Genomic DNA, 136,493 nt, shown 5'->3' with positions numbered 1-136,493 from the left:
TTGAAATTTTTCTATAATTAACATGGTTTAATAGTGAAAATGAGCATGACTTATAAACCCACTCACAATTACACACTTAAAATACATTAGCATCACAAATTTTCTATTGTGTTAAAAAATTTCCCCAAAAGTTACATTTTTAAGTCATTTGTTAAATGCAAAACCTTCCCATTTATTTGGTAGAAAAAGCAATTTAGATTTTCTAGGATGTTGAAAAGTTACAGAGTAATTGTAACAAAAGTCTTTTCATAATTTTTGGAAGACACTGAAAGGTAAATATCTTTTGTTTTAAATGGCATTTTCTTGTGAAAAAGTATTTTCAGCATTGAAATAAATTTAAAACTCAGAAGCAGGCATTTGAATCACTCTATCACACAATATTAAATCAAGATTTCAAAAACAATGAAATCATATTCAATGTATTTCTCACTAAATATTAATAACATTAATATTTATTTAAGCCTTTAAATATTAATAACATTAACATTTGGGAAAGCCATGAAGTTCTGAACTAGTACGTAATAAATAAGATGAAACAAGTAAAAAATAGCATATGTTGGGGGAGGAGCCAAGATGGCCGAATAGGAACAGCTCCGGTCTACAGCTCCCAGCGCGAGCGACGCAGAAGACGGGTGATTTCTGCATTTCCATCTGAGGTACCGTGTTCATCTCACTAGGGAGTGCCAGACAGTGGGCGCAGGTCAGTGGGTGAGCGCACCGTGCGCCAGCCGAAGCAGGGGCGAGGCATTGCCTCACTCGGGAAGCGCAAGGGGTCAGGGAGTTCCCCTTCCAGAGGTGACAGACGGCACCTGGAAAATCGGGCCACTCCCACCCGAATACTGTGCTTTTCCGACGGGCTTAGGAAACGGTGCCCCAGGAGAGTATAGCCCGCACCTGGCTCAGAGGGCCCTACGCCCACGGAGTCTCGCTGATTGCTAGCACAGCAGTCTGAGATCAAACAGCAAGTCGGCAGCGAGGCTGGGGGAGGGGCGCCCGCCATTGCCCAGGCTCGCTTAGGTAAACAAAGCAGCCTGGAAGCTTGAACTGGGTGGAGCCCACCACAGCTCAAGGAGGCCTGCCTGCCTCTGTAGGCTCCACCTCTGGGGGCAGGGCACAGACAAACAAAAAGACAGCAGTAACCTCTGCAGACTTAAATGTCCCTGTCTGACAGCTGTGAGGAGAGCAGTGGTTCTCCCAGCACGCAGCTGGAGATCTGAGAACGGGCTGACTGCCTCCTCAAGTGGGTCCCTGACCCCTGACCCCCGAGCAGCCTAACTGGGAGGCACCCCCCAGCAGGGGCAGACTGACACCTCACACGGCCGGCCAGGTACTCCAACAGACCTGCAGCTGAGGGTCCTGTCTGTTAGAAGGAAAACTAACAGAAAGGACATCCACACCAAAAACCCATCTGTACATCACCATCATCAAAGACCAAAAGTAGATAAAACCACAAAGATGGGGAAAAAACAGAGCAGAAAAACTGGAAACTCTAAAAACCAGAGTACCTCTCCTCCTCCAAAGGAACGCAGTTCCTCACCAGCAACGGAACAAAGCTGGACGGAGAATGACTTTGACGAACTGAGAGAAGAAGGCTTCAGACGATCAAATTACTCCGAGCTACGGGAGGATATTCAATCCAAAGGCAAAGAAGTTGAAAACTTTGAAAAAAATTTAGAAGAATGTATAACTAGAATAACCAATACAGAGAAGTGCTTAAAGGAGCTGATGGAGCTGAAAACCAAGGCTCGAGAACTACGTGAAGAATGCAGAAGCCTCAGGAGCCGATGCGATCAAATGGAAGAAAGGGTATCAGCCCTGGAAGATGAAATGAATGAAATGAAGCGAGAAGGGAAGTTTAGAGAAAAAAGAATAAAAAGAAACGAGCAAAGCCTCCAAGAAATGTGGGACTATGTGAAAAGACCAAATCTACGTCTGATTGGTGTACCTGAAAGTGATGGGGAGAATGGAAACAAGTTGGAAAACACTCTGCAGGATATTATCCAGGAGAACTTCCCCAATCTAGCAAGGCAGGCCAACATTCAGATTCAGGAAATACAGAGAACGCCACAAAGATACTCTTCGAGAAGAGCAACTCCAAGACACATAATTGTCAGATTCACCAAAGTTGAAATGAAGGAAAAAATGTTAAGGGCAGCCAGAGAGAAAGGACGGGTTACCATCAAAGGGAAGCCCATCAGACTAACAGCGGATCTCTCGGCAGAAACCCTACAAGCCAGAAGAGAGTGGGGGCCAATATTCAACATTCTTAAAGAAAAGAATTTTCAACCCAGAATTTCATATCCTGCCAAACTAAGCTTCATAAGTGAAGGAGAAATAAAATACTTTACAGACAAGCAAATGCTGAGAGATTTTGTCACCACCAGGCCTGCCCTAAAAGAGCTCTTGAAGGAAGCGCTAAACATGGAAAGGCACAACCGGTACCAGCCACTGCAAAATCATACCGAAATGTAAAGACCATTGAGACTAGGAAGAGACTGCATCAACTAACGAGCAAAACATCGAGCTAACATCATAATGACAGGATCAAATTCACACATAACAATATTAACTTTAAATGTAAATGGACTAAATGGTCCAATTAAAAGACACAGACTGGCAAATTGGATAAAGACTCAAGACCCATCAGTGTGCTGTATTCAGGAAACCCATCTCACGTGCAGAGACACACATAGGCTCAAAATAAAAGGATGGAGGAAGATCTACCAAGCAAATGGAAAACAAAAAAAGGCAGGGGTTGCAATCCTAGTCTCTCATAAAACAGACTTTAAACCAACAAAGATCAAAAGAGACAAAGAAGGCCATTACATAATGGTAAAGGGATTAATTCAACAAGAAGAGCTAACTATCCTAAATATATATGCACCCAATACAGGAGCACCCAGATTCATAAAGCAAGTCCTGAGTGACCTTCAAAGAGACTTAGACTCCCACACATTAATAATGGGAGACTTTAACACCCCACTGTCAACATTAGACAGATCAACGAGACAGAAAGTCAGCAAGGATACCCAGGAATTGAACTCAGCTCTGCACCAAGCAGACCTAATAGACATCTACAGAACTCTCCACCCCAAATCAACAGAATATACATTTTTTTCAGCACCACACCACACCTATTCCAAAATTGACCATATCCCTGGAAGTAAAGCTCTCCTCAATAAATGTAAAAGAACAGAAATTGTGACAAACTGTCTCTCAGATCACAGTGCAATCAAGCTAGAACTCAGGATTAAGAATCTCACTCAAAACCGCTCAACTACGTGGAAACTGAACAGCCTGCTCCTGAATGACTACTGGGTACATAACGAAATGAAGGCAGAAATAAAGATGTTCTTTGAAACCAACGAGAACCAAGACACAACATACCAGAATCTCTGGGATGCATTCAAAGCAGTGTGTAGAGGGAAATTTATAGCACTAAATGCCCACAAGAGAAAGCAGGAAAGATCCAAAATTGACACCCTAACATCACAATTAAAAGAACTAGAAAAGCAAGAGCAAACACATTCAAAAGCTAGCAGAAGGCAAGAAATAACTAAAATCAGAGCAGAACTGAAGGAAATAGAGACACAAAAAACCCTTCAAAAAATCAATGAATCCAGGAGCTGGTTTTTTGAAAGGATCAACAAAATTGATAGACTGCTAGCAAGATTAATAAAGAAAAAAAGAGAGAAGAATCAAATAGATGCAATAAAAAATGATAAAGGGGATATCACCACCGATCCCACAGAAATACAAACTACCATCAGAGAATATTACAAACACCTCTATGCAAATAAACTAGAAAATCTAGAAGAAATGGATAAATTCCTCAACACATACACCCTCCCAAGACTAAACCAAGAAGAAGTTCAATCTCTGAATAGACCAATAACAGGAGCTGAAATTATGGCAATAATCAATAGCTTACCAACCAAAAAAAGTCCAGGACCAGATGGGTTCACAGCCGAATTCTACCAGAGGTACAAGGAGGAGCTGGTACCATTCCTTCTGAAACTATTCCAATCAATAGAAAAAGAGGGAATCCTCCCTAACTCATTTTATGAGGCCAGCATCATCCTGATACCAAAGCCTGGCAGAGACACAACAAAAAAAGAGAATTTTAGACCAATATCCTTGATGAACATTGATGCAAAAATCCTCAATAAAATACTGGCAAACAGAATCCAGCAGCACATCAAAAAGCTTATCCACCATGATCAAGTGGGCTTCATCCCTGGGATGCAAGGCTGGTTCAATATACGCAAATCAATAAATGTAATCCAGCATATAAACAGAACCAAAGACAAAAACCACATGATTATCTCAATAGATGCAGAAAAGGCCTTTGACAAAATTCAACAACCCTTCATGCTAAAAACTCTCAATAAATTAGGAATTGATGGGACGTATCTCAAAATAATAAGAGCTATTTATGACAAACCCACAGCCAATATCATACTGAATGGGCAAAAACTGAAAGCATTCCCTTTGAAAACTGGCACAAGACAGGGATGCCCTCTCTCGCCACTTCTATTCAACATAGTGTTGGAAGTTCTGGCCAGGGCAATTAGGCAGGAGAAGGAAATCAAGGGTATTCAATTAGGAAAAGAGGAAGTCAAATTGTCCCTGTTTGCAGATGACATGATAGTATATCTAGAAAACCCCATTGTCTCAGCCCAAAATCTCCTTAAGCTGATAAGCAACTTCAGCAAAGTCTCAGGATACAAAATCAATGTGCAAAAATCACAAGCATTCTTATACATCAATAACAGACAAACAGAGAGCCAAATCATGAGTGAACTCCCATTCACAATTGCTTCAAAGAGAATAAAATACCTAGGAATCCAACTTACAAGGGATGCGAAAGACCTCTTCAAGGAGAACTACAAACCACTGCTCAAGGAAATAAAAGAGGATACAAACAAATGGAAGAACATTCCATGCTCATGGGTAGGAAGAATCAATATCATGAAAATGGCCATCCTTCCCAAGGTAATTTACAGATTCAATGCCATCCCCATCAAGCTACCAATGACTTTCTTCACAGAATTGGAAAAAACTACTTTAAAGTTCATATGGAACCAAAAAAGAGCCCGCATCGCCAAGTCAATCCTAAGCCAAAAGAACAAAGCTGGAGGCATCACGCTACCTGACTTCAAACTATACTACAAGGCTACAGTAACCAAAACAGCATGGTACTGGTACCAAAACAGAGATATAGATCAATGGAACAGAACAGAGCCGTCAGAAATAATGCCACATATCTACAACCATCTGATCTTTGACAAACCTGAGAAAAACAAGAAATGGGGAAAGGATTCCCTATTTAATAAATGGTGCTGGGAAAACTGGCTAGCCATATGTAGAAAGCTGAAACTGGATCCCTTCCTTACACCTTATACAAAAATCAATTCAAGATGGATTAAAGACTTAAATGTTAGACCTAAAACCATAAAAACCCTAGAAGAAAACCTAGGCAATACCATTCAGGACATAGGCATGGGCAAGGACTTCATGTCTAAAACACCAAAAGCAATGGCAACAAAAGCCAAAATTGACAAATGGGATCTAATTAAACTAAAGAGCTTCTGCACAGCAAAGGAAACTACCATCAGAGTGAACAGGCAACCTACAAAATGGGAGAAAATTTTCGCAACCTACTCATCTGACAAAGGGCTAATATCCAGAATCTACAATGAACTCCAACAAATTTACAAGAAAAAAACAAACAACCCCATCAAAAAGTGGGCGAAGGACATGAACAGACACTTCTCAAAAGAAGACATTTATGCAGCCAAAAGACACATGAAAAAATGCTCACCATCACTGGCCATCAGAGAAATGCAAATCAAAACCACAATGAGATACCATCTCACACCAGTTAGAATGGCGATCATTAAAAAGTCAGGAAACAACAGGTGCTGGAGAGGATGTGGAGAAATAGGAACACTTTTACACTGTTGGTGGGACTGTAAACTAGTTCAACCATTGTGGAAGTCAGTGTGGCGATTCCTCAGGGATCTAGAACTAGAAATTCCATTCGACCCAGCCATCCCATTACTGGGTATATACCCAAAGGACTATAAATCATGCTGCTATAAAGACACATGCACATGTATGTTTATTGCGGCTTTATTCACAATAGCAAAGACTTGGAACCAACCCAAATGTCCAACAATGATAGACTGGATTAAGAAAATGTGGCACATCTACACCATGGAATACTATGCAGCCATAAGAAATGATGAGTTCATGTCCTTTGTAGGGACATGGATGAAATTGGAAATCATCATTCTCAGTAAACTATCACAAGAACAAAAAACCAAACACCGCATATTCTCACTCATAGGTGGGAATTGAACAATGAGAACACATGGACACAGGAAGGGGAACATCACACTTCAGGGACTGTTGTGGGTTGGGGGGAGGGGGGAGGGATAACATTGGGAGATATACCTAATGCTAGATGACGAGTTGGTGGGTGCAGTGCACCAGCATGGCACATGTATACATATGTAACTTACTGCACATTGGGCACATGTACCATAAAACCTAAAGTATAATAATAATAATAATAATAATAATTACAATAAAAGAAAAAAAAAAAAAAAATAGCATATGTTTATATATTTAATCAGATCATAATCTGAGTTAACGTTTTTGTTGTTTTTTAACTTTTTTTTTTTTTTTTTTTTTTTTTTTTTTGTAGAAGCAGGGTCTCACTATTTTTCCCAGGCTGGTCTCAAACTCCTGGCTCCTGGGCTCAAGTGATCCACCCACCTTGGCCTAACCCAAAGTGCTGGGATTACAAGCGTGTGCTACCACACTCGACCCATTTTTGGTTTTGTTTAAGCATTATAACATGCAGAAGTGATGAGTAATAGGAAAAATATTTAATCTATTAAGACATAAAGATATCTAATTTGATGTGCAGGTTTAAATAATTTTACTGGTGTAAATGTGTTGTCAAGTACCTCCTAATCCTCTTGTGGATCCATATACTTTCTTCTGTTTTTCCTTCAGTCTTGCAGCAGACCACCCATCTCACTTTGATTCCCCCAGTTTTTCTGTTTTTCCGTCCTCTCCTCTCTCCTTCAACCCATTCTCCAGTCCCAGTCAGAGTAAGGTTTCTAAAATGTAAAAATGAGCAGTCACTTTGCTCAGTAGAAGGCTGCGGTGGTTTCGCTTGCCCTCAGGCTGTATACCCAGTTCTTCATACCTCTCCCAGGCTCCTCCAGATCTGCCTCCTGCTGACCTTGTACCCAGCTGCAGCGACACCGAGCTCCTCACAGCTTCCCAAAGTGGGCTGGACCCTCTCATGACAGGGTCATCGCACAGGCTCCCTCTGTGGGGGAACACAACGGGAGTCATTGAAACACCAGTTTCTTCAGGAAGCCTATTCTGATCCTTGGTACTCCAAGCAGCTGTTGTCAATGCCTACCCCAGGACATACCATGCCATACTGATTTTATTTTCCTGGATACTTAATCACAAGTAAAGTCACTGAGGCCATTCAACCCTGGGGAGAAAATGCTTGAGCAGGCAGGATTTTGATGATATTTTGTGGATGATACCCCATTCTCAAACTGTCTACATTCACACTTCTTTTCACCCAGAGAAAATTAAGCCACTATGCTTTTAAACCATTCTTACTTGAGTTTTGTATAACATGCAGCAAAATGGAATTATTACAGATACAATTGGTTCTGACTTGTATGGATACATTTATAGAAAAACATGTGAGAGGATATATTGAACATCAAAATACTGATTTTTTTCTTATTTTGATTTGTCTCTGATGAACACACATTTCTTTATGTAAATGCATTAGAAGGAATGAATAAGAACATGTTGAGGAACAAATAAATTGCCAAATCCCAGTGGCGTAGCACACTGATGGTTGATTTGTCCTTCACACAAAGGCCCATGCGGGTTAACTAGGGCTAGCTCGAGCCAGTGACTCAAAGATCCAGAATCCTTCTGTCTTATGATTATTAAGAGTAGTAAAGAAAAGAGAATGTGGCTGTGGCAGACCCCCTGCTAGAAACCAAAGGTGCCATTTCTAGTCACAGGCCATTGGCTAGACTACATCACATGACCTTACCTGTCAGGAACTAGCATTGCAGACTTCCCAGCATGACCGAGAAGGAAATGAGAGCAGATGTGGGGAAGCACGCATTGTCTCTACCAGAATGAAAATGGAAGTTTAAAAATGCAAGTACTCATGGGAAAGGTAACACACTCTACATCTTAGCCACTGTCGTCCCTGACTGCACTGGCAGAGGATAGAAGGGGAGGGAAGAGCTGCGCGTATATGGAGGCGCATGTAGATTCTTTACAATTTGTCTCAGGTGAGGAAGGGTTAATGTGCGTGCTCAGATGTGCCAGTAAGTAAAGGAAAGAGTATGTTTTCAAGCTTTGCACCAAATGTGAAAGTCACTTCTTTCTTTTTTCCCTTTTAATTCTAAATCCGAGAAAAAGCAATGCTCTGCTTTGAATTTCAAATGTCTTCAACATTGAAGTCTGTTAATCAGGCTGTTTTCTTATCAGCTCTGAGTCTCAAATGCTGCATCTGTAAGAAGAGAAGTCCTTTCCAGTTCTAAGAGCAGTGACTGTGTGTGGCTTCAGGAATGATAATTACACATTCCAAAATGCATCCTGGATTAATTTCTTAATTCATGTCTACCAGAGATGTGAGTACCCAATGCTTAAAGAACTATGGTTCCATGACTAACAAGAAGGGATTCACTGAGCCCAACGAGCAATCTAATCTAATTGCCTCTAAGTGTTGTTTAGTAGGGGTAACTTGGCTATTTTAATGAAATATGAATTTTTAGAAATTGTAGACAACAAAACAAGTGTGTGTTCAGCAATTCCTGGCTACAGGAGTTCACACTCACTTAAGGAAGGCAAGGCACATGCAGTTGAAACAACTAGCGAAAAAACAATTCTAAATAAACTAGTGTTGTATGCCAATATGATTAAGTGCTAAAGTGTGCAGTTCGATTAGATAATATAAGAATTAGAAAAGAAAGGTGATAAAGTATGCCCCCAGACAAAATGGACTCCCTGTGGCTAACTGAGGAGCTCAAAGTTAAAACAGAACTAGGTGTCCATAGCTGGGTGACAGAATGGTCACATGTTCTGTGCTCTCAGAAAGATGTTGTAAAAGTATCAAAGGACCTCCCTTTCTACAATCAAGCTGAACCAGCTTCTGTTCTGTTGTTGGGCTACAAGATAAACTGCTGCAAAAAGCACAGCACCTGCCCACACCTCCCAATGCTGCAAGCCCCAGGCCCCATTGGCCATTTGAAAGAAACATCTGACAGGGACTTCTGGTTTGGGGCTTGGGAAGCAACCAGAGATCACCTCCCCTAGCCAATTAAGGCTTAGCTGTTTGGGCCAATCAGAACTCAGCTCTGTCAGCCAGTCAAAACCAAACAAGACTCAGCCCTTTGTTTGCATAAATGGACCTGGTTGGGAACCTGGGTGGGGACTTTTCCTATAAAACCCCAGGCATGCCATCCCTTCATTCTCTGGAATGGACCTTCATTTTACACAGCAGCCTGCATATCTGCCTGATTTGCAAACAGTTCCCTGGAATAAAGTCTCTTTCCTCCAGATTCTTTTTCAGAGAGCTTTTGTTCACAAAGGGGATAAAAAGATTAAGCTAAGATGAAAATCAGAAAAAAAAATAGAATCACTGCAATAATAAGGCTCATTATTTCCAAGATTTTTATGTATTCGGGTCTAAGTATGTCCGTCCTTAAAGCATACAAACTGAAAATAATAGGAGCTGGATTTATGGGTTTTGATCCATTTAAAATATCACAAAGTTTTCTAGTGAAGTTAAATGAATGTCCGCATGTAATTTTTTTACAGAACCCCAGTCGAGAAGGGCTGCAAGAATTAACAGTATTTTGAAAATATACCAGAGTAAGCAAAAATTGCAACATATAATGGTTAAAAAAAACAAGCTCAGTAGTATATCATACTAAAGATTTATATATTAAAGATAACAGAATTTAGAAATTATTTATGTGTATGGGACACTGCCTACCACTTTTTATCATTTTTTCACGTAGAGTTGTCACCATCATTCATTGTGAAGAACAGTATATTTAATATTCATAGGAACATAGTATAAACATTCTTCTATGTAATATTAAATTCACAACAAATGGAGTATTTCTTGGGTCACATGGGAAAAAAAATAGCAGAATCTTGCTGAGCCTCCCCAGACAGATTCTATCACCAGGACAGCTCTTGAAGTTCCCAAATGCGGATGCCTCCCTTCCTTGGCAGAATGCCTGGTGGACTCGGCAGCTGCCTTCTCAGCCCTTATCACAGCTGAGGCTCCCTGAGGAGTCACGCTTCTCCTCTTCCACCCACTGTGGGCGTGGGGTGCCACCCCACGGCTTCTCCTGGTAGCTCTGATGCTGCCACTGCAGTGACCCTGGCACCATCTGGTCCTTGGATGTACTTGCTGACACTGCCATCAACATCACCTGCATCTCTGCCCCAAGACAAGGTTGAGGATATTTTTCCCAGACCAGTTTCCCCAGTTGGGGACATTTGTCCTAGGCCTAGATGCCATTCTAGAATCAGGAACTTAATCAAATCATAGATCTTCACTTGAAGAAAGCATAATGTCGATGGCCATGAACCAGCAATTTTTCTTCCTTTCTCTCATCCCCCTACTCCTTTTTAGGACTATTCTGCCCATCCTCATTTCCCCGTTCTGGATGGCAGATCCATCTTCTAGAAATAACTTTCAAGATGGAACTGTAATCCAGGTCTTTGGTTGTAATCGAGGTCTTCTGAGAGTTCCATTTTGGGATTCAGACTTATATCAAATCCTACATTTGCTTCTGGGGAAAGTTAAAATTTTGATATACAAGAGAATTAAAAAAAAATACTATGCCATCAGAGATTAAAATGCTAATGGAAAGTAATTCAGGAGAGAAGAAAAATTGATTATGCTAATAAAAATAATATCAATTTGGCTGAAAATGCAAAATACAGTTTAGGTCCTCAGGGGCCATGGTAGAGCGTGTGGTAGGATTAATGAGAGAATGAGTGGGGGAGTCCCTGCTTTGTGCGGGGTCTAGTCTTGCTGTTCATGGTTGATGTGTGACGACACCTCCATACTTGTATTGGAATCCTAGGAATTTCTGGGCATCGGGCCCCACTTCTAAAGACAGGGACTCTCCTGTGTCCGAGCTCTTGGGGTTCTGCTGAGAAAGGGGGAGGCTGAGTAGCAAGAACTATCTTGATTGATTAGTAACGTCTGCTACAAAAGTGGGAGGGTGGCGTACGGCTCATATGGCACATATTTATCACCTTACCCCATAACATGCTTTCTGGCTGTATTGTCAGGCTGCTAGGAAATCCTTTCCACTCGGAACTGAGACCTAAAACTGGAAACTAGGCTGCAGGACCACCTGGGTACGTGTGAATTACAGAGGTTCATGCATTTCCAAATAGGGGGCATGAGAACTGGGGCGTAAGATGATGAGCAACAGAAAAGACAACGCCGAGCCCCGGAATGTGAACTCAGAACTCTTTACATGTTTGATTCTCCAAATGGTCTAGGGCAGGGGGACTTCAGGGCCTTGGCAGCGGAACGTGGTCGCGTAGATGTTTATCTGATTTTCTGCTGCGCTGCTGCTCAACAGCCACTACAGAAGTGCACACTGCCACCTTATGGACATCTTGAGAAGTTACACTTAAACGTTATTAATTATATTAAATGAAATTCAAATGTAATAAATAATGTCAGGGGTAGTTTTTATAAACATTTGCAATGAAAATTCATATGAGGACTTCAGACAGAATATATTCAGATGAAGAGTTGATTTCGATTTCACTGATGAAATTAAATAACAGGATCAAGATGAAATTCTCAGCTGTTTTAGCATTTTAGTGTTTTTCTGCTACTGAGTTGTAGGAGTTCCTTATATGTTTTGGCTTGTCATAAATATGGTTGGCAAATATTTTATCTGATTTTATAAGTGTTTTCACTCTGTTGATTATTTCCTTGGTTGTACGGAAACTTTTTAATTTTATGTAGTCCCACTTGTCTATTTTTTACTTTTGTTGACTGTGCTTTTGGTGTTGTATTCAAGAAATCACTGCCAAGATCATTATCATGAAGCTTTCTCCCTATGATTCCTTCTAGAAGTTTTATAATTGGGGTATTACATTTATTTATTTATTTAAAGACAATATATTGTTCTGTCACTCAGCTGCAGTGCAGCAGCACAATCAAAGCTCACTGCAGCCCCAACCTCCTGGGCTCAAGTGATCCTCCCATCTCAGCCTCCCAAGTAACTGCAGGTAACTGCAAGTGTGCACTACCACATCAGGCTATTTTTTGTGGAGACAGGGTTTCTCTGTGTTTCCTGGGCTGATTTTGAACTCTTGAACTCAAGTGATCCTTCCACCTTGCCCTCCTAAAGTGCTGAGATTACAGGTGTGAGCCTCCAACCCTGGCCAGGTCTTACATGTAAGTCATTAATCTATTTTGAGTTGAATGTTGTGTGTGGTGTAATATACACATGTGAATATCCAGTTTTCCTAACATTTGTTGAAGAAACTACTGTGTATTCTTAGCATCTTTGTCAAAGATCAATTAATCATATGTGTGTGTGTTTATTTCTGCACTCTCTATTCTATTCCATTGATTTATGTGTTTATCTTTAAGCCAATACAATACAGTTTTAATTGCAGTAGCTTTGTAATATATTTTGAAATCAGGAACTATGATGCCTCCAGCTTTCTTTTTTTTTCTAGAGATTGTTTTGGTTCTTCTGGATCTTTTATAGTTTAATATGAATCTTAGGATTGTTTTTACTATGTCTGTAAAAAATACCATTGGGATTTTGATAGAAATTGCATTTAAACTGCAGATCACTTTGAAGAGTATGATTATTTCAACAATATTAAGTCTTCCAATCCATGAACATGGGATTTTGTGAATATTCTTGTATGGTTTTAGCCTAATTAGAATGTTTCTAATGTTTTGATTTTACATACAATGTTAGCTGTAAGTTTCAGACAGAATTATTTCTCAACTCTTAGTTTGTTCAGAGCTTTCTAAAATTATTATTAATGAAAGTTAATCATTTTTGGCATAGACTTGGTTTTTAACTTTGATTAAGTCCAGTTATTACTTTTAAAATTTTATGATGACTCTTTGTGTTCTAAGAAATATTTGATTACCATCCTAAGGTTGTAAAAATATTCTATACTTTTGGAAAACCTTTATAGTTGTAAACCTTTATGTGTAAGTCTGTGATCCATCTTGAACTACATTGCATATTTTATGAAGGTGAAGGTTCATTATTTTCCATATGGAGTTTAAATTTTTCCAGCATCATTTATTTGAAAGAACTTCCTTTCCCTGTTGAACTACTTTGATGTCTTTGGAGAAAATAAATTGATGGTATGTGTGGGACTCTTTCTGAACTCTGTATTTTTTTCATTGATCTATATATGGCATCACCACACCATTTTAATTGCTGTAGTTTAATAATAAAGTGCATGTTTTCTACCTTTTTTCTTTCTGACTCTTCTGGGTACTTGACATTTCAAAATCAATTTTAGAATCAGATTGTCAAGTGCAACAAAAAATGGTTGGGATTTTTATTATTATTTCATTGAATCTATAGAATAATTTTGGTTAAAAGTGACATGTTGGGCCGGGTGCAGTGGCTCGCGCCTGTAATCCCAGCACTTTGGGAGGCCAAGGTGGGCAGATCACGAGGTCAAGAGTTCAAGACCAGCCTGGCCAACGTAGTGAAACCCCATCTCTGCTAAAAATACAAAACAAAAAAACAAAAAAAAAATTAGCCGGGCATGGTGGCAGGTGCCTGTAGCCCCAGCTACATGGAAGGCTGAGGCAGGAGATTCGTTTGAACCTAGGAGGTGGAGGTTTCAGTGAGCCAAGATCACGTCGTGCCACTGCACTGCAGCCTGGGCAACACAGCGAGACTCTGTCTCAAATAGACCAAAAAAAGTGACATCTTGGCAATTAGTCTTCTAATTAATGAATATGATACACTTTTTAAAAATTTGTTTCTTTAATTTTTTTCAGCAATACTTTGTTGTTTTCAGCAATAAGATATATTTGTCTTTTTAAATTTATGACATACTTTATCTTCTTTGATGGTATTGTAAATTTGAAAGTTAATTTTATTTTCCAAACCTTCAATGCTAGTTTATGGTACACAATTAATTTTTTATATTTACCTTGTATTTTGCAACTTTGATTAATCATCTATTAGTTCTAGTAGATTGATTTTTCCCCAAGATTCCTTAGGATACAAAATTGTGCCTTGCCTATATATATATACTTTTTTCAATCTTTACACCTATTATTTATATTCCCCTTGTATTGCACTAGCTAGCACTTCAATATAACATTTAGTAGAAGTGGGGGAAGCAGACATTCTTGGCTTGTTAATGGTCTTATGGGAAAGTGTTTAATAATTGACCATAACATATAATGTTAGCCGAAGGTGTTTTATAGATACACTATATCAGATTGTAGCAGTTTGCTAAGAGATTGTGTGTGTGTGTTTATCATGAATGAATATAAAGCTTATCACATTATTTTCTTCATTTATTTATATCATGATATAGTTTTTCTCTTGTATTATGCTAATATGGTGAATAAATGCTTCATTTTCAAGCTTGCATTGATAGATAAACCTCATTTGGTCATGACACATGATCTTTTTCATGTATTATTAGAATCGATCTGTTAATATGTTACATATATTTACATCTATGTTCATGAGGTATATTGGTCGATAAGGGTTATGCTGGCCTGGAAGCAGACACATGTCAAGATATATTCCTCTTTGTTTATTTTGTAAAATAGTTCATATAGTATTAAATTATTTTTCTTATTTGGGCATAAAATTTCGTTTATAAAAATATTTTAATTATATACTCAATTTAAGTAACAGATACATGGTAATTCAGTTTCTTGTGACCCTTTGCTAAATTGTATTTTTCAAGTAATTTTTATTTCATCTAAGTTTTAAAAGCTTATGGCATAAAGTTGTAATATTCCATCATTGTATAACTTCATTGCTATAAGGTCTTTAGTGATACACCCTCCTTCATTTACAATACTGAAAATTTGTATATAGCCGATTTTTCTTATGTAGTCTAGCTTTGGGTTTGTCTTTTTTTATCTTTATTAAAAAAACCTTGTATGTTTGTCAGCTTCCATTTTTTTGTTTTCTATTTAATTAATTTTCTAACTTTTGTTAGTTTCTTCTCTCAATTCACTTTGAAAAATAAGTCATTTATTTCAACTCATAAGTTGTAACTTACATCCTTATTTTGAACATATTGTATTCTCTAATATAAGCATTTATAGTTTCCCACTAAGAACTGCATTAGCAACATCCAACAAACTTTGATATGGTATGTTTTAATTATCATTCAATTTAAAATATTTTCTAGGCCGGGCTTGGTGGCTGATACTTGTAATTCCAGCACTTTAGGAGGCTGAGGGGGTGGGTCGTTTTGAGCTCAGGAGTTTGAGACCAGCCAGGGCACCATGGCAAAATCATGTCTCTACAAAAAAAATACAAAATTAGCTGGGTGTTAGTGGCTCACGCCTGTAATTCCAGCTATATGGGAAGCTGAAGCACAAGAATCGCTTGAACTTGGGAGGCAGAGGTTGCAGTGAGCAGAGAGAACACCACTGCACTCCAGCCTAGGCAACAGAATGGGATCCTGTCTCAAAAATAAATAAATAAATAAATAAATAAATAAAATACGTTCTGATTTCCCTTTTGATTTCTTGTTTAACTCATGGATTATTTGGTAGTATATTGTTAACTTTCAGGTATTTCAGATTTTACCATTATTGTATTGTTCTTAATTTCTAACTTATTTCTATTGTGATCAGAAACAATATAGTGAAAGATGTAAATATTTGAAGTTTATTGTGATTTTATTATCTGGCTTATGATTCATTAAATATTCAATGTGCATTTCAAAAGAAAGTATATTCTGCAGTTATTCAGTAAGTGTCAATTAGGTCCAGATGATTGACAGGGTTGTTCAGATCTTCAATAATCTTACTGATTTTATATATTTATATCAATTATTGAGATGTAATGAGTTATCTATTTTTCATTTAATTCAGAAAATTTTGTTTCATATATTCTGAATCTCTGTTCTTAAATATACACACATTTAGAATACTTAGGTCTCCCTAATGAACCCTTTTATCATCAGGAAATATTTATTATCTGTGAAAATACTCCTTGTACTGAAATCTACTTTGTCTGATATTAACAGGGTCATGTCAGCATTCTTACTTTTTACATTATATTTTTTCCATTTTTGACTTTCAACTCATATATATCTTTAATTGAAAAAGCATGTCCTTTTACCAGATGCTATAAATCATGGGTATTCTAATTTTGCATTTTGAGTATAGAAATGTATGTCAATTGCCTACTAGAATAATAAAATAGAAATGTTTAAAATAACACAACAGAACTCAAAATTGTTACAAGGCTGGCTTTATTATCTACAATGTCCAGTTTTATTACTAAAATTTACCAGATATGTAAAAAGATGGAAAAGTATGACCTATGCAGTCAATAGAAATTGACTGAATGGGCCCAAATGTTATAATTAGTACACACAGATTTCAAAGCAGTTGTTAAAAATATGTTGAATAAATTCAAAAAAGTTCAATAATTAAATAAAGTATAATGTTAATTAATAGACTAGACAGAAAATCTCAATAGAGAAATGCAAACTATGGAAAATGTAAATTCTAAAGGTGGCAAGTACAATAACTGAAATAAAAAGGATTCATTAGATGAGCTCAACAAATAATAAATGTATAAACTTGAAAATAAATCAACATATGTTATCTGCACCCAAAGAATGAATTAAAAGAATAAAACTAAACAGAGTTACAGAGACCTGTGGGGCAATATCACACTCTCACATACATGTAATTGGAATACAAGATTGAGAATAGAGAAAGAAGGCAAGAAAATGTTAGAAGGAATATGATCAAAAACTTGAAATTCAATGGAAAATATTAACGTAGGAGTCTGAGAAACTCACAAAACACATGCAGAATTAATTCAAAGAAAACCACCACTAGGCATATCATAGTCATTTTGTTGAAAGCCAAATTAAGGAGAAAATCTTGACAGGCAGAGAATAATGACATATTGCATACAGCAGAACAATGATAACATTAAAGACTGATGTCTCATCAGAAACTATGGAAGCCATCATACTTTAGAAAGATACATTCAAAGTGCTGAAGAGAGGAAATTAAAAACATGTCAAGCAAGAACTCTCTATCCATAAAACATTTTTAAAAATGAAGGAAAAATTAATACATTTTCAGATAAACAGAACTGAGAGCATTTGTCACTAGAAGACTTACATTGCAAGTAATCCTATAGTGTTCTCCTGGCTGAAGAGAGATGAAACGAGATGGCAATTCTGATGCATAGAAGAAATGAAGACAACCAAAAATGATGGTAAGTATGTGGGTTAGTAAGTTAAGAACTCTTCTCTCTCTCTCTCTCTCTCTCTCCCCTCACCACATACGTGTGTATCTGTATTTTCTAAAAAACATGACATTTTAAAACAAAAATTATAGCACTTTATTGATGAGTTTACAAGATATGTAAATATAATGCCTAAGATGATAATAACATTAAGGATGGGGGAGAGATGACTAGACATATACTGTTGCAAGTTTTCTATATTTTACCTAAAAAAAAAATCAATACTAATTCCACGTAGGTACAGATAAGTTATAGGTGTGTATTTTACACTCTAAAGCAATGAGTTAAAAATAATTTCAAAACATATAGTTAGAAAACTAAAAAAGACATTAAAGTGGAATGCTTAAAAATATTCAATTAAAATAAGACATCTAAGGAACAAAAGACAAAAACAGATAAGGCAAATAGAAAAATGGGACACCTCAGTACAACCATATCAGTAATTACATTAATGTATATGGACTAGATACTCCAATAAAAAGGCAGCAATCAAGATTTTTCAAACTGTGTAAAAAAGTAAGAACCGTCAATATGCCATCCACAAAATAATGCACTTTAAATATAAAAACACAAATAAATTGAAAATAAAAGGATGGAAAACAGTAAACATAATAAAGTGGAGTAACTATACTAATATCAGCCAACATGAAATTTAAGACAAAGATACTTACAAGAGACAGAGGGACATTTTGTAATGATAAAGAGACAGTTCAAAAGAAGACATAACAACTGCAAACATATGAGCCTAATAAATGAGCTTCAAAATATATACAGGAAACTGACAGAACTAAAGGAAGTCAAGCACCATTCCCACAGTCATAGTTGGAGACTCTATCAGACTTTTTTTTGCCATTTAGATTTTCCAAATATTAATATTCCTTTTATTTATCAGGTTTTATAAAGGAATAAAAAATTACAAATTCAGCTGATGTCCCGCCTTTCTATCACATTCTCCTCCCTCTTTCTTTGGGCATTGGTAAGCTAATAATAATTCAGGATGTAAATCTCTGGAGTGTGTGCTCTTGGAGTGCAGCACTATATCTTATTAATCTAGAATTTTTAGCTAATAGCAGTGCCTGACTCTAGAAGAGATAAATAAATATTCAAACAATTAAATAATAAATGAATGAAAGGGATTGTTTTTATAATAATAATAATTTTTATCTTTGCCATATGTAATAGGGGCTCTGTAAATGTTTGATGAGTTTGGGAATTAATAAAATAGTTTTGATTTCTTACTGAGTATAATTGCCCCAGCTCTTTTTTTTTTTTTTTAATACTTTAAGTTCTAGGGTACATGTGCACAACATGCAGGTTTGTTACATAGGTATACATGTACCAAGTTGGTTTGCTGCACCCATTAACTCGTCATTTACATTAGGTATTTCTCCTAATGCTATCCCTCCCACACTCTCCCACCCCAGGACAGGTCCTAGTGTTTGATGTTCCCCACCTTGTGTCCAAGTGTTCTCATTGTTCAATTCCCACCTGTGAGTGAGAACATGCGATATAGTTCTTGAGACAGTTTGCTCAGAATGATGGTTTCCAGCTTCATCCATGTCCCTGCAAAGGACATGAACTCATCCTTTTTTATGGATGCATAGTATTCCGTGGTGTATATGTGCCACATTTTCTTAATCCAGTCTATCATTGATGGACATTTGGTTTGGTTCCAAGTCTTTACTATTGTGAATAGTGCTGCAGTAAACATATGAGTGCATGTCTCTTTATAGTAGCATGATTTACAATCCTTTGGGTATATACCCAGTAATGGGATCGCTGGGTCAAATGGTATTTCTAGTTCTAGATCCTTGAGGAATCACCACACTAGTTCAATGGTTGAACTAGTTTACACTCCCACCAACAGTGTAAAAGCATACCTATTTCTCCACATCCTCTCCAGCATCTGTTCTTTCCTGACTTTTTAATGATCACCATTCTAACTGGTGTGAGATGGTATCTCATTGTGGTCTATCAGAATTTTTAAGTAATTGTTAGAACAACTACACCAAAAAAAGGTCCTTAAGAATCTGAATGACAATGTCAGTGGCTTTAACTCAAATGAGATTTGTAGAACACTGCCTCCAATGACTCCATAATACACATTATTTTCTTTTCTGTTTTTTTTTTTTTTGAGGTGGAGTTTCGCTCTGTCACCAAGCTGGAGTACAGTGGCACAATCTCAGCTCACTGCACCCTCTACCTCCTGGGTTCAAGCAATTCTCCTGCCTCAGCCTCCCAAGTAGCTGGGATTACAGGCATGCACCACCATGCCCAGCTAATTTTTGTATTTTTAGTAGAGAGGGTTTCACCATGTTGGCCAGGATGGTCTGGATCTCTTGACTTTGTGATCCGCCCACCTTGGACTCCCAAAGCGCTGGGATTACAGGCGTGCGCCACAGCACCCAGCCTATTTTCAAATGCATATGTAAGGCTTAACAGGCTAGACTATAAGCTGGGCCATTAAACAAATCTTAGCAGATTTCAAAAGACTGAAATCTTACAGAATATGTTCTCTGACTACAACAGAATTAAGGAAATCAGCAACGATAAAACACCTAGAAAAGTCCTATCTGGAAATCAGACAACTAATATGTAAATAACCAACCCATAGGTAAAAGAAAAAAAGAAGTAAATTAGAAAATATTTATAAATGAATGGTGATTTTAAAAACACAATATGTTGAAATTTATAGAATGCAATTAATAAGTCAGTTCTTTGAACTTTATACCTTAAACATTTTATGTTAGTAAAGAAGAACCCTTTAATTTTGAAGATTATGTTAACTAATTGTTATTACTTTGTTCATAAGCCTCATGTTGCTTTTGTTGTTGTTGCCGTTATTAACGTTTTCATTGAAATATATATCTTCACTCATATAAGTATCTGTCATATGCCTAACAACAAGGTGCCAGGTTTTCTTGGTTTTACTCACTTACACATAGTTGTTGATTGAATGCACTTTGAAAACTAGATCTAGTGAAATGGCAGACATCTGGTGCTGCTCTTCTTGTCAGAAGTCAGATCGTCTCCTCTTCTCTAATATTCTGAATGCATATACCATAATCATCCCACATTTCCACTCCTTCTTTTCCTATCGCTGTCCCTGTGTAAGACATCATTTAAAATTATTATCTAGCGGAGTCTTGGAACCACCTTATACTAGTTAATGGGAACAAATTGTTAGGTTTCAGGAATTATGTGAGATGATCATTAATCACAACCATTACAAAAAATATATAAAGTAACAAATTATTTATATTTAAAACATAAGTAATAAATTTCTCAAACTTACTACTTCCTTATCACTTTATCACATTTTACTATTTTCTGTGCTCTTAAAATTACTTATATATATTGTATCTTTAGGTAAAAACACCAACCATATAATGAAGTGTTAGTATATATCTTTTGTGTCCCATGACATCATGCTGGTAACTTGAAACTGAACATGGTGGGAATATTTACATCACGGAAATCTGCAAATGCTACAAATTAGCACTTTATTGATTTGTTGGTCATTAATGCAGATTAAAAGTTAAAGTATGTTGCATCTGTAGTTGTTACATTCTAAAAAGCACCCAATATTTGAGAAATAATCTTCCAGTATTTGCAAACTATTACCATATTCAGCAAGAAGTCGTTTATGTCATTGATGAGTGGGTGAAATTCTAACTTATATCTTCATTGTTTCACTTGTCGAACTCATTAATGTATATTGAAATGTTGACCAACATTCTTACTGGGCCTACACACATTCATTGATGACATGAATAATTTCTTTGCTGAATCATATAGTAAACAAGCATTTATTCATCTTCTGAACAAATTGCAACCATGAATTAGCTATGGAAACATGAGTTTGGCAAAAATTAAAGAAAAACAGTTTCGTAAAAATCAATTGACTATATGGGATTTGCAATAAGGAGTACTGTATATTTTATAATATATATTAAAAATGTTAAACATTTTAACAATTAAATTCATAATACTTTGTTGTATACATTTTTTCCAAGAGAACTGGTTATTAACATTTACCAGCATATCACCGATTATGACTCTCAGGATGTCACAAGTTAATTTTTCCATTTTCTCACCCTTGCTTTTCTTATTTAGAAAGAATTGTGATCTTCCATAAATACAGCAAAAAAGGTAGTAAAAGGTAGAAAATAGTACATAAATTGCATTACAAATCAGTGCCTGGACTGCAGAGGGATGGCTACTGTTTTGGTTTATTGCAACTCGCTGAGTCTCTGAGACAGAAAGCAGACAGGGAGGTCCAAAGCCTCTTTCCGATTAGTCTCAGGCTGGCAAATTTGCTCGCATATAGAAACTGCACAAAATTTTTGTCTCAATCCAAACCCATCAACCTTGCAGTTCCCAATAGGTTGCAGTTGTAATAGGTTCACTCATTCTGTTTTATTATTATGAGTTTTTATTATTCTCAGTGCCTTAATTTCATATACAATGGGAAAAGAGAATATCTAATTTAGTATTATTATGCAGGTGACTTTTAAAATTGGAACTCAGAATCTGTGATTTTGATCTAGTGGGGATAGGAGAAATTTTTTAAAAGTTATATAAAGTTCTCCTGGATAGATGACTAGCTTACTTCTATCTCTAGATGAAGTGATAAAATTAAAGTAAGTCCCTATACCATTTATTTTCTTTATAGTCTACTTAATTACCTGGACCAGGTTTCTTCTTTTTTTTAAGCATTGTGTCTTTATTTTATTAAACTTTAAAAAAATTTCAACTTTTATTTTAGAAATGAGGGGTACATGTGCAGATTTATTGCATGGGAATATTGGATGATGCTGAGGTTTGGGGTACAAATCCCATCACTCAGGTAATGAGCATAGTATCTGATAAGTAGTTTTTCAATCCACGTCTCCCTCCTTGTCTCCCGCTTATAGTAATCTGCAGTGTCTATTGTTCCAATATTTACGTCCATGTGTGCTCAGTGTTTAGCTTCCACTTACAAGGGACAACATGCAGTATTTGGTTTTCTGTTCCCACATTAATTCATTTAGGATTATAACCTCCAATTGCATCTATGTTGCTCCAAAGGATATGATTTCATTCTTTTTAATGGCTGTGTAGTATTCCATGGTATATATGTTTATATACACATTTTCTTTATCCAGAGTACCATTGATGAGCACCTGGATTGATTCCATGTCTTTGCTATTGTGAATAGCTCAGTGATGAACGTATGAATGCATTGTCTTTTTGGTAGAATAATTTACTTTCCTTTGGGTGTATATCCAATAAGATTGCTGGGTCAAATTGTAGCTCTCTCTGTTTTAAGTTCTTTGAGAAATCACCAGACAGATTTCTTGAATTCAAAAATTAAGAATTTTGTTTATCTTCATTAAAGAGTACATAAATGTGTCAAGAATATCTGCTATTTCCAAATGCACTAGCTTGCTATCTAATTTTAAAGTGTTTATGCACAAATGGTGATGCTAGGTGCCAGAGAGGATTTCAAGAGGAAGAGAGCAAAGCGAAAACAATTCTACAATCCAGTTCTTCTTTTCTGGGTCTTCATATATATTTAGAAGTCATGAGAAGACACAAATGAAATAATTAGGCACTAATAAACTTGTGCCCCAAGGAAAGCAAATTGAGCACTATACATAGTGCTGTGTGAGGGTAAGAAAAGGCAGGTCAATGTAAGAGAGTATCTTTAATGAATATTGAAAGATAAAGTCAAATATATGCAAGGAGGAAAACAAACTATTAGATCCCTTGAGAAGTAACATCTCTCATAGGCTTTTTGGCATTTATGGCTTACACTCTCCTATAATAAAATATACATTGTCTTGTAACCAACATTTTCAGAGAATTTGCTCTTAAAGTCAATTCTGGGCAGACCCAAGTCAAAGGCTCTTCAGGTTTATGTTTTAAAGCCTCAACATTCAAAGTTTTTGCAATTAGTAGTAATGATGTAAAAAAAAATAGCCTAATTACACCTTCCTTCCATGTATTGGTCACTGGTAAATGTCTGTTCTAATTTGAGAATACACTGAAACTTCTTGCATCAAAGTGTTATATGAAGAATTTGCCTGAAATATTTGCATGAACATTTCACCATGTGAACTATTGTGTTGAATCAAAGAAGAATCAAAAATCAATTTACTAATCTGACTCTGGTGAAATAGCAATTATAGGAAATACATAAAACTTCTTTGAAAGTAGCAGATGGTTTTAGATCCTTGAGGAATTGCCACACTGTCTTCCACAATGGTTGAAATAATTACACTCCCACCAACAGTGTAAAAGCATTCCTATTTCTCCACATCCTCTCCAGCATCTGTTATTTCCTGACTTTTTTTAATGATCGCCATTCTAACTGGTGTGAGATGGTATCTCATTGTGATTTCGATTTGCATTTCTCTAATGACCAGTGATGAAAAGCTTTTGTTCATATGCTTGTTGGCCTCACAAATGTCTTCTTTTGAGAAGTGTCTGTTCATATCCTTTGCCCACTTTTTGATGGGGTTGTTTTTTTCTTGTAAATTTGTTTAAGTTCCTTGTAGATTCTGGATGTTAGCCCTTTGTCAGATAGATAGATTGCAAAAATTTTCCCCCATTCTCTAGGTTGCCTGTTCACTCTGATGATAGTTTCTTTTGTGGTGCAGAGGCTCTTTAGTTTAATTGGATCCCATTTGTCAATTTTGGCTTTTGTTACCATTTGACCCAGCAATCCCAGTACTGGGTATATACCCAAAGGATTATAAATAATTCTATTATAAAGACACATGCACATGTATGTTTATTGCAGCACTATTCACAATAGCAAAGACTTGGAACCAACCCAAATGTCCATCAACGATAGACTGGATAAAGAAAACGTGGCACATATACACCATGGAATACTATGGAGCCGTAAAAAATGATGAGTTCATGTTTTTTGCAGGGACATAGATGAAGCTGGAAACCATCATTCTCAGCGAACTAACACAAGAACAGAAAACCAAACACCACATGTTCTCACTCATAAGTGGGAGTTGAACAATGAGAACACATGGACACAGGGAGGGGAACATCACACACTGGGGCCTGTCAGGGGGTGGGGGGCTAGGGGAGGGATAGCATTAAGGGAAATACCTAATGTAGATGACAGGTTGATGGGTGCAGCAAACCACCATGGCATGTGTATATCTATGTAATAAACCTGCACTTTCGGCACATGTATCACAGAACTTAAAGTACAATTAAAAAAAAAAAAGGAAAGAAAATTGCAGATGGTGAAGTGAAGGAGTACTACGTGTCCTGTCTTGACAGGATATGATCCTGGTCAAAAATCCTTCTGTAGGTAGTCCTGCTCATCTATTTGGTCAACTCCAGGGATGAGGATCCCTACAAAGGTTCATTGTGTCCCTCTACTCTACAGTTGCTTTCTGTATCTCGGCCTGTGGATTAATCAGAAACTATTGTTAAAAATTATTTCCAGATGCTGCAAGTGGGAGGGAGGAAGGAAAGTAAAGAGAAAAAAAAGAGAAAAAGAAAGAAAGGGAAAGAAAGAAAAAAGAAAAAGAAGAAGAAGAAAAAAAAAAACGAACCAGGGTAGATGAAGACAAAGTTAAAAAGAAAGAAAAGGCTGGTGCTGGCAGAGAGCCTTATGCTCCGATTTGAGGTGTATGCATTTTATGCTGTAAAGCATGGCCAGTCACGGGAGGATTCAAAGCCAAGGAGAGATATGATCAAATCTGCACTTGGGAAAGCGCACCTTGGTGCGCATCTGGGGATAGGGGAATGTAGGGATGGGAGGATGGGGGATGGGAGTTTGGGGAGGAGGCAGCTGAAGAAGAGTCTTGTGATGGTGGAACCAGGACTTCGTTGTTCCTTCATGTGTGGGCAGAAGAGGTGGAGGATTTTAGGCGCCACCTGGTCTTGTCCCCACTGCTCAGGTATAGCTGCTGGCTGGAGCAGCGGCCTCGAGACGCCGCTCAAGTCTCACGGGCAGATGGGTTGGACAAAACGTTGCCCCCCTTCTTCTTCCCAGACAGGCAGGGAATCCCTCTTCTTCCTTTTGCTGAATCAGCTGGAGAAGAAAGCCCAGCAGGAGGCCGGCCAGCCTCAGTCCCGGGCCCTACCAGGGTCCTAGGTACTGGAATGGAACTTCGCCGAGGTCACCGCTCAAACGGCCACAACGGGGGAGCTGATTTAGATCCTCTGGGCCTGTTTCTTCCTTTTCTTTAAACGTCCCAGTCTAGCTTAGAGGAGGACCTGTTTTGTGTAAGGCTTGTGGGAGCAACCAGCACCTTTCCTGGGATACACTCTTGTTTGTGGCTTTTCCTTTGTTGTACGCTAGTGTCCACTATCGCCCACACGCTGACTGACCCCTGTTCTACACCGCCCCTGATACCACTGAATAGGGGGAGTTTGGGAAGTTTATGTTGTGCCCCAGAAAACACTAGTGGCCTTGTTCTCAAGATTAAATATCCTTAGAGCAGCCAGATCTGAAGAGGGACCCCAGAAAGATCCACGGACATGTTCATAGACAATATGTTTGCAATTGATAATATAGGAAACACTTTCTAATATTTCAGGAAAACAAAACCTTTAAAAAAACCAGACTCCTAACATTCTTACCTTGCTTCAGGACTGTTGGGAGGATAAGATAGTGTGGCAGCTATAAGCATTTAGCATAGAGCCTAGCATACAATAGTCCTTCCATGACATTAGTTCTCTCTCCCCAGCAAAGATGACACTGCATAATCCAATTTACAGTGGGGAAATTTTTCACTAGTACATTAAGATGTTATTTGCAGTTAGAAATAATGAATACTGTAATCCCAGCACTCTGGGAGGCTGAGGTGGGAGGATCACGGGTCAGGAGGTTGAGACCATCCTGGTTAACATGATGAAACTCTGTATCTACTAAAAATACAAAAAAAATTAGCCGGGAGTGGTGGCGGGTGCCTGGTGCCTGTAGTCGCAGGTACTCTGGAGGCTGAGGCAGGAGAATCGCTCGAACCGGGAGACAGAGGTTGCAGTGAGCCCAGATTGTGCCACTGCACTCCAGTCTGGCAACAGAGTGAGACTATGTTCAAAAAGAAAAAAAAAAAAAAAATGAATAAGACCTAGTATTTGCTAGCGCAAACAGGTGACTGCAGTCAAAAAATCTAAATTGTACATTTAAAAATAACTAAAAGAGTATAATTGGATTGTTTGTAACACAAAGGATAAATGCTTGAAGTGATGGATACCCCATTTACCCTGATGTGATTATTATGCATTGCATGCCTGTATCAAAATATCTCAGATTTAAATACACAAATATTTAAGTACATAAATACAGAGATACATAAATATATACATCTACTATGTACCCACAAAAATTAAAATTTTTTTAAAAGATGTTATTTGCATGCATAAATAAAATATTATTTAAATTTCCTACTTAAAAATTTTTCTTTCTTTTTCCTATGACAGTAGATAAATGGCAAGCAAAAAACGAGAAGTCCAGTTACAGGTGGGTCTGACATACCAACAATTCTTTATCTGGTGCACTGGTGCTTGAATACCTTTTACAGTGCCTTCCACTTTGCAGACAGTCATCAATAATCAAAGCCTGTGGGATGAGATGTTGCAGAACAAAGGCTTAACAGGTATAAGGACTCCCTGGCTGTATGACCACCTGGGGTTTGACCTAGGGCACCTCCTGGCACCCTGTCCCTCTAGAGTGTCACTCCCCACTTTGACCAAGAAATCCTGCAGTGCCTTTGCCCTGGCCATGTCTCCACATTGGGATAACTGCTATCCTAGATTGGTAGACTTAGTTATTTCATAAATATCATCATCTTCTAGTGATTGATGTTTACCAAGCCTGGTGTGGACCTTGCAAAGCAATGCAACCTTTATTCAGAAAATTGAAAAACGAACTGAACGAAGATGAAATTCTGCATTTTGCTGTCGTAAGAATTTTGTTTTCATTAAACCACTGTTTTCATATTATATTTTATAGTTTTTAAGTATCCTCTAATACTTTAAGTATTGTCTTAATTTAAACAACCTGTCAGTTCTTCAAAATAGATAGTCTTTACTTGACAGTTTTACTATATATTTAATTCTACTAGATCTGAGAATGAACATGATTTTTATCCCATTCTTATAACGTCGAGGCTATTTACCATTACTGTGAAAGTCAGAAAAGTGTAATAATGGATATGTCTATTGTTCTGTTTCCTTTCACCTGACCACATGTTCAGTGTGTCCTTTAGAATAAGGGCTGCAAAAGCTGTTTACTGGGTATCATTGAGTAGTGCCCTTGCATTAACCCAGTTACCATATTTTCCAGTGGCAATGATTTTTTTCCTCATTTATTTGCTGCCTGCTTGCAATAAGGGATTAAAATATTATAGCCAAACACATTTTACTTAATTGTACTGTTTTTTCAATCTATTCACATAAAATGATCAACTAATTAGAATTTTGTTGTCCAACATGGTAGCTACTAGACATAAGTGACTATGGAGCTCTTGAAATGTAGCTGGTCCAACTGAGGAACTGAATTTTTAATTTTAATGAATTTAAATCTGAATTTTCAAACTGATACTCCATTGAGTTATTGTAAAACTTTTAAAATCTGAGATAACTTGAGTATGTGAATCTACTACTTAACTGTAAATTTTATTAAAGCTAATTAAGGATTAATTATTTCTGATTAACATTTAGCATATGAATTAAGATGTACTCTTAAGTGTAAGAGACACATTAGATTTTAAAAATTTAATATGGAAAAAAGAAAGTGAAATATGCCATCAATAATTTTATACATTGATTACATGTTGAAATGAAAATATTTTGGATGTATCGGGTTAAGTAAAATTTATTATCACATTATTTTCACCTTTTTTGTTTTTAAATGTCCCTACTGGAGAATTTATATGTGTGGCTTATATAATATATTTATGTTATATAGAAAAGCTCCCAAACCAACTAGACTTAAAATACAGGAGCAGATAACAGATGATAACAGATCTTTACTCCTTATCTCTGGAATACATAGTTCCTAATGCAGACATGCAACCACAACCCACTCGTGTTCTTCCAGTTACAGGTCTTTCATGGCCCCTTTCAACCCAAACATTGGAATGGGTTTGCCTACTGACCTTGTATTTCACTATCCATCCCCTTCTTTAAATGCATTTTCCATAGGACTTATTTTCCTTAGTTCAAGATGATGAATAAGCAGTTTAAAGCCTAGACACTCACCTCTTATTATTTTTCTATTCAAGAGAGTAAGTGGCTGTCTACAGTAGTTAAATCCTGTTGTCCTGGTGAAGGAATTGACTTTTTTTTTGTCTTCTGAAATAAAGACTTTGTAAGGTTTTCATTCTTTAATTTTTTAAAAAAAGTCTTCATATAGATGTTATTTTTAGAGCAGTTTTAGGCTCATAGCAAAATTTACCAGAAAGTAAAGAGTTCTCATATATCCCCTATCCCCACACTCTCATAGCCTTTTCCACTATCAAAATCCCACATCAGAGTGGTACATTTTACAACGGATTAGCCTACACTGGCACATCATTATTTACCAAAATCCATAGTTTACGTTAAAGTTCATTCTCAGTGTTATACATTTTAGGGAGTTTAACAAATGTGTAATGACATGTACTTATTATATTATGGCATCATATAGTATAGTTTCATTCCCTGCAAAATCCTCTGTAATCTGTTCATCTCTCCCTACCCCATAACCTCTGGCAACCACCAATCTTTTGACTACCTCCACAGTTTTGCCTTTTCCGGAATGTCATATAGTTAGAGTCACATAGTGTAGAGCCTTTTCAGATTGGCTTCTTTTACTTAGTGATATGTGCCATGTCTTTTAATGATTTGATAGCTCATTTCTTTTTAGTGTCAAATAATACTTCATTATCTGGATATACCAGGGTTTATTTATCCAGTCACCTGCTGAAGAACATCTTGGTTGCTTCCAAATTTTAGCAGTTAGGAAAAGGCTGCTATAAACATCCATGCTTAGGTTTTTGTATGAACATACATTTTTCAACTCATTTGGGTAAATACCAAGGAGTAAGACTGCTGGATCATGTGGTAATGATATGTTTTATTTTGTAAGAAACCACCAAATCATCTTCCTAAGCAGCTGTACCATTTTGCATTCTTACCAAAAATGAATGAGAGTTTCTGTTGGTCCACATCCTCACCAGCATCTGTTCTCTGGATTTTGGTCATCCTAATAGGTGTGTAGTGGAATCACATTGTAGTTTTAGTTTGCATTTCCCGAGATTATGTGATGTGGAGCATCTTTATATATACTTATTTGCCATCTGTATATCTTCTTTGAGGAGGTGTCTGCTAAGGATTTTGGCTTTTTTTTAATTGGGTTGTTTGTTCTCTTATTGTTGAGTTTCAAGCATTCTGTGTATTTTGAATAACAGTGCTTTATCAGGTATTACTTTTGCAAATAGTTTATCCCAGTCTGTGTCTTGTTTTTCCATTCTCTTGTCATCATGGTTTTTTTAAAGACAAGATTCTGTAACAACCTGTTTCACTCTGGAGAATCGGAACCATCAGAAAGGAGCTAGGAAATTATTCTAGACTTGATTCTTTGCAGGGAAGAAAAATCAAGTTAGAAGAGTAGAGAATAGGGCCTAAAGGAGATTGCCACATGCAGTTGGAAAGGGGTTGATAGAAGTTAAAAGACAGTATCAGAAGTGTCTAACAGCTGACAGATAGATCACAGGGAATTGAGGATCAGGAAATTCTTGTGAATCCTGGCAGTTGGCATTAGGAAAATTTGTTCAAAAGTGGTAGGAGTAGACATTCACACAGACTAGGGGTTCTGGATTCTGGTGATCTGCCCATAAAGGTGAAAGAAAATTATATCTCCAAACCTCCACTGTGAGCAGCAATGGGGGGATGTCCTCTGCCAGACATATTGTTTTCTGCTGTTAATCAAGGAAGACAGACATTCTGAACTTGACTATGTAGGTCCAAAATTAAAATGTATGAGGTTATTACCTATTAAAATTATCCTGAGCTTAATGGTCAGTATACAATTTTTTTCTGCTGTGTGCCTTTTTAAAAGAGGAACATTAAATATTTTATGTATATATATATAGGCATATAAAAATTTAGTAAATGGTGTTTATTATAGTTACTATCATGTTATTATTAAATTATTTAATCCTTAATAATTTATGTATTATAATATAAACATTGTAATTATAATACCTGAATTACTTCTAAATAGAGTTGACCCTTAGCAATGCTGGAGTTAGGGGTGCTAACCCCCCTATGCAGTAAAAAATTCATGTATGACTTTTGACTCCACCAAAACTTAACTACTAATAACCTACTGTTGACAGGAAACCTTATGGGTAACATAAACAGTCGATTAATACATATTCTGTATGTTATGTGTATTATATACTATATTCTTGCAATAAAGTAAGCTAGAGAAAAGAAAATAGTATTAAGAAAATTACAAGGAAAACAAAATATATTTACTATGCATTAAGTGGAAGTGGATTACCATAAAATTCTTCATCCTCATCATCTTAACATTGAGTAGGTTGAGGAGGAGAAGAAGGAAGAGGAGTTGGTATTGACGTCTCAGAGGTGGCAGAAGCAGAAGAGGTGGAGGAAGTGGAAGGGGAGGCAGGAGAAGCAGGCATGGTGGATGTAATTTTATGGAAATACGTGGCAATTTCTGTCTGATGTTTTTGCTTTTTCATTTCCCTAAAAACGTTTCTATGTGGTACCAATCCTTCTTCTACCATTTACTTTGGTTTCAGTGTCCATATCATAGAAGGGTCCACGTCATAAATGAAGTCAAAAGCAGTCTTGAATAACTGGAATTCTTCTGCCAGATGTTCTAATGTCAGTTTGTTTTCTGGCACTGGCTCTTCTACATCTTCTCCCTCATCATCTGGCACTGCTTTAGAGGCACTCATCTCTGTAAATTTGTCTTCTGTTAATTCCTCTGGTGTGGTGTCTCTCAGCTCTTGGATTTCTCCAACATCCATATCTTGAAACCTTTCACCCCCTACCTTTTTGCCATGTACACAGTCTCTTTTATAACTTCCTTAATTGGCTCTGTCATAAATCCCATGAAGTCATGCACAACATCTGGACACAATTTTCTCCAGCAGGAATTTATTAATTTGTGCTTGATAGCTTTTGCAGCTTTTTCTATAACAATGATGGCATCTTCAATGGTGCAATTCTTCCAGAGTTTAATGGTGTTCTATCAGGGTTCTCTTCCATAGCGCTGACATTTTTTTCCATAGAGTACCATGTGTAATGAGGCTTCCAAGTCCTATGACCCCCTGATCTAGAGGCTGAATTATAGATGTTGTGTTTGGGGACAAGTAGATCATTTTGATACCTTTGGTGTTGACCTCATGGGATTCTCGGTGATGAGGGGCATTGTCCAATATCAAAGAACTTTAAAAACGGTCTCCCAATGGCAAGGTACTTTCTGACAGCAGGGACAAAGCACTGATGGAACCAATCCAGAGTAAAAGGTTCTCATTGTCCAGGATTTCTTGTTGTACACCTGAAAGACTGGCAGCTGGTGTTGTCTTTTCCCTTCAAGGATTGGGGGTTAGCAGTTTTATTGAGAAAGACAGTCCTGATCATAAACCCGACTGCAATGCGTAAAAGGGTTGAGTTAGCCTGTCTCTTCTACCTTAAGTCTTGGTGCTCACTTCTCTTCTTTACTAAATAACGACCTTTGTGGCATTCCCCTCCCCCCACCAAAATCCAAGTTTAGGGCACTTTCATCTGCATTAAAAACCTGTTCAGGTAGACATCTTTTCTCCTTAATTATTTTCTTAAAGGCATCTGGAAACTCTTCTGCTGTCTCTTGGTCAGCAGCAGCTGCTTCTCCTGATATGTTAATATTTTTTAACCTTTTCAAAAATTATCAAACCATCCTTTGCAGGCATTAAATTCTCCAGCCTTAGATCCTTCACTTCCTTTTGTTTTAAGTTGTCATATGATGACTTTGCTTTTTTTGGAATCATATTAGAGTCCTATAGGCATGCCTTTCTTATAGTAATCCTGCACCTGCATAAAAGCTGCATTTTCAATGTGAGATAAAAAGGTATTTCAAAAAAAGTGCAAGATTTATATGCCTGCTGGCATAGCTGCAGCAATGGCTTCATGAACTTCCTTTAAAAAAAATTACTCTTAGGCTGGATTCTTTTATCTTGAAATGGTGGGCAACCGCAGCTGCAGACCTCCATCTAGGGTACCTATCAGGCAAGTCAGCTCTTTCTTGTAATGTCATGATTTTTCTCAGCTTTTTAGGAGCACTTCCAACATCCCTAGTAGCACTTTGTCTGGATCCCAAGGTGTTAGTCATGGTTTATGGTATTGCACTAAACATAGTGAAAATCCCACTTTGAAAAGCATTGCCTTAGGTTACAAAAACCAACTGCTATAAACTGAATGTTTGCCATCAAATTTCATACATTAAAATCCTAATCCCCAATGTGATGATATTTGGAGATGGAGACTTTAGAAGGTAATTAGAATAAAATCAAAGCCTTTAAATAAAGGAAGAGACATGTGATTTCTTCAAGGTGAGGACATTAATGGAGAAGAGGGCCTTCACTTCTGGCACCCAGACTGTGCTGGCACCCTAATCTGAGACTTCCAGCCTCCAGACCTATGAGAAATAAATGTTTGTTGTTCAGCCACCCAGTCAATAGCAATCTGCTACTGCAGCCCAAACTGACTAAAACACCAACTCTTACAGAAGACCCTACCAAACGATCTCATTCTGGCCGCTGGACCAATGGATACTATGTTAATATGGAAGAAGACACTATTATCGAATGTATAGTTGTTCATAATTAATATGGAACAACTTGAAATTTATGAGAAAATATTAAGAAAATTACAGACATAAAATTCAAAATCTTTAAAAGTTGACTACTGATTTATTCAACGAATGTTTAGTAAGCCTCTTTTAATGTATGGCCCTATGACTGACAGAAGGAGATGAGATACAAACGTGGATAGGAAACATACTCTCTCTGTGCACACAACTCTCCTTCTAACAGAGCAGGTGCAACAGGCCCACACGTGCCTGTAGTAGAATATTGAAAGGGACATAGGTGCCTTGGGAGAGGGGCAGTAACGTGCTGTGCAGAACAAGAGATGATTTACAGCAAAAGGAAGTGAGACATAATTGGAGGAAGGATAGTTGAACAGGGACAATAGAAGAAGGACAGGACCAAGGAGGAAAAGATGAGTAAATAAGTTTGGCTAAAGGTTGGTTAATGTAAAGGGAAGCAGTGCGGAAAGGTTAAGGCCAAATGATGTAGGGCTTGAATCTCCAGTATGTGCAGTTTGATCCCTAAAACCACTAAGGCATACCGAATGTTGCAGTAAACTTAAAAATTATATATATCTCTGCATTGTTTCAACATAGTGTATCAAATTGAATATAGTTTTATTTATTATTATATGAAATATTTACTTTTTCCAGGCAGAAGCTGACAACATTGTGACTTTGCAGCCATTTAGAGATAAATGTGAACCTGTTTTTCTCTTTAGTGTTGTAAGTATATATACTTTCTCAATTGCATTATCAGATTCCAGTTTGCAGTTAAGAACAAGTAACATTGTAAAATTACCATGAAATTGTTTGCCAATGACAGTAATTATACAATGTTCGCCTTATCTTTTCTTGACTATTTATAAATTTTATAATTTGGCCGCTAGGAGCTTAATATGGATTGAAAGGATTAGATGATGACACACTGGGTTGATCAGGGAAAGGAAAAGTAAGATGGTGTTTACCTTTACTAAGGAAATGATTGGAGATTTGTACAATAAATTATTTACAGCAGTAAAACCTTGGAAATTTCTTAGATACCTAGCAAGAGAGAATTGGTTATAAACATTCATGCATATCCATACAAGAAAGCATCTGTATGATCAGTCTTTTGTAATACATATTACTCTTATCTCTATATTTATAAAGAAAAAAGCAAGTGGATCCACCAAAATGTTATAGTAGTTTTCTATGTGTGAGGAACAGGTGACTAAGTTTTATTATTCATACTATTCTATATTTTCCACATATTCTGTGAGGAACACACAACTTTAATAATCAGACAGAGGCCAGGCATAGTGGCTAACGCCTGTAATCTCAGCACTTTGGGAGGCTGAGGTGGGAGGATTGCTTGAGGCCAGGAATTCAAGGTCAATCTGGCCAACATAGGGAGAGCACATCTCTATTTTCAAAAATAAGTAATAATAAAATAAATATAAAATATAAATGAATAGTTAGAAAGACATAAAAAGTGCTATTTTCTAAAAGCAGAGTGTACAGTTAGTGCTAAATTGTGTGACACAGGGTATAGCTGCTACAGAGTTCGAGAATTGAGACAGAAGAAAGCAAGTCTTCACGGAGGAGATAGACAGGACTTGGACTGTTCCTCCACTGTGGTATATTTATTTTTGATATTAGAAATACTCATTAAAAACACATCTTGGATATAACTTTTTTCTGCTTTTGAATAATACTCTTGCAACCCTTTCAAAGAGTTGAATTGCTGGGTTAATGATAAAAAAATGCATTGAATGGTAAAAAATGCATTGTAGATCTCCTCTAAGTTGGATGTTTAGAATTCAATGATTTAGGTGAGGGGTCAGCTAACGTTGTTTTTGTTGTTGTTGTTGTTTTTGTTTGGTTTTGTTTTTTGTAAAGGGCCGGGAGTGAATATTTTCAGCATGATTAAAATACAGTCTCTGGACTGGGTTGAGGTTTGCTGACTCCTAAACTAGATGTCATTACACTCATGAGGGGACCAGAATGAATAACAACACAGAGGCAGAATGGGTTTGGGGGGCTCATGGAACAATGAGGAGGCTTTAGCTGCATATAGTGGGCAGGAGCATGGGACTGAGAGAAAAGATTGGGCAGGTGGGTCACATTGTAGAGTCTGGAGCTCTGGGATAGTCAATAATATAGTTTGGATATTTGTTTCCTCCAAATCTTATGCAGAAATGTGACCTCCAATGTTGGAGGTGGGGCCTAGTGGGAGGTGTCTGGGTCATTGGGGAAGATGCCTTGTAAATGGCTTGGTGCCCTCCCTACAGTAATGAGTGAGTTCTCCCTCTATTAGTTCATGCGGGAGCTAGTTATTTAAAGAGCTTGGCACCATCTCACCTTTCTCTCGCTCCTTCTCTCTCCACGTGACATGCTGTCTCCTTTTCCCTTCCTCCATGAGAACAACTTCCTGAGTCCTCACCAGAAGCAGATGCTGGTGCCATGTTTGTACAGTCTGCAAAAGTTTGAGCCAAATAAACTTTTCTTTACAAAGTTCCCAGCTTCGTGTACTCCTTGATAACAACACAAAACAGACTAATCGGGCCATTACCCCAACAGCTAGTCCAGTCTGACCAGTAGACCCAGCCCCACTCTCCTCAAGTGGACCATCCAATCCATGTTCTCTAACTCCTGCAATCAGTGCCCAGAGTTTAAGTCCACCTTCCTTGTAGCCATGTTTCATCCAACCTTCTGGTGCTTATTCTTTGTCACACCCAGTTCTCCAACTCTTCCCCTGTCTCCCAAACCTTTCCACTCTATGACATCTGGAATTAAAATGACTTCCTAAGATTTTTGACCATGGCTCTGAGCTTTTGTCTCACTTCCTTGGCTTACCTTAGTTCTACCTTCTTTCTTTGGACACTCTCTCCACAGCCCAGAAGTGATAACTGTTTATTTCAGAATGTGGAATAGAGTTGGTGTTTCCCTTACTTCTTAGTTCTTCAACAACTTTCTTTTCTTTGCTATTACTAGAGGTCTGTTTCACGTGGCTAAATCTCCTGTTCCCCCATCTCACTCCTGTCATTTACCGACCTTCAAATCAGGTCTATTGATGACTGAAGTCTTTGGCGTGTGGTTCAAAGTCTTACTCTCAAGCCTGAGTCCTGTCATCACCTTGAGGACTTTAGTATCCACATTGACAACCCACCCAATGTCCTGGCCTTTCAATTCTTGACCTCCTAGCTGCTAATAAACTTTTCTTCCAATAAACTTCATCCAATCACTCCTGCAATCATGTCTCAGACTGCCCATTGCTCCACATCCATAATCATTAATTTAAGAATAGAATTCTGTGATCACAAAAACACCATCAAGCCCAATGCTCATTTTATTCAGATATTCCTTCAATGTCCCTTTGTATGGGTCAGCATTTTTAGCTGACAACAGATTCATTCCAGCTAGTCTCAGCAGAAGCCTTCCTCAAGAGTTATTAGATAGTTCACAGAATTGTTGAAAGATACTTTTTAGTTAGAAATGGTAACTAGAGTTTCAGGTTTTATTTAAACCTTACTCAACTGGATCCTTCTCATTGGCTTTTGAATATGATTAAGTCTTTTCAATTTAAAAAATATATAATACTTCTTTCTGACAGCATATCCGTCTCTAGCCACCATCCATTTCTTGTCTTCACCTCATAGCTAAATTGGTCAGAAGACTTTATATATTTAATTTTACTTCTTTTCTTTTCATCCCATTAACTCCTTAATCCATTCTACCTGAGTTCTGATTATTCCACCAAAATTGCTGTTGCTAATGTATCCAAATACCAGCCTGCGCTAAGTATAATGGATATTGTTAGGTATTCATCATGTGTAACTCTTAAATGGTTTGAATATGGTGACCATGCCCTCCTTTTAAAAATATTTGCTTCTTTTGGCTTATGTGACTTGGTTTTCCTTTCACCTTCCTGGATGCCACTTCCCTCTGTCCCTTTGGCAAATTCACCCTTCTTTATTCCATAATTAAATATTGACTTTATCAGGCTATACACTCTCCTTAGAAAATTTCCTCTACACACAGTTTCAATCACCACCATCTGTATATCAATAAATCACATTTACATCTTCAGCTGAATGCTATGCTTTCCACTCGCAGCATTTCCAGTTGGTGTCTTGGCATCTCCTATTGGCTTTCTCAAAAAGCATCTCACAGCAAACTCATTCAATACCACATCTTCCTCCCCACAAAACACAGTCCCCTTCTATTGTCTCTGAATTTGGCATATAACATGATAACTTATAATTTATCCAGTTTTCAAGTGAGAAACAGAAGAGTCGCCTTGGTGACATCTCTTTACATCACATTCTATCCAAGTCATACCTTGGACCTGTCAATTTTACTGCCCAAATCTCTGTCACACTCATCTACCTCTTTCCATTCTTTCTATCTCCACCACCATCATCTCTCCACCTCCACCTCTAGCGTAGCTCCTAACTTGTCTGCGAATATTTTCTTTTGCTCCCCCCAGCACTTTTTCCACACAGTAGGTGAAATAATTTTTACAGACAATTTTAATCGTGGTCATGGCCTCTGTTTAAACATTCTGACTGCACTTAGGATGAAGACTGAATCCCTGGCCCACGAGGCTGTGCACGGTGTGGCTTCCCCTGGGTGCTGGGCTTCAACTCACATCAGGCTCACTTTGTCACCTGGCCTTGTCACTTGCCATCTTCCCTTCCAGCTTTAGAACTCTTATGTCTGTTATTCCTTTTGCTCTTCCTTCTCCTTTTTGCCCAATTAGCTGTTACCCGTCTTTCATATTTTAAACCAAGAATCACTTCCTGACATTGAGAAGTACATTTCCTGATCTCTTTGACCAAAACCCATTATTATAGGTGCTCCAAGGGCTTTGCACCACTCTTGGTAGCACCTACTAAGGTTGCTGTTTCACATGTTTGTGTTTTTACATAGGGCTTTTTTTTTTTTAATCTAATTAGGTCAGGTACCAGATCTATTATTTTATACCATTATGCCTGGTATGGCCCAGTAAACAGATGCTTAGTAAACAGGTGTTGAAAGATGAGTGAGTGAAAGGGGCATGGTGTCAAAAATAACTAGGGAGGATGTCATTGGGAGGCCTATCCTGAATTGTTCAACTTTAAATCAAGGATGCCTCAGGAGAGACTGCATCAGGTGAGAGCTCCTGCAGGGGGATGACTTGCTGCAAGGTGCTGGAGGACATGCAAATTGGACGCAGAACTCAAAGAGCTGAGTTTATCAAGTCAAGAACATTCACAGTATTAAGACCTTACTGTAAAATGGTTAATTACCATAGCTGAAAGAGGATTCATGAGGATGAGAGTAGGGTAGAAGGGAGGGATGACTTAGTCCAGTTTAAGTGTTAGTTCTTGATGTGTTCTGCAAATGAAAGTTCGCCTCCTGTTTTCATTTCCCTTATAGAATGGCAAAATTATTGCAAAGATTCAGGGTGCAAATGCACCGCTTGTTAATAAAAAAGTTATTAATTTGGTCGATGAGGAGAGAAAAATTGCAGCAGGTGAAATGGCTCGACCTCAGGTAATACTTTGGATTAACAACAGTTTGAAGACAAACTTATCATTTATAGTGAAATAGAACAAAATGCACTACTGGTGCTAGGTACCTCTAAAGGCTTAGAGTACTTTATGTCTTTTAATTTTTAAAAAGTACGTTACCTTTTGTTTGATGTTTTCCTAAGTTGTTTAACCTAATTTTGTAACTATCCAGGTGTCTAAATTGTGCAACCTTTCTGGGAAGCATTTTGGCAATGCATGTGTATATGTATTTATATACATAAAAATGAAACCTTTCGGATAGTTCACAGAATCACAGAAGCATATTCATGGCTTCCCTGAAAGTTAGGAACCTTTGTCCTTCTGGTACTTTGCTCTTTAATAGGATATTGATTATTGGTTTGAGAAAGTTTTTTTTTAAGTTAAGGAAATATCATTTTGTTCCAAATTTGCTGAGAGTAATGGTAAAGAATAGATCTTCACACTTATCAAATGCCCCTTTTATATTTAACACGATTATGATGTGTTTACAGTTTTCTTATTTATTAATTTCTGCTTTGTTCTTATTTTATCTCCCATGCTCTTATTAGATTTTAAGGTTTGGCTGGGTGCAGTAGCTCACGCCTGTAATCTCAGCACTTTGGTAGGCCAAGGAGGGCAGATCACTTGAGGTCAGGAGATCAAGACAAGCCTGGCCAACATGGTGAAATACCGTCTCTACTAAAAATACAAACATTAGCTGGGCATGGTGGTGGGTGCCTGTAATCCCAGCTATTCGGGAGGCTGAGGCAGGAGAATCGCTTGAACCCAGGAGGCGGAGATTGCAGTGAGCCAAAATAGCACCACTTCACTCCAGCCTGGGTGACACAGCAAGACTCCTACTCAAAAAAAATTTTAAAAAAAATTAAAAAAATTAAGGTTTGCTACCCTTTTCATACTGCACATATGCATTATTCCTGCCCCTTCCATTTTAAAACATCCCTTATTTTATTTAAGTGGAAAACTGGAGACAGTAATGTTAGATAAGTTCAGGAATTCTTCTACTTTACTTTCTATTTCTTAGACTATAAATATTTACTAGATACAAAATTTCTAAAAACCCACTCACTATCATATTAAAACATAACTGTGTTATCTTTGCATTCCATTTCTTTTTCATAGTATCCTGAAATTCCATTAGTAGATTCAGATTCGGAAGTTAGTGAGGAATCAACATATGAAAGTGTTCGTAAGTAAATTTACTTCAAAGTAATCCAAGGGTTTTTTGTACATGGGCGGTCATCACAGCATCACTTGTTTCAGCAAAACACTGGTAACAAAATCCATGTTTATTAATGAGGAATTGTTCAGATAAATGATGATTTGTGCCTTGCAAGACTCAGCTATTAAAAAGCACCTCCTTTTCCTCACTCGCCTTACCTTTGGTTCTGGCCCTGGAGCCTTTCAGAGGTTACCCAGTACAATGGATTCCTGTCTCCTGTGACTTATCTGGACAGCAGCTTCCTATTTCATCCTTCATCATCTTCCAAATATTTGTGATGATAACTTCTTCCTTGATGACCCATACTCTTGGTTTGCTTTGCAGTTAACAATTTCACGCCTTCACTAGATTATCTGCATTGGGGTAGCAGGGTGTATGTGTTCATACTCTGGAGGGAGCAGAGGCAAACAGCCACAACCAAATGAGTTATCTTACACTAAAAGCTCATTATAATACATTCATAGACGGATCTGTTGGTGATGTTTACTTGCATGATTCACAGTTAAAACTTCACTTACTGGTAGTACTGTGCTGGATGGATCCCGTGTGTGATTCTTATGCATGGGAATTGCATTCAAACCACCAGGGCCTACCTACTCAATTTTTGTTTCCTCTTGATTAAAAACTCCTGTGAATGTTTCCCCTCCATGCAAATATAGGAACTGCCATTTGATTCTAAGTAGGAACCCTCTGGTAGTCGAAATGCCATAGTAAAATACACAGCTATCAATGGGCAACAATTAACTGATCGTTAGAAATTTATATTGCTAATTGCCAGATCCTGCATTATCCAGACTTTGTGCCAAGAAAATGAAATTCTGTCTTTTTCTAAATTTTTTTCTAGAGGAATTACACAGTATTGCTGTTATCAAACCAGATGCTGTGATTAGTAAAAAAGGTCTAGAAATTAAAAGAAAAGTAAGTAATATTTTCCAACTATGATTAAATTAATTGCAAAATAACAACCTCTTAATCGTCAGTTTGAAGACAAGCTTACCATTTAGAGTGAAATAGAACAAAATGCACTACTGGTGCTAGGTACCTCTGGAGGCTTTGAGTACTTTATATCTTTACAAGGCTCGATCTATTCATGCATCCTTCTGTAAATGATCCTACTCTACCAGCGTCCTATGTAAATTTAAAAAAATTACAGTTCTTATACTAGATTGTATATTAGTCTGTCTTCATGCTGCTGATAAAGACATATCTGAGACTGGGCAATTTACAAAAGAGAGAGGTTTATAGGACTTACAGTTCCACATGGCTGGGGAGGCATCACAATCATGGCGGAAGGCAAGGAGGAGCAAGTCACATCTTACGTGGATGGCAGCAGGCAAAGAGAACTTGTGCAAGAAATCTTCCATTTTTAAAGCCATCAGATCTCATGAGACTCATTTGCTACCATGAGAACAGTGCAGGAAAGACTAGCCCCCATAATTCAATCACCTCCCACTGGATTCCTCCCACAACACATGGGAATTGTGGGAGTTTAAAATTCAAGGTGAGATTTCGGTAGGGACAGAGCCAAACCATATCATTCTGCTCCTGGCCCCTACCAAATGTCATGTTCTCACATTTCAAAAACCAATCATGGTTTCTCAATAGTCCCCCAAAGTCTTAACTCATTTCAGCGTTAACTCAAAAGTTCACAGTTCAGCATCTCATCTGAGACAAGGCAAGTCCCTTCTGCCTATGAGCCAGTTAGATCGAAAGCAAGTTAGTTACTTCCTAGATACAATAGGGGTGCAGGTATTGGGTAAATACAGCCATTGCAAGTGGGAGAAATTGGCCAAAATGAAGGGGCTACAGGCCCCAAGCAAGTCTGAAATCCAGCAGAGCAGTCAAATCTTAAAGTTGGTGTATTTTTGAGCCACTTCAAACCAAGTGTCCTATAGATTTTGCTGAGGTTCTTATAGAAAATGCATTGAAAGCTGGTGGTTTGTTAAGCCCAAAAAACAAACTTAACTTGTTTTACATGTGATCCCACGACACCTGAATTTGACCTTACTCTCTAATTGAAGATTACCAAAGCCGGATTTATTATAGAAGCACAGCATAAGACAGTGCTCACTGAAGAACAAGTTGTCAACTTCTATAGTCGAATAGCAGACCAGGTATGAAAGTTAAAAAGAAAAAATCCTCTATGTGTTTAAATACAGTGGTCTCCATAAGCTTTAAATCTTTATTACAGAAAAGCAAATTGGTAAGTCTGAACAACTAAAATAAGCTCCTGGTGTCCCTGTTGGTGTCCATATCATGGAGATGCCAATGATAGTGGCTCTGAAAAAATCTTTGGTAGAAATAGTGGCTGCCCAGCAAAACTGGATGGTCTGATTGTGTTTTGTTGACATGAAGACCTCTTTATGTCAGGCCCTCCAAGAGCCTCTGCATCAGTCCTCTGGAAGTGAATATCCAGTCCTTTTCTATTGATTTTTATTCTGGGTTGAAGGCTCTGTCATAAGCTTCACAAGAATGCTTTAATCTTTTCTTTACCTAAGGGCCTTTCTCTCAGGCTGCCCCCACCCCAACTGCCCCACTCCTGCCACCTCCCTGCCCCACCAACTCTTTTTTGTCTGGGGATATAATATAATAAAGGCAATGCTGTGTATTAGAAAGTGTACTGGCTTGGGAGTCAGGAGACCTCACTTCTAGAAATGAACTGTCCAATATGGTAGCTACTAGATACATGTGATCATTTGAATTTAAATTCATTAAGATTAAATTACATTAAAAATGTGAAGTCTCAGTTGCACTAGCCACATTTTAAGTGTTCAAATCCACATGTGGCTACTGTGTTGGAAAGGGAAGAAGAGCATGTACATCATCACATACCATTCTACTGGACATCACTTTGTGGAACTGACTGCACTACTCATGCCATATCTGTTGGCCCCAGCTTCCACGTGTGTAGAAAGAAAGGGTTATGCCAACTGTATTCGCATTAAATGTAAACTTCAGAGAAAATCCAATTCCTGGGCCCCACCTCAGACTTACTAAATCAGAAACTGTAGGATTGGGCTCCAGAAATATATGTTTTAACAAGCCCCGTAGATGACTTGGAAACATCCTAAATTTGGGAATATTATTAGGTTATCTTTAAGATAAATTCCTACTAGCTTTGAACTTCTGCCACTTAAAAATGTAGGAGACTAGTGACTGGGAAGGGATAGGGAGAGATTTGTTAAAGGTGTGAACCAAAAGTATCTGAGACAGGTTGCAATCAATTTAGAAAGTTTATTTTGCCAAGGTTAAGGACACACCCATAACACAGCCTCAGGAGGCCCTGATGACATGTTTCCAAGGAGGTAGGGGCACAGCTTGATTTTATACATTTTAGGGAGACATGAGACATCAATCAATATGTGTAATATGTACATTGGTTCTTCCTGGAGAGGTGGGACAACTTGAAGCAGGGTTGCTTCCAGGTCTTAGGTAGATAAGAGACAATCAATAGCATTCTTCTGAGTCTCTGATGAGGCTTTCACTGAATACACGATTTACATGTGAGATGACATAGAGGAATAGTCACTTATGCCTTAGTCTTGCTTAGTGAATCTGCGTTTTTACATAAACAACTGAGCAGAGGAAGCCATCAGATGTGCATTTGTGTCAGGTGAGCAGCGGGATGACTTTTGGCTCTGTCTGTCCTCTGTCCCCCACCTGTGAAGATAAGCTATCAATTATCAATTTACATTGCCAGGGTGAAATCCAACAGAACTGTTTTAGGGTAAAGATCTTGAGGCCCACAAGGAATTTCCTTGTGGACAAATTATGAGGGAGGTATGTAGCCTTTTTTTTTTTTTTTAAATATTTGTAGCAATCTTATTTAGGAATAAAATGAGAGGCACGTTTGCCTGATGGAGTTCCCAGCTTGACTCTTCCCTTTGGCTTAGTGATTTTGGGGTCCAAGAGATTTATTTTTCTAAGGATACAAAATTACCCTGCTCTGGTTATTATACATTTTCTTTATTGAAACATCACTATGTCCCCCATGAATATATGCAATTATTTTTCAATAAAAAACAAAAATAAAAACCCCCAAACAATAAAAATGTATTGTTAACAGGAGATTTATAAGAGTAACATTCCTTTGCCCAGGGACCATGGAGAGGGAAGATTTCATTTGACTTGGGTAGTGACCACCATTTTAGTCCATCCATTTCAGGAGCCTGAAGGAAACAGTTTATCATTTTATTTTGTAGCCTGACTTCGAAGAGTTTGTCTCTTTTATGACAAATGGCTTAAGCTATATTCTAGTTGTATCTCAAGGAAGTAAACACAATCCTTCCTCTGAGGAAACTGAACCACAGCCTGACACCGAACCTAACGAACCATCTGAGGATCAACCTGAGGTCGAAGCCCAGTTTACACCTGGAATGATGAAGAACAAACGAGACAGGTATAGCTCAAGACCAGGAATTGTGTTACTTGCTATGTGTTATTGGGTGATGAAGCATAGTGTAGGCACCCCAATACCTAAGGGCAAATGTTTTTATGTTAAAGGCATAAGTATTTCTTCCAGTCAACCTAACATACCGTATATTCAGAAGAGCTGTGTGCCGGATGAAGTGTCAGATATCTGGCACTGGACAAAGTAGTTGCCTTGTGGGTTGTAGGGTAGTAAGAATTTACAGATGACAGTGTAGGTTTGAAAGGAAAGTTTTGTTAGATAGAAAGAGCACTGCAGAAGAGTGCAGTGGGGCTCCTCAGTGAGAGAGGACTGAGCTCGCCATGGTGAATTTTTGTTTAGGGATATTTATGGACCTTAAAGCTGGAGCTTAAGGTAATTTGGACCTTATTAGCCACACAGGTCACGATAAATAATTGCACTTGTAGATATGTTGGTGACTTGATGTCAGCAAGGGTTGCACAATGAGTTTGAACATGCATGCGTTCCGGAGATGTATAGAAATTCTAGTTACTTATAATTTTTTTTTAAAGCCTGGTACCAGATGCCAGCTTTAAATAATAGGGAAGTCTAGTTACTTCCAAATTCCTCAGATAAGGAGTTTTGCCTCTGGATAGTCAGTTTTGTGGCCCTCAGGTGATCTTTGCTCCCTTCACTATGACTGCCCTGAAAGTTTATGTCAAGACCACTAGAAAGGGAGGTCTTTTCCCTGTTTGTGTTCCTAGAGCTGGGCATACCAGTCTGGCCACAAGGGCTGGGGCTTGAAGGGTGTATTGGAGCCATGTATAATCCCTCCCAACTCAGTCTCCTCTCCCATCTCCCCACCTTCCCCTTCCACCTTCCCGGTGCCCTAAAAACATGAAACATGCACTTTTACTTTAGATGCTTTGTGGTTACAAATTACTGAGAACAAAACAGTTGTATATTTTTTGTTGATGGATTTGAAAATATTAGAAAATGGATATAAATAATTTGTAGAATGTTGGTTTTATGTGCTGCTGTTTGTGCCTATTATTCCTCTGAAGACTCAGAGAATGGAGAGTGTAAAACAGCAGTTGTCAGGCTGCACCGGAAAGAAAGTCAGGTGAGCAAGAACATACTTAGATTATCTGAGCCTTGAGCCTTCCTGGGATGTGTCTCCCCGTGCTTGGCAGCCCATCTCCATTGCATTTTCTGGCTGAGACTATCCAGAATGTCCCTTGTTGGTCCTTCTTGACTTATTAATGAATTGTAGTGGCTTTTCTTGGGTGCCTACCTCTGTTGGCTCCTAGTGATGTCATATTTTTAGGAAGTGGGAGATCCTAATATCATTAGTCTGAAGTTGTATGCAGGATAAAGGAACTCATAAGGTAAATCCTGCTGGCAAGGAGCTTTTTGAACAGTAGCAGTTACTTTCAGGGTTTTAAGGGAAAATAATAATGATTGGGCTGAGGGAAGGTTTGTTGGGTAGGGTGTGTTAAGTTTAAAAAGATACCAGGTTTTATCCTAGAATTTTTGAGCCATTCAAAAAACAAAAAGCGTTCTATGAAGCACTCATTAATGTAACGAGTGAAGTCATCATTCCATGGGGCTATTGTTTAGGTAGTAAACCTCCATTACATCCAGCTTTGAGAAGCTCCAATTGTCCAATACTTGCATGACACCGTGGGCAATTTAGGCATGTTAATTGGCATGTCAGAAGGAAGTGCCAGCAGCTCTCCCTCCAGAACAAGGGCAAGCACTGTAGGGGCCAAGGTCAGAGTGAAATGAAATGTGTACACCTTGCTCTGGCACAGTCTACAGTATTTCCTTTCTAAACTTAGAGTCCCCATGTGCCTTTGGCCCATGTTTATCCCAAGCTGGCCACAGAAGACAGCATGGGACAGTGTGGAGCATGCTTGTTTGTTGTGCTGGGGCTCAGAAACTGATACCCAAAATATGGCGCTTTGACATGCTGAACTGAAAAAGCCTCACAATCTCTCTGACTTGCCCCAGCACTCCCTGCCAGCAGTCTCTCTCAAAGCACAGGATGAAGCTGAATTTCTTTTATCTGCCTAAGATCCTCAGATCCAACAAGAACAATTGTTTTTCTTCCCCTGCCTATAAGACCAAGAATGTAATCACATCTGAACAGAGATAGTGTACAAGTTAATTTCTGTGCATTGGTCCATTCATTCTCCCTAGTCATCCTTTATTGTCCTTCAACAGAATTCTTCTCCCCGCTCCCATTACCTGTTTTGCCAGATGGTCTATAATGGGGCTGTCCAATCTTTTGGCTTCTCTGGGGCACACTGGAAGAAGAATTGTCTTGGGCCACACATAAAATACACTAACACTAACGATAGCTGGTGAACTTAAAAAAAAAAAGAAACTCGCAAAAATATATATCTTAATGTTTTTAAAAGTTTACCAATTTGAGCCAGGTGCGGTGGCTCATGCTTGTAATCCCAGCACTTTGGAGGGCCGAGGCAGGCAGATCATGAAGTCAGGAGATCGAGACCAGCCTGACCAACATGGTGAAACCCAGTCTCGACTAAAAATACAAAAATTAGCTGGGTGTGGTGGTGAATGCCTGTAGTTCCAGCTACTTGGGAGACTGAGACAGGAGAATCGCTTGAACCTGGGAGGCACAGGTTGCAGTGAGTCAAGATCGAGTCACTGCACTCCAGCCTGGGCGACAGAGTGAGAATCCATCTCAAAAAACAAAAAAAAAAGTTTACCAATTTGTGTTGGGCCACATTCAAAGCCTTCCTGGGCCTCATGCAGCCAGTGGGCTGCAGGTTGGACAAGCTTGGTCTATAGGCTTCTGAACCTCATTGCAGGGTGGGTACTCACTCTGTGGTTCTCTCTGTGTACATGTTAATCAAATTTGTCTGCTTTTTCTCCAACTAATCTACTTTTTGTCTGTTGATGCCCGTTGGTTTTTCAGTAAAACTTGAGAGGACAGAGGGGAAGCTTTCCCCTGGCCCTTATAATGCTTGTTCTTATTTTCACAGCTCTTGCTCTGGAGGGAGGGCCTGAAAGGCACTGTCACTTCCATGTGACATCTTTCAAGTAGGTCCAGAATCTAAAGGAATAAGGACAAAAAACTCTCGTGTGTAATTTATTCAGTTGTTCATTTTCACTCTTTATTGCCCCCTCTCCCCTATCTCTCAGCCTGCTCACTCTCCTCTCTGGGTGGTGGGGATGGAGAGGGTGAGCCAGGAGAGAAGTTAAAAGCAGAGCAATCGAACTGGGAGTGATTGGTGACCCCTCTGCGTACAGAGCAGCGGAGTCCCAGGGCTTTATTGGCTGGTTATTCCTATGGAGACAAACACTCACAGCTTATGAATTCACATGTTGTGGGGAAACTCTGTTCCACGCCATTGATGGTCTGCCTGCTCCAGTGGCTGCAGAAGGGTGGGGGAAGAGCCAGGGAAACCGGGCAGAGGTACCCATGTTTGTCGTTCACATTCCAGCTTCCTTCATGATGGCTTTTTATTACATTATTTACATGTCTGTCCCTTTAATCAGCCTGTTTTAAGAAATCAAAGGATAGTGTAATTTATCTTTGCTTTCCAGTCTTTCTACAGATCAGGAAGGTGTGGTTCCATTAGCTACATTGCTCAGAGTCACACAGGTAGTAACTGGCAGAGTCTTCTCATTCATTGACTCATTCTGTTATGGTTGATTCATTCATCTAGTATTTATTAAAGACCTACTATATGACAAATCCTAGAGATACAAAGATGGGGAAGAATTAGATGACGACCTCTGAGGTCACTTTCAGTTTTAAGTCTTTACGACAGAGTGAAGGTGACATTTCCAACCACCTCTACTATATTGTATTCCTCTGTCCATAGAAAATATCTGTTCTCTTCTCAGTAGCCTCTCTATTTGTCCCTATACATGTCATAGCTGTAGGGAGCTTAATTTTTTCCTTTATGATATTCTCATTTAAATTAAACATAATAGATACAATTCCTAAAGTAATCCTTAAAAGTGTTTCTGGGATCAGGGAAGTCTGAATTCTATACCCTGACTCTACTCCCATCTGCAAAGCTTTCTTTCCTCTCCATAGTCAAAGGAAAGCTTAACTGATAAGCAGCTGGCTGTCAGTGAGGTCTAGAGCTCTGTTGAGTTCCCCAGGGCAGGAGAAGATGAGGGTGGTGTGGCGTTTTCTCCACCAAGAGTTTGGGGAGCTCCTGAACTCCCCAGAAAACAAGGACCTGCAGACAACCACAGACCCTGAGAATAACAGACTTGTGGACTTCACTGAGACTTCTTGACTCCTAAAGGGCCAGGATAGAACTGAGTAGAATTATTGAATTCTTTGCCCTAGCTAGGTCTCTGGGGGCTTTTCCTGATTGCCCCTGCAGAAGAATAATGACCCACTGTCTTCTACAGCACAAGCTTGTAGAGGTCATCTTGCCTTCCAACTACAGGGTTTCCAACACATATCAAAAATCAGACCTAAGCCCCAGTGAGCTATCAAGGAAAAATGACTACCTGCCTAAGGGAGACTGGCAGCCAGAGAAAGGAAGGCCTGTACAAAAATCACAACACAAGTCTAGTGAAAAAGAACTGCTTAGAGACAGAAAAACCCTTAAATAAAATAACAATAAAAAAAGGACTTGAGATTCAATTGCTAGGTATACATTTAAAAAGCCTTTCAAACTTGAATTATACAAATTGTGATTTGAATTATAAGTTCAGTGGAGAATTGGTATGATCATCGTTTGAGACTCAAATTAATGACATGGAAAGTCAGATACAAGAAATAGCTGAAAGTACACACAAAAAATTAGACAGACATGTTGAGAGCAGAAGTCTGCAATCTGGATAATATACTGAGGGGATCAATTGCTAATGAGAAACTCTGCACAGAGAAAGAACAGATGGACAAACTATAATTCAACAAATAATGGGGGAATTTTTTTCCCAGAACAAATGCAGTTGTCTGCCAATTGCAAGGGCTTACAATAGTCCACCCTCAACTGATGCCACCCCACCCCCACCCCACACACAAATACAGGAACATCCTGGGAAGAAACACTGCACACTGTTTCCAGACAGACAGAGTAAGCACTTGTATACTTCATATGTTTGAAACCCAGAGCAGATCATCTTCCTAACGTCCTCTTCCTCTGTATGATGAAATTATTTTTAAGTACTAGTTACTGAATGAGGCAAACAATTATGCTAGCATAAAAATACAGACAATGAAAATAGTCTTTTATGGGCCAGATGCCATGGCTCGTGCCTGTAATGCCAGCATTTGAGGTCAGGAGCTCGAGACCAGCCTGGCCAACATGGTGAAACCCCGTCTCTACTAAAAATACAAAAATTGGCCAGGCATGGTGGCCCATGCCTATAGTCCCAGCTACTTGGGAGGCTGAGGCAGAAGAATTGCTTGAACACAGGAGTCGGAGATTGCAGTGAGCCAAAATTGCGCCACTGCACTCCAGCCTGGGCGACAGAGTGAGACTTTGTCTCAAAAAAAAAAAAAAAAAAGAAAAAGAAAAGAAAAGTCAAAGAAAAGAAAATAGTCTTTTTATGGACTTTTGAATATATAAACATATGAGTATAAAATAAAAATAAATGTTACAATGTCCCAAAGGAAAAAAGTGATAGAAGAATTGTTTAATATTTTTATCAATAAAACACATGTATGTCTGTATATATTAATCTATCACAGAAAATGAAGTACAGTTTTTGCTTTTCGAAAGCCTTAATTTTTGAAGATTTGTCCACGGTGTTCTCAAAATTGATCTCCACTCTATGTTTAATAGAAAAAGATAGGTGAAATTCCCATTTTACAGTACATTGCAGAAATTGCAATACTGCCAATAGCTTTGTTGTTTTGGGATTGATTCTATGTAGAGCACCATGTACAGCACACTACTTATGAAAGGATAAGTAATGAATATGTGCGAACTCCAAAAGTACATAGGCGCATTATCACTAATGTTGTTTAGGAGTGCTGGTACATGGTGCTGATAAAAAGCAACCAGACTTTTAATTGATTTTATTACTGATTTAAAATTGCACTTGCAGTTTAGGTGGATCCCTTCCACCAACTGCATACTTGGCAGCAATTGAGAATAAGTTACTTACAAGGGAAAAATACTTGACTGCCATAGGGCTCATTTTAGGACTACTGGAAGAAAAAGACTGCAACCCCTGCATTCTTACAAAGCTAAGATATTTCCCTGGTAGAGCAAATGAAGATCTTCAAGGACATACTTAGAAATATATCACCTATATACTCCTTCTGTGGAAAATATGTGAGGATATACTCAACCAAATCAAAAATATGGGAGGAAAAAAAAGAAAAACAGTTCTTATCAGTGAACCTTGGAATCTCTGAACACACACACAGACACATACAGTCCATAATTCTGGGTTTTATAATATAACAGCTGATGAAGGACTGTAGAAATAGAAGAAAATTCTTTTAGATTCTAAATTATCTCAACAAAACCTAGAAGTTTCTGGGTGTATGTGGCAAAATGGTCCAAAGATCAAGAAGGCAGTATTTTGACAGTTGTATTTTGAGGTTCTTATTTGCAGAAAGGGCATAAATGGAGTATTAAAGTTGGGAGATAGTGTGTCAGAATGCAAGAAATATTTGGGACATACACATTTGACAACAGGGGCAGGAAAAAGACATTAAACATTAATGCAGTGGATAAGTATAGTAAAACTTCCACATTAACAAGGGAAAAATATGGAATGAAGAGCAGCTTGTTCAGACCAGCAAAATAAGGGGAAAAAAGAAGAAACCTCAATTTAAAATAAATAGTCTAGATAAAGTAAGATGAAAAAAATAAAGTCAAAAGTATGGCTATTAGGCTAACTATGAAAAGGTTAATTTTCCCATCACATATAGACGTTACTAGGTAAAGGTTAAAAAAACCTGATTTAAAAACCATCATATTCATGATGTGCACAAGAATCATCAATGGGTTTAAAAATATTGTGTGAAAAATATATACGCAGTTTCATATAATGTCCTCAGAGATTACTTATTAATTATAAGGGGAAAATTGTAGCTTTTCAGTAGATAAAATGGGGGGATATCAACTACATTAATATCACCAATAATGGGAAAAACTGACATCATACACCTCGTATGTGATGGAGCAAGTAATGAACCAAGAAGGACGCAGGCTCATGAAGATAGTTTTCCTGCCAAAGGTTCATAACCAGAATGTAATAAGAAACTACTGGGCCATCCAATAGTTTGAAACCATCCAAAATGAAGGGAAGTCTACAAACAACTGTCCTGGAATCTTCAACATATCAATATTATTGAAAGACAAAAGAGGTTGAGTTGCTGTTGGAGATAAAAGCAAATTAAGGAGATGGGACAACAACATGCAATATATAATCCTGGATTAATATAAAAATTACTATAGATAAGATGGTATTAGAAAATTGGTGAAAATTGAATATGGACTGCTTATGAGGTAATAGTTTTGTATTAATGTAATATTTCCTGAAGTATTTAGAGGTGAATGGTTAAAATATCTGCAGCTTACTCTCAAATGGATCTTCCAAGACACACACACCCACACCCACACAGCCTCCCATAGCCCCCACACACATTGGGGGATGAAAGCAGGAGATGGAGAGAACAAATATGGGACAGTGTTAACAGTTGGTGAACCTAGATGAAGGGTGTAAATGGGAGTTATTTGTCCTAGTCTTGTAACTTTTCTATTAATTTAATTTTTTCAAAATAAAAAATTTAAACAACTTTTCTCATCTATATTCTGTTTAGAAAAAAAAAGATGAAAATAAAGGGATGGCCAAAAAATAGCCAGGAAAAATAAAGTATTAACACTGATCATTAAAATTGCTAAATTTGATAAAGACATGATGTAGAAGGAAACATTTATGACAATAAAGCACCCAAAAAAAGAAAATATTATGTCCCCACCAACATAACGGCTAAGTACCTACGGAGGTAATTATTGGAAAAATAAGGAGAACTGGAAAAAATACCTGCTAGCAGACAAGAATAAGTAAGGATGAGAGGAATTAAAAATACATATTCCATAAATAATATATAATAAGTTGACTGGGCACGGTGGCTCACGCCTATAATCCCAGCACTTTGGGAGGCCGAGACCATCCTGGGCAACATGGTGAAACTCCATCTCTATGAAAATACAAAAAAAATATTAGCTGGGCTGGTGGTGCGCGCCTGTAGTTCCAGCTACTCGGGAGGCTGAGGCAGGGGAATCGCTTGAACTTGGGAGGCAGAGGTAGCAGTGAGCCAAGATTGCACCACTGCACTCCAGTCTGCTGACAGAGCGAGACTCCATCTCAAAAAAAACTATATATATATATAGATAGATAGATAGATAGATAATAAATTATCTATAATATATGAAATATAAACATATATACAACCTTACACATTACAAATAATTTTTTCTTTTACACAGAGAATACCTCAACAAATTTTTAATCAAAATTTTACCACATGTATTTTTCTGATTATAATCCAATAAAATTGGAAATAATAAAAAGGTAATTGAAAATGTTCATTTGAAAATATGAAATGCACTTTTAGATAACCCTTAGTTCAAAGACAAGATTAAAAAGAAAATTAAAAACTATCTGGAAAGTTCTACATAGGGAAAAGAAAAATTTTTCCTTAAAAACACAAAATTTTATTTTGATCTTTGTTTATTCTCTCGTAAAGTCAAACATAGATAATATCATGTAAGTAATTTTTGTAGTGGGCTCAATAAAAAGTTGAATTAAGTATCATATTCTTGGATATAATAGGGAGATGCAATTTATCTTTACATGACATTTAATTTTTGTTTTATTAAACTTCTAGTAATTTCTGAACATATTATCAGTTTTAATTTGTTGGCATGGTTATAAACTTCAGTTTATAATAATCTTAAATTATATTTTGTATTTTGACAGTTTACAAGAATATCTGGAAAGACAACATTTAGCTCAGCATTGTGACATTGAAGAGGATGCAACTAATGTTGCTAAGTTCATGGATGCTTTCTTCCCCGATTTTAAAAAAATGAAAAGCATGAAATTAGAAAAGACATTGGCATTACTTCGACCAAATCTCTTTCATGAAAGGAAAGGTAGGGAATCAAACATAAATTGTTTAAGTATTTTATATAGATGAGATTTGAATAAACCCTAGTATAATTACATTTAAAGACATTGTTTTAAAATTTAACATTGAAGAAAACGCACCTTAAATTAATATATTAACTTACTAATATCTTAATAGTGAATAAAACATATTTGTAGCCGAAGAGTTTACAACGTATTTTCTAACCTGTGAATTTGTTAGAGTAGATTTTAACATTGCAGGAATTATTACATAATAAAGATTTAAAGCTTTTATGTCTGAAATGCCCCAGTTCAAAGCTTGGATCTACTATAACTGATAGTGTGACTTGAACAAGATATTTTACCAAGTTTATTTCTTCACGCGTAAAATTCAGAACATTAAAATGAGAAAACACAAATAAAGTACCTGGCACATAAAGAGTTAGTTCTTTTTAATCTCACCCCATATTCTTATAGCAGAGTGAATATGGCAGAACAAGAACACAAGTCATAAATTAACACTTCATTCTTTTTTTATAACTAATATATGGAAACATAATTACCATTAATATTTATATATTGGCCTTTTATTCTCTGACTTGTCCAACTACCTTGGAGCTTTCTAGGAGCTTTGACATAGTTTCCTTGGCATTTCTATGTAGACCAGGATTTCTCAACCTCAGACCGGCTTACATTTTGGGCCAGATCATTCTTTGTCCAGGGTGGAGGATTGACTGTGTTATGTGCATTGTAAAATGTGTAGCAGCATCCTTGGCCTCTACTCACTAAAAGTCAGTATCATACCCCCCTTCCCCCCCGCCCCACCTCTCAAACTGTGACAACCAAAAATGTTTCTGGAGGTTGCCAAATGCCCCTTGTAGGGCAAAACCTCTCCGGCTGAGAATCATTGATAGACGCAGTAATAGGGTTTGCAAAGTGACATACTTGTTCCTCTTCATTTCCATCTGTATGCCTTTTATTTCGTTTTCTTTCCTCATTCAGCTAGCTAGCACGTCCTGTATGATGTTCAATTGGAGTGATGAGAGGAGACATCTTTGCCTTGTACCTGATCTTATAGCAAAAGCATTTGGTCTTTGACCACTAAATATGTTAGCTGTGTATGTCCTTTATCAGATTAAGAAAATTACCACCACTTCCTAGTTTGGAAAGAATTTTTATCAGGAAAGGATGTTGTGTTTTCCTCAATTTTTTTTGTATCTATTGATGTGATTGTGTTTTTTCCTTCATTTTGATAATATGGTGGATTATTTTGATTATTGATGTTGAAACAGCCTTGCATTCTCCAGAAAAATCCCACTTGGCTGTCATGTGTTATCCTTTTTACACACTGCAGGATTTGATTTGCTAATATTTTGTTGAGAATTTTTGTGTCTATATTCAGGAGGGATATGTGTTGATTTCTTTTCTTGTAATGTTTTTATCTGGTTTTGGTGTCAGAGTAATGCAGGTTCATAAAGTGAGATGAGAAGCAGTCACTCCTATTTTATGGACGAGATAGTGTAGAATTGGAGTTATATCTTAAATGTTTACTGGAATTTATGAGTAAAATGATTTAGACATGGGGTTCTCTTTATTGGAAGATTTTTGTCTTTTTGCCATTTTCAATGTCTTTTAATATTTAAAAAAGATAATATTTTCAAATACATGTTATTTTTAAATAAATAGACTTTACAGAACAGTTTTAGATTTACAGAAAAATCAAGCCAAAATATTAAACCGTTGTAGATTTTGAGAAAAATTAAGAAAAATACTACAGAGTTCCCATATACTTGCTCCCTCCCACCTTCTCCTATCAACATCTTGTATTACTGTGATACACTTTTACAGTTAATGAACCAATATTGTTAAAATGTCATTAACTAAAGTCAATAGTTTACATTAAGTTTCACTCTTTATTTTGTTCATCCTATGGATTGTGACAAATGCATAATGTCAGGTATTCCCATTACAGTACCATACAGAATAGAATTGCCACCCTAACAATCCCCTGTGTTTTACCTACTAATCTCTTTCTCTCTCCTAACCCCTGGCAACCACTGATCCTTTTGTTATTTGATATGTTAAGGAATGTCTTACAGTTGATATCATACAATATATAGCCTTTTCATTATATATATATATTTGTTTTTATTTATTTTTTATTTTTTGAGTTGGAGTCTTGCTCTGTCACCCAGCCTGGAGTGCAGTGGGGTGACCTCAGATCCCTGCAACCTCCGCCTCCCAGGTTCAAGAGATTCTCCTGCCTCAGTCTCCCAAGTAGCTGGGATTACAGGTGTGCCACCATGCCCGGCTAAGTTTTGCATTTTTGGTAGAGAGGGGGTTTCCCCATGTTGGCCAGGGTAGTCTAGAACTCCTGACCTCAAGTGATCACCCGCCTCGCCTCCCAAAGTACTGGGTTTACAGGCGTGAGCCACCACACCCGGCCAGTAGATAGCCTCTTCAGATTGACTTCTTTCTTTTTTTTTTTTTTAACTGAAAGTTTTTTTCTTCTTCTTCTTCTTCTTCTTCTTCTTATATTATACTTTAGGCTCTATGGTACATGTGCGCAAGGTGCAGGTAAGTTACATATGTATACATGTGCCATGCTGGTGTGCTGCACCCACCAACTCGTCATCTAGCATTAGGTATATCTCCCAATGCTATCCCTCCCCCCTCCCCCCACCCCACAACAGTCCCCGAAGTGTGATGTTCCCCTTCCTGTGTCCATGTGTTCTCATTGTTCAATTCCCACCTATGAGTGAGAATATGCGGTGTTTGGTTTTTTGTTCTTGCGATAGTTTACTGAGAATGATGATTTCCAATTTCATCCATGTCCCTACAAAGGACGTGAACTTATCATTTTTTATGGCTGCATAGTATTCCATGGTGTATATGTGCCACATTTTCTGACTTCTTTCATTTAGCAATGTGCATTTTGTGTTCCTCCATGTCTTTTGGTGACTTGATTGTTCATTTCTTTTTATCACTGAATAATATTCCATTGTATGTATGCAACTAAGTTTATTTATGTAGTTACCTATAGAAGGGCACCTTGGTTGCTTCCAGTTTTCAGCCATTATGAAGAAAATTGCTGTAGGTGTTCATATGCAGGTTTTTGTGTGGATGTAAGTTTTAATTTAATTGGGTAAATATCTAGGAGCATGAGTATAGGATCATGCTGTAAAAGTATGTGTAGTCTGTAAGAAACTGCCAAAATGTCTTCCAAAGCGCCTGTATCACTTTCCATTTTTATTAGAAATGAATCAGAGTTCCTGTTGCTCTACAACCTTGCCAGGATTTGGTATTGTCAGTTTTTGGGAGTTTAGTTACATTAATAGGTAAATAACATTACCTTAGTGTTGTCCTTGTTTACAATTCCCTAATGACATATTATGCAGAGCTTCTTTTCATATGCTTACTAATCATCTCTATATCTTCTTTGATGATGTGTTGTCTCTTTATACTTTTTGCCCATTTCTTAATTGAGTTGTTCGTTTTTCTCATTGTTGAGTAGAAAGGTTTTTTTTTGTTTATTTTGAATACAAGTCTTTTATCATGTATGTGGTTTGCAAATATTTTCTCCAAGTTTTTGGTTCTTGGTTTCTTAAAAGTGTCTTTCACAGAAAAGTCTTTATTTTTAATTTAGTCCAGCTTATTAGTTATTTCTTTTTGGATTGCAGTTTTAGTGTTGTATCTAAAAACTCATTGCTAACCACAAGGTCACCTAGATTTTCTTCTGTGTTATTCTCTAGAAAGTTTATAGTTTTGTGTTTTACATATAGGTCTATCATCCATTTTGAGTTATTTTTATGAATAGTGTAAGGTCTGTGTCTAGACTTATTGTTTTGAGAGGGTATTTCTAATTATTTCAGCACCATTTGTTGACAAGACTGTCCTTCCTCCATTGTATTGCCTTTGCAACTTTATCACATACCAATTGACTATGTTTGTGTGGGTCTTTTTCTGGGCTCTCTTCTCTGTTCCATTAATCAATGTGGCTAGGTCAGGTAGTATCAGCTCTCTAACTTTGTTCTTCTCCTTCAATACTGTGTTACATCTTTGGCCTTTTCATAAAAACTTGAGATCAGTTTGTCAATTTCCATATCCACAAAATAACTTGCTGGGCTTTTGGTTGGGATTGTGTTTAATCTACAGATCAAGTTGGGAAAAACTGACATCTTCATATTAAGTCTTGTTATCTATGAATATGGAATATCTCTCCATTTATTTAGATCTTTGATTTTTTTTCACCAGAGTTTTGTAGTTTTCTTCATTTAGATTCTTTACGTATTTTGATAGATTTTTACCCATGTATTTTCTTTTTTAGTGCTAGTATAAATTGTTTTGCTTTAAATTCAAATTCCAATTGCTCATTTCTGGTATATAGAAAAAAATTGACTTTTGTATATTAATTATAACCTGAACCTTTGCTATAATATTCTCTTATCAGTGCCCGAAGTTTTGTGGTGGTGTTGTTGTTGTTGTTGTTGTTGACAATGATGATGATGATTCTTTGGGATTTTCTACATAGACAGTCATGCCCTCTGTGAAGAATAACAATTTCATTTCCTCATTCTGAATCAGTATACCTTTTATTTCCTTTTCTTGTGTTATTTCTTTAGCTAAGATTTCCAGTATGAATTTGAAGAGGAGTAGTGAAAGGGAGTAGCTTTGCTTTTTTTTCTGATCTTAGAGGCAAAGCATCTAGTGTCTCTCCATTAAGGACAGTGTTAACTGTAGGATTTTTGAAGATGTTCTCTAGTAAGTTGAGAAAGTTTCCCTTTATTCCTCCTCTGGTAATAATTTTTATCATGAATTGGTATTAAATTTGTCATATGATTTTTCTGCATCTACTAATATAATCATATGACTTTTCTTCTTTATCCTATTAGTGGAGATTATGTTAATTGATTTTCAAATGTTGAACCACCCTGGCATACTTGGAATAAATCCAGCTTGGTCATGGTTTGCAACTTTTTTATACATTGTTAAATTTGAAAGGTTAATATTTTGTTAAGAATTTCTGCTCCTATGTTCATGAGAGCTATTGGTCTTTAGTTTTTTTTTCTTGTGATATCTTTTTGAATATTATGGTAAGCTTGGCCTCATGGAATGAGTTAGAAAGTGTTCCCTCTGCTTCTATTTTCTGAGAAAAATAAATTGTTTCCAGAGAATTGGTGTCATTTATTCCTTAAACTTTTTGTAGAATTCACTAGCAAAATAATCTAGTCCTGGTGCTGTATTTTTCAGAATGTTATTAAGGACTAATTCAATTTATCTAATAGATATAGGGCTAATCATATTACCTAGCTCTCATTGTGTGAGTTTTGGTATTTAATATTTAGTGTATTTCAAGGAATGGGTCAATTTATCTGAATTATCAAATTTGTGAGCACAAAGTTGTATTCCAGAGAAAAAGTCTGCTGTCAGCTAATTTTTTGTTCCTTTGCAGATAATTCAGTTTTTGTTGTTGGTGGTTGTGGCTTGATTTATTTAGATACTTGCAAAATATTTTCCCTTTATTTTTGCTCAATTGTTTTTCAAGATTGTATAGATATCTAAGAATGAACTGATATTTACACATTTATTTAACTATTAAGCACCTTACTTAGAAATTTACCTGTGATTGATGAGAAATAAGGTATCAAGGTGTGGGCCAGGTGCTGTGGTTCACACCTGTAGTACCAGCACCTTGGGAGGCCAGGCAGCCGGATCGCTTGAGCCCAGATCAAGATCAGCCTGCACAACGTGGTGAGACCTCATCTCTACTAAAAATAGAAAACGTAGCCGGGTGTGGTGGCCCATGCCTGTGGTCCCAACTGCTGGGGAGGCTGAGGCAGGAGAATCACTTGAACCTGGAAGGTGGAGGTTGCAGTGAGCTGAGATGGTGCTACTGCACTCCAGCCTGGGTGACAGAGTGAGACCCTGTCAAAAAAAAGAAAAAAAGAAAAGAAATAAAGGAAGGAAGGAAGGAAGGATGGAGGGAGGGAAAGAAAGAAAGAAAGAAGGAAGGAAAGAAAGAAAGAGGAGAAAGAAAGAAAAGAAAGAAAGAAAGAAAGAAAAAACGAAACAAAGAGAAAGAAACAAAGAAAGAGAAAGAAAGAAAGGTCAACAAGGTGTTCGGGGCTTTGAAGTATGATTTTTTATGCATCAGGTTATTCCATGAAACTTCTATGCAATTGCTAGCCACCTTTATCTAGAACCAGGAATTCTGTGTGTCTTCACACCTGTCACCAAATACGGCATCAGATAGTGTCACTGGAATGCTTGAAAGGATGTTTGAAAATTCTCATGGACATAGTGCAAGCGAAATAAAATATTTATTATTATATTCATCATGGAATTTAGAGTGAAACAAAGAAACTCAATGCCGTCTTGCAAATAAGGCATACTCACCAATATTTTTTCAATTTATCCGTTGGACGGTGAGGACCCTCTCTACACCTGGTTTATAATTCCTTTGTGATCACCTAACTGAGAGAGTGCAAATTAGGGAAGGCAATCTCCAGGATTCTCAAGGATCGACAATCGAGCTACTATCCCATTAAATCTACTTTCTTTAGCTTTATGCAGATTTACCTTCCCTGAATATTTTTCCTGAGCTTTTATCGTGAGTCATTTCAAGAAGCTATTAATATTATACGGCAATTGCTTGGGGATTGGTTGTCACTTTTTAAACTGTGGTCATCAGGTACCCTCATTTGAGAAATCTTTTTACAAAATTAGTAATTAAAAAAAAAACTTCAGTGTCTTCTAAGAATTAATATGATTCCACTTTTTCAAATTTCAAGAACTATATATCCTGTGTTTTCCTTTTTTTTCTGTGAGGTAGTTCTGAAGCAAATTATTTCTTAAACTGTATTAACATGCATGATACTTTGTTTTATTCTTTCCTTACAATTGTTTGCTTAGTTCTACTTTATTCACTTTATTTCCTGTTTTTTGGCCTCGATAAGGAGTTTAAGGCTGTTCAAGATCTTAGTCAATATTTGTGCTTTTGACTTATCCTTCTTTGTCACAAGATGACCTGCACAGCTCCAAAGATCATGTCCCTCAAACATTCAAAAGCAGGAAGCAGAAGATGGTGTAGGACAGAGGTTCTCCCTGAGTGCCTCTCTCATAAGAGTCCCCAGTGTATTTCCTATAAATATCATTGACCATAGCTGGATCACACTGCCACACTATCTGTAAGGAAGGATGGAGGTGTGAGTATTGGATTTTCTAGGCTTCTGTAGTGGGAAGTAGGCAAGAGAGAAGGTTGAGAAATATCTTCAGGTATTCAATCACCTTGTTTATCCCCAAATGGGATAAATCAAATCATGGTTATTGAACATAAAAATTATTTATAATGACTTCCATAATTGTGTTGGTTGATTATTTAGGTTACTATCTACACACACATACACACATACACACACACAATCACTCACATTCACATGCATACACCCAAGAAAAAGATTTAATGAGATACCTATGTGTGTGTGTGTGTGTGTGTGTTGTATATGTGTATGTGTGTGCATGCATGATTCCTATATGAAGAAAAATTGGAAATAGCATCATAATGAGATGTTAAGAGATACTGTTCACCTTAAATTAAAACCTAAGAAGGTATTTCTGCAAACTTTCAAAATTTCGTACGAGAATGAAGTGCATTGTATGCCCTCATGATAGTATATTATGTATTGTGTACATAACCAGTAATCTACCAGTTTAAAACTTATTATGTAACTGTTTTTATTTAGATGATGTTTTGCATATTATTAAAGATGAAGACTTCAAAATACTGGAGCAAAGACAAGTAGTATTATCAGAAAAAGAAGCACAAGCACTGTGCAAGGAATATGAAAATGAAGACTATTTTAATAAACTTATAGAAAACATGACCAGGTAGAATTCAGGTTGAGAAAATTCAGTCTGATTTATTTTTGAATCATGTAAACTTTCTCTTAAGTCTCGTTTCTATTTAAGCTGCCAAACTCCTCAAGTCTGTAAACATGTTCTGAGTTTACTTCTCTACCAGTCCTGCTCCCATCCCAATCCTCTGCTCACCTGCCTGTCTTCTCTAGTCTTCCTGGAATGTTACTGGAATAGTAGGAAGATCTCAGAGGAAGTTACTGGAGTCCGGCTGAGTTGAACACCAGAAGTCCAGGGTGTACAATACTGTCAAGTTTAAGCAGAGAACTGACTGACTCTCAAGAGCTTTTGTAATCTTATAGTTAACTAGTTCTAGGAAAGAATGAGTTGCTAGAAATGTACTGGGTTTCTTTCTAGAAGAATAACTGAAATAGCAATTGAGGCCGAAATCCTGCAGGGGCATATAAACCAGCAGGACCATGGAAACAATGAAAGAAACATCTACAAGAATCATGGCACTCCCCTTCCCTTCCTTTCTCTGCTTCTATTCTTTTATAGATATGCTCTTGAAAACATATCAATGGAAAAAAATTACAGACCTCTGTTAAAAGATTATTTTACATGTTACATATTTTTGATATATTTAACAATATGCATTTGTATTGCCTATACTTAATTAGCTACTGAGCTACACTTCTTATTACCTCTTCTTTGTTTTCTTTTCTAATAGTGGTCCATCTCTAGCCCTTGTTTTATTGAGAGACAATGGCTTGCAATATTGGAAACAATTACTGGGACCAAGAACTGTTGAAGAAGCCATTGAATATTTTCCAGAGAGGTAGGATTCATACCATGGGTCCCTAGCTGTTTTCATGGGCTCCATTTTAAACACCTTTTTAGATGTAGAGTATTGGAACCACAGCTCTAATCCAAGGGAGCCTCTCAGGAAAGCTGCCTTTCCTGGGGAAGGAGTGGACCGCTTACGACTGGAGGTCCAGCCCAGTGCCAGCCTGAGGATGGCCAAGGATTTGCAAGAGACCATTGTGAGATGCTAGGCTTAGGGCTGGGAGCTAAGAGGTGTATATTTCAGTCAACAGGTCATCTCTTGGGAGAAATATCCACCCCACCCGCTATTTAGGAGAAATTCCTTTGAGACGGTTGTGGTGGCAGCTGTAGCTTCGTTAACTGATCATGAGTGTTAAGACAATGATGACTAATTGAGTATGTACTCTACAATTTAGTGGGAACATTTATTGACTTAGCTTACTGATTAATCTTAGATATCAGCTAAATTTGTAATCAACTTGACCCCTGGCATATTACCTGGTACATAGGGGGAACTCTTTGGATATTTTCTGAGCTTACCTGCTAGGCTTAATATCATCTGCAGGATAGAAATAGTTTCTCATGCATCTCCATATTTGGCACGAAGCTGATGGAAACAAATTGAATTTCAATTCCCTTGAATTCTTCATGCTGATTTAAGGGTAGGATTCAATTCAAAGGAAGAAAGGACACCCCTCATACCCCCTTCAAGTGTGCAAGAATATAGATGCTCTTTAAGGCACTGCAAATCTGACATACATGTTGACACAATAAATCACAATAGTTATGAAGCCTCACTTACATGAAAGCTGAAGTGCTTTCTTTTGGGTAGGATATACTTAAATCTGACTTGTGTTGCATTAACATGTATTGCCCCTTAGTTAGCCCTACTCAATTATGTCTTTGCTTATGTGCTAATGACTGTGAAGGATAAGCATAGAACCTCTGCAAGTGGTGTGAGCAGAGTGCCATGGAATCATTTAATAAAATGTGGCATAGAATGCAATGCATGCTACCAGAGAAAGGGATTGCTATCAACACAAGGCCTGTGCCTGTAAGCACACTGGTCTAGACACTGTGGCACCAAGTGTGGAGGCTCTCAGTTACTGCCCCATCTCCACCCCACTATCATACTGAAAATTTCCACAGGTTCACAATTAATCTTGACCTTTATTTCTAATTGATCCCCACTTTTCCGCTTTCCTTGGCTCCACCCAGCACTTACGGTTGCTTTAGGAATAACTCTTTAAATGGAACTTCACCCCTTTCCTGTGCCTGAATATCAGATTCTATGCTGGCATTGTTTTACCCAAAATATGATAATTTGCATAGAAGAGAAGCACAGCAACCCCTGACTGTTACCTGTTACTCGCTCTATCTCACTATTCCTCCCCCGACATTTTCCAATAATCATGTTTCACAGCATAACGGGTTGGGAGAATGCTCTGCATTGAGTAGAGTAAGTGCTCAGGATGGCTCAGGCTGTTTCATTCAATCATTGTGCAAATCCCTCACCCCTGGCAATCACAGAGTCCAAGGGACTAGGGCTGAAAGTATCTCCAAATTAGAGGTGTGGGAACAGCCAAGGGCAGAATGGAAAGGCCAAGGTGATAAGGCAAAAAAACAAAAACAAACAAACAAAAACCTGAATGAGTCATTGAGACCAGAGAGAAAAGAAGAGGATCTTGAAGCTGGGGACAGAAAACCAAGTTTCCAGTGATGTCAAGAATCCACATCAGTGTTAGCAGGAAGGAACATTATTCACCATAGCTGGAATTTGTTGGGTTGACTGCCCTGGACTGTTTAAAGAGAAAAAAGTGAAATGGGCAGTGAGCATTATTTGCTACTGAAATATGCATAGATAGATAGAAAAACAGATAAAAAGGACAACTGAAAAAATACCAAAGAGCAACAACTGATTCAAGAGATGCATGCTTATTTATAGGAAAGAAAGCATAACAATAAACTGTCTAATCTAATGTGGATGGTCTGGTATTATCAGCATCACTCCTGCCTCTTCCCACAAAGCTGTCCTGTCTACTTCTCTTTTATTGCTGTTGTTGCTCACCTGGAGGATTCCCTTACAGTATCTTCTGGATTTAATGTTTATAATTTTGTATCTTTGGTCTAGAGTCAAATGCCATGTAATGCTTGATAACGTGAAGCATTATCACATGGTGAAAGCCACAGAAGAAAATTTATTTGGAGTTCAATACACACACCATATATTTCAAAGGCATCATCTGATTGCATCTGCAAAATCACCTTCTCAAACAGGTTTTATTGTCATATTTATATTTGAGACAACTAAAGCACAGAGAAGTTAAGCAGCTCCCTAATATCACACAGCTAGCAAGTAATGCAACAAGGATTCTACCCTCTGAGCTTTTTCACTGCACAGGGCATCTATATCAGTCCGTTCTCATGCTGCAATGAAGAAATGCCCGAGACTGGGTAATTTATAAAGAAAAGAGGTTTAATTGACTCACAGTTCCGCATGGCTGGGGAAGCCTCAGGAAACTTATAATCATGGCAGAAGGTACCTCTTCACAGGGTGGCAGGAGAGAGAATGAGTGCCAGCAGGGCTTGTAATACCAGGTGCTTGTAAAACCATCAGATCTTCTGAGAACTCACTCACTAGCACAAGAACAGCATGGGGGAAGCTGCCCCCATGATTCAGTTAGCTCCCACTAGGTCCTGCCCATGACATGTGGGGATTTTGGGGATTACAATTCAACATGAGAATTGGGTGGGAACAAAGCCAAACCGTATCGGCATTCATTCCTCTTTCATAGTTATCTGTCAATTTTCATCGTCATGATGATTTAAATGATCACATCCTTTCTTCCTGATGACCGTTAACCTCCTTGAAAAGAAGTAGCATGTCCTAAGCCACCATGTACTTAACTTCCTTTTGCACAGTGTCAAGATCTGGAATGATTTGCTGTTATTTGATAACTTTTGAACAACTTATATAAATTGTGTTATATTATTCTGTTCTGTTCTAATAGCTTTTAAACCTGACTTCTTTTTCAAAGTTTATGTGCACAATTTGCGATGGACAGTTTGCCGGTCAACCAGTTGTATGGCAGCGATTCATTAGAAACCGCTGAAAGGGAAATACAGCATTTCTTTCCTCTTCAAAGCACTTTAGGCTTGATTAAACCTCATGCAACAAGTGAACAAAGAGGTAAATATTTAAGAATAAAAGTCAGTGTATACATTTTCTCCAAATTTTGTGAACATTTAAAAAATTTACAAGCAGAAAAGCAAAACAGGAAACAGAAAATTCAAAAAAAGAAAAGTTGCGATGAATACTCCCATCCTTCATTTAGATTCAACAATTAACTTTGTCATATTTTCTCTTGCTATCTGTCTCATCTCTCCCTCCCTCATCCTTCTCTTTGTCTTTCTCTTAATCAGAAATGATATTGAATTTTGCTGAAGTCCTTTTCAGAATTTATGAAAATGATGAGTTGTTTTTTCCATGGATATATTAGTACGGAATATCATGTTAATGATATTTCAAAAATTGAACTATATCCTTCCATTCCTGTATAGATGTTGCTTAGTTATGATGCATTTTTAGATATGCTATTGGATACTATTTGCTTATATTTTACTTGTTTTTTTTTTGTATTGAGACTTAAAAGTGAGATTGATCTCTGCTTTCCATTTTTTTGATTTGATATCTATCGGGTTTAGAAATCAATGGAATACTTCATAAAGAATGTGAACATATTTTTCAGTGCTCCAAAAGAGCGTAAGCAGCACTGAGATTGGTATTTGGAGGTCTGGTATAATTTTCCTGTGAAAATATCTGGGTCTGCTGTTTTTTAGTGGGATAATTATTTGATTGCTTTCTCTGTTTCTTTTGTGGAAATTGCTCTATTTAAGTTTTCTATCATCCTTTGAGTAAATATAGTTAAATTATATTTTCCTAGGAAGTTATCTATTCCAGCTATGTAATTTGTAATTTCTTATCATTATTATATTTCCTCCATTTCAGTGATTATTTCTACTTTACCATTTCTTATTTCATTCTCTTTCAAACAATAAAAATTTAATTTATTCATGAGTTCTATGTTTTTCTCTTTTCTAACTACTATTTTTGGTTTTATCTTCGTAATTTTCTTCCTTCCATTTTCTAGCAGTTTTTTCTTATGTTCTTCTTCTAGCTTTTTGAGTCGAATATTAAGTTTATTTATTTTCAACTTTTAATTTTTATTGATAAGAATTTTTAAGGTTATACATTTTCCTTTGATTACTGCATTAATTATAGCCCACAGGGTCTAATGCATAGTGTTTTCATTATCATTATTGATTATTGATAATTAATTATAGAAATTTTGTAATTTTGGTTTGTATTTTCCCTTAGGCCTTTGAGTTATTCAACAAATAAATTATTTTTAAAGAGATTTTTTTAAAATTCTAGTAGAAGAAAAAGCTTGCATTTTTTGAAATTATCATGGTATTGCCGAACTACCATATGGCGAACTTTTGTGAAGATTCTACGTGTATGAGGAGAAAAAATATTATCACTAGTGTCATGGTGAAAAGTTTGAATATAAGATAAAACCAGCCTTACAGTTTGATTCATCTTGATTTATTTTTTCCCAACTTGATCTGTCTTGAATTTGGGGGATCTGTCAGAAACTAGAGGTGTGAGTCACCTGTTTTCAGTATATTGTTGGCTATATTTCCTGTATTTTCTGATTTATAATGGTGGTGGCCATGTTATTTGATACATAGATATTTAAAACTATTATTCATGGTAAATTTAGTTTTTAGCATTACACAAAGTTCTTATTTGTCTCATTTAATGCCTTGGGGCCTGAATTCTGTATTGTTTGCTATCAAGACCACACACCCTGCTTTCTTATTATTTGCATTTGCCTTGTACATTTTTGCCTATTTATTTATTTTTAGCCTTTTTGAATCACTTTTTTTAGGCTTGTCTCATACATAAAATCCATAAAGGCAGATTTGTATTCATGACTTTCTCTCAAAATATATGTTAAACAGCCAGATTCACTGTAATAAAACAGTACACAACTCATGTATTTTTAATTTTTTAAATTGAAACAAAATTGTCCATATTCATGGGATATATTATGATGTTTTGATACATGTACACCTTATGTAATAATCAAATCAGGGTATATAGTATACCCATTACCTCATAACTTTATCATTTCTTTGTGGTGAGAACATTCAAAATCTCCTCTTCTACCTATTTTGAAATATACAATGCAATATTATTAACTATAGTTATCCTACTATGCAGTAGAACACCAGAACTTATACCCATAGACTTATCTCTCCCTATTTCTCCCTCCCCCATACCCTCCCCTCTTCTAGTAAGCACCATTCTGCTCTCTACTTCTAGGAGATCAACTTCTTTAGGTTCCACATATGAGTGAGATCATGCAGTATTTATCTTTTCTGTGCCTGGCTTATTTCACTTAAGATAATGTCCTCTAGGTTCTTCTATGTTGCCACAAATGACAGGATTTCATTACTTTTTATAGCTGAATAATATTCCATAATGTATATACATCACACTTTCATTATCCATTCATCCATCAATTTTTATTGATAATAAATAGGTTGATTTTATTTAGGTTGATTCCAAATCTTGACTATTGTGGATAATGCTGCAATAAACATGTGAGTACAGATATTTCTTCAATGTACTGATTTTATTTCCTTTGGATATATACCCATAGTGGGATTGCTGGATCATATATGGTAGTTCTATTTTTAATTTTTTAAGAGATGTTGAGCCTTTTTTCATGTATCTGTTGGTCATTGTATGTTCAACAAATATCTTTTGAGAAATGTCCATTCAGGTTTTTACCCATTTTTAAACCAGAATCCTTTTTTGGGGTTTTTGTTTGTTTGCTATTGAGTTTAGTTCCTTATATACGCTGTATATTAACCTTTTGTCAGATGCATAGCTTGAAAATATTTTCTTGAATTCTGTAGGTTTTCTCTTCACTCTGTTGATTTTTTCTTCACTATGTAGAATTTAGTTTGATATAATCCCATTTGTCTAGTTTTGCTTTTGTTGCCTGTGCTTTTGAGGTCTTACCCAAAAAAAATCACTGCAGAGACCAATGCTATGAAGCATTTCACCTATATTTTCTTCTAGTAGTTTTGTTGTTTTAGGTCTTACAGGAAAAAAATTTAGTAGATGAGATAAACTTACATAATATGTTTATTTTATGTTAATAATATGTTTAGTTTCAAACATATTATTTTAAGTTATATTTACTTTACATTCTATTTTTCATTACTGTTGTTCTTCTCTGTGTGGTCTTTTACATTTTCTTTTGTGTTTGAGAAATTTATTTGTTCTGGAAGCCATTTTTATTGCAATATGTATCAGGGTTGTCCAAGGGAAAGAATATAGTCATGGGTTCTTAGTTTCTGTTTCTGATTGGGCCAGTAAAGCCCCTTCCTCATCCTTCTTTTCTGGTTATCACTAGAGACAGAAACTAAAAACCATGACTTTGGGCTGCTAAAAGCCTAAAACAAAACACAACAACAACAAAAAAAGGTGGGATGGATAGGCTTGAAAGTTCACTCTTCTTGACTGAGTGCCTATTATTTGTTTTCTCTGCTTTAAATGATATCCTATTACCTTTGTGAAAATTAGGTACTTAATCTACTTTCTCATTTCTTGAGCTATTCTCATATTTTTTGAACTTGTGTTAGATGTTAAATGTACTTTGTCAGAAAATATATTATTTACATATATGCTGATAGAAATAATCCTAGGCTCACATTTTTTTTCTTGGAGTTTCTTGACAGGGTATCTCTATTCTTGTTTCCTGCATTTCTTTCAAGAAACCTGGTGCCATATTGACTTTTGTTTCATTGTAAGTAATATGGTGTTTTGCCAGAAGAAAGGGTTAATTTTTGTTTGTTTCTCAAGTCTAGTAGTTTTACTAACATATGTCTGAGATATGACCACTCTTGGTTTCTTTTTCCAGATGCATGTTAGTCTTTTTCAATGTCTAGATTCTTATCTTCTCTTATTTCAAGATGGTTTTCTTGCCTTATAGTTTTAAATATTAGTTCTGTTCCATTGTTCTTTTGTTTTTTCTTTAGGGATTTCACCAACTGGAACTAACAGGGGATTCTTTTGAAGTTTCTGAGTATTTAGATTGACTTACTCAATTTTTAGTTAAAAATATTCTCTTTTGGTATGATGAAGTCAAATTTCTTAAATAAATATAGTAATATATATTATTTAATTATATATATACACAGATATGTACACACACACACCTACATACACACACACCTACATACACACACGTGTAGACATGCTTATCTTTGCCTAACTTCTGTATCTATCACTTTCCCTATTGACTTCTCTTTCTTTATTTTGCTTTCCTTTACTTGGCTATTTTTACTTCTGTTCTCTATGTCCTTCTCTGTATTTTAAGTTACATTAGACACCTAGTTTATTTCTGTTATTTTATCTTTGTCTTTTGTGAGTGCAGCTTTTATTTCACATCTACTTATTGCTTGGCCATTTCTAGTTTTGAGTTTGAAGTTTTGATTTATGATTTATGATTTTTTTAATGTTCAAACTGTTTAATTCACATTAGGGTGTTGTGTTACAGTTTGGGGGGTATTTGCCATCCTTCTGCTGGCTTTCTTTCTTCCTCCTTCCCTTCCTCTTTCTCTTTCTTTTATTTATTTCTTTAACAGGGGAATAAATTTTTTAATTAGCATAGTAATTTTAATTTTATCTTTTATAATGGTTCAGTAAAGATTAATAAGGGTTTGGGTTAGCTCATTTCATTTCTCAGCTCAGATTTTCTCTTGGTTTTGTATGAATATAATTAGGTAGTTTCTTAATAGGTAGGGCCTTTGCAGGGGGTGAATCTGTCTCACTACCTACAGTACTCTCTGTTTATCTTGAACGTTAACCTGAGCCACTTGCTGTCTTTATCTAAGAACTGTAAGAGACTTTTCTTTTCCAAGGTGCCTCCTTTTACCAGGAAGTATTGATTTCCAAAAACTGCATTAGTCTTCAAATACCTTGCTTGCAATGCCACAATCACCCACTCCTACCCTAATTCATTCTTCATGGTGCAAAGGAAATTATCGTTTTAGAACACAGATCTGAATATGTTCTTGCTTAGAATGCTTTAAATGTTCCTTGTTGTTTTTAGAGGAAAGTCCAGATTTCTTCACAGGGCATAGCTCTTGATAATCCTTCTTCTGCTTACTTGGCCAACTTCATCTCCAGTACATTTTCACCCAGTCACTTCTTCCTGCCCTCTGCACTTGGCATACAATACTCACTCTGGCTGCAATGTCCTTTCCCTACTTGTCCACTTGGTGATCACACCTTATTTTTTCCATGCTTAAGACAAAGGTCAGTGTCTCTGTGAAGTCATCCCTGACCTCTCCAGAGAAAGTTAATTGTTTTCTCACCTGTGGTTCTGGGGACCTTATATATTACTCTACAATAATGATCACTTTCTCATGATATCTTTATAGGCCTTGCTCTCTGTTGAGACAGTTAGTCTCTGAGGAAAGGTTTATGTTTTCTTCCCTTTCATTTCTGCAGTGCCTGTCTTAGGGCAGATCCTGGCGACTTCCCTTCCAGCAGGAGAGGTCCAGCCTTCTCCAGGCTGTCTGTTGGTTATAATCATATTGCCTTTAGCTCCCAGACCACTCTATGTGCTTTTAATCTGGAGCAAAGAAGAGGCCGTTTTACCAGAAAGCTCCCAGTTTCTTAGCTGGTTCACCTTTGCCTCTAGAATGTAGCCCTCAAAACTTAGGCTGTTGGTGAGATTTTGACAACATTTGCTTTGTTTAATTCCCTCGATGGTACTCTGATTCTTCAGGGAGAAGAGTTCAGATTGGCTTTATCCTTCAATCCATATCTAGCAAGAAATTCCTTGGCATTTGTAGTATGAAGGTGAAAATAGATCTTTATTCTTAGCATGAGAGCAGGTCCCTTCCCTGTCTACTCTTGTGGCCTACTAGGTGTTTCAGGTGGTTTCTGGAAAGGTGAGCCTCAGAGACTGAAAATCTACATTAACATACTGAAGTTCTGAATGTCAGTTCGGTGCTTTGGAATTTTAATTTAGTTTGGCAGAGTTTTGCCATGTTAAACCACAATATGCAAGTTAAACTCTCGTTTTCCTTAGTTATTTCAGTCTACTCGAGTATGGAGGAAATGTGAAGCAATCTGCAATATTATCAAATATCTGTTTTTCTTAGAGCAGATCCTGAAGATGGCTAAGGAAGCTGGATTTGATCTGACACAGGTGAAGAAAATGTTCCTAACTCCTGAGCAAATAGAGAAAATTTATCCAAAAATAACAGGAAAAGACTTTTATAAAGATGTATTGGAAATGTTATCTGAGTAAGTTTCTGATACATAATTATTTGCATTATAAAAGTGGTAAATGTGCATTATAGAAACTTTGAAAAACGCAAAAATTAATTAAAACATTTCATCTAATCTCATTCATGAAAAGACATTCTGCTAACATTCATGGTTCACCTTTTTTCTATTTCCTTACCTCCCTCTCTATCTTCTTTTCTCTCTCTCCTTCTCTCTCCTCGCTCCCTTTCTTTCATATTTTCTTCCTCCCTACTTTCCTTTCTCCCTTCCCTTCCCTTCCCCTCCCTTCCCTTCCCTTCCCTTTCCTTTCTTTTCCTTCCTTCCTTCTTGTTTCTCTAGGTATTCACATTAGATATAGAGGCTGCCTCAGTTCAAACCGCTGCTTTGCCAACATACTTAATTGTTGCCTGAGTTTCCTTATCTGTTGAATGGTAATAATAATAGTATCTATCTAATAGGCTTGTTGGGAGGGCTACATAATTGATGTGTTGAAAGTACCTAAAACAGTTCATGACAGATATTAAACACTTGATAAATGTTAGCTATGATTATTCACATCGTTTTTTTACATGTGTTGATACCTTGTAAAACTGTGTATACATAATAAGATAAATATTACTATAAGAAATACACTCTTTTAAAACTCCTTCTACATGATACATCTGTTCCTGACAACACATACTTTTATAACCACTGCATAGAAATTAAAGGCTAACATTTATTGTTTCCTTAATTCCAGGCCTTGTGATGAGCTGTACACACTTTATTTCATTTGACTCTTATAATAATAACTCTATGAAGTAGTTTTACTAGAATTTCCACTTTGATTTTGAGAGAACGTAAGCCTAGGGCTAGAAGTTGTCCACAGTCACAAAACTAGTGTTTCGGGAGTCCTGAACCCAGGGAGTCTCTGCTTTTAACTGCTGCTTTCCAAAACTCTCTTTTACACAGAGTTCATAATTATGTGAACATCATTATTGATTTACTATGAGTTAAATGTCTTTTCTGTTTTATATATATTAAACATCAAAGATTTTCTATATAGTCTTGCTTTGCAATACAATATTTCAGTCAATAATGAATTAATGTACAGCGGCAGTCCCATAAGATTATAATGGAGCTGAAAAATTCCTATTGCTTTAGTGACATCATGATCATTGTAATGCAGTGCATTACCATTTCTGTTCATATATGTTTAGATACACAAATAACACTGTGTTACAGTTGTCTACGGTATTCAGTATAGTAACATGCTATACAGGTTTATAGCCCAGGAGCCATAGGCTAAACCAGATAGCATAGGTGTGTAAGAGGCTATTCTATCTAGGTTTCTGTAAGTAGATTCTAGGATGTTTGCACTACAATGAAATAACCTAATGTCACATTTCTCAGAATGTATCTGCATTATTAAGAGGTACATGACTGTATATACACACACACATGCACACACACACACGAGTGTATGAAATACTTATAAGAAACCTCTTTAATTGCACATCTTCCCTTTTTTCAGTTCCTGACCATGTGTCAATGAGTTTAGGAAGGCAGAATTTATAAAGTTAACAAAATTTAATGGAATATATGTGCTATTTAGATATAAATAATAAGCAGAAGCCTAGGACCGCACAATGACAGCTTAGAAAACTAACTTTCATACTTATTGCAGGTTGCATTTTCTGGGAAGCTGGAAGAGTTTCTTGTTCAGGCTATTGAGTAAGGATTCCACGAGGAAGACATGGCAAAGAAGCAGGATGGGGATGACAGCAAGTCAAGATGTAGCACAGACCATACAACAGCTTCTGCTAACCACAGCTAGATTGGTCTATCAGAGTTGTCCAGTATTGGCTGAGATGACCAGGCTGTTGTATGCTCACATCACTCAGTTACTTGAAGTAGGCCGTCCTGGCAATGAGGGTGGCCTGAGCAAGGTAGCGGTCTTAACTGGAGGCAATCTCTGAAGGGGTTAGAGGCCACAGGACAACCATAAAGCAACAAGCCCTGAATCCATGACAATGTCTCTATTTACAGACCTCAAGGTAGCAATATAATAAGACTTCATTGACAAATATTCTCTAGGATTAAATTATAGCACTCACCTTGCATATAAACCTATTAGAAGAGGGAGAAATGAAAAAAAAGAAAGTACATGATTGCACTGATAAGGACAAAGAATAAAGAGGAGCTCCCTGGCCCAGGCTGCAGTGTTCTGTCTTTAGCCTTGTTTGCAGTGTCAACAGTTTTCAGTAGGCTGGGTCTTCTGAAAGCACCATTATTTGCAGGGGTCCATCTATGGTCATGATTCTGACCAAGTGGAATGCTGTTGCAGAATGGAGACGATTGATGGGCCCAACAGACCCAGAGGAAGCAAAAGTACTTTCCCCTGACTCCATCCGAGCCCGGTTTGGAATAAGTAAGTTGAAAAACATTGTCCATGGAGCATCTGATGCCTATGAAGCAAAAGAGGTTGTTAATAGACTCTTTGAGAATCCTGAGGAAAACTAAAGTGTATACTGTGAAGTACGTACCTGTTTAATTATTATTTTATTTTATTTGCTTGTTTCAGTGACTGAGGCTAGGACAAACCTGTCCTAAAAAGAGAAGAACTTTTCCTAAATTCCTGAATCAAACTTTATTTCCTGTGAGACACACTGTTCTATTGCATAGTAGCCGCACAGCCTCAAAGCTGAGCCTTGTAGATGCTGATGACCTGGGGATTCTGGTTGCTTGTAACCGGGCTGAGGATGCTGCATCCAGGCTGCAGGGATGGAGACAACAGGGCAAGCAATGCACCCATTGGTTCACACACCTTGGTCTTGAGCTGTGGTGTCATCTACCATGATATAAAAAGCCTCATGCAGTCCCTCTACTTAACTCCTTTCCACTTCTCCGCTTTGAATGGCCAAAGTTTCTTTGTTTTTATTGTTATGTGTTCTAAAAAACAAAAACAAAAACACCAAACAAAACAAAACAAGACAAAAAAATGGGATACATGTGCGTAACGTGCAGGTTTGTTACATAGGTATGTGTGTGCCATAGTGGTTTGCTGCACCTATTGACTCGTCCTTTAAGATCCTTCCCCTCGCCCCCCACCCACCCACCAGGCCCTGGTGTGTGTTGTTCCCCTCTCTGTGTCCATGTGTTCTCAGTGTTCGACTTCCACTTATGAGTGAGAACATGCAGTGTTTGGTTTTCTGTTCCGGTGTTAGTTTGCTGAGGATGGTGACTTCCAGTTTCATCCATGTCCTTGCAAAGGATATGATCCTTTTGATGGCTGCATAGTATTCCATGTACCACATTTTCTTTATCCAGTCTATTCCTGATGGGCATTTGGGTTGGTTCCGTGTCTTTGCTATTGCAAATATTGCTGCAATAAACATATGTGTGCATGTGTCTTTATAGTAGAATGATTTCTATTCCTTTGGGTGTATACCCAGTAATGAAATTGCTGAGTCAAATGGTATCTCTGGTTCTAGATCCTTGAGGAATCACCATACTGTCTTCCACAATGATTGAACTAATTTACATTCCCACCAACAGTGTAAAAGTGTTACTATTTCTCCACAGCCTCACCGACATCTATTATTCCTGACTTTTTAGTAATTGCCTGAATGGCCAAAGTTTCAGTGTACAGTGTACAATGATTGTACAGTGTACAGTGATTGAAAAACTCACAGTCACTTTGGGCTGGTGGGAATATAAAATGGTACATCTTCTGGATAATCGTTTGGCAGTTTCTTAAGAGGTTAAACATAGAATCGTTATTTAGCCCATCAATTCTATTCCTAGGTGTATTCCCAAGAGAACTGAAAACAGGGACTCAAACATATACTTGTACAGTAATGTTTATAGAAAAATGATTCAGAATAGCCAAAAGGAAGAAACCACCCAAGTGTCCATTAACAGAACAATGAACAAAGTGTAGTATAAAGATACAATGGAATATTATTTAGCCACTAAAAACGAATAAAGTATTGATGCATACTGCAACATGGATGAATCTCAAAAAAATTTTGCTAAATGAAATAGACACAGAAGAACACATATTGTATGTTACCACTTATATGAGGTACCTAGAATAGGCAATTATAGAGAGAAAAAGTAAATTATAGCTTGGGGCTGAAGGAAGGGTGAAATTGTAAGTTATTGCTTAATGGGTACAGATTTTTTTTTAAGTTGACAAAATATTTTGGAAATTGTTTGTGGCGATGTTTGCAAATCATGTAAATGTCATTAATACCATTGATTTGTACACTCAAATGGTTGCAATGGCAAATTTAATACACACACCCCCTGTCATATTGCCAGGATAAAAAAATAGTAACAAAAATAGTGAAATAAGGGAGAATGATTTCTCAGACAAGCACAAAAAGCTCTTGCAAGAGAACTCTTCAAAACCCCTTCTAAAATGATACTAAATTAAGTCACTGTTACATTTTTAAAAGAAAATGCATGTAATCCTAACATCGAAACCCTTAATTAAAAGTAAGCCTTTATGGTGGGAGTGTAAATTAGTTCAACCATTGTGGAGGATAGTGTGCTGATTCCTCGAAGACCTGGAACCAGAATTACCATTTGACTAAGCAATCCCATTACTGGATATACACCCAAAGGAATATAAATCCTTCTATTATAAAGTTACATGCACGGATATATTCATGGCAGAACTATTTACAATAGCAAAGTTATGGAATCAGTCTAAATGCCCATCAATGATAGACTGGATGAAGAAAATGTGGTGTATATATGGCATGGAATACTATGCAGCCATAAAAGGGAATAAGATCATGTCCTTTGCAGGGACATGGACAGAGTTGGAAGCCATTATCCTCAGCAAACTAATGCAGGAACAGAAAACCAAACACTGCATGTTCTCACTTATAAGTGGGAGCTGAATGACGAGAACACATGGACACATGGGGGGGAACAACACACACTAGAGCCTGTCGGTGGGGGCTGAGGGAGGCAGAGCATCAAGAAGAATAGCTAATGGATGCTGGGCTTAATACCTAGGTGATGGGATGATCTGTGCAGCAAACTACCATGGCACACGTTTACCTATGCAACAAACCTGCACATCCTGTACACGTACCCCTGAACTTAAAATAAAGTTGAAGAAAAAAAGTAAGCCTTTAATAAAGTTCTTAAACAGATAGTAAATAAAGGAAATTTTGTTTCAAACAAAATATAACAATAACAACAAACTCCCTAAACTCTTTCTTGGGCATCTCTGACCTGAGAGTCCTGCTGAACCCCCAGCTGCTCCCCCAGGCCACCCCACAGCCCCCATCTTTACACTCCAGCCTGTCCATCATGTTCAGAATGAGCTGCACAATCAGTCCTGGTATTTTTCTCAGCCCCTCCCAATTCTCTTCCTAACTTTTGGTTTAACCAGTAATTCTGAATCCTTGAACGGGTTGGGTAGAAAGCTTACTCACAAGTTAGTATTTTTAACCCTGCCACAAATGTTTGTTCATTAACTCATTGCTCTGTAAATGTTTGATGACTACTTGCTCAGTCAAGCTGTCCATAGGTAAAGGTTAAGGCCCATCTCCCAGCTCTGTGATTTATGTGCAAAACTTCAATATGGAAACTGATAACTGCTTAAAGATTAGTGTACAGCATTGTCATTTATTTTATTAAGTGCATTCTTTCTTTCCTAGAACTTTGAGAAGATAATACATAAGTTCACATCAATATACAACCATTTGGCACAGCTTCCTGGGAGGAATAATAAGAAAAACATGCTTTGGAGGAAAATTCACCTCAAGATACAAAAATGAATGGCTATGCATAATAACAATAAAAATGTATTCCCCAAACAAATCTTAATGTTTCTTTTTACCCGATCTTCCAGAAAAGATTTAAGGTATATAAATGCACACAATATACGAGATAATTGAGGGAGGAACATGGAATGTGGGGGGGAAGAGAGTAGGCAAGATCAAGTAAAGCCAGGAGTGGAGTTAAATACAAATGCATACTGCCTAATGTATATTTAAAATTGGTCAAAGTTTTGACTCCAAATTTCCTTGCAGAAAATGAGGAAAAGGATGACATGTAGATTTATATAGTTTGCAAACTATAGTACAGTCCAGCAGTCCAGGCAGTGTACCTAATTCCCTGATGGTAAGATAATGCAAGAAGGTACTAAGCCAATTTTGTTTTTCTTTTTGTTTCTTTTCCTCTCTCACGATGTACTCTGAATGATGTTTTCTGCAGTGGTATGCTCTTCAGCCCATAGCCAGAGTAATGTGTTGTTCCCAGCATGTTAGCCGTGACACCCTCCTTTTCATTCCACTCAGGAAAAATATTAGATTGCACATGAGTGAGAATAATGTTGCTGAATGATTAACTTTTCAATCTAACTTCTTAACTCCAATATTAATAAAAGTAAGATGCTCACAAGCTTTGATCCTTCTGCGTTAGTAACAGATTACTCACTGCAATACTTCCATATTCCAACATAATGTTTGAGGAGCATGCCTGGGAACAGTGTTAAATTATACAAAATCTAATTACGTACATAGGCGTTATCAGTAAGGATATTTCTCAATCTTTCTCCAGAATGCATTAAAAAATAAGGTAAATCAATTATCGGCTTCCTTTAGAATGTGCAGAGAAATAAGTACAGTCAGTATCTTCACCTTCCTCACTTCCTTCACCATCCCTGCTCCCGCAGGTTGAATATTATTATCTGATGCTTTCCATGGCCTGATAGTATTTGGATATTCATAATATGATTGTGCTGAGTGGCACACTGCCATTGCCTCAAGAATGATCCATATCTTCGAATTCATTGGGGGCAAAAAAAAAAGAAAAAAAAAAACTCTCTTAAAAGTGATATTGTATTTCACCAGCAGATGGCAAGCTACACTCAGTTGTGTGTATATGTGACTAAAGCTGTACAAAGATTTCATACACAAGACATAGAGAAAGTCCATTTCTTTCTAATTGAAGTAGCTAGAAATCTAATAATCAATGTCTAAAGAGACTTATCCAATTAAGCTTCAAGTTGAGTTCGTCTTGGTCTTGAGGGGATTGTATTCAGTGGGTGGAACACAGCAGCAAGAGGTAGGCACGTAAGGACTGGGGTTAGCAGTACTTGGAAATATCTCCTTGCCTCTGGCGGAGAAAGATTTTAAAAGGCTAGAAAGTCACCAGGGCTTCTGCTAAATGGGCTGGTCTTGAATTTCAGCTGGACTTTAGGTAGTAAAAGCATGGCCTGGACCACTGTGGCTGAGGCAAGTAAGGCCTGAAAAATCAGCAGGAAAAGTTGGAGCTTGAGGCTAAGAACTGTCAGCTGATGAGATACCCAGGAGGGTGGGGATGTGGGTCTGAATTCAGGGACAGGCTCAGTAAGTAGGCAATGGGACACCTGTGCAGAAAGTGCCTCTATCCCATCAGCCAAATACATGAGGATGACTTCGCTGGGATGAGGTCAGTGTCTACATGAATCCCCCCAGACAGAACAGTCCCCATTCTCTAGGACTGGCTCAGTCATGCACCTCGATCCTAAAGCCAGAGTCTCTCTGATGGCTACACCCAGTCCATCCAGCCCAGTTCCGTGACAGGACACCCAAAGCATTCTTCATTTGAGCCTAATGCTCTCCAGTAACTTCCTTGGATGCCCTGTGGAAGATGGACAGGTTCTGTAAAATATGCTGTCCTCCATTTGTGGCCCTCTAGCTGGACTGTCTTGGTGCCCTTGCTGGACACTAAAAGGGATTCCTGACACTGATGCCTATCTGAACTGTGTCTGAACCTGCTCAACCACTGGATGCTACTTTGGATGACCTCCAAAGCCAAACATTTTATGCATTCCAAAAAGGGAGAAAGATGACTCAGCAATTGTCTGCCAATTTTCAGCTGCTGAACTATTTCAATGACATAATAAATATTTTAAATGATTATAATTATTATTAAAATGTTAGTGAATTTTAGAAGTCCGTTAGTTTGAATCAACAACATTATTTTAGATTTATTTTGGTACCATGGTGAAATTTTATTCATAATACCATTTTTTTGCTTAACTTCAGTTCTTTGCACCTTGTTGTATTATTGAAGTTCTTATAATTTTATGAGATTTAGGAATAGTCCTCTGATTATATGCCCTCCCTGTTAGCTGAATATAATTGTTAATAAACAATTTAATTGTTTTCCCTTTTCATAATATGTCATTTAAGTGAGCCATACTGGCCATTAGAAAGTTGTTCTCATTGAGATACTGCAGCTGCATGTTTTAGTTGTAAAATTGTTCTCATACAAATATCACAACTAAATATATTAGACTTAGGCTGTAAAGGCAAAATTACACACCATGGCTTTGTTCTTGCCATTAATTACCTCTTTACAAATATTTTCTTACATTCCAGTAGACAGAAATTTCTCTCAGGTAGCAAAGCAAATAAATACTGTAAGTTCTGTAGTGGTGATCAACATATTCTTTCTTCAATAAATTTGAAAAGAAAAAGACATGAAAAAGCATGAAGACAAAAGTCCAAGGCTTAGGGATTAAATAGTGTATGGCTGCCAGTTACAGAAATTGACAGAGACATTCTGTTGCTTGACACTACTTTATAGTTTGTGCTGGAAAAGTGTGGTGGTCAAACTTTAATATTTTTATGATTGTCATAGTGTGATGAGTATGAGAATGTGAATCACAACCTCCAGTTGCAGGGGCCATATTGACAAGGATTCTAGCTCTGCACCCTGAAATTCACTGCCACCTTTGCAGCAAGACCACACTACCTATGGGTTGCTCCCAGTCAGTGACTGAGCACAACAGGATACTTAGAGCTACCCAGGGAGAAGAGGGACTCCTTTGACTGATGACTGGCTCAAGACTCCCAAATAACTTTGCCAAACTTTCCTTAGACTTTACAGCAGTCTGGAATGCTCCTACCCAACCTTTCTTCTCTCTTCTCTCTCTCCTTCACTCAGGGTGGACATCCATTGTGTTCTGACAGCTCTCCCAGTCCTACCCAGATCCCTCCCCATTCTCTCTCACAGGCGTTTTGCACATTTAATTCTGTTTTGGCATTTGCTTCTCTGAGGACCCAGATGAAAACACATATGATCAAGGGAATAGTTTTCAAATTAGCATGTCTCAATGTCTTTAAACAAAACTGCATTCTATATATATCCCTCTCTGATAATATTTTTGTAGTATCTGATAGTTATAAAAGTAACACATGTTCCTTAGACAAAATATGGAAAACCTTTATGGCTTGCATTCCTTTTTTTTTTTTTTTTTTTCTTGAGACTGAGTCTCGCTCTGTCACCCAGGCTGGAGTACAATGACGTGATCCTGACTCACTGCAATCTCCGCCTCCCCGGCTCCAGAGATTCTCTTGCCTCAGCCTCCCAAGTAGCAGGGACTACAGGCGCCCACCACCATGCCTGACTAATTTTTTGTATTTTTGGTAGAGACGGGGTTTTACCATGTTAGCCGGGATGGTCTCGATCTCTTGACCTTGTGATCCACCCGCCTCAGCCTCCCAAAGTGCTGGGATTACAGGTGTGAGCCACTGCACCCAGCCTATGCCTTGCACTCTCTTATGGCCACATTTTTTATGGTCTTTAGTACTCAATAATGAAGGAAAGTTATTTGTGTCACAAACACCTATCCTACCCTGGCATGACTTGGGAACCACAAGTCCACTTTCACAAATTATTGGTAAAATAAACTCTGATACATCCAAGCTATGCAGCTGTCCAATATAAACCTACTGTTGCATTCTTTACGTGGAGCAATTTTCATGCTGCCTTATTAAGTTCTTACACAAAAACAGAAGCAAAACCCAGAAGGATTCACACCAAAATGCTAGTTTTGACACTTTGAGTAGCTACTTTTATATTTTAGGGTCTTTTTGTTTTATTTCATGTTTTTGCTTATCTCTGTTGTTTGAATAATAAGGGAGGATATTCCATTGCTATCCTAGGGTTCAGCGTCTTCTTTGGAGTACTTTAAATTAAAGTAGATACTCTATCTTGGGTACTTCATTCATCTGGAGAACATGGCATGCTGCTTTATCAGTTAAATCACAAAGTTGACAATTAACTGATATTATGGCTAATAATATCAGTTAATTACTGATACATTGTTGGTTGGCATGCCTGTCACTATGATGTAATACATCTTTCAGTGTAAACTGCTTTTCAAAAGTATTTTCCAATAGGAAATATGGTCAGTATTAGCATAAATCAGACTATAACAAGAAGCAGAAATTTGTTATCCTGTTGCTCTTTCTATGGTGATAAATAAATAGTCCCTCTAGCAGCCCAGATTTATGTGACCAGAAAGTCAGTGGACTTTGGACTGGTAAATCAAAATTCAGGAAATTTGAGGGCCCAGATCTGTCTCTAGCTATGTGCAAGAAATCAGACAAACTTACACAACCTTTCTTTAACAAGCAAGGTTATGACTTCTGAGGTCTTATTCAACCTTTTCATTCCATGATTCCAAATAACCATTTTTGCTTTTTGAATTGGTAATAATAGCAGATACATCCTTGCAGTAAAAATGTGCTCTTCTTTTTCACTCACGGACTGGTTACCCCAACCAGAAACACCCTCAAGCTAGTAAGAGGTTTTGTTGTAAGAGTGTGATAGACCATCTTATAGGTATCCAAGGAAAGAAACCAAAAGTGTGATCAGACTGCATTGGTTTAGAGCTGAAAAGTAAGAACTAAGGCTATTTATGTAAGTTCTCATGTATCTTAAAAGAAAGCTAGACAGAGAGCATCTATTGGCAGCTCTGCTGTGCTCTAATTCTTCAGTTCCTGTAATTAACCAGTTGTATTATTATGTTTGATTCGTTAAAAAATAGAGGAGGTTGCATAGGCTTTTCCGGCAGTTAAGAAATCTATCTATCTATCTGTCTGTCTATCTATCTATCTATCTATCTATCTATCTATCTATCTATCTATCCATCTATCTATCTTTCTATCCATCTATCTATCAATCATCTATCAATCCTTCTATTTATCTCTATACTTTGAGGGGCTCAAATCACTATTTCCCAGCTGCCAGGAGTGTAGGAAGTGCTGAGAATGTTGTCAGCTGATGGTTCACAGATGAAGGGTGGAGGTTTGCCCAAGGTGGCCACCAGTTCCAACTTTAAATTTATAATAAATATGGGGAAGGAGAAACAATCTTAGTGAGGGTTTCCATACACCATACACTTAGTGAGCATTTCCATACACTGATGGTCCAAGCATTCTGGGGCATAACTGACAAGATCAAGAACTTTCCTTGCTGAGCATACTCCTTGGCCCAAAAATGCTATTTAAACAAACATATCCCAAGGTACTAATGAAGGATGTGCACAGATGTTTGACTATTGAGATGTTTATTCAGTATTGTCAGTGAAGAAACCACTTAAGTATCCAATAGCACAACAGTTTGTTGAGTAGTGCATACTATGGAATATAACACAGCTGTTAGAAATGAGATGGTATCTGCTTTCTTGACATGAAAACTTATCTCAATAAAGGGCCAAGCAAAGGAGGCAGGTTATGAAACACATGTATAGCAGGTTCCTAGTTTTATTTGTTCAAATAATTTTATAAGTGCATAAGAAACACCTGGAGAATAATATGCCAAAATACTGATAGTGATTACCTCTGTGTAGTGGAGAGTAGGATTAGATAGGATTTTATTTCCTTTGGGCGTTGTGCATTTATTGAATGCCTTATAGAGAATACATGCTTACTGTGTTAGCAAAAGGCCAATAAAATTGTTTTTTTTAAAGAAATGCCTCCAATTGTCCACAATTATGAAATTTGTTGGTAAAATGCTGCAAGATAAGTTCTTTTTTTCTGATTAAAGTATCCCAACTGTCAAGTAATTCTCATTTCAGAGATGGAACCTCAACTTTCCTCTCCGTACATTTATATTTAACTCCTCTCACATGTATTTAGGCAAAGAAAATATTTAAGTGAAGAAAACAAATTTTTGGCACTCACATGAAGGCCATTTTTAAACTTGTCAAATTATTCTCAGGGTGGATGTCCTGGGAAGTGAGATGAGTGACATACCTCTCTTGTGGGTATAAAATACTTGAGCATTAGCCAACTAATTAGTACCTAACTCCTAATGGTACAGACAAACTCACTGTTTCTGGTGCTGCTTAAGAGGGTGTTGACAAGAAACATCATGATCATGAAATCAGGTAACCAAAAAACAGAAATTCAGACATTGTCTGCCTCTCCTTTTTATTTATTTTTCTTTATTATTATTTTTGTTTTTAGAGTTTCTAGCTAAAAACAGAGCTGAAGTCATTGTAAAAAAGACACATTATAATTTTCCATATGCTACTTCTCTAGATTTTTCAAAAAATCCCCTTTCATCACAAAAATCCTTCTGCAGACCATAAACACATAAAGATCTTTTAGACATTCATTTCACTACTGTTCCTTCTTAGAAGCATTATATTTTCGATCACATTTTAAAACATCAATAACATTGCAACAACAGACATCAAAAGGTAATAAAACATACTGTAAAAAAATTACGGGTTTTGTTTGAAATATGGCATTTATTTTACAATGCACATATTAGGTCGAATTGTAACAAGCATTATTTTCCCTACCCTCCTAGAGTATGCACACAGGTTACTCTGAATGCAATGCAATAAGCCTTTTCCACCAGAGGTTACTCTGAATGCAATGCAATAAGCCTTTTCCAAGAAAAGGCTTTAGCTTTGAGCTTTAACTCACCTTCTGTACCAAAGGGCAAACCTACCACTATGGCTTGTGATGGCTTACAAAGAAAAACTGAAGCATAGCCTTAAGAAAAATGCTGCAAGATGTGTCTATGAAGAGCACTGCAGTGAGTTGTTAGGGCAAGGGGCACATGGCCTTACATAGGCTGTCCCAGGCAATGCCCAGCCTCATCCTGTAAGGAAGTCGGAAGTCTCCGCTTTGGAAACTAGTTAGCTCACACTCTTTTCGGGTTTGTTCTCTTCTGGGCACTCCTAGTTTTAATGTTCTTCTTGGGACTGGGTGGTTTGGGAGCAGGAGGCTTTCCCTTTGGTTTGGGGGGATTACTACGACTGGTGCGCCCGGCTGTTTTCTTCTTGTCCTGAACTGTTCTCTGCTGTTCCTGCAGCCTCTCTTCCCACTGCTGAAAGGCAATTTGTAAACATAACTGTCAAATTATCTCACCCCTTTATGGCGCTCAGCTAATATGAAAATTAAGGCAAGTTTTTCACTGTAATATATTAATGATGGTAACAATTGTAATAGCTACCCTATGTCAAGCACTTATCATGTACCAGGTGACTTGGAAAGTGCTCAGTGTGTGATGAAGTTTCCATATGCATTCATTTCATTGAAACAACAGTCCTTCCAAATAGGCACCATTGACAGGGGCAGGAAACAAGCACAAAGAGGTTATTTGCAGGGCATAGGGCTGGTAAATGTCAGAGTCAGGATTCAAATTCACCCACTCTGACTCCAGAGCCTGAGGCCCTCACCCATGCACTTTTGACCACTAGCCCCATAATGCAACATTCCTACAGTGCAAAGCCTTCTAAAAAGGCTCTTATTTCATGGCTACTAGCATTAGTTTACCCCATGTCACTGGGAAGTCAGGGGTTTGTTCACTTCATTCTTCCACATCCAAAGGAAGACAGAGGCCCCTTCCACACCTAGTCATCCGCTAACGTGCTAGCTATCCAGAACCACTGGGAAATGAGTCATTCTGAAAAATCAAGTTTCTCTGATAGAAAAAAATTTATTCTTTAAATAGCTCAAGTAAGGAACAATAAAAAAGTGAGTCCACTTGAATTGACATCGCTTTATATTAACACAGATGTCCCTGCTTGGCTAGAGTCTATTTCATTCAGCCAAAAGTTTGACCACAGTCATCAGCTGGGTATTATTCAAGGCACTAGGAATGCAATGAAATGAAAAACATTGTCTCCACTGTGCTATGACACAATTCTAGTCTATTCTAAAATAATAAACTCATTATGGTATGTTGCTATCATGTGGTGATATTTGCAAATTCCTACTGAAGTATATCGGAAAATATGCTGCAAAAGTGAATGGTCCCCACAGCTATGATTATTGAAAGCTTTCCTCTCGGCAAGCTCAGGTTCTCACGGTCTGCTTGCCTTCATGTATTGATGCTTCTAATCTACTGTAGTCCTGGAAACCAGATAACCAATCTTGCTAGAATTTCCTGTCTAATAGAACTAAGCATGCTCCTGAGCAGCTCATGAGTTTTTAGCTCTGATTTAACACAATAGTGTTTGGTTCTCTTATTCAGAAGTGCACTGACTAGGGGAGGCTGTGTTCTAACTACATTCTCCATAACTCAATTGTTAATATATAATTTTCCCTTGCCTGGAACTATTTATTGGTGCAAACTAAGAGAGCATAGGCAATAGCAATATGTTTTGTGAACCTGTAAACACAAAATCTTCTGAATATATACGACATATTTTGCAGAGAAGGGATGCTTTAAAAATTTAAAACCAATTACCTGATGTCTTTAGATTGGTGTAATTTCACATCTCTGGGCAAAAAACTATTCTAACTCCTCTAATTGAATTATCAATATTTCTATGATGTTACCACAAAAATCATAGATTTGACTGCAAAACGATTACTTTTTGCATATAATTTTTGACAAAAGTCTTAAATTATTATAAATACAGGAAAAGATTCTGCTATGTATAGTGACAGGGTAAGTTTTAGTACTAGGTATTTCACCCCTTCTAATATATGTCAATTTTAATCTCAATGGATATTAAGTCTGCTCAAGTATCTCATGGTTCACTAAAACAACTACATGTAATAAAGAAACAAAAGGCTCATTTAACTTGGAAATAACCAGTACCTTAGTATTGAACACAACTAAATCACCTTTGAAGTTGAATGATAGATTCCTGGTAAAAAATACTGAGTGAGAATAGCTACACTCTTAACGGCCTATTCAAAAGACAAATACTGTTGCTATTGCTGGCTCTTGTGAGAGCTTGGAGATTAGAGAAAGGGAAGAATTCCCCAACTCTAAAGAAATCTGTTATGTGCACTTATATCCATCTTCACAGTGTTGTTCATGATACTTACTATGGATCTTTTACTAAGCTGATCTCTCCATTTTTCAACTAAGCAATTTTCAAGAAGCATCATCCTGAAAAAAAATTATCTTAGTAAACAGATTTTTATTACAAAAGTAAAAAGCTAAAAATACAGAAATTGTAAAAAATTTATTCAATAATCCTTTACCCCATAATCCACATATCCACGATTTATATTTTATTGGTGTTTCCTTTAATTCCTCCTTGTAACAATATTTATTATATTTATTAGATCACATTGTGTATTTAGATGATCTGCAGATCTGCAAATTTGCTTTTGTCATTATATGATCTAAATTTTCTGATGTAATTAGAATAATTTAAAAATATAATGTCAATAATATAATATTATGAATATGGATATCCATAATATATCTAGCCATTTCTTTATTGCTGAATTCCCCTTTTGCTTAGCTATGATTACCAGTGTTGCATTGAATAACCCTGTATACAGTAGTGTGCACTGGCTTATTATTTTCTTAGAACAGATTTTTAAAATAGAATAACTGAGTTAAAGGGTACGTATTTTTTTAAAAAGATTTTCAATGCATAGTGCCAAGTTGTTTTCAAAATGGTTGTACTTTCATCCAATTCACTAACATTAAGAATTAGGTGAAAATGGAATCTTATTTTTATTTGGATTTAGAATTAAGGAGATAATTTTTTAAATGTTTACTTACTATTTGTATTCTATTTGTATTACTATTTAACTTCTCTATATAAATTTCTGTACATATATTTCTATATCGTGGTCTCAATGTTTAAATATTAATTTTATGAACTCTTTAGTAAGATTACTATTTTTTCATAACTTTTGCAAGTATGTTTCTCAATTTTGATTTGCCTTTCTATCATTAGTTGTGATTTTTATGTGTATAATATTATGCAGTCAGATATGTTTATTGATATTTTTCCTTGTAATTTCTTACATGACTTTTATATTTACAAATTACTTTGCTTTTCAGATATAACATATTTAGTCGCCTAATTTTATCCTGTTTTTTTAAGTTCTTAGAATATTTATCTATTTAATCCATTTGAAAGTTATTGTAAAGTACAGTATAAAGTGAAAATAATGTATTATTTTTACAAATAAGAATATTTTCAACATTTACCAAATAATACATTCATTTTCTATTGACGTGCCATATTTCCTTCATAATGAAAAGCTGTATTTTATGCACTAAAACCTGTTTCAAGAGTTTTTCCTCTGCTTTATTTATCTTTACGTCTACTGTTGCATCACATGGTTTTAACAAGTGTAACTTTACACCACTTTTGCAGGTCTCATAAGGCAGATTTCCTCTCTTATTTTCACAATCGTCTTACATACCCTTACCAATTTATTAGAATCATTTGTGAGGACATAAATCCCAATTATCCAAAACTATTTTTACTGGGATGGATTATATTCCATTCATCTCTCCAGGTAGAATGTAATGACTAACAACCTGGTATCCCCAACTGGATCTCTAGCACTGCAGCAGATGCAAACACCTTGGTAGAGATGAGTCCAGAATCACTGATTGCTTCTTTAGGGAGACAAGATATATGCAGAATCTGGCTTTAAAACCAAGAACTCAAGGTGATATCCATGTTGTAAGGAGGGCACCCAAGTACTGATAGAATACAGAAAAGTGGAGTTAGTTCCCAAAGATGTTTTTGGTTTCTATTCAGAGGAATAGTCTTAGGTTATATCTAGAAGAAACAGATGAGCATTAACAGCAGAGAATGGGAGGGATGGCTTGTTATGTAAAACTGAGTGATTTTGCTGGAGAAGTATACTGCATCAACTTATGGGGCCCAACATGGAGGCTGGGCTCAAGAGTTTGACTTTATATTGCAAGTAATGTACCAATATCCAAAAAAAGTAAGAAAGAAAGAAAGAGAGGCCAGGGAGACAAATACACCCAGCTAGAATTTGTGTGTATGTGTATGAGTGTGTGTGAAGCATATATTTATTTGTTTATACGTTGCCTTGTGATGATTTGAATTGAGAATCACATATTCGATTCAGAAATCACCTTAAAGTGTGTGTGTGTGTGTGTTTGTGTGCAATACTCTATCAAATATTATGAAGTGTTTATATGGAAAACATGTGGAACTATAGTCTCAAATGCCTACTTACTTGATCTGTAAGCTATTAAAGTAGCCTTAAAAATTCAGTATTTGCCACTCTAAAATTGTTTGAATGATTTGGAAAGGATTGTTCTTCCTTAAAATAATTGACTTGCCTATAAATTTTGAAATCACTTAATGAATTTTGAAATGGATTTTTAAAGACTCTATTCAAATACTCATATTTTGATTTTTCCTTCATTCTATGAAGAATTAATTGATAGTTAGAATATATGCTATTCAGACAGAGGCATCTGTTAAACTAATTTTTTTAAAAAACCCTTTGGCATATTTTTGTTATATTTTTAAACCATGACTGCTAACTGAGATTGAGGTTTTTCTAACAGTGTGCATACAGTTCCCTCTGCTTCTTTGTGCCTACCTTGAGCGCCACTCGTAACACATGATGAGAACATCTTGATGGGGCAGGATGTGTGGACACTGGCAAGAAGAATTTGTAATGAGCGGGACTTGAGTTCGAGGGATGGGTGATGAGGACTTGAAGATCTCTTTTACATCCACCACCGTTGTGACCTCATTGCAGCCACTCCTCTGCACAGCTTTTATTTTGGCATGAATAACTGCAATTTAAAAATAGATAAAAGTGTTGTTGAAGGTTTTGGGGAAAAACTAGGGATGGTGTATTCATGCCAACTTCTGAGCCTCTCTTAAAGAATCACTCCTGTAATTATGGTTATGTCCAAGTGGCCTGAGTGCAGGCAAACAGCCCACACAGTCATATGCTAAATGGATGGTGTCCTATATTGTCAACATTGTCTTAAATGTTCCGGGGCATACTGCAAGATGGGAAAGCAAGCTGAAAAGCAGGTTTTAGTCTTTCTCTGCCTTTAGGTCAGTAAAAAATTCACAGAAACATGTATTTGTATTCTTCCCTGTGGTGACTTGAAGTAGGGATCATATATTTTCAGATTGGAAGTCATCTTAAGGTTTGCATTTCTTCAATCACTCATCTGATGCTTGAACTTCTTCTGTTTTACAGAGATAGTTATTAGTCATAACATTTTTGAACTGGAGGGAGTCTCTGAGGACTACTGTTCTCAATCTTTTAATTTCACAGACTGACAAAGTAGACTCATGGTGAGCAGAGATAGAACTGTTATTACAGATGGCTGTTAATGTCACCGTCTCTGACCAAGTTTTAAATGCTGGTTTCTGTGGTCTCTTGCTATTACTGCCTCCCATACAGTTGTAATCAGCCTAATATGGCTCTGTCTTGGATTCCATTTCAGGAAGCCAGTTTATGAAGACACCAAAGGACTTGAATACAAAATGGTTTCTTCATCAAGGTCATTCCAAGGCCATAACACCCCAGAGAATGACATGATAGTGAAACTCAGATTAGTATCTCAGGCTGGATCTTGGCAGAGGAGGGACTAAGGAAATCAGATTAGGTTGGTATCTACATAGAGCAGGCTTTAAGAAAAAAAGCTACAGGAAAAGATAAACTACTTTTTGTTGTTGCTGAATTACCCACATTGGCTAAATATGATTCTTAAATCTGATAGCTTTGTAAGAGCTTTTTTTTTTCAAATTTTTATATTTCTGTGATCCTCCTACTTTCATGTCTGATATATATCCTAAAGTTTCTTACTGATATAAAATTTCAGTCTGCAAGATGAAAACTAAGTCAGCAAACAAAATAAGCATTTCCCCTAAAACCACTTTATGTCATTTCAGCAGAAATAATTTAAGGCATGCAATGAAATATAAAGTAGGCAGCCCAAACAGACATTTTTAAAATGTCTGCCTTTTACATTTCTTTTTGAATTGAAAAAGAACATATGTTAATTAAATTTACTTTCAGATGACAATAGTGAAATTAGAATTACTTAAAACATTTCAAATTTCATGATTGACTTATTCATGGAAGAAAATGCTGAATGGTTCTTTCAAGTAAGAGAGAGGAGGGCATTTAAACTAGTTCGATAGTGTAACCATAGGATTTTGTGATTAACATTTTTTCACAATTTATTTAAGATGTTAAATATTTGTAGCTAGTCACAAGTAAAAGGATATGCAGGCAGATCTTAATTGTCTGGGCTTATGGGCCTTAATTCTCTGACTCTGAGATAATCAGATCCATGGATCATTCTCCCATTCTTCCTGCAGCAGTAAAACCTCAGGAAGAGAACAGGTGGGGTGTGCCATCAGGGCTGATAAGCACTTCTTACCAAGACTAGGAGGATCAAGATGTCAAATTTTCAATCTGATGCATGTAATTGTTATCTCCTGGGTCATTTCCTTTGTTTGCACTTGATTTATCCAGAAAAGCAAGACATTTTTTAGTTGTTATTGTGCCATATATTAATAGAATTCACATGATCAACTGGAAAAATAGTCAACCTTTTGTTTTCTTTACTTTGTGACTAGCTTTCATGAGAGCAACCTTATTGAGATTCCAGCTTTGTAATGAACCAAGTCTCAAAAGTAAATGGCTTTAACAGATGACTTACCATAGCTGTAGTTTTTGCTGAGATATGTTGCCAAAGTTGGCTTCACCTTTTTACACTTGCATCGATCTAAAAAAGGCAAAAGAGGCAGAAAGTTGGAAAGAGTACAGAAATCACTCTGGAGAGGAGAAGTAGAGGGAACATCCACGAAGAAGGAACTCACCGGGGCTTAGGCGTTTACAGTCAACATCAAGAGGCCTTTCCTGCACCATCATGTCTGGTGTGATGTCTATCCACTTAACATCTGAAACACAAACAGGGCCACATGGGCGTTGTTGGTGATTTGGTCTGTTCACCCAGCTGGTATAAGGAGCCCTCTGAAGATATAAACTAAGACAGTATCGCAAAAGAATAGTACTTAATGGTAAAAATGGGCCAGGCGAGGTGGCTCACGTCTGTAATCCCAGCACTTTGGGAGGCCGAGGAGGGCAGATCACCTGAGGTCAGGAGTTTGAGACCAGTCTGGCCAATATGGTGAAACCCCATCTCTACTAAAAATACAAAAATCAGCCAGGCATGGTGGTGGACACCTGTAATCCCAGCTACTCGAGAGGCTGAGGCAGGAGAATCGCTTGAACCCGGGAGGCGAAGGTTGCAGTGAGCTGAGATTGTGCCATTGCACTCCAGCCTGGGCAACAGAGTAGGCTCCGTCTCAAAAAAACAAAACAAAACAAAACAAAAAATATTTATATATAGTAAAAATGGCATGTGATTGTTGACTTCTCCTTTCATAATGATAACCAGGGCTTAGGAAAGAAATCCTCTGGGGGAATATTTGCCTATCCAAGCACAAATTGATGTGAATGTATATCCATTTAACTTCACTGGTATATACAACCAAACTGGATAAATCACATCGTTCTCTCCCAAAGTCATATTTAAATGTTGATTTTCCAAGTTAACAGTTTATATTAATCAAAATAACCAAAATATTTCCAAATCCCTACCTCATATCTTGCAGTGCAGAAACAGTTCACAGGTATATAACCAAAACCAAGCATAACCCTCTATTATTCATATAATTTAAACAATAAATATGTTTTCTTTCCTAAAACTCTAAATTACAGAGGAATTTCCATTTACCCTGTTCACTTAACCACTCCTCCTTCATGTTTAGGGCAATGCTCTGGGGTATAACTTCAGAGATTCCAGCACAGCAATATCATAGTCTGGTTAAATGTGGGGTAACCTGGGTCAGATAAAGCCTGGATAAAAGAATGCAAAAATATTCCTAGGTTTCATTTCAAGAAGTGAATTTAAACCTCTCCTTCTTCTTAGAAAAGCAGTCAAATGACCAAAGAAAAAAGAAGGAAGTGGAAGCAGAGATGGGGCTAACTAAAATGCCACAGTAGTTGGCTCCGGGTCAATGACCATGAAACAGACCTCACAATTTTCCAGGGAAACTGCAATTACAAATCTCACTCCTGGTGGGAAGCAATGACCATTACTGCTTTTTCAGAAAAAAAAACTTTTTAAGAAGTAGCACTAAATGGAGTGAGTATTGGCACCTGCCTGGTGAGATTATTTTGGGCATTAAATGAGTGAATAACATGTAATGTGTTTAACACTTGCTCAGACACCTAGCAACACCTGTTTACTGCTATTATCATTTCTGTTATTACTATAAACGCAAACATCATCGAAGGCTCCCTTTGTAAGCAGAATCTTTTTTTTTTTCTTTGTGGGGTGCAGTGCTCTTCGCTAGCTCCTAAAATTCCTATGGGAGAAACCAGACTTTTTCTCAAGAAAATGTTTCCCCCCGTTCTTTCCCACCTCCTACAAGCCTCAGACGCCCCTGGCAGCCTTAGGTGTGGCCGCGCAGTTCTCAAGTGGCAGCCACAGCCCCGGGCGCCTCCTCGCCTCCCTCCATCCTTCCTACGGCCTCACCCTCCGGGAGGTCCGTGACGATGGCTTCAGGCGAGATGCACACGCCACGGTCATAGACGGGCAGCTCGTCGCAGGCCAGGCTTTCGGGCCAGCTGTGGTTGTACATCTTCATGAGCGGCTCGCAGTCGTCGCGCGCGCGTTGGCACACCGACTTGCACGGCTTGATGGGGTCGTGCAGGAACTCCAGGGTGCAAATGGGCGCGTACATGGCACAGAGGAAGAAGCGCAGCACGGCGCTGCAGTTCACGTCCACCAGCTCCTCGTACTGCTCGATGGCCAGGATGGCGTTCTCCTGCGTGCTGTGGTGCAGGTGGTTGGGCATCCGCGTGATGTTCCAGGGCATGTGCCGGCACATAGGGATGCGCACCGCCTCGCAGGGCGCGCCGCGCACGCCCAGCGCCAGGTGCAGCCACAGGCATAGCGCCACCAGGATGGAGAGGAACATGGCACTGCCCTCCCGCGCTGCGAGCCCGGCAGACAGAAAGCGCCCTTCTCTTCCTGCCACCCTCGTCTTTCTCTGTCCCTTCGCCGAGGAAGAAATCCTCTGGGGCGCAGGAGAGTTTCTTCCCCCCAACTCCAGTCGGAAGCAAAGCGGGGCCGCGGGATCCGGCCGCGGAGCTCCGCCGTCTGGCACACAGGGCACGAGCAGCGCCAGCTCTCAGCCTTCGGGGCGCGAACCCGCCCGGGCAGCTCCAGTCCCGGACTCCGCAGCTCGGAGCGCAGCCAGCCACGGCCATTGCGGGACCCTATTTATCCCGACACCTCCCCTGACGTGGGCTCGGAACGCTCCCTTGGCAGCTGCAGCCGCGGCGCGGGCTCCCCCTCGGCCGCCCCACCCCCAGGCCCCTCGGTGCAGAAGCGGTGACATCATCCCCTCTGGGCCGCAGCCCAGGGCTGGAAGCCTGCTTTCCCCCTAAAGTCCCTCCTTTTTAGTCTGGCCAGTCTTTTTTCTTCGAACCAAGAAAAAGAACCTCTGGCAGTTGTTTTCGACACCGGATACAAGAGGGTGCGGGAGAGAATTTCAAGAGAGAAAAAGACACTCTTTGGCTGAAAACTGAACTTTGCTCCCTCTGCCTTAGAGTTTTTCCAAGTATGGAGTTGGGGGGAAATGGGAGCTTCTGCTGCCCTCTAATTCTGAAATATGTTTGCTTTCTCCGGTAGGGGGCATGAGGAGCGCTGAGGACAGTTGGGACCCTGTCCTGCGAGGCAGGCGAGAGTGCAGTGAATGTCAGAACAGGAGGGACACATTGTATAAATCACTCCCACTCCGCCCTTAGTTGTGTGGAGTGTGGTTTGTTGTTGTTGTTGCTAGTAGACAGTTTGGGCCGAAATTTTTCCAGTATAACACTTGGTTTGTTTCTGCTCCAGGAAGTTAACAGAACTGGGGGAAGGTGTGCTAGCATCTTCCAGCTTGAGAAATGTCTTCTAACATTTCCTCTTCCTTCTAACTCCCTGTTCCCCTCTCCAGCATTGGTGGAACCCAGGAGAAAACATTGGGCACCACAATCTGAAAGGTCTCCCCGGCTCTGATCCTTCATGCCAAAGGATTTCCACCTCAGCAGCCTAAAATCTTGATTTTTGATGTGCTCAGAGACTGTTGCTTGAGTTGAGTAAGAAGCTGTGTACTATGGGATGCAAGTATGTATGTTTTGCTTTCACTTTTATCTTACTTGCATTAGGAAGAGGTAGTAAGTCCAGTTGCTGGCTCAGCTATCTACAGAAAAGGGAGGCTTTATTTATATAAGATTGATGTATATCAATCTTCAGGTGCTAAGACTTCTGGTATATGCTATTTATTAGGGCATCAGCAATATGGAAACATGTTCTCTGAATGTTAATCTTTAAAAACATAGTTTAACTTGAATTTAAGGCACATGGTTTTTCTCTCCAAAGCTTAAACCTACACAATTAGTTTAGTTTTGACTGAGGATTAAAACTAAAGACTAAGGATTAAAACAGCTGAGGAAACAACAAGCGCAAGTGACATCTATTGGGAATTTACAATGGTCAAGGTATGAAGCTAAGAACTTTAAATGCATTATCTTACTTTTTAGGGAACATGAATTAAACATAGTAAGTGAAAAGGATAAATGAGACAAATACATTTCAGGATTCATCCAAAGAGTCTGGTTCTTATTTAGGGGAAGCCCAGGGTGTTCTTACACTGCCAAGCCCCTCTAGAAAGGTAATCTAGTTCCTATAGAACAGGTCTCCACCTCCAAAGATGCCAAGCCAGGCTAGTAAAATATCACACGAGGAGGAAAGCCCAGATGACATCTCAAGCCATTTCTAGCAGTAAATTCCAATGAGTCTAAACCCTTCACTGAGTGAAAAAGATTTTCAGCTGGAGTTCCTACCAGGGGAGCAAGAGAAAGAGTTGAACTACCCTACACTTTTCCTATGAGTCTGAACAGGGCAAACTTGGAGAGGGCTCAAATTTCTACAGCCAGTTTGAACCTGCTGCATCTGTTTAACTATGTAAGTACCAAGTCACAAAGTCTCATGGGCTTCCCTGATGTTCTCTGAGGCATGCCCTTTAAGAAAAGGTAAGAGGAAATGAAGAGCCCTTCTTTCTAAATCTCTATGCCTGCCCCATTCGGCCCATTGGTAGTGTCTCTCGTGGTTCTACAGACAGGGGGCAGCAGGGAAGGATGCATCAGGAAAACCTGTCAACTGTCCCTCCTCTTCGGGACCTCCAGGGAGGCTGTGATTCTAGAACACCCTACTTCAGCATTCAGTCCATTCTTTCCATGCCTTACATTTATTTAACAAGGCTCGGGAAGTTGCCTTATTCAGTGGCTTCTCTCTGGTGACTCCTTTTGGTCTCCTCAAGTGCTGTTCTTTGCCCATCCTTTAAATGTCTGGAGCTCTCAGGGGGCTCCATCCTAATCCTTCTTCTCACACTCAACACTCCCCTGAACTCCAGCTTTTCTCACCCCCGACACTTAGGACATTTGGGGCCAGATAATTTTCTCTTCATTTGGGAGTGGGGAGGTGGCTGTACTGCGCATTGTAGGAAGTTTGGTAGCATCCTTGGCCTCTACCCACAAAATGTCAGCGGTAGCCTCCTCCCCATCTACATTGTGATCATCAAAAATGTCTCCAGATATTGCCAAATGTTTCTTTGCTGGGGAGGGGGATGCGGAATTGCCCCAGGAACCACTGTTCTACTTTTTGGCTTCATTTACCACCTGTGTACCTATGGCTTCCTAATCCAAAAGCTCTGCTGGTTTCCAGAAGTATTTATCCAGCTGTCCCTTGGATATTTCCACCTTAATATTCCACAGTCAGCTCAAGATCAACCAATCCTAAAATGAATTGATCATCTATCCTCACTCAGGACTGGACTCCCAGTGGCCCAAACCAGAAACCTCTCTCTCTGAGTTGAAATGCTTCTCTACAGCTCCCAACTGTCTTCCACCCTTTCCATGACCACTCCCGCTGCCTTAGCTGAGTCAGGATCATCTCTTTCCAGGATGATAACAGTAGCTTCCTCCTCTCCCTGCCTTTCCTCTGGCCCTACCCCTTCTGTTGTCTAAGTGGGCTTTCTAAAGCATATGCCTGATGATGCTCCTCCCTAGCTTTACATTGATTGATAGTTCCCACAGTCCTCAATATCAATGACAAATTCCTTAAAATGAGTGCTATGGCTTCAGAGTACTCGTCTACCTTGTTCTTGAACCCCAGCATTATTCTTTTCTTGTCCTTATGCCCTTCATTCAGGAATATTATCTTCCACTTTCACCTGGCTCAGTCTGAATCATCCTTGAAATGCAGTTCAAATGGAAAGACACTATACATTCTTTTAGTTCCTTTCTTTTTTCTTGATTTCATATTTTATCACTATATTTTTAGAGACAGGGTCTCGCCATGTCACCCACGCTGGACGGAGTGCAGTGGCATGATCATAGCTCACTGCAACCTCTAACTCCTGGGCTCAAGTGATCCTCCCACTTCAGCCTCCGGAGTAGCTGGGACTACAGGTGTGTGAGCCACGCTCATTCCATATTATAGATCCTAACATTACATAAATATAAACCCAATTAACCTTGTTCTTGAAGAAGCGAAACCCCCCAGATACCCAAACCACTCGGCTGGTGGTATTTCCAGGCGATGGGAGGAGCAGTCTCACTGCAATGTGACCTTGAGGCAATGTCCGTGAGTCCTAGGCCCAATGCAAGGGGCTGTCTGCTAGTCTCCTAGACTCTTCACTGGAAATGGGGGCTGAGAAGCGGCCGTGATGAATAGCTAGTATCATTTCTTCAGGAAAAGACTCGTCTTTCCATTTTTAATTTGGAGGAAGAAGTTTGCAATTTTATCGAGGGGCAATGTACGCGGGGCAAACTTTTGCACAGCAAACGCAGCAGCTCTGCTTTTCCTATCTTGACCTTGAACTTGCCCCTCCGTGTGTGATTACCTGTTGAACACTGAAGTTAGCGGAGAAACAAAGTTCTTAGCACAGTCTCCCCCCATCCCCCCTCTTAAAACACGATGCCTCCCAGGATGCTAGTGGCACCACTGCCACTGCATTTCCTGTTGGCAGCAGTGAGCAGTGAAAACCCGAAGCGGCAGCAGGCAGTGGCCCAGGCAGAAATAGCTCCCGCACGATTCACTGGAGCCTTCCCACGGCCCTGGTTCCGGCTACCGGGACTCGCGCGTCCGGATCGCAAAAGCGGCAGAGGCCACCGAAGGGACAGGAAGCACCTTGGTCCAGACCACACTCCCCGCACAGTGCGGAAAGAGCCGGCAGGAGCCACTCTGATCCCGGACGCCTCAGCGCCCCCTTGGGCTCAGGCTTGCCCTCGGGCCGGAGAAGGCTGACCGCGATGCCAGGACGCGCTCCTCTCCGCACCATCCCGGGCGCCCTGGGCGCCTGGCTGCTGGGCGGCCTCTGGGCCTGGACCCTGTGCAGCCTGTGCAGCCTGGGGGCGGTGGGAGCCCCGCGCCCGTGCCAGGCGCCGCAGCAGTGGGAGGGGCGCCAGGTTATGTACCAGCAAAGTAGCGGGCGCAACAGCCGCGCCCTGCTCTCCTACGACGGGCTCAACCAGCGCGTGCGGGTGCTGGACGAGAGGAAGGCGCTGATCCCCTGCAAGAGGTACAGGTCACCGGCCCACGGGGCGGGAGTAGGGAGCCGCGCGGGCCCCGGGAGGGCGAGGTCGCAGGGGCCTGCGCCCTGTAACTCTTTCCGGCCCCTTGCAGCTCCTCCCTTCTCCCAGAGAGATCCTTCGCAAGGAGGGTCGCTTGGGGATAGCATGGTCGGGGGCTGGGAGGGGAGCTGCGCCCACCGAGGGTGGCCTGCTGGCGGGGGACTCAGTAACACCCAGCGAGGCGGTGGCAGGTAAAGAAGGGACCCATCCAGGGCGGGATCGAGCTGCAGAGCGCCCCATGCCCAGGTTCGCCCCTGTTCTCACGCTGCTGAGTCAGGCTCCGGGCTCATGGAGCCCCCTGCAGTCTAGGGCGTGTCTTCTGCGCTATCTCATTTCTTTCTAGAGCCATCTGCGAGAGAGGCACGCAGAATATGTATTTTCTAAGAAATACTTTTTGTATTTTAAAAGAATATGGCAAGGCTACAAACGGTATGGGAAATTGATAAAAAGAAAATTTCACCCACAAACTTATCAAATTGTTACAGCATTAAAATTTCGGTCTACTCCCTTTAAGTTTTTTTATTTTAAAGCAAATTTTACATGCTATGATCAAAAGCCATATGTTATCTGAATCTTTTTTAACTTAACATTGTCCCTTATATGTTCTTATTTGCCATTTTATTAGCCGGCCTCTTATTTTTAATGGCTGCACAGTATTCCTTACAGGGGCAAAGCTGTAAGTTTCTTTTAAGCATTGGTCTGATCATTCACCTTTTCACATCTGTTGTGACAAAGGAAACCCTTTTTTTAAGACGTCATCTCGCTTGTGGCCCCTTTAAGACCTGATTTCTAATTTGGGATCACCACCTGTCTCCCTTCCAGAGCCCTGCCATTCCCCCTAAGTGTGTTCCTCTCACTGGCCTCTCTTTATGGCATTTGCATCATTAGGAGTTGCAAACTGAATTTCCATGGTTTGAAACTCTAATGGACTGTAAGATCTATAGCAAAAGGGCACCATTAGTTTATAGAACAAAACCAAACTTGATAATACCATTTATTCTAAAAGCATTTGTTCAAGTATTAGGTGACTTGAAGAAAGTATGGAAAGGGCAGACCCTTTCAAACAATATCAAGGATGCAAAATAATGCATTATGAAATGCAGCACAGAGCAGCACAGTCATCATGGTGGACTGGGAATTGATTTGAAGTCTTTCAGGAACATGAATATTTTCAGTAGGGTCTTGAAGGGCACAGTAATAATAATAACAACTAACTGTTGAATACTTACTATATATGAGGCATGACACTGAGGACTTTACATATATTATATAACTTAGTTTAAATCTCACAATAACTTGACAGTATAGGTTTTATGATCTCCATTTTACAGACAATAACTCTGAGGTCTAGGGAGATTAAGCAACTTTCTTAAGATGACACAGCTAATACTTGAGGAAGCTGGTGGGTTCTGACGCCTATGGTATAGCAGGTTCACATTCATTCATTTATTTAACAAGCGTTTGTTCATGTTAGGCACTGTGTATAAATAGAGTGGTTCCTGGCTTTCAGGGAGGTCAGAGTCTGGAGGTGAAGTCACATAAATAAAAAAAATTCCCATACAGTGGGATGAGGGGTGAGAGCTGGGGTGTGATGAGAAGAACTCAGTTGGGCACCTAACCCAGGCTTCCTGGAGGAGCTGAAATGAGAGTGAGTTCCAAAACACCTGTACAGGTTTCCCAGGGAGATGTGGAGAGACTGCTGGTCCAGGGGGATGCAGGTGTATCCATGCCTGGTATGTGTGTGCCATCCTGGAGTGTATAGAGCTGAGTAAATTCCAAAAACCACAGACCACTCACTATTACGGCTGAAGCACAGGACATGGTGAAGGGTCATACTGAAGGAGTTTTAAACTGTGGAATTTGTGATTGGATTATATAAAGATCACTGAATGTGTCCTTAAGGATGCATTCCCAAGATGTGGACACAAAATGGAGCAATGTGGAGCAAGGGTAGAAGTGAGAACACAACCTTGGAGATTTTCATAGTGGTCCAGGTGAGACATGGGTAGTAGCAATGGAAATGGTGAGCAAGGGGCAAGTGAATGCATCAGGGAAGTATTGAAGAGGTTCAATTAAGGAACATGTAAATGATTGGACGGGTTGTGGCAGGCATGGTGAGGGAGAGGAAAACGTTAAAGAGGCCCCCATTTTTGGCTTGTGAAGCTAATGGTACTGATGGCGTAGGGTAGATGGTGATGCTGTTCTTTGCAACAGGGCTTGACTTTGTGCACTTCTAATTAAGGGTGGATTGGTATCCTATGTAATTTTATGTGAAGACTTGTACAGTAGTGGCGCACTGATGAATAGTCATATTGAAGATGGACTGGGATGGCCGAGAGCACACTGCTGATGCAGAGGAGTGTGTCAAAGAGAAGGATAAGGGTTCATCTCTCCAAAGGTAGTATTTTTTTTACAATTAAAAAAATTAGACTTTAGAGTCAGACAAATCTGGATCTGAATCCAGACTCTGAATATGGGTCTTTGGGTAAGTTACTAAAGCTTTCTGAGTCTCAGTATCCTCATTTACAAAATTGAATACTTATAATGCCTAATTTATTGGATTATTATGGGAATTAAATGAGCTCAAGTGTATAAAACATATAGTACGATGTCTGGTAGTACACACAAGATGCTCTGTTCATGGCCAAGGTTGGTCCCATCGCTACCACTATCATCATTATCCTGGTAAAGTTACCATAGCCCAGAGACTTGCTGCCAGCCCTTTGGGCTCAGAAGCTTGATCCAGCAGCACACACAGACCCTTCCTTTGGGAACAACCTTCGAGTAAGGAAACTCAAATGCTAAACCTTCTACTTCAATGAGTTTTATTGCTGGCATGAGGACCAGGATTCTCAAATCCACCAGACTAGGTCATTCTCTCCCTGTAGTCAGAACTATGTGGGGAGCCAAATTATCATCAGGCAGTTGTGAGCAAAGAGTTGGAGCAAATTCATTGAGCAAACATCTAACGATTGCCTGCCCTAGGTTAGGCTGTATGCTCAATGTGGAGTTTTCCATCATGAATAAGACAGGCCAGCCTGGGGTGAGGTTTAATGGTAATCAGGCAAAGGAAAAGTGATGCATTCATTTTCACAGTAGAGATGACTTGGTGGTGGTTCTGTGCTACCCCAACTGTGCTGCTCCTGACCCCTTCCACTCAGAATGGACCCTTGGTGAGTACTGCTCAAGTCTGTCTGAGCAATCCTTCTTTCATGACTCCATGACTGACTAATATAGCCTTTAGATGTGTGTTTTATACCTTTAGTGGAGTCACAGCCAACTCTTGCTGGCCTAGAAGCATTTTTGTCCCTTTGTGGTGATTTCTCATTCCTCTGCCCTAATCCAATAGGTGCTGGTTTCACAGTTAAACTTCTAAAAGACATTATTTTCCCTTTCTTTCCGAGTTCTTGGCAAGGTCCTTTCTCACAGTCACATCGCTGGCCCTAAGTCAGATGTGGAAAAGAATGTTTAATGCATAAACACATTTTTAAGCTCTTTAAGTGTAGATTTGTTGGAACAAACTCAGAAACTTTTTCAGGTATTAACAGCCTGGCCAAGCAACCAGATGTTATTTGAAGAAAATATGGATGAGTTGTCTCTTCATATTTATGAGTAAGTTGAGAAGTAAGTTTTAGAATTGGATCAACTTCTTAAGATTTTCATTTTGCATCCAGATAGTTATGGAAAATCCCATTGATAGTTACTGTGGAATGACTAGGATTTTCCAGGCTGTCTTTTCCCTGAGATGATGGAAAAGATTAAACAACTTTACAAGCTTCAGATAAGACAAGCCTGAGCAGCAAATGGGAAATATTAGTAATTGATACCATTTTATTTTCTAATTTCAGCTGTCTTTTACGACTCCTTGATTAAATTCACAAGTATTTATTTGAAAGACTGAAGGAAAATCAAGAAGATGATTTTCATATTTCAGGCAACATGTTGAACTTTATAGGAGTAGCAACATTGATACACAATGAACCCTCTCAGGCCACCAGTAACTTAAGGCTCCCCCTTACAAAATGGTGGCTTGGGTGTTGGAATCAATGAAGCTCTTAATGCAGAGTGAGCAGAGAGGCAGTAAAACAATATGCATGGAATATTATTTCATCACCAGTCCTACATGTTCTATTAAGGATTTGTATTTGTAAAACATGAAAAATATGTCACAAATGGGGCAGCAGGTGGATTCTTATTCAAATTCTGATTAATTCATGTCTGCTTCTCTTGATTCTCCCAGAGCATATTATTTCTTGGAGAAGAGAATAGCATTAACCTTCTCTTTTTTAAATAGAGAATCAGCCTTCTGTAGTGGAGAGAGCAGGGGCATTCATGTTAGACCATGATGGAGTGACAACCATGGCTTCTAATCCTGCCTTCACCCCGATAAGGTCCTCAACATTGCAGAACCTCTGTGTTTTTCATCTTTTAATTTAATCTGAATGATGCCTACAATGTTGATACTAAATCACTTTTAGGCTTTCATTTGTTAAATGCTAGGTACAGATAGTATTAAATAATATCCTGAAGGCACCAATTGTACTTTTATTATATCAGGCAGATTCACTGTTTCTGATGCAATGAACTTGACACAGATTTTAAATTTTTTCTCAACCTGTCCCATTGTGTAGACAAATTAATTCAAAGTTCTTTTTCTTCCTTCTCTTTTTCATATAAGCCTGTGCTTACGAGTAGAAAGAGAAGAGGCTACCTTGAAATGCCTCGGGCCCAAACTCAGAAGGCTCTGCACTCAACTGAGCCTCCCTTTCTACTGAGAATGGAATAATGTTGCTTATAGGGGCATTGGTCCAAGTATCAGCTGTGGATGATTAATTCCCAGGGCTGCTATCACCTAAGGTAACTTCAGTAATCTTATGTGTTTGGAAAGGAGGATGAGGATTATTTTTCAAATACATAATTTTGTTTTATTTTGAAACAATCTCACACCTACAGAAAAGTTGCAATTATAATACAAAGAGCTTCCCCCTCGCCTGAACTGTTTGATAGTAAGTTGCCGAACTGACATACCCACGATCCCCAAATGCTTCAGTGTATTTCCTCCCAGCAAGGACATTCTCCTGCATAACCACAATACAACCATAAAAGTCAGGAGATTAACACCAGTTCATTTTGACCATCTGAAATTCAGTGTCATTCATGTTTTGCCAGTTGTTCTTTGTATGTTCTTCATAGCAAAAAAAAAAAAAAAAAAAAAAGATTTAAATGCAAGCATTACACTTAAGTGTGGTGTCTCTGTGGTCACTTTCTGTCTGGAATAGTTCCTAGGTCTTCCTTGCACTTTAGTACTTTTAAAGATTGCAGGCCAGTTATTTTGTAGAATGTTCCTTGATTTGGGTTTGTCTGATGTTTCCTCATAATTAGATTCATGTTGCTTACCTTTGGCAGGAATATCAGGGATAATACTCTGTTCCAATTGCATCCTGATGTTCACTTTGATCACCTGATTGACTGTTGTCTGCCAGCCTTCTTCACTGTGAAATGATACATTTTTTCTTTTTAATTAGTAAGATTTGGTAGGGAAATATTTTAAAACCATGTATATATCCCATTCTTCATTAATCTTCTGAATTATACTTTATTTGTATCAGTGTGGACTCAAGCCTTCTAATTTTGTTCTATTTGCTCTCATTGTTTACTTTGCTGTTCATAATGTCCTAGATTTGGCCAGTGGAAGCCTCTTCAGATTGGTTTCTATGTTCTTTTGATGTGTTTGGGAACTTCCTTGGTTTCCGGCACAGCAAGATATTTCAAGATCATCTATACCTTTCCTGCCCCAGTCTTAGGATAAACCATTTTTCAAGAAGCCCTGGTTACTTTTCCTGGAGAATAATATGTGGGAGTCAGGACCTGTGCTCTGGTCATGCTCAGTGCTATCAGGTGGCACTGCTACCAGGTCCTCTCAATGGACAAAACAAGGGGTGTTAAGTTTGAATACACCCATCCCTCCCCACACACACTCATACATATATACACATTTACATCTATATTTATTTCTGAACCTCCAGTTCTAATCCATACATAGGTGTTTAAACTGATGACTTCATTCTAATCCAACACTACATGGTTCATTCTAGTTTTTTTTCCCTTTCATTTTTGCTACTCCCTTCTCAGACAGTGAGAAAACTGGCTTACTATTCAATTGCAGTAGGTAACCAGTCATGTATCATTACACTGTCTCCTTCACACATGGGCTCTGCACTCCAGGCCAGCCCATGTAGAAGCCTATCTTCCTTGGTCCTACCTAGTGGCTTTAGTCTAAATTGTTCAAGAGAAAGGAGTAGGTCAAATTATATTCTTAACATATGTTTGTATTGCTTTGGGCTTCTCAGTATGTCATCATTACAAATCCTCAGAGGGTGTTTCTGTGTGACTGGGGGAGGCAGACTAATATAAAGTGCTCAATAAATCTATTTGATCATGAATCTTGTCTCGCATGGATTGGATTGGATTTTCATTTTAAGAAATCATGACTTTGTGAATATTAAGAGCATGACTTCTCCTTTGACCTTTACTCCATCATTTCGGTCTCAGATGGCTGGAGATAGCATATTCTTTTGTGAGCTGAGGAAGTCTTGACTGCTTGTGGCCTCCTGATTCTCAAAGAATAAACCATACTGATTTGCAGTACTTGAGTTTCACAATATTTGAGTTTTTCTTCAAGAAACAGATTTTCTTGGAAGCACACAAATTTTGATTTAAGGGACTTAATTCAGTGGGTCTATAGACCCCAGATTTCAGAGAATTAATGCTGAGATGGGGAGGGAGAAGCAGGCACTGGGGAAAAAAGATCCAAAGAAGATAAGCCCAGGAGAGTAAGGAGGCTGATGGAATGTAAGACTAATTTACAAATGGAAGCCAGAGGTGGTCACTATACTGCTTTGAAAACATCTTTACTTTCTCCAATAACCTTGAGCTGTTTCTTCCTGATTCTGACCTTGAGGATGGTGGTCAGGGGCAAAGTGCCCAAAGATCTGAAAATATTCCACCAATTAGTGGTTTGTTTTTCCTGGAATAAATATGATAGTCTTAGATTTCACCAATTCCAGTAAAAAATTTCTATTTTCCCCCTTAACATTTTCTTTTATTTTACCCATCTTTAAACAACAACAAAAAAATCTTCTCTTGATCTTACCAGCTGAAATCTCATTCTCCTCTTCTATTTAAAACAAATCTCATGCTAACTACAATTTTTGTACTCCCATGCTCTCTTGAACACCCTCCAATCACTTTTGTCACCATTCTATTGAAAATATTCTGGTCAAAAGCAAGAAGCTCTACATTACTAGTCAACTAATCTTTGATCAGTCCTCATCTTATTGTAGATTAATTCCCCAATCTTGATGCACTTTCTTCACTTGGCTTTCAACATGCTCATCTTCTGGTTTTCCTCCTCCCACCTTATTTCCTCTCCTCAAGCCTTTTTGCTCTTTCTGCTTTTCTCTGGACTGCTAATAGTGTACTCTCCCAGGGCTCAGGTTCTCATCTCTTTACATTCCTACCTATACTCTAATTTTGATATATACTGAATCTGACCATGCCTCTACTGTTATTCTGGTCCAAACCTTTATTATGTCTTGGCTGGATGTTTATGATAGCCTACTAACAGGTCTCCCCACTTCGGACCTTGCTCCCTTTAGTCTGTTCTCCACATAGAAACCCCAGGGGTTCTCTTGAAAATATGTCATGCCACTCCTTGGCTCAGGATCTGCTCCCCAGCCTTTTCCCTACCTTATCTTTGTCACCAGCTCACTCATTGTAGACCTGGCCTCAGCACGCTGACCCCATTGGCACTTGAATCATTCCCTCTGCCTAGAAAGCCTTTTTCCTAAGAAGCTGCATGACCTACTCCCAAATTAAACTGTTTCTCTGCTCAACATTCTCAGTGCCCCGTCACTGCTTTATATTAATATATCTAAGGCACTTATGACTATCTGGCAGAGTGTTTAATATTAAAGTTTGTTCCTGCATCTCCCCCACCTTCCCTTATGCACAGTAAGGCTCCATAAGGCCAGAGGTTTTGTATGGTTGTTGCTGTATCTCTAACTCCTCAGAACACTCTACATTCTTTTCAACGTACTATGTGGGACCTAAACGAATACTTGTCCCATATGAAAGGAACTGTGTTCTGATGTCGGAGGAGGCGATTCCCAAGCTCCATTTTCTAACTGCTAAGAGCAGGGCCTGACTAATTTTTATTTTTTTTGAATCAGTGAATGAGGGAAATGAATAACTGATAATATACATTCATTGTAGAAGGATATCTAAATAATAGATACGTATTTTCTTTCCTTTTTTCCTTATAATTAAATTTCTTAGACAATAAAATGATAGATTTATGTAATGGTTTCATGGTTTTTCATTTATATGTTATGTTATACCTCTTTTATGTTAAGAATGATTTTTGACATCGAATTACACTGCAGTGTTTTGAAAACTTTTCCAGTAGGGTTGAAGTGGAGGGCACACCACAACCTCCAGAGAGTGGATGCCCCAAACTCCTTTCGCCCATGAGCCACTCCCCAACTGCCCTCTCATCAAACACTGTCTTCAGTGTCTCTCTTGTGCCTCAATTTCAATTTTGGGGAATTTCACCCAATGTGGGCATTTGAGATTTATTTCTAAAGCATCCACAGTTTCTCAGAAGCAGTGCCTTTTTGAGTCGGGAGGCCATCTGAAGAGGAATCAGATCCTTAGCAGGGTGCCTAAGTTACCCTCAGGCCCCCCAGAGAAAGGAGAAACTCTTGGGATGATGGCTTCCCTAAAGAAGGCAACTTCTCCTGGAGGAAAAGGATACAATGCCTTGGATGACTCCTGCCTGCTCACAGAAGGCTGCTTTTGTTGTGGCTTAAAGTTAGATCTTCTGGTAGAGTTCTATAACGTGGGCCCTGCCGATAAGTAACAGCCAAAAGCTCACCTCGGAAGAGGCACCAGAGTCACAGCCCCAGCTCTCTCAGGGAAAACGCTGCTCCAGAGCATCTCAGAAGCCACCAGGGAAGACAGTGGCAGATGGGAAGCCGGTGGTGCAGGGCCAAGGGCACAGCTCTGCCTGACGCAGCATTGTCAGCAATAGGTAACATATAACTTATGAGGAGTATCTGTGGCACCATGCACCCCCAGGCTCATTGCCATGGCATCTGGGAGCAGGCATGGTGGATGCAAGGCCCTTCCAGGTTGCTTGAAAATACTTGCAAGGGAGACTGGTGAGCTGGGCCATCAGCATCCACCCTGAGTCTTCTAAAATATTTTCCTCAGGGCCCTTACTGAGACATTTCTTAGATCTTCCAGAATGTAAGGCTGCTTCCCAGAGTGTCTCACCAAGATGCTGATGGGTCAGGACATCCAGGTTGAGAAAGGCAGAAGAGGCCTATGACACCCCCGAGCCTCTGAGCTGGCTGAAGTCAAGGGCAGCAGCACCTGCTTCAGAATCTCTCGGGCAACTCTTGGCGGAGGGACCCTGCTTGAAGTGGGAGGCAGAGGCAGCGTATGTAGAGAAAGCATGAGAGGATGGAAGCTCCCATTTCAGAAGAAACAGGGCTGTGGACCAGTGAAAGAGTCTACCAGCAGGCACTCTTGGGAGTGAAGGATGGGGGAAGAGAATCTGCCCCAGACTTCATATCCATTGGAAATGCCACATCAGGTGCTGTATCTTGGCATGGATTGTGTTTCCTGTAGGTGTGGGAGTTCTTCTTCTCACAGTCAAGCCCTCCACCTGTCCCTTGTTACACACCCTGTCCTTTTGAATAGAAATTCTTATCCTAGCCCAGCTTCAGGCATGGCCTGGCTTACTCTTGGACCCCAGAGATCTCATCCTTCTGAGGTCTCAACTCTCCTTAAGGAGTTAAGAAATGAAGCTTGGGAATCCACTTCTCGGACATCAGAACACAGTTCCTTTTGCACAGGACAAGTATTTATTTAGGTTCCACTTAGTATATTGAAAAGAATTTGAAGTGTTTTGGTGGTTTGTAGTCCTCTTTCATCATGCTGAATCAAGCCTCAAAAAGGTCAATTTCTGCAGTTGTTAAAACACAGAGGAATTTTTATAGTGTGTGTGTTTGCATAAGTTTATAAGGAGCTTTGTCACAAGGTCTTCTGTTTTAGAAAAACAAGCCATTTTACTCCTTTTATAGTTCACTGCAATTTATTTTATACTAATTTTCGTATTTACCTTTATTTCAATTCATGTTTTAGTCAGCTAGAGAAATTATTCAATTTTTTTTTCAGAGAAGACACTAAGGTTGCATACTTTCAGAGATTTTCAATGTCTGAGCACATCTACTTATTGCCATTTAAATAATGATTTTTTTGGTGTATACAATTTTGCTTAAATATGTTTATGGCATTTACAGCTCTCAAAGAGAAGTCTGAGGCCAGGTGCGGTGGCTCATGCTTGTAATCCCAGCACTTTGGGAGGCCAAGGTGGGTGGATCACCTGAGGTCAGGAGTTTGAGACCAGCCTGGCCAACCTGGTGAAACCCCATCTCTACTAAAAATACAAAAATTAGCCGGGCGTGGTGGCATGCGCCTGTAATCCCATCTACCCAGGAGGCTGAGGCAGGAGAATCGCTGGAACCTGGGAGGCAGAGGCTGCAGTGACCTGAGATTGTGCCACTGCACTTCAGCCTAGGTGATAGAGCAAGACTCCAAAAAAATAAATAAATAAATAAAAATTAAAAAAAAGAGAAGTCTGACACCAAATTAAATTTGGTTTTGTTTCGATAATTTTTTTTCTACCCATGTTTTTGTAGGTTGTTTCTATTATCCTTGAATTTTATTAACATCTACAGGTAAGGTGTAGTTTTAGGGGAACTTTGTTTTTGTTTTGATTTGTTTTTGTTTTTTGAGACAGAGTCTCACACTGTCGCCCAGGCTGGAGTGAAGAGGTGCAATCTTGGCTCACTGCAACCTCCACCTCCTGGATTCAAGTGATTCTCCTGTCTTAGCCTCCAGAGTAGCTGGGACTACAGGTGCACACCACTGCACCTGCCTAATTAATTAATTTATTTATTTTTTGTAGTAGAGAAGGGATTTCACTGTGTTAGCCAGGATGGTCTCGATCTCCTGACCTCGTGATCTGCCCATCTTGGCCTCCCATAGTGCCGGGATTACAGGCGTGATCCACTGCGCCCGGTCAAGAACTTTCCTCTAGTATTTCTGGAGGTTTGATACTCTGCTTTTTTCTTGGATCCTTACAGAATCTCTTTCTGCGTATCTGTTCTGGCTCTCTTACATTGTATGTGTCTTCCAAATGTCTTCTTTGCTTTAGCCTTTTCATCACTTAAATATGTTTTTTTCCCTTCTGAATTCTACAATAATACCCTCTAAGTCACTGCCTGTGAGGTGGTTTTTGTTGTTGTTGTTGTTTTTGCCACAGCCAATCTGCTTTACACTGCCATGACTGCATTTTTGATTTCTAAATTTTTAAAATTTATTTACTTATTTATTTAGAGATGACATCTCACTATGTTGCCCAAGCTGGCCTCGAACTCCTGGGCTCAAGTGGTCTGCTTACCTCGGCCTCCCAAGTATCTGGGACTACAGGCCCTTGCCACTATTTTTTATTTTGATAATGATGTTTTTCATCAGAAAGCTATCCTTGTGGTCACACATTATTCCTTTTCAACTGTAAACACAGTCTATCCCAAATCCTAGTGAAAATAAAAAATAAGATTTCTATTTCAGAGTTTCATTAAATGTTAGCTGGAAGGGTTTGCGTGAGTTTATATTTCAACATGGTGGGAATTGATCTATTTCTGCTAAATGGCATCATGCTGACCCTACACTATCCTTCCCATCCTTTTTAGAGTACCCCCTGCTATGTCGTTCTAGAAGCCACTGAGCACCATGGCAACCTGGATATCTCAATACTAATGATGCTATTTCTTTTTGTGGTGGTGAAACAAAAGTCAGCCTGCACTACTGTCTCACGAGAAATTTTTTATTATCTTTCATCAGATGAAAGAGTATTTGCCTACACATTGCCAATATTCATCCAGATATATTTTGGGAAAAAAAGCTCTTCAATTTCTCAAGCACTTTTTTCATCTTTTGAACTGGAATCCAAGTCATGGAGGCCCATCACCTTACAGCTTCTTAAATGGCAAACATAATTATTCTTTGATTTTGCTTTTCCTCAGGCTGCATTCTTAAGTAATTTAATTTTCCTTTTGTTATATGTGATTGGCAACAATGCGCACAATAGGTTTGTATCTAACACAATTTTGAAATAGTGTTTTTTCTTTTTTATGTCTCATAATCATTGCAGGGTGTAACTCAAACTTAGTATACGCCAGCATGGCAAGTGGCCGCAGCTCAATTCTTCCTCCTGAGAGTCAGATGGCCGGCATGCATTACTAATCTATTATAGTGCGTATTAAACAAATCCAAAGTTTGTTCAATTTTTTCCATAAAAGCCAAAGTCCTTTTGTAATCACAATATAATATTTGTCTACTCCCTTTTCTGTAATTTAATATATCTTGGATGGCCAAGCAGTTCTACATGAATGGGAAGAATCATTCCTTCCCCCTGTTGAGAGCGAGAAGGCACATGGTGTTTAAGAGTTAGAATGAGTCTGGTTGACCCCATACTTAACTACGAAGTTATGCTCTGAGCCTCATATTTTCTCATCTGTTAAAAAAATAAAAATGCTAATAACATGTTCAACCAGCTGAATTTGCCAGTCTGTAACCTCTGCTTTGGATGTGTTCTTTTTTTCCTGACTACTCCAAATTGTGACAGAAAAACAAGTACTTGTCTCTTGACTGTTAAGGCAGTAGCTGCTCAGGTTCACCCATACCAAGGCCAGGCTCCGGTATTTGGGGTTCTAGGATTAGTCAAATCTTTGGGCCCTGCTCATTCTGAGAGGGAAGGCTCTCATAGAGTTTTTGTAATGAATTGAGTAGATGTTATCCATAAAGGAGTGGTTTTTATTCATTTCATTGAGGATATTTACAGCTATGAGTGTCAGAAAATCTGACTAGCAAATACTAAAATATAAGAATATTTGTTGTTTACTCCAGAATTCTTGGGATACATGTTCCTAGGTCTGATTCAACAGTTTCATCAAGACCCAAGGCTTATCTGCATCCACTTACTCTGCCATTTTTTTTTTTTTTTTTGAGACGGAGTCTCGCTCTGTCATCTAGGCTGGAGTGCAGTGGCGCGATCTCAGCTCACTACAAGCTCCGCCTCTCGGGTTCATGCCATTCTCCTGCCTCAGCCTCCCCAGCAGCTGGGACTATAGGCGCCCGCCACCACGCCTGGTTAATTTTTTGTATTTTTAGTAGAGACGGGGTTTCACTATGTTAGCCAGGATGGTCTCGATCTCCTGACCTCGTGATCCACCTGCCTCGGCCTCCCAAAGTGAGCCACCACGCCCGGCCTACTCTGCCATTCTTAGCATGATGGCTCGTAGTTGCAAGATTGCATGCTGACTTGTTGCCTCATGATTTCAAGATGGCTGCCTCTGCTCCAAGCGTTATGTCCTTTCCCAACTACATTCAAAGACAGAAAGTGAAGGGAGTAGCTTCCCTAGAACAAGGACTCTCCTCTTTTTTTTTCTTTTTCCTTTGAGAGAGAGGAGGAATCTCCAGAGGATTCTCTCTCATTACAAAATTTCCTTTAGATCTTCAAAGCCAGAGCCAGGTACCTTTAGCTCTAAGGGAGACTAAGAATATGAGTACAGTCAGCCCTCTGCATCCATGGATTCCATATCCATAGATTCCACCAACTACAGATGGAAAATATTCTTTTAAAAAATTAAAAATGGCCAGGTATGGTGGTTCATGCCTGTAATACCAGCACTCTGGGGGGCTGATGTGAGAGGATCACTTGAGGCCAGGAGTTTGAGACCACCCTGGGCAATATGACAAAACCCCATCTCTACAAAAAAAAATACATAAAATGTCCAGGTATGGTGGCATGTGCCTGTGGTCCCAGCTACTTGGGAGGCTGGGGCAAGAAGATTGGTTGAGCCTGAGAGGCAATCGTTGCAGTGGGCGAAAATAATGCCATTGCACTCCAGCCTGGGTGACAGAGTGACACTCTGTCTTTAAAAAAAAAAAATAAACTACGACAATAAAAATAATACAAATCAAAAATATAGAGTGTAATCACTATTTATATAGCATTTACATTGTATAAAGATTATAAATAATCTAGAAATAATTTATAGTATACAGGAGAATATGCATAGGTTATATGCAAATACTAAACTATTTTATCTAAGGGACTTGAGCATCTGTGGATTTTGGTATCTACAGGGCTCCAATCTTCCAGGGAGGTAGAGGGACTACTCAGTGTGATTTTCTCAACCTCTATATTGAGAGACAGACAAGGGAGAAAATGCCTGCTTGGTCTTTTAGGAAGGGATCCACCATAGCACTCAGAATGTTCTGTCCTTCATCTCTCTATCCCACCTGGATGAATTAACCCTTCTTTGTTACGTAGTAGAACAATTCATATGTGTACATGTAAAATGATTTGTTTCCCTGTTAAATGTTACCTGATGATGATAAACACAAATATGAGATTTTCTTGCCATGGTTATGATGCCTTACATTTATATAACAATTTTATATCTATTATTTCAAATTCTGTTCATAAGAATGTCATAAGTTTCAAATTTTTGGTCTCTCTTTCCATATGAGAAGTAGAGAGATGACATTTATGATCATACAGCTCATCAATAGCAAATGGGGAAGCTTGATTCTTTGACCTAAGCTTTTTAACCTTTTACGTTGTCTGTAAACTTTATGCCAAATTAAGAAAACTAGAAAGTTTTTTTTCCCTGCTTCTAGTAGGGTAAACTTTTAGTATCTTTTCGAATGCAGAGAAATTAATGAAGCTCTACATCTAGTTAAAAATTCCAGTGTTTTTGTTGGATAGGGGTGGGGAGGTGGGACAGTTAGTAGTATCTCATAAAATATGATATGGGAATTTCGTTTGATCCAATGATCCCATTCTATAAATTTTTTGTTGGGATATAAACACAGAAAGGTAAAAGGTTTTATCTCCAATTCATATTCAGCATCATTAATATTAACAAAACTGTAGAAATAATCTAAATGGACATGATTTGGGCACTAGCAAATCATGGCATATATATATACAAGGGAAATGTGAATCTGTTAAAATTATTGTAAGTCAATCTCACTTGTGAATATTGATAATAAGTGATTAAAAATTCCTTAATAGCAGACTAAGTCCAACAGTGCATTAAAAAAAATACATTGTAATCAAGTGAGATTTATTCCAGGAATGCAAAGATGGTTCAATTTTAGAAAATCCATAAACATCTATAAAATAATCATGTGATTATAGCCTTAGTCTGGCAGAAAGGCAGTTGATAAAATTCAACAAACATTCATAATACAATGGATTCAGTAGGAACTGATGGATGCTTCTTTAACATAGTGCAACCTGCATAGTTTTTAATTTACTTGAAACCATAGCCCTTTTTCTGCTAAACTCAGGAAGAAGGCAAGGATGCCCATTACCTACATTCTATTTAATATTGTGCTGGATTTACTGACCAGTATAGACAGAGAAGACAAAGTAATTAGTGGTAAGGGATTAGAAAAGAAGAAATTGAAAACCGTCTCTATCAATGGTATGAATATAGTATACCTGGAAAACACAAAAGACCTGAATATAAAACTAATTCAGACAATAAAAGTAAGGTGGCTATATGTAAAATTAACATGAAAAATCAATAGTCTTCATATATACAAACAATAACCTTGCTAGAATGATAGTGTAAGAGAAAGTGTCATTTGAAACAGCAACAGTGACAACAAAAGATCAACTACTTAGAAAGAAATTTAAAGGAAATGTGCAAACCTTGTATAGTAAAAAATTTAAACACTCCTTTTTTGGAATAATAGGATGATTCAACATCATAAAGATATCAGTTCTCCTAGATTTAACTCAATTCCAATAAATGCAAAAAAGTGGGATTTTTTTAGCTAAGTTGATGCTAAATTTCATATGGAAAAATTAAAAAGCCCAAACATAGGTAAACCCTGGAAAAGAAGGACACAAGAGGAGGACTAGTAAATTTGACCAAATGTTGAAACACACTAGTAAGTCTCTGTAATTAAAAAGTGTGACATTGATGTGTAAATAGGCAATTCAGTGGAATAAAATAGAGTCTTGAAATAGATCCACATACATCTGGAAATTATGTATGTGATAAGGGTGGCATCTCAAATCATTGGGGAAAAAGATGGACTTATTAATCAGTGTTGTTGGAACAACTGAGAAAAGATAAAACTGAATCCACATCTCACACCATACATAAAAATAAACTGCAAACCAAATTAAAGATCTAACAAACAAAATAAAATCACACAGTTATGATAGAAAACATGATGCATTCCTTTATAATCTGAGAGTAGGAAACTTTTTTTAAATATGACAAAACCAGAAACAATAAAAGGAATTTGCTTTTTAAAAATGAAAAATCCTTTGCATTGTAGAAAAAATTTAAATAAAACCAACAAATGGCAGGGGAAAATAGGGGCAATTTATATCAAGTACAAAAGGCTAATTAATTAACGATCTATAGAAAATAGAGAAGAGAAAAAATCCTGATGTGTAGAGAAATGAACAGTCAGTTCATGGAAAAATAAAATCAGATGATGCTTAATATATGAACACTCCACCAACTATAATGAAAGGGAGTGAATTAAAATTACACTGCTCTTTGAAAGGTTAGTGACTGAGGGGGCACAATGGCGGCTTCTGAGGTGCCTTATCTTTGATCTGGGCTGAAGATACTCAGATTGTTCACATAAAAAGTTTCTCAAGCTCCACACCTTAAATCTATGCAATCTATTGTACAAGGGGACTTTTACAAGTTCATAGGAAAATAGAATTAAAAGATACAAAAACAACATATAAACATTTCTTGACACAAGCCCCATCAACTTCAATACACCTTTGTAAGTGATAATACCAGCCATTTAGTCCATCCTTAACAAAGTGAGGTCCTGGGAATTTAACCATGTCAATGCAGTCTTTTTTATGTATTAACTGAAGAAAAATGGGTGCCCTTTAAATTTTTTTTTTTTTTTTTGAGATGGAGTCTTTCTCTGCTACCCAGGCTAGAATGCTCTGGCGCAATCTCAGCTCACTGCAAGCTCCACCTCCCAGGTTCACGCCATTCTCTTGCCTCAGCCTCCCGAGTCGCTGGGACTACAGGTGCCAGCCACCTTGCCTGGCTAATTTTTTGTATTTTTAGTGGAGACGGGGTTTCACCATGTTAGCCAGGATGGTCTCCATCTCCTTACCTTGTGATCTGCCCGTCATGACCTCCCAAAGTGCTGGGATTACAGGCTTGAGCCACTGCGCCCTGTGCCTTTAAATATTTTTAAAGATTAGGAAACAAAAAGAAGTCAGAAGGAGCCAAATCAGGGCTGTCAAGTGGATGATTAATGATTTCCCATCAAAAATCTCATGGAATTGTCCTTGTTTGATGAGAGGAATGAGCAGAAACATTGATATGGTGGGGAAGCTCTAGTGAAGCTTCCATGGACATTTTTCTGCGAAAGCTTTGGCTAACTTTCTCAAAACACTCTCATAATACTCTCATAATAAGAAGATGTTATCATTCTTTGGCTTTTCAGAAGGTGAACATGCAAAATGCCTTGAGCATCCAGAGAAACTTACCATGACTTTTGCTCTTATCCAGCCTACTTTTGCTTTAACTGGACCACTTCTACCACTTGGTAGCCATTGCTTTGATTGCGCTTTGTCTTCAGGATTGTACTGGTAAAGCCATGTTTCAGCTCATGTTACAATTCATAGAAGAAATACTTCAGGATCTTGATCACTTGTATAAAATTTCCATTGAAGGATCTGCTCTTGTCTGCAGCTGATTGGGTCACAATTGTTTTAGTACCCTTGGGAGTGAAAAGTCTGCTCACCTTAAATTTTTCATTCAGAATTGTGTAAGCTGAACTAATTGAGGTGTCTGTGGTGCTGGCTATTGTTTCTCCTGTTAATTGTCTGTACAATTGCCCTGTATAATTGTCTCCTGTACAATTAGGGCATGACCAATATTTTTGTGTGTGTGTGTGTGTGAGGGAGTCTCACTCTGTTGCCCAGGCTAGAGTGCAGTGATGGGATCTCGGCTCACTGCAAGCTCCACCTCCTGGGTTCACGCCATTCTCCTGCCTCAGACTCGAGAGTAGCTGAAACTACAGGCGCCCACCACCACACCTAGCTATTTTTTTTGTATTTTTAGTAGAGACGGGGTTTCACCATGTTAGCCAGGATGGTCTCAATCTCCTGACCTCGTGATCTGTCTGCCTCGGCCTCCTAAAGTGCTGGTATTACAGGCGTGAGCCACCATGCCTGGCCCAAGATTTTTTTTTCTCACAAATTGATGTGGATGAACTGCCACTGTGGGCTTAAATCTTAAATCTTAATCTTAATATTGACTCCTACCTTTTTAAAATGAGTTATTTATTTGTAACTGCTGACTTCTTTGGAGCAATGTCACATAAACTTTTTGTAAAACATCAGTGATTTCACCATTCTGCCACTTGAGCCTCATAATAAATTTAATATTTGTTCTTGCTTTAATTTTAGCAGAACGCATGTTGCTCTGATAGGAGCTCTGTCCAAACTGATGTCTTATTCTTCTTGGTGCCTCAAACTAGATCCTGTTTAGGCATGTTATAACAAGTTTTGTGAGTTTATTTTGGTGAAAAAAGTTGGAATCCATGCATAGTTTTTCCATAATATACATTTTCTGTGAACTTTTTAAAGACCCCTCTTATGGGTGTTATACTCACTAAAAATGTTCTTAACAAAAACCTAGTAGTCAGATACCATTTCTTATTCCTCAGATTAGCACAAATTTAAGTTTGACAACATGCTCTGTTGGCAGGACTATAAAGAAAAAAGGCACTATAATATAATGCTGATAGGCATGCAAAATAGTACAGCCCTGTGGAGAGAAATCTGGTAATATTTAACAAAACCATAAATGCTTTTACCTTTTGACCTGGTAATTCCACATCTAATAATTTACCCTAAAAATACAACTCCAAAACAGCACAACGCAAGGTCATTATTTTTGTTAATATCAAAGGAAGAGAAACAACTCAATGTTTATTGGTAGAAGACTGGCTAAAGAAATAATGATATTTGCAAACAGTAAATTTACATGGCCATAAAAAAATAAGGATAGTCTGTAGGCATTAGTAGAGAATGGAGAAAGCAAGATGCAGAAAGATCTATATGGCATGCTACTCTTTCTGTAATGAAGAAGAGAAAATAATAATTCACCTATGTATTTGCTTATTTTTTGATAGGCATGCAGGAAAAACAAAATGGAAGCAGTTGAAAAGTGTTATCTATAAGGAGCATGAGGAGTGGGGAAGAGGAGATAGGTATGGAAGGGGGACTTGCCTCAATGTACCATTTTCTGTCATTTTGAGTTTTGAAATATGAAAATTTTTACATATTTATATAATAAAATCAGAGAGGAAAAGTGTAAAGTCCCTGAAGTGGGAACAAACTAAAACAAAGGAACCTAATGATCTATCAATCTGGAAACATAACCACACAGAGAATAGGTTTATTCTAAGTAAATTTTTGACACAATACTGACTCTCAATACTAGGAAATTATATTCTAAGGATAAGAAGAACTACAATGAAATCTTAAACTTCACTCATCAATTTTGTTATTTATAATAGTTTTGAAGTTATTATTATTTCAAAATTATAGAATAAAGCAAATAAATAAATGTTTTTGTTAATGTTTTTAGGAAGAATGATTTTTATTTTAAGAGAAAAGATACATAAATACAAAAAATAGGGGGAAAAACCTGTAATGTTATTTTAAATGGAAAATATCTATATGAATTCGAGTTTTTTTCTTTTAATTGGAAGCTCTGATCACTTGAAAAGCATTCAAAGCAATGATATCTTAATGGCAATGAGCCCATCTAGTGCCCTGATGTCAGTTTCTAAGTTGTTTCCCCACTAAGGGTAACTAGAGTTTTTTAGAGAAATGCCTGATTTCAGATCTGGGACAGGGAAAGTCCAAGGTTAGCCTGTGCCACCTTGTGTCATAGAACATCAGGAAGCACTCAGAGACTAATAGGATTATGTCAGAAGATACATACACCAACTTGAAGGAGCTCCCTCTGACCAAACTTGGGCAAATTTTAGCATCAAAAGGAATAATTACTTTAATTTTTTGTCATATATTGAATAAATAATAAATCCATGAGTCCAGAGTGGTACTCAATAGATTAAGATAGACGGATGTCATTTACTATACCATTGGTACTATGATCCTAACTCCCAGTGAAATAATTGATTCAGGAAATGGTTTTACCTAAAACCATTAGGTGACAGTTACTGGGTAAGAGGACATTTCCAACATCACAAAGTATCACTCATCAATTACTTGCCAATTGCAAAAGGAAACAGTTTTATAACAGATATCTGGAGTCACCATATAACTTGGTGATCAAAGTTAGCAGCATTAATAGTGGGAAGGTACATCACCTGTCTTCAGATATGATAAAGTTCGAAGTATACAACCTCACCAATGACATGTTATTTACAAATATCTTGGAACTCAAATCGAAAAGAGCCTTTAGACTTCATATCCATCTCATAAGAATGACAAAAGCTCAAATAGCAATTTAAATGACACCATGAGGAAACTGCCAAAGAAATCCACATTGTGGAATATCTGCAAACCTGAACTCTTCAAAGAGTCAATGTTATGTTGGAAAATAAAAAGGTAGGAGTACTGCTCCAGATTTTTGATAGAGACTTAACCAAATATCATGCTTGAACTTTAATTGAACTCTGATTTGAAAACCCAGCTTTAAGATGTATTTGGGGGGCCACTTGAATATGGAGCAGATATCAGGGAATGAATTTTTATTTCGAAGATACAGTCCTATTGTGACCATGTGGCAGAAGCTCTTGTTTTAAGGAAATATTTAGAAAACTAGAAAAAATACAGTAAAATGTAGAGAATTGTTGAGCCTAGGAGGCAGACATAAAAGTGGTCATTATACTAGTTCTTCAACTGTTCTGCATATTTAAAATATTTAATAATAAAAATTAGAAAAATTAGATTTATCTTTTTACTTAAAAGATTATCAAGGGCAAATTGTTGAATTTAAAATGCATAGTTAGAAAACAAATAAATAATAGGCACTCATTTGCATAAAATGAGTATAGTACATATTGAAAAATCAACCCAATGTTTGTACACCTATGTTTATAGCAGCATTTTTCACAATAGCCAAAAATTAGGAAACACCTAGGAATCCATCAGTGGATGAATGGATAAATAAAATATGGTGTATACATACAGTGGGATGTTATTCAGCCTTAAAAAGGAAGGAAATGCCAACACATGCTACAGCGCAGATAAACTTTGAAGATATTATATTAACTGAAAAGAACAAATATTGTGTGATTCCACTTACATGAGCTATGTAGAGTAGCCAATCTCATAGAATGGTGGTTGCCAGGAGTTGGGGAGAGGGAGGAATGGGTTATTATTGTTTAATGGATATAGAGTTCCAATTTTGCAAGAGTTCTGGAGACTGATGTACCACAATGTGAATATATTTAACATTACTGAACTGTACACTTAAAAATGGCTAAGATGGTACATTTTTGTCACGTGTATCTTGCCACAATTAAAACTAAAAAATTTAGATATAAAAATTAATACGTATATAAAGATATATTTAGAAGAATATATGTCCAGACACATGTACAGAGTTGTTATTTCTGTAAATTAGAGTTTCTAGGCAATTTTTGCTTCCCTTTCCATCCCTAGATTGTTTTAATTTTTTTATATTGATCATGAATCCGTTTTACTAAAAAAAACTATTTTCAAAAGCAAGAAAACTTCCCCTGATTTTCGGTGTTTCAGAAAACATGGTGATTGGAGAGCCTATGTTTTAGGGAAATGGATTTGCAGGAAACTGGAAATTGTCAATGTAACCCGAGAATTTTAGTAAAAGCAACAAAAATCCTTTGTCCCATATGGTGAGAAGCAAAACAGGCCGCTGGCCCGTCCTGTGTGTTGTGGTTGCCGTGGAGAGCTTGGCCTTCTGACCCTTTGGCAGGGCCTAGCCAACCTGACCTTGCTCGCAGCTGAGGCTCAGCAGCAGCAGGGCCTTTGTGGGAACTCGCCTGCCCCTCCCAGTGAACTATGCTTTGCTTGGTGCCTGGCCAGCAAGGAGGCGAAGTTTGTCTGCTGTTGTTGACCTGGGCTGGTCTGCCTCCGTGTCCTGAACACCAATTCCAGAATCTCACCTTGCTTGACTGTACCCCGGGGGGGCGTTGGTGCCTCTCATCTCACAATTGCCTCTGTGACAGACCCAGTCTTTGTTCTCGCCTCCAGGAATCCAATTCCTCTCAAAGTCTGTTAATCCCTTGGGTCCACGGGTTATTCCCGTACAGCATCCCCACTCTGATTACTCATCTCAACCGTGGCTGATCTCTGCATTTTGACCTTTGGTCCCTGTCAGGCCACAGGCCCTGTATTCTATTTGTGATGGAGAGACTTATGTCCTAACTGTTAATATGTTCGCATAAACACACACGCCACTACAGTATCATTAAAATGTTTTCTAAAATTTGTCGTAGAGCAGTACTAGCATTTATATCCACATGGGATTTTGAAAACAAATGAATTATATATTTCTATTTTGTTTTCCATTAATTTATTATTTTCAGTTTAACTTAAGGTACAGTCAACATAACCTCAATATCAGATGATGTCTACTTTTTAAAAAAGTAAATATTTTGAAAACATAGAAAAGTACAGACAATACCAAAACGAACACTTGTGTTCAGACCACCCGGATTTAGCAAATGTTAACATTTCGTAGTGATTGTTCCGGGTCTAAAATTCTCATTTTAAAATTAAATTTTACTTCTGTATATGGGCAGAGCAGGCCTCAGGGAAACAGTGAAGCTGTGAGTGTTCCCTTCCTGCTGTCCCCTGCCCTTCTATTGCAGGTGACTGACCAGGCATCTGTGGCCTTTGGTGCCACACAGGGCCATGCTGGGCCTTTCCCAGCACAGCTGTGCTGGCAGCTGCTCCCCAGGGCTCTCCATGGAGCACTGGAGTCCTCAATTCTATCAGAAATGATAGAACTGGGTAGCATAAAAAGCTGCAAGCCAAAAAAGGAAGGAAAGTTTATTAGAACAAAGGAAGCTTATTGTAACTCTGTAGGCGGGGGTGCTCCAAGCATCTCAGAAAAAAAGGGCCCAGGAAATGAACAGCTGTTGGAATCCCAGTTTGCTAGTGCTTCTCTCTGCTTCATTCTTTAATCCTATTCCATTTGCGTTTTGGAAAATAGCCTCCCTCAGCTTCTAAATTTACATGTGATATGTCCAGCCACATAAGAGGCTGACTATTAGACCTCGGTTGCAATGGCACAGGTCGAGAGGAAAGAATCTCATTGTCTCATCTCTGGTCTGGTAAACTCTGGTGAGGAAGGTAAATATGAAGCTAGAATGACATGTATGACAAATATGAGGCTAGGATGACTGTATTAGTCTGTTCTCATGCTGCTAATAAAGACATACCTGAGACTGGGTAATTTATAAAGGAAAGAGGTTTAATGGATTCACAGTGGCAGAAGATGAACGAAGAGCAAAGGGATTTCTTACATGGTGGCAGGCAAGAGAGAGCTTATGCAGGGGAATTCCCATTTATAAAACCATTAGACCTTGGGAGACTTATTCACTACCAGGAGAAAAGCATGGGAAAGACCCGTGCCCATTATTCAATTACCTCCCCCTAGGTCCCTCCCATGACACATGAGAATTATGGGAGCTACAATTCAAGATGAGATTTAGGTGGGGACACAGCCAAACCATATTAATGACGCTTCTGTGATCCTGTGGATTTGGGGAGTAATGGCAATGATTTCAAGAAGGAAACCCCCTCTCCTGCACATGGCTACATATTCTCCAGGGAACAATCATTGCAATCTGAGAAGCACACAACAGGGATATCAGCAAAAGCTAGGAATGCCTTTCTAGCCCAGATACCTAGCACTGGGGAAAGCACAAGATATTGCTGGTGGTGAGGAGAACAATGAAGACAACTTGTTTTTTGGGTGGCCCACTGGTCATTAAAAGTATCACAGAACAGGATTTGTGTATGGACAACAATTCCCATATTTACAAATGAATAGTGCTCTAACAGTTGGGTTAATGTTGCTGTGTTTCTTCAATCAGTGCTTAGGCTCTGTTGTGTCAGAGATTTAGCTGGTTATGAGAAAAGAGTGACAATCCAACCCCAAACTTTTTCAAAGGGCTAACAGTTTTATGTTGACCCTGCATGCATATTATAAAAAATTAACTCCATTTTTGAGCAATATCTCATAAAATGCACACTTATATTTCTTTCTATAGTCATTCTCATTTCTAAAGGTATGTGTCTGGGTTATTTTTACCCTCGCAAGCCATTTCAAATCTTTTCTGAAATAAGCAAGATATATATCAATGTGTAAAATTATGTCATGTTTATATTTCCATACTATCTCATAGAAACCTGAAGCATACGGCTACTAATAAAACAATGATGTGCTTCAAAATGACGTTTCAGTCAATGAAGGATCACATATACAGTGGTGGTCCCATGAGATTATAATGGAGTTGAAAAACTTCTATTGCCTAGTGACCTCATAGCCATAGTATGTGGTAGTGCAGTGCATTACTCACACGTCTGGGGTGATGGTGGTGTAAACAAACTTACTTTGCTGCCAGTTGTATACAATTATAGCATATAAGTAATTACTATATTATACTTTTTTTTCTTCAACTTTTATTCTAAGTCAGGGGTACATGTGCAGGATGTGCAGATTTATTACACAAGTGAACGTGTGCCATGGTGTTTTGCTGCACAGATCATCCTATCACCTAGGTATTAAGCCCAGCATCCATTAGCTATTCTTCCTGATGCTCCCCCTCCCCCAAGCTCCACCAACAGGCCCCAGTGTGTTTTGCACCCCCGACGCGTCCACTTGTTCTCATCATTCAGCTCCCGCTTATAAGTGAGAACATGCAGTATTTGCTTTTCTGTTTCTGCGTTAATTTGCTGAGGATAATGGCTTCCAACTCCATCCATGGCCCTGCAAAGGACATTATCTTGTTCCTTTTTATGGCTGCATAGTATTCCATGGTGTATATGTACCCCATTTTCTTTATCCACATTTTCAGTCTATCATTGATGGCATTTAGGTTGATTCCACATCTTTGCTATTGTGAATAGTGCTGCAGTGAACACAGGTATGCATGTATCTTTGGAATAGAATGATTTATATACCTTGGGGTATATACACAGTAATGGGATTGGTGGGTTGGTGGTATTTCTGGTTCTAGGTCTTTGAGGAATTGCCACTCTGTCTTCCACAATGGTTGAACTAATTTATACTCCCATCAACAGTGTAAAAGTGTTCCTTTTTCTCCACAACCTCGCCAGCATCTGTTGTTTTTTGACTTTTTATTAATAGCCATTCTGACTGGCATGAGATGGTGTCTTTTTGCGGTTTTGATGTGCATTTTTCTAATGATCAGTGATGTTGGGCTTTTTTTCCTATGTTTGTTGGCCACATGTATGTAATTACTATATTATACTTTTATCATTATTTTAAAGTGTGCTCCCACTTACATAAAAGGTAACTGTGAAACTGCCTCAGGCAGGTCCTTCAGGAGGTATCCAGAAGAAAACATTGTTATCATAGGAGGTGACAGCTCCATGCATGTTACTGGCCCTGAAGGCCTTCCATTGGGACAAGATGTGGAAGTGAAAGAGGGTGATACTGATGATCCTAACCTTGTGTAGGCCTGGCTAATATCTGTGTTTGTGTCGTAATTTTTAACACAAATTTTTTTTTTTAAATAAAATAAATTTTAAAATAGAAAAAAGCATATCAAATAAGGACATAAAGAAAATATTTTTGTATAGCTGTGCAATGTGTGTTTTAAGCTGTCTTACTACAAAAGAGTCAAAAAGTTAAAAAAAATCAAAACATTTATAAAGTTAAAAAGTCACAGGAAGCTAAAATTAATGTATTATTGAAGAAAGGAACATATTTTTTATAAATTTAGTGTAGCCTAAGTGTACAATGTTTATAAAGCCTACAGTAGTGTATAGAAATGTCCTAGGCCTTCACATTCTGTCACCACTCACTCACTCACTCACTCACCTACCCAGAGCAATTTCGAGTCCTGCAAGCTCCATTCATGGCAAGTACCCTATACATGCGTACCATTTTTTATATTTTAGCCCGTATTTTTACTACACCTTTTCTATGTTTAGATACATAAATGCTTACCATTGTGTTACAGTTGCCTCCAGTAGTGCAGTCACCTGCAGTACAGGTTTGTACCCTGGGAGCAGTAGGCCATACTGTGTAGCCCTGGTGTGTAGTAGGCTGTACCATCCAGGTTTGTGTAACTGCACTCTATGATGTTCGTGCAGTGATGAAATGGTCTAATGACACATTTCTCAGAACATAAGCCTATCATGAAGTGATGCACGACTGTGTTTTGACTATAAAGGCAGTAACCATTTATAACATTTTTTTCTGAAGAAAATAGTTTTTAAGCTCGGGCTTGGGCTGGAGAGCAAATGTCTTCCCTGAAGCCTCCTCTAGTGCATTGGGTCTCATAAGCCACAGATAATTTGTTGGCTATTTTATTTGCTGATGAAAAGTCACCTCTCTAGGCTCTTCAGCCCTCAAGTGTTGCAGATGTCACTTTCTGAGGTCATGGCTGCAAGACACATTTTCTTGACCAGCAGCTGTGGCCTGAGTTTTGGATTGACAGTGCAATGCATAGAAACATAGCAGGCTTCCCCCATCACCAAGATGGCTCAGCTTTAAGGAAGATACAGGACTGATGCCAATACTGCATGGCTGGTGACTCCTGGGCTCAGCCTCTGAATATCTCCCTGTCACTCCCCAGGAAGTGTGAGCAGGTGGTCACAGGAGGAGGCCGAGAGCATGGAGGGAAACTCAGCTGAAGGAGTCATTTGCTCTGGGGTCGCCTCAGCTTTTGTCTTTGCTCATCTCAGCCCCTGCAGGGTATGTGGGCTGCGCCCGTGCCGGATCAGCTATGCGCATCAAAGCCCCTTACTCATGACTGCTTGGCAGTGGAGGCAGTGAAGCACAGGCACTTGGTCCATCCAGTCCTCACTGTGTTCTTGTCCTATATTCAGTATACCCCCATAATGCCTTGACTGAGTGCTGCAAGAGAAACTGCACCAAACAAGAGTCAAGTCCTCCTGTGTCTCTGTGGGTAAACAAAAGTTCACAAACCAGCTGTTCAGCCAGGGCCACGTCTTCCCCATGTTTGTATGCTAAGCACGGGGTCTGGCATATACTAGGTCCTTAGTCAAAATTTGTCCAGTGAATATACACTTTTGACCTCAATTTTTTTTTTTTTAATTGGTAGACGAGATCTCACCCAGGCTGTATGTAGTGCAGTGGCATGATCATGGCTCACTGAAGCTTTGACCTCCCAGGCTCAAGTGATCCTCTTACTTCGACCTCCCAAGTAGCTGGGACTACAGCTGTGCACTGCCATGTCTGGCTAATTTTTAAAATTTTTTTTCTAGAGACAGGGGTCTCACTATGTTGCCCAGGCCAGTCTCAAACTCCTGGGCTCAAAACATACTCCATCCTCGGCCTCCCAAAGTGCTGGGATTACAGGGATGAGCCATCATGCTTGGTCTGACCTGTGAATTCTAATTATTTCATATGCAGGTTGTTTCATGTGTCTAGTGTTTATAAATGTTAAGTGATTGCCTAGCAAGTAATTTCTTTTTATTTTAAAAGTAATATCTATCAAAGGTGTTTGTGCTATTAAAAGGCACGATGATTGTAACGTGAAGTCCCAAACTACTTCTTTCCATCTGTGTTTCAGATTATTTGAATATATTTTGCTGTATAAGGATGGAGTGATGTTTCAGATTGAGCAAGCCACCAAGCAGTGCTCGAAGATGACCCTGACACAGCCCTGGGATCCTCTTGACATTCCTCAGAACTCCACCTTTGAAGACCAATACTCCATCGGGGGGCCTCAGGAGCAGATCACGGTCCAGGAGTGGTCGGACAGAAAGTCAGCTAGATCCTGTAAGGGTTCAAAGGATCTAAGCATTGTATTCAGCATGCATGATGGGGAAAAAGGTTTCAGTCCTTTAAGGAAGGTAGTTTTTAGGGAAACATCCGCTTAATCAAACTTTTTATTTTATTATTTTATTTTTATTTTATTGTTATTATACTTTAAGTTTTAGCGTACATGTGCACAATGTGCAGGTTTGTTACATATGTATACATGTGCCATGTTGGTGTGCTGCACCCATTAACTCGTCATTTAGCATTAGGTATATCTAGGAACACTTTTACACTGTTGGTGGGACTGTAAACTAGTTCAACCATTGTGGAAGTCAGTGTGGCGATTCCTCAGGGATCTAGAACTAGAAATACCATTTGACCCAGCCATCCCATTACTGCGTATATACCCAAAGGATTATAAATCAAAAATTTTTTAAAGCCTCCACTTACGTCTGCATGTTACTCTGCTCACTATGTGGCAATGGGATCTAAGCTTCATATTTGAAACACCTCAGCCTTCTAGTGCCACCTGCACCTCTCTGCCACTTTGGCTGCTGTGAACTTAGCCTTGATTTTGACATTTTATGGTCACCCCGAGGTCTGTGACATGGAAGACATCTGTCTAAGGCACACATTTGAATCGGGTGCCTCCTTTTCTTTCCCCCACTTCCTCGAATTGCCGGGGTCAAATCTACTCCCATCGTGCTGAGTGTGCAAACCAGCCTGCTTTTATGTGAAGCCATTCTCTGCCCTGCTGCTGATACATGCCTATCCCAAGACAGTTTTTACCACACAGGCATTCATGCTGTGGAACACAGTATGGTGATTTCTCAAAAAATTAAAGATAAAACTGACATATGACCCAGCAACTCCACTTCTATATATATATATATGCCCCAACGAATTGAACGCAGAGACTCAAACAGATATTTGTACACCCATGTTCACAGCAGCATTATTCACAATTGCCAAAAGGTGGAAACCCAAATGTTCATCAGCAGATAAATGGATAAACAAAATCTGGTATAGTCATACAACAGAATATTATTCAGCCTTAAAAAGGAAGGTAACACCAGCACATGCTACAACCTGAGTAAACCTTGAGGACATAATGTTAAGAGAAACAATGCAGGCATAAAATGACAAATACAGTACAATCCCACTTACATGAGGTATGTAGAGTCATCAAATTCATAGAGACAGAAAATCGAATGATGGGTTCCAGGAGCTGGGAGAGGAGGAATGGGAAGTTAGTGTTTAATGGAGACAGAGTTTCAGTTTGGGAAGATGAAAAAAGTTCTGGAGATGGATGGTGCTGATGGTCAACAAATGTGAATGTACTCACGGCCACCAAACACTTAAAAATGGTAAAATGGTAAATTTTATGTTATGTACATTTTACTACCATAAGAAAAAATGTGAACTTCTTGCCTGTCTTCTTTATTCAAAAGTCAACTTTTTTCCTCTTATAGATGAAACCTGGATTGGCATCTATACAGTCAAAGATTGCTATCCTGTCCAGGAAACCTTTACCAAAAACTACAGTGTGATATTGTCCACGCGGTTTTTTGATATCCAGCTGGGTATTAAAGACCCCTCGGTGTTTACCCCTCCAAGCACGTGTCAGATGGCCCAACTGGAGAAGATGAGCGAAGACTGCTCCTGGTGAGCCTGTGCATAGGGAAGCAGCAGCATCGGATGTCAGCCCCCTGTGGCCCCAGCTGAAGATGGATATGAGACTAGTCAAGATGTGAATGCTAATTGGAGAGAAATGTAATTTTAGGAAGATGCACATTGATGTGGGGTTTTGATATGTCTGATTTTGACTACTCAAGCTATGTTTACAGAAGAAAATTGAATGGCGAGGGTGTGGCCATATGAGCTGACCAGATGGCTAATATGGACACTTTGGGTATTTCTAATGCCTGTTCAGGGCTGGTTTTCTGCATGCGCAGGTATACACACAATGCAGTGTCATGCACATAGGGAGGGGTCAGTAAGAGAAGTTTACCTTGGCAGCAAGTATTTATTGTTGACATTATTCAGAATTAGTGATAATAAAAAGCAGAGTGTTTTTGGTCAATTTTATTATTAATTATTAAATTCCCTGCAGAGAATGCCCCCTTTATTGCTGCACCGGGGTGGGCATTGCTCCCACTGAGCCCTACTCCACCCTGTCCCTGCACTCCCTTGGTTGCCAAAAAAATGATAACTTAAATCCCTTCCAGACTTAAGAATTTTATGGCATGGCCCAATTGATATAAACATTTAGAAGGAAATGAAAAGCTAAACTAAGAAGTAATTATTCCTCTAAAGAAACATTTTGAGCAAGGCAGTTTAGAGAATCCTAATGTCTACACTGGTATAGCACGAGCCATGTAAGCTTCTTTTTTTTCTATGCAAGAGTATTGATGTATGTGCTGAATCTTCACAGACTTGTCAATACACAGGCAGTATTCTAAAATAGCACTGAACTGGGAGTCAGGAGACTATTGTCTCCTAAACCCAGGACTAGAGTTCCCTCATACTCTCACTCCTTTAGTCATTAAATGCACTGGGCTTGCCCGTACTTTGGCCTTCCTAGAACGCTGCTTCATAACCTCTCTGTCTGATTTCTGCATCTCCTTCCAGGTCAGCTCATTCACAAGAGCTGCTCCCAAGCCTGGATGAGTTGCACCTTGCATCTTGAGCATGCATTTCCCGCAATAATTATTAAGCTGTGTGATAATTTCTGCTTTCAGGACACTCATCCATTATCTTGGCTGTGAGCTCTTTGGGTACGGGTACCTTGTATGTTTACTTGTATATCCCTAGCACAAAGCAAGTGCCTGGCACATGGTCAGTGCCCTAAGTATTTGTAGAGTGAAGAATGCCAGCCTCTCTTGTCCCTAGTTTCCTTATGTGTTAAATGTGGTTGAGTTTCTCCATTGCTAGGGAGAGACTTTCAGTAATAAAATTTACTATTCTAGATGCTTCTACTGTTATGTTTTATCTGCCCATTTATCTTTTTTAGTTACCAGGAGAAATGTGTGACACCTATATTATAATGAAAACAATCTTGTTACTTATAGTTTATCTATATTAAAAAAATTTAATTGCATTTTAAAGCATTCTTTGATATTGTTGCTTTTGTAATAAATACGGATAATCTTGGTTATAAGGGAGTTAAAACAATGCTCTAATAAATAAAGTGCTTCATGTGATCAAAATCCAATTTGTTATCCTCTCTCAAAAGCCTGCTCTCCCTCTTACCTTCCCTAAACTCTAGCATCCAGTTGCCAAGGCCAGAAGCTTCCAAGTCATTCTTGACCCATTTGTCTCCCTCAGTCCTCACTGGCAGTCAATATCCTGAGTCCTATCAAAATAGCTCTTAAAACTTCGGCCTCTTCTCCACTCCCTCAGCCACCACCCAGCTCTGGGCTCTTAACATCATTGGCCTTTGCAGGATCTTCACACCCTCTATCCTTGCCCTTGTCTTTTTTTTCTAGAAGCCATCCTGTGTTCATTCATTCATTCATTCACTTGGTCAGCCAAATCACAAGCCAGTACTAAGCACCTGCTCCCTCCAGTGCCCGTGCAGGTTCCTGGAGTCCCAGAGGATTGTGAAGTTTGGCCATGCAGGCATCTGAACCGCACAGACAGGGAAGAGTTTCGCAGCTGCATTCCAGGTGGCCCAGCCTGCTAACGCCTTTGTGACCGTGTTTGCCCCACTTCCTGTCTCCCCAACCACAGAATGATCCTCTCCTCTCCATGCTGCACATCTCCCCTTAGCCCTGGGACTTGGTCTTTGCCCATTGCAGGCCACAACCTTACTCAGAGAGAGAATGAAACTCCTTTTATTTTATGGAGGCCCATGCAAGTGGGTACCCTTTCGTTTTTCAGTTGGCCTGTTTTGGTTATTAAGCCACTTCACAGAAAGGAGTAAAAAGTCCAGAAGGATTTGACATCTGGTCAAATCTGATCAGATGGCGCCCTGCCTCTGTGGTTCTTCACTGCTTACAAGTAAAGTGGAGACCCCATAGCATGGTGGACACACTGTTTTTCATCAGGCCTCTGACTCTTCCCAGCCTCACTCCTTGGCACAGTTTCTTCTTTCCCTAAATGCCCAAAGGGCTTGAGAAGTAATGGCTGGGTCACCTCTTGGTGGCAGGAGGGTTTCCTTACTCTGCAGTCTTATGTAAAAACTTTCTAGTGGCCACCAGAGTCACAAGGAAGAGGGCTATTAAATAGGTATGAACTTGTACCTATTAATAAAGTGCAGTATCCCAGTGCCTCACTCATCTGCAGAGGTGGTATCACTGATAGTGGTCTGAGCCAGGGCTGGGTACCACTTTGTGGATACCCCACCTCATATGTCTCTGAACTTTATGCTGCACTGGAACAATTTACTGCCACTTCTCCAAAGGAAGCCTTGCCACTTCCAAATTGCCAGGATCCAGGCAAGCCCTAGGGTGTGCTTGACATACACCTGCCTTCAACTCTGCCACCCTGAAGGCCCAGCTCTACAACAGAGCCATCACTCCCTCTCTCTCATGGGCCATGCAGAGTCAAGGAGGCCAGAACTTTCTGTCCCCAATTGCTCTGTCATCAGGGTGAGTTTCTTACCATAAGCTTTGTTAATCGAGATTCCTAAAATTGGGACACATTTTAAAATTCTTTAAATATTTAATGAAGGCCAAGAATTTTAGGTCTTTGGGAAATTTTTCAATTAACTACTAATAATTTCCCACCAAGTTAAATTTGACATAATTTGAAAACAAAACACTCACCTCTTGCTGGGTTTCGTTTACCAAATCCACTTTCTCTGTAGTCCCAGCTACTCAGGGGGGCTGAGCTGGGAGAATCGCTTGACCCCAGGAGGTGGAGATTGCAGTGAGCCAAGATTGCACCACTGCACTCCAGCCTGGGTAACAGAGTGAGACCCAGTCTCAAACAAACAAACAAACAAATAAAAGCCTTCATTTTCTCAATGTTCCCTCTGTTATTTCAAATCATTTTGCCTATATATCCACCCGCAGCACATGGGGTGTTTTTACATTTTTCCACTAACATAGATCTTGTCTTTCTCCATCCACAGAAAGCACCTCAAATGCAGGAATGCCATTCTTGTCATTCTTGTTGAGTGAAAATAATTTATATTGAATGACGGAATGAGCCTCCTCAGCCAAAGGCTTGTGAATAACTGATGATATTTGAAGGCTTTGTAGGTGAACACCTCTTTAAGAGACAAATTTAACTTTATTTATGGATATTCTGATATCAACAATCATCTCTTTTAGGAATGATGCTAGGATAATAAATGATTAGAACATATTTTTATTTGTTTTAAAGCAGAATTATTAGCTCAACTACATGTGTAGAAAAAATACTGGGCCTATAATTTGTTGTATAGTTTATTCAGGGAAAGAGATGCTTCCCTTAATGATATCCTAATTTTAAAATTTATATTGTTTTCATTAGAGCAGAAATGAACACATATTTTCAATATTTATTTCATATTTAAAGTTGGAAAATGTAATGTAGTCCCAGCATTCAAGGAGTGGGCTATAACTATCCTATAATTTAGAAATAATATCAAAGACTTGGAACCAACCCAAGTGCCCATCAATGTTAGACTAGATAAAGAAAAGTGGCACATACACACCATGGAATACTATGCAGCCATAAAAAAGAATGAGTTTGTGTCCTTTGTAGGGACATGGATGAAGCTGGAAACCATCATTCTCAGCCAACTAACACAAGAATAGAAAACCAAACACCGCATGTTCTCACTCATAAGTGAGAGTTGAACAATGAGAACACATGGACACAGAGAAGGGAACATCACACACTGGGGCCTGTCAGGGGGTGGGGGGCTAGGGGAGGGATAGCATTAAGAGAAATATCTAATGTAGATGGTGGGTTGATGGGTGCAGCAAACCACCATGGCACGTGTATATCTATGTAACAAACCTGCACGTTCTGCACATGTACCCCAGAACTTAAAGTATAATAATAATAATAATAATAATAACTTTTTAAAAAAGAAATAATGTGCAATGAATACAACACACTCAGGATTTAAGTAATCTGAGTATATGCGTGTGTTGTGTTGTGGTTGCAGTTATATCATTCCCAATGGCATATATTCATTTTAACATACAACTGTTTAAATCACACAGCTAAGTGTTCCTTTCCTTCACCAAGATAACTGATGGCAAAATAGGTACTCTTGTTACTTAAACATGATTAGTATTATTGCCATTTTTACTTGACCTCTATGGTTTTAATAAAGAAAATTATGTGGAAAAAAAAGAAGTCAAGGCATTATCGGTTATTGTGAGAAATGGGTTTTCAAGCCTAGAATATGTTACTTAATAACCTCTTAGCCCTAGTTGATTAGTTTCTCAGTCAGCCTTGGAGAATACCTGTTGGGAAATCACTGGTCTTAGTTTCCCAACCAGGAGGCACCAACCTAACTATCGAAAAGTCCCCAGTTAACCAAATACACAAACCTGCTTAATTAAAAGTGTAGTTTTGGGATAGACATGTGGGTATTGATATACGTATTAGAGAAATTTAGGGTCTGTTGGTTTTATTTCACTCCTGATGCCAGAAATGATACCTTTCTTGTGGGATCATGGTATATCTGTCCTCTCTTATACATGTACATTTTAGCAAAGCTTAGTTTTCTATCAAATTCAATTATAAAATGGGGGATTCTTTTTTAAGAAAAATTAAAATGTGTAAAAGCTAAATTGAAAATCTTTGATGAGGAAAAAACTAAGATAAAAGTTGTTTCTAAAGCAGTTCTGTGATCACATTAGTTGATGGGCACATACGGGAAGCAGTTGCAATTTAGACTCTTTTCAGAAGAGCCCTTTGCTTTTAAGGAACTTTCTGATTCTCAAGTGTTAGGTGACCTTGTCTCAGTAGCTTTGGCATCTCTGAGGGCTTGGGGATAATAAAGTGAAGATGTAGACTGCCCTGTCTTGAATGATCTTAGGACATTTTAATAACCTTAAAGTGGACATTAGAATAATGGGAGTGGGCAAAATGACATCTCAAGCCCAGGAAAAGTGTATGCTTTTATGATGTTTCTTATAACTTAAACCTCCCTGTACTTAACACCTTTCATAATTTCCTCCAGATAAACTTATATTCCTATCACCATAACTCTTATCACATAAAAAATAACTAATAGCACTGCAGAGATGTTTAGATGTATTTTAAAACTTCGAACATCTTGGGACTGAAGACGTTACTTAGATCCATATATGTCCTCTCCTTAATACAAAAAATATCGTGATGATAGCAACCTTATAATCCTATCTAGCTCAAACTAACTATATCCCAAGCAGCAAAAAGAGGTGAAGAAGAAGGAGCAGGAAGGGGAGGAGAAGGAGAAGAAGAAGAAGAAGAAAAGAAGAAGAAGGAGAAGGAGAAGGAGAAGGTGAAGGAGAAGGAGAAGAAGAAGAAGAGGAAGAAGGAGGAGGAGGAGGAGGTGGAGGAGGAGGAGGTGGAGGAGGAGGAGGCGGAGGAAGAGGAGGTGGAGGGGAGGGGAGAAGGAGGGGGAGAAGGAGAAGGAGGAGAGAAAAAGAGAGGAAGAAGAGAAGAAAGAGAAGGAAGAGGAATGGAAGAAGAAAAAAGAAGGATGTAGGGGAGGAGGAGAAAACATTTATCACCATAAATTCTCAGTCCAAAGGGTTGTTGATGTATATAGATGAATAAACATGAGAGCAGTACAAGCCACAGGGGAGCAGCACTTTAGAGATTTTCAGTTCAGTTGCCTCCACTTTAAGTTTCTCTAAATTAGAGCATTTCCAGACTAAACGTTCTTTCCTGAACCATGAACCATTGGCCCCTCCTGTCAGAAATTTAGAATTATTTCCATGTCTATGTACCTCACAGTAGATGATGACATTCAATGAGGAATAAAAATAGCCTTAAAAAGAAAGCCTCCTTGTTCAGGGAATAATTTCTCTGCTTTTTCAGTTCAATACATTTAAAATGAGTTTTATTTTGTCTTCTCATAACAACTAAAGTTTGGTATTACGGTGTATTCAAGTGTGTAGGTATTAAACCTCAAAGGACTTTTTAAGTTTAAGTTTGTATGGAAAGTATATGATTATGTAGGTAGTCTTTGGATAATAATGGGTTATCAAGTGATTTTGAAAACTCTCAGGTCCATCTTATTCTTTCTAAACCTCTTACTTTCCCTGTTCAGTCATGAGAACTCTGTATTTCCTGAGTGAAGAAAGAGAAGGAAATAGCTTTATTGAGATAATTCAAATAGCTCAGATAATAGAGGAATGAGAGTCTATAATGGAATTTGCAGTAGATGTCCCTGGAATGGAGATAAGTAAAAATTTTCCCCAGACTCCTGCCATATGTAATCGTTCAGTACAACCATTCTGTTCAAAAATAAGTTTGTTAATAAATTTTCCATGTGTCTCTAGAAGAGTGGTCATCAACAAATCAACTTAACAAAGTCAGGCATAAATAGACTAAATTTAGGTACCCCAAATTTGGAAATAAGATTGAGTTCTGTGATTGAAAATATAGGACCAATACCTAATAAATGGATAAAGTAGCCATTTAGAGATATACACCACAGAAAGAGAAGGTCTTCAAGTTTGGGGCTATAAAACCGGAGAAATCATGAAGTCGAATGAAAGCAAGATTGCCATTAAAATGCAGTCTCATCAAAGTTTAATCAGAATTGGGGCTGATGTAAAAGAACACTAGAATGTTGTCATTTCGTCTGAAAATGAAGTGTTTTCGCAGAAGGAAGTTGGTTTACATGGAGTTTAGTTAGGGAATCTTAAAACCAAGGATTTGGCAGTGTTTATCTAACTGTGTCCAGGAGAGAAAAATATGGAATCTGGCAATCATATACAGAATGTTGGGGACAATTATGAGATTAAAGTCATGTGTCATTATTTTGCCTAAGATTTAGGAATATTTCACTTCACTCTCCCTGTCAGGGATCCACAACAGAGCAAGGTCAGGAGACAGAGCAAAGCAAGTCATCACCATTACTTAGCTAGAGCTATGGCCCCGAGCACTTCTGCGGACGTCTGGTCAATCAGGCTAGACCAACTGGAGGAAGTGGAGGACAAAGTAGCCGCAGGCCAGAGCAGGCCAAATTACTAGTTCTGTCCATTCTACTGCAAGTCCCAACACAAGTAGATCTTACTGCTCCCAGGTCAGCAAAAGGGCACACAGAGTAGACCCACTGGCAACAGAGGAAAAGGAGCAAGAACAAGGAAAGAAGTTTGTGCCTGGGTGCCCAATGCTGCCTTCCCCAGACCTTGGGCTGGTCAGAGCAGTAGCCAACCTGCATGGGAGGAACATGCAAAACAGAGAGATTTGGCCAGGCCTGTTGGTCAAGCAGAATCCAATAAGCTCAGAGTGATTCCTCCAAACTAGGTAACTTTTCTTCTGATTAGAAATGTTACTTCTCAAGTAATTTTTTAAAATCATAACTGAATATCCGAAATGGCAGATTTAAGTATTTCACTCACTGGAAAAGTTTAAAACATCATTGCAAAATAATGCAATGTTTTTCTGGTTTATTTCCCAGTCTCTTAAGTTAAATTGCTTAGTGCATGTCAGTCTGTAAGGGAGGCTGTGCAGTGTAGTAGAAAGAATGAGGATTTGAAACCATACTTACCTGAGTTCAGATGCTGATTCAGTCCTTTATTACCACTGTGTTACCTTGGACAAGTCATTTGAACAGTCTATGAACCTAAGTTTCCTCCACTTCTAACAAATGAACGAACAAACAAAAAAAGTGGTGTATGGGGGTTGTTAGGGTTAAATGAAATAGCATTAGAACATGTGTAGCACACAGCTTTGCAGGCAATCAGCACTCAAAATATTGGATGTCTTCTACCTCTGGCTTCTTTCCCCTGAGATCCTGACCAATCCTCCATGGACCAACAAAATCAAACCTGTATGACTGTATG

The 136,493-nt window shown here is 38.5% G+C and overlaps 3 protein-coding genes across 11 annotated transcripts; 2 read left to right on the top strand and 1 right to left on the bottom strand.

Moving 5' to 3' along the window:
* The first annotated feature begins 25,323 nt into the window (after nt 1-25,323).
* NME8 (NME/NM23 family member 8) lies at nt 25,324-77,497 on the top strand. Of its 9 annotated transcripts, none has more exons than XM_054495669.2 (17): nt 25,375-25,489; nt 27,018-27,057; nt 27,136-27,193; nt 27,393-27,499; nt 34,054-34,125; nt 38,803-38,919; nt 40,056-40,122; nt 41,000-41,073; nt 42,177-42,269; nt 44,358-44,554; nt 53,471-53,646; nt 61,363-61,507; nt 62,205-62,312; nt 65,338-65,489; nt 71,552-71,696; nt 73,958-74,195; nt 77,339-77,489. In XM_054495669.2, exons 2-16 carry the CDS (start codon nt 27,025-27,027, stop codon nt 74,178-74,180), a joined length of 1,767 nt encoding a protein of 588 aa, XP_054351644.1. In that variant the 5' UTR covers nt 25,375-25,489; nt 27,018-27,024; the 3' UTR covers nt 74,181-74,195; nt 77,339-77,489. The 9 variants fall into 9 exon arrangements, with proteins under 9 accessions (XP_054351651.1, XP_054351653.1, XP_054351647.1 ...); XM_054495670.1 differs by lacking the exon at nt 25,375-25,489 and adding an exon at nt 25,548-25,817 and having other exon boundaries at nt 77,339-77,497; XM_054495672.2 differs by lacking the exon at nt 38,803-38,919 and having other exon boundaries at nt 25,339-25,489.
* Nucleotides 77,498-83,876: 6,379 nt separating this feature from the next.
* SFRP4 (secreted frizzled related protein 4) lies at nt 83,877-94,149 on the bottom strand. The gene is made up of 6 exons (XM_054496901.2): nt 93,246-94,149; nt 91,522-91,602; nt 91,362-91,427; nt 89,270-89,468; nt 86,759-86,822; nt 83,877-84,803 (listed from the first exon to the last, which is right to left on the bottom strand). The coding sequence occupies exons 1-6, from the start codon at nt 93,688-93,690 to the stop codon at nt 84,618-84,620; spliced, it is 1,041 nt and encodes a 346-aa protein (XP_054352876.1). The 5' UTR covers nt 93,691-94,149; the 3' UTR covers nt 83,877-84,617.
* A 3,587-nt stretch (nt 94,150-97,736) lies between these two features.
* EPDR1 (ependymin related 1) lies at nt 97,737-129,752 on the top strand. The gene is given in 4 exon segments (XM_054496694.1): nt 97,737-97,803; nt 97,806-98,340; nt 126,353-126,561; nt 128,016-129,752. Coding segments are annotated over 4 exon segments (1,008 nt in total). The 3' UTR covers nt 128,213-129,752.
* The last annotated feature ends 6,741 nt before the right edge of the window (nt 129,753-136,493 follow it).

The sequence above is a fragment of the Pongo pygmaeus genome, chromosome 6 (genome assembly GCF_028885625.2).
Source record: "Pongo pygmaeus isolate AG05252 chromosome 6, NHGRI_mPonPyg2-v2.0_pri, whole genome shotgun sequence".
In the NCBI taxonomy this organism is placed as follows: domain Eukaryota; kingdom Metazoa; phylum Chordata; class Mammalia; order Primates; family Hominidae; genus Pongo; species Pongo pygmaeus.
The sequence above is the reverse complement of the archived record's forward strand: the minus strand, read 5'-3'. Positions and strand labels throughout refer to the sequence as shown.

Coding starts and splice junctions, on each gene's coding strand:
- NME8 (XM_054495670.1), top strand. CDS start 27,025: ATGGCAAGCAAAAAACGAGAAGTCCAGTTACAG. Junction 40,123..40,999: donor ATCAACATATGAAAGTGTTC/GTAAGTAAATTT, acceptor ATTTTTTTCTAG/AGGAATTACACAGTATTGCT. Junction 44,555..53,470: donor ATGAAGAACAAACGAGACAG/GTATAGCTCAAG, acceptor GTATTTTGACAG/TTTACAAGAATATCTGGAAA.
- SFRP4 (XM_054496901.2), bottom strand. CDS start 93,690: ATGTTCCTCTCCATCCTGGTGGCGCTATGCCTGTGGCTGCACCTGGCG. Junction 86,823..89,269: donor TGTTACGAGTGGCGCTCAAG/GTAGGCACAAAG, acceptor ATTTTTTTTCAG/GATGATGCTTCTTGAAAATT. Junction 84,804..86,758: donor AGCTTAGTAAAAGATCCATA/GTAAGTATCATG, acceptor ATTGCCTTTCAG/CAGTGGGAAGAGAGGCTGCA.